Source organism: Amphibalanus amphitrite, unplaced genomic scaffold (genome assembly GCF_019059575.1).
Source record: "Amphibalanus amphitrite isolate SeventyFive unplaced genomic scaffold, NRLGWU_Aamphi_draft 000050F_arrow, whole genome shotgun sequence".
Taxonomy (NCBI): domain Eukaryota; kingdom Metazoa; phylum Arthropoda; class Thecostraca; order Balanomorpha; family Balanidae; genus Amphibalanus; species Amphibalanus amphitrite.
The window spans coordinates 1,089,462-1,229,416 of record NW_024881546.1 but is presented as its reverse complement, the minus strand read 5'-3'; the positions used below and the strand labels follow the sequence as shown (position 1 = coordinate 1,229,416).

At 52.6% G+C, this 139,955-nt stretch overlaps 8 protein-coding genes, 1 long non-coding RNA gene and 1 other non-coding gene across 14 annotated transcripts; 5 read left to right on the top strand and 5 right to left on the bottom strand.

Annotated features, from left to right (window-relative positions):
• Positions 1–24,327: 24,327 nt before the first annotated feature.
• On the bottom strand, positions 24,328–25,401 carry LOC122377778. The gene is made up of 2 exons (XR_006255920.1): positions 25,097–25,401; positions 24,328–24,640 (listed from the first exon to the last, which is right to left on the bottom strand). It is a non-coding gene; the product is annotated as an uncharacterized LOC122377778 (long non-coding RNA).
• Positions 25,402–27,282: 1,881 nt separating this feature from the next.
• On the top strand, positions 27,283–50,884 carry LOC122377776 (cytoskeleton-associated protein 5-A-like). 2 transcript variants are annotated; one of them, XM_043358185.1, is made up of 28 exons: positions 27,283–27,423; positions 30,565–30,636; positions 30,986–31,176; positions 31,635–31,841; positions 32,363–32,534; positions 32,808–34,171; positions 34,610–34,828; positions 35,256–35,439; positions 35,789–35,977; positions 36,432–36,668; positions 37,270–37,432; positions 37,949–38,115; positions 38,576–38,809; positions 39,098–39,214; positions 39,509–39,661; positions 39,904–40,107; positions 40,759–40,894; positions 41,294–41,487; positions 41,702–41,841; positions 43,696–43,920; positions 44,246–44,350; positions 44,959–45,133; positions 45,535–45,722; positions 47,674–47,839; positions 48,091–48,429; positions 48,605–48,833; positions 49,667–49,887; positions 50,210–50,884. In XM_043358185.1, the coding sequence occupies exons 2-28, from the start codon at positions 30,580–30,582 to the stop codon at positions 50,315–50,317; spliced, it is 6,084 nt and encodes a 2,027-aa protein (XP_043214120.1). In that variant the 5' UTR covers positions 27,283–27,423; positions 30,565–30,579; the 3' UTR covers positions 50,318–50,884. The 2 variants fall into 2 exon arrangements, with proteins under 2 accessions (XP_043214120.1, XP_043214122.1); XM_043358187.1 differs by lacking the exons at positions 27,283–27,423; positions 30,565–30,636; positions 30,986–31,176; positions 31,635–31,841 and adding an exon at positions 31,866–31,884.
• Positions 50,885–51,027: 143 nt separating this feature from the next.
• LOC122377777 (periodic tryptophan protein 1 homolog) lies at positions 51,028–52,700 on the bottom strand. Its single transcript, XM_043358188.1, has one exon. The coding sequence runs from the start codon at positions 52,698–52,700 to the stop codon at positions 51,120–51,122; it is 1,581 nt and encodes a 526-aa protein (XP_043214123.1). The 3' UTR covers positions 51,028–51,119.
• Positions 52,701–54,045: 1,345 nt separating this feature from the next.
• Positions 54,046–75,720, top strand: LOC122377775 (trafficking protein particle complex subunit 11-like). Its single transcript, XM_043358184.1, has 17 exons — positions 54,046–54,293; positions 56,934–57,103; positions 57,220–57,396; positions 57,787–57,960; positions 58,333–58,563; positions 58,921–59,062; positions 59,429–59,563; positions 59,789–59,958; positions 60,411–60,618; positions 67,196–67,644; positions 67,904–68,127; positions 68,500–68,729; positions 69,279–69,413; positions 73,159–73,358; positions 73,598–73,817; positions 74,059–74,241; positions 75,144–75,720. Exons 1-17 carry the CDS (start codon positions 54,063–54,065, stop codon positions 75,204–75,206), a joined length of 3,342 nt encoding a protein of 1,113 aa, XP_043214119.1. The 5' UTR covers positions 54,046–54,062; the 3' UTR covers positions 75,207–75,720.
• On the bottom strand, positions 66,781–66,852 carry Trnah-gug. Its single transcript has one exon. It is a non-coding gene; the product is annotated as a tRNA-His (tRNA).
• A 595-nt stretch (positions 75,721–76,315) lies between the features above and the next one.
• Positions 76,316–78,118, top strand: LOC122377774. The gene has a single exon (XM_043358183.1). The coding sequence runs from the start codon at positions 76,905–76,907 to the stop codon at positions 77,352–77,354; it is 450 nt and encodes a 149-aa protein (XP_043214118.1). The 5' UTR covers positions 76,316–76,904; the 3' UTR covers positions 77,355–78,118.
• Positions 78,119–80,859: 2,741 nt separating this feature from the next.
• On the top strand, positions 80,860–88,731 carry LOC122377773 (stAR-related lipid transfer protein 3-like). Of its 4 annotated transcripts, none has more exons than XR_006255919.1 (7): positions 80,860–81,411; positions 82,135–82,259; positions 82,631–82,777; positions 83,461–83,565; positions 86,305–86,477; positions 87,438–87,751; positions 87,793–88,731. XR_006255919.1 is itself a non-coding variant. In XM_043358181.1 (7 exons), the coding sequence occupies exons 1-6, from the start codon at positions 81,291–81,293 to the stop codon at positions 87,631–87,633; spliced, it is 867 nt and encodes a 288-aa protein (XP_043214116.1). In that variant the 5' UTR covers positions 80,860–81,290; the 3' UTR covers positions 87,634–87,640; positions 87,945–88,731. The 4 variants fall into 4 exon arrangements, 3 of the variants coding, with proteins under 3 accessions (XP_043214116.1, XP_043214114.1, XP_043214115.1); XM_043358181.1 differs by having other exon boundaries at positions 87,438–87,640; positions 87,945–88,731; XM_043358179.1 differs by having other exon boundaries at positions 87,438–87,657; positions 87,763–88,731.
• A 1,325-nt stretch (positions 88,732–90,056) lies between these two features.
• Positions 90,057–96,585, top strand: LOC122377772 (serine/arginine repetitive matrix protein 2-like). The gene is made up of 2 exons (XM_043358178.1): positions 90,057–90,115; positions 91,753–96,585. Exon 2 carries the CDS (start codon positions 91,780–91,782, stop codon positions 96,331–96,333), a length of 4,554 nt encoding a protein of 1,517 aa, XP_043214113.1. The 5' UTR covers positions 90,057–90,115; positions 91,753–91,779; the 3' UTR covers positions 96,334–96,585.
• A 2,891-nt stretch (positions 96,586–99,476) lies between these two features.
• LOC122377770 (uncharacterized protein C2orf42-like) lies at positions 99,477–110,547 on the bottom strand. Its single transcript, XM_043358177.1, has 11 exons — positions 110,250–110,547; positions 109,668–109,796; positions 109,139–109,279; positions 108,193–108,381; positions 107,656–107,791; positions 107,043–107,194; positions 104,399–104,609; positions 103,847–103,974; positions 102,246–102,419; positions 101,468–101,618; positions 99,477–101,171 (listed from the first exon to the last, which is right to left on the bottom strand). The coding sequence occupies exons 1-11, from the start codon at positions 110,475–110,477 to the stop codon at positions 101,014–101,016; spliced, it is 1,797 nt and encodes a 598-aa protein (XP_043214112.1). The 5' UTR covers positions 110,478–110,547; the 3' UTR covers positions 99,477–101,013.
• Positions 110,548–120,707: 10,160 nt separating this feature from the next.
• Positions 120,708–135,190, bottom strand: LOC122377769. The gene is made up of 11 exons (XM_043358176.1): positions 134,935–135,190; positions 132,079–132,155; positions 128,192–128,270; positions 127,261–127,442; positions 126,832–127,025; positions 125,268–125,446; positions 124,644–124,817; positions 123,890–124,036; positions 123,301–123,509; positions 121,955–122,102; positions 120,708–121,680 (listed from the first exon to the last, which is right to left on the bottom strand). The coding sequence occupies exons 2-11, from the start codon at positions 132,145–132,147 to the stop codon at positions 121,421–121,423; spliced, it is 1,641 nt and encodes a 546-aa protein (XP_043214111.1). The 5' UTR covers positions 132,148–132,155; positions 134,935–135,190; the 3' UTR covers positions 120,708–121,420.
• Between the last annotated feature and the right edge of the window lie 4,765 nt (positions 135,191–139,955).

Below are 139,955 nucleotides of genomic sequence, written 5' to 3'. Positions count from 1 at the left end.
GGTCAAGCTCGAGGGCAGCCTTCTGGTGAACGAAAATGAGTAGGAGAATGAGTGGGAGTACGAGATATGCGACAGACGATCCGAGAACGAACGTTCTGCTGATGCACTTGATACGGGGATCGTCAAAAACAGGCGTACAACTATAACCGCCTATCATGAATGTTGCACCGGTCTTCTGTTCCCATTTCAACATCAGCCAAATTTTGTGGGGGCAAAAACATAGTCTTGCCCCCACGGCCTCCTGCCAGTGGGAGCAGTCTGCCCCCACTGCCCCCACGGTGGCGCCGCCCTTGGTTAGGGGTTCCAATTTTTTTTGGATCACCCTGTATAGCGATGTACGCTTTTGCGCTGCAATGAAGTTGTAATGACGTATTGTTGGCGGTTTTACTTGCGAAGCTAGTTTTTTTTTTTACATTGTGCATCAACATCTTCATTTCCTGAAGCAAAAAGACCGTTCGTATGATAGCCATTTTAGTAACAATTATTTCCCTCATTGGTTTTAACCCTCGCCGGCCGAGGGGGGGGGGGCGGGTGCCGCCCCCTCCCATAGGGTTTTTTCGCGATAGCTCCGAACACACTGGCGATAGAGAGCTGAAACTTGGCATACCTGACCTTTGATTCAAGTCGGATCTTTTTTGACACCAACCGCATTTTTGGGTCAGGTCAGGTCACTTACCTATGTCGTCATAAGTGAACCTCTGCACGGTCTTCAGATGTCGCAACTTCACAACGCGCTCACTGCCAGAGGAGATGTCACAGGGAAATGAAACTTGCAGGATCTAGTATCCATTATGAGTCTCACAACTTGTATATCTCGGATTTTTCCTAAAGGTCATATGAGGTCAGGTCATTTTCGTGACCTCACCATTATAAGTCAATGGGGAAAAATAAAAACTGCTATTCTGGCGCCGGGAACGATCTCCAACTATCTCAAGCACACAGAATCGTGATTTGATGCACTCCTTGCAAGGTTAGATGCATCACTTTTGCAATGTTGACCTTGCGTGACGTCATTTATGACGTCATCAAGGTCATATTAGTTTTTCGTCAATAACTCCCGATCTAATTAAAGGTAGTGTGCCACCTTTGAAAGATTTCCCATTTTATTTTTCCTAGGATAAGAAGCTTCTGTTTTTACGTAATATCGCAAAAAAATCAAAAATGGGCCTGGAATAGTGCCTTTTTCGCCTAAAAGTTTTTCGGTTTTTAGATATGTATAACAACTGTAGTGGGCTCACCTGCAAACAGGCGTCGGGCAACAATCGCGAATGCGGCGCACTTGTGACAATAAGCAAAGGTCATTATAGTGTTACGACCATACGACGTACGGGAATGAGTTATCAGCTGTCTAATCGTAGACAACACAATGTCGAGCCTTAAACTGTAAGCCCGTATTGGTATTGTCTCTTTTATTTGGCTGTCGAACATTATTTATGGTTTGAAATATGATTTTATGTAAAATAATTGATATGAAAAAGCCGTCTTATAAGTTATGACCCCATTTCACCACACGCAAGTGGCAGAAATGACAATGATCAGCTGACGCATTTTTCTTGGCCGAAGTCAGAGCGTGCGGCCCGACGCACCACGCGTATTTGGAAATTCCGACCTCGACGAGCATCAGAAGCCACCTAACAGGCGTGTTCGAAACCGCAGGAGATGATGATGAACGGGTATATCGAAACTTGATTGGATGAGCATATCGGTAATAGCGATTTCAGTGTGTGCATTTATTGTTCATAGTGGTGTGAAATGTGGTTGGGGTACGACCGACAACCCGTCGGGGCGAATTTCGCACTGGGGTACTCAAAATTTGAAGAATTTAAGACGTTTCCATGAGTTTTGAAGGTATGGATAAGTTCTAAAAATCCGGTTCTCCTTATCTGGGCCATTAACTCCATACGGTCCAAGAAAGCTGGCACACTACCTTTAAGCTAGCGAGTCGGGAAAGCTACCAATGGACTCAGAAAGACCTGCCAAATCGAATGACATGCGACATGACCTCTTTTGACCAGCTTCGTGACCTGGGGGTGCTGACCTGGCCGTGACCTGAGGTCAACACCCTAAGTTGACCTGACCCAAACAAAAAGTATATCATTCGACGTGCTTGAGCAAGGCGAACACGATGCTGCCAAAATCGCGGCTGTGCGGCCGTTTTTTTTGCGAAGCTATTCACCAAAAACAACCAGGGCGTATTTTAACATGTTAACTGGGTCGGCAATTGCCGACCCAGTCACGGAGAATGCCGACCCAGTGACAGCCGTTTGCCGACCCAGTTGCCGCCCCCTCTAGGATGCAGCACGCACATGCAGGCTAGGTGCCGTCATTCATAGTGAGGCTGCTGCCCTCCGAAATGATAATGCCGCCTCTTAAAGTGAAGCAGCCGTCTATAGAAAGTGATGATCCCGCAACTCAATGTGACAGGGCCGCCCCTAAATCTGTTAGTAGCCCCACTCAATGTATGTAATGGTGCCGCCCTTCTAAACATCTGTGGAGCCCCGCAATGTGATGATACCGCCCCTCAAGAAGATGATGCCGCCACTTTCAGTATCGGTGGCGCCCCTCAATGTGATGGTGCCGCCCTCAAAGTGCCGATGGCGCCCCTGAATGTGATGGTGCTGCCCGCCAACGAGTCGGTGGCGCCCCTCAAAATGATGCTGCCGCCCCTTAAAGTGTTGGCGCCGCCCCTTATAGTGTCAGTGACGCCCTTCGAAGTGTCGGAGGAACCCACCAATATAATGGTGCCGACCCTCACTAGGTATCCACATAGCCCCTCATTGTGATGGAGCCGCCCCTCAAGCAGACGATGCCGCCCCTCAAGAAGATGATGCCGCCCCTGAATGTGATGGTGCTGCCCGCCAACGAGTCGGTGGCGCCCCTCAAAATGATGCTGCCGCCCCTTAAAGTGTTAGTGCCGCCCCTCATAGTGTCAGTGACGCTCTTCGGAGTGTCAGAGGAACCCACAAATATAATGGTGCCGCCCCTCTAGGTATCCCCATAGCCCCTCATTGTGATGGAGCTGCCCCTCAAGCAGATGATGCCGCCCCTCAAGAAGATGATGCCGCCCCTTTCAGCATCGGTGGCGCCCCTCAATGTGCTGGTGCCTCCCTCAAAGTGCCAGTGACGCCCCTAAATGTGATGGTGTCTCCTGTCAACGAGTCGGTGGCGGCCTTCAAAATGATGCTGCCGCCCCTAAAAGTGCTGGTGCCGCCCCTTACAGTGTCAGTGGCGCCCTTCAAAGTTTTGGAGGAACTCATCAAGACAATGTTGCCGCCCTCTAACTTTCTGTAGCGTCCCTCCATATACATACATAATGGTGCCGCTTCTCAAACCATCCGTGGCGCCCCTCAAAGTGATGGTGCCGCCCCTTACAGTGTCGGTGGTGTCTCCTCAAAAGTCAAGGTGCCGCCTCTCAAAGAAATGCTGGTATCCCTCGAAGTGTCGGAGGCGGTCCTCAATGTCATGTTGCCGCCCCTCAAACCTTCCGTAACGCCCCTCAACGTTATGGTGCCGCCCCCCCCCCCCCCAAATGTGCTCACGGCGCCTTAAATGTCATAGAAGCGCCGGTCAAAGTGATGACTGTGCTCCTGGCAGTGTCGGTGGCGCCCCTTATAGTGTCGGTGGCGCCCCGAACAGTATCGGTGGTGCCCCTCAAAGTGATGATGTCACCCTCAAACAAACGGTGGCGCCCTTTGAAGTATCGGAGTCCCTAAATATCATACCTATTGCCGCCCATTAACGATCTGTAGCGCCCCTCCATATGATGGAGCCGCCCCTTTAAGTATCCGCGGCGGTCCTTAAAGTTACAGTGCCGCCCCTTACAATGGGGTGGCGTCCTCAAAATAAAAGTGATGCTGCCCCCCCCCCCCCCGAGTAATGTTGGCGTCTCTTCTCCGCGCCCCGTAGGGGGGGGGGGTCGAAACGGCCCCTCCCTGTCCTTTTTCGTCGATATCTCCTAAACGGCTGGAGATATCGCCACCAAACTTTCAGGACTCCTCCGGGCATCAATTTTACACATTTTGACCAAAAAATTTCCAGAGGCTATGATAGGTTGGCCACAAATGACGTCAGAATGACGTCATGTTCTGTCATTTTCGACCGAAAAAAGACCTTTGCGAAAAGACCTGTCAGGCCTACAGCTTTGAAGATACAGAAAAATGATCAAGACATAAAGGGTGTAGAATTAATAGGGTTACAAAACTGCTATCTCGGATTGTTGAGATTTTTGAGTTTTGACCCCCAAAAATCAAAGAAACTTTTTTTGATATATTAGCCAAAAAATCCAAAAAGTCTTTTAAGTTTCGGGAAAACCGGAATATATGTGATAGTACCTATCGTCTTCTATCTACATACCTAATTTTAGATCGATACCTCTTTTTTTGGCCAAGTTATAGCGAAAAAAAAACTGTTCAAAAATGATGACGTCAAATTTTCAAACTCAATTTTTGGCAATTCTAGACAGCGCAGAGCAAAACAAAGACCATCATTAGACTCCCCGTGACAAGCTGCATCGAATCGATACCCATTTTATGCAAAAATATCAACTTTGAAATTTGACCTAATTTGACCTGACCTTGACCTGACCTTCACCAAATTGTGACCCAGGCTGACCCCAAAGGCTGCCTAACCCACATAATCACATTTGTCATGTAAAATGGACCATATAAAACATGAATCACACGACACTTTCATATTGTGACCCCCGGTGACCTGACCTCGCTGTGACCTGACCTGGTATCAGTGACCTCAGATAGTAAAGTATGTGTTTGACGAACAATGTACCATCGATGGTTTTCAATAAATTACCAATTTACTCGATTTCACAACACATTTCTTGAAATGCCTGTGAACGGTGAAAATCCGACCTTTGACCTGACCTGTGACGTCATCGGTTTGACCTAGGTCAATGAAATTTGGTCACAAGGTTTTTCCCCGGTGGGGCTATCGAACACCGTTTGAATTTTGAAAATCGGCCCGTAAATTTCCGAGATCTTGGGGGGGGGGGGGCCGAAACGGCCCCTCCCCTACGGGTGGTAGGGTCCGTCGATAGCCCTACGGGACGCGGGTTAAGTATCGGAGGCGCTCCTCATTGTCATTTTGCCCCACATCACTGCGCACATGGCGCCCTTCAATGTAATGGTGCCACCCCCGACGCTCAAAGAGATAATTGCGCTTCTCACAGTGTCGGTGGTGCCCCTCAAAGTGGTTTAATTGCCCTAAAAAAGTTGGTGGCGCGCCTCAAAATGATGCTGCAGTCCCTTAGCATATCTGCAGCGCCTCCAAAATGATAGTGTCTTCCCTTAACCGGCGCCGGGCTGAGGTTTGAACCCCCTCCCGACCCCTATAACTTGGCTACTGGGCCACGTAGCGACACGCGGTAAGCGGCATTCGAAAGAGTGTCAAAAACTACTTGGGTTAGTTGGTTAACCGTACTTTGGTTAGGTCAAGTCAAATGTCAAATATCAGGTGACCAGAGGTCATCAAAGGTGAAATGTGGGTGAAATGTTGTTTGTTTCAACATTTATTGACAAACTGGCGCATAACTCGGGGAAGAATAGAACTACAGCAACGCGAAAAAAGCGCATTCGATTGCTCTTCAACGTTCCTATAAAGTCCTCAGACTTGACCTAACATCAACGGCTTAACCTCCAGAGCACAACTAGTTTAACCCGTGCCGGGCCGGGGAGGGTTGGAGTGGACAGTGGACCCCCCTCCGCCCCTCTACTGAGCTGTTTTAAAGGAAATAGTTCACTTTTAACATGTGATTTTGAACTGGAATAGCAGTTTCGTAGCTTGAGCTGAGACTAGCACAAATCAGGAGCTTTTTATTACGGCTCAACGATCACCCTAGACCAGTGGTCGGCAGGTCCTCCGGGGTCGTGCCCCCTTTTTTGGCGCCAGGCAGGGCCATTACCCCCACCTACCAGACCCCATTGGTGATACAACCAAGGTTACTGAAATTCCATACTTTTCCGTGACTCTTTGGGTGCCATATCTGCGAGAAACCGCAGGCCCCCTCCCCTGCGGTTCTCGCAAATATCTCAAAAACGTTGGCACGGAGCGCCACCATTTTGGAACATTTTATCATACATCGTTTCTGCACATGTTGTGAATATTTCAGACCAGAGTCACTCAAGGTCAGGTCACCAGATCACTTCAAGTGACCTCACCTCACCTCAGTAAAGACTGCAACGCCTGCTTTAGCTGCATTGAGTGACAGATCTCTTTCAAGCTTTCAGGAATTGATAAAGGCAATAACATGTACAAAATTTGTATCTCGGAGATTTGATGTCGGTGACCAAAGTTCAGGTCAATTTCACGCCCTCTCCCATTATCAATGGGAGAGGGCGCAAAGTCAATGGTAGAAAATTGAAAGGCGCCTCCTTTGGACCAGTGTCATTCCTAACACTGTGACACTCTTATTTACAAGTAAACATGACCGCTGAACCGGAACATTGCACCCGTAACCCCACTGTATGTCCCTGAGGTCATTTCAGGTCATGAATGGTATCTAACAGCTATTCGCTAATAACTTTGATAAAGGCATCTCAGAGCGATGAAAATGCCTTAGATGTGTTCAGCTCGACGATACGGATCGACTGATGTGCAACAAAACCTTCGATGCTTCTCGACGGGAGGATCACGATGCTGATAAAAGTGAGCTCTTGCAAGTTTTGAGTGAAAAGTTATTTAAGAAAAACTATCAGCAAGCAACGTACATTTTGGCAGTTTTTGTCTCCCCTGCAGGCTAAACCATCTTCGGTTGAATCTGAGGGCAGGCATCAGAAAAAAAACGTTAAGAGAGCTATCGAATGCGTTTTTCCGCAGCGCTGTAGCTCTATCCTTTCCTGAGCTATAGGCCAGTTTATCGAAAATTGTCAAAGGTTGACCTGGAAATTGGCGAAATTTTACGTTCGATGACCTCTGGTGACCTGACCTTTGATTTGACCTAAAAGTTTAGTTTTTTGTTTTTTTTTTTAGTTTTTTGACCGGCATAGTTTTTCTTCATCATTTCTTATGCTCTTTCGATCGCCGACTACGGCGTTTCGCTAGTGACCCAGGAGCCAAGTTAATAGGGGGTGTTCAACCTCCATCTCCAGCAGGGCGTGGAAATCCAGGAGCCCCAGCGGGGCGCGGGTTAACCCCCATACGTATAGGTGTAGCGGATATTTTTCGAGAATAGATCACATTAAAAGGGTCGGATCACGAAAAAAACTGTACCATCGAGCCGATCATTTTTATCTGTCCTGAAAATGGCATGACCTTAACCCGAATAACCGTTGATTTGTGAGATCTTTCTTGAGATCATGGCAGGCCACAAAATCTCACCTCAAGAAGTTACAGCAGGACCCGATTAACTCGGCAGTTTTTATTGACCTATGGAAGGTCACCCAATGACCAACGACCTTTAAATTGGGTAGCAGCGGCTGCTTATCTTCACGGGCAACACGCTCAATTTTCTGCAAAGCTCCAGCTCAGAGACCGAGATGCTCAGGTCAGGGTGCAATGGACGACTCCTCTCCCTTGCGTTAGTGACTGTGAAAACGCCAATAGACGAGCGCCGGCTAGTACATGACAGTTACTTTCCACGACTGTACGGAATGGTGAGCAGCTACGCTACATGAAAATTGGCATGCGCCAGCTAATCAGTTCATGCTTTGTGCGTTTGACCTCGACTAATCTTTGAATCCTGGGGCACAATAGTTGCGATGTTTGTCCCATCAAGGGAGCCATTAATTCTAAAAAAGATGAGGCTTTCTCAGAGGCCCTCATTACCCCCCGCCGAAGGGCGCTATTACCCCCAAAGGGGGCATGCCCCACCATTTGCCGACCCCTGCCCTAGACGAAGATATTCCATTTATCGTTCCGAAAAGAGTGCCTTGCAGAGGAATGTGTGCCTTGCACAGGAATGCAGCCACGTCATCGTCAGCCAATCAGCATGCTGCTTACAGCTAATGCAGCATGCGTAGGTTTGAACTACGCAATATGATTGGTCAACGCGTGATAAGCTTCCGCGTCAAACATTATTTTACATAGAATATCCCGCGCCCCGCTGGGGGGGGGCAGAATCTGCCCCCCCTCCCGTTTTTCGCCAATAACTTCTAAACGCGTTACGCCAGCGACGTCAAACTTTCAGTACCTTATCATACATCAATTTGACACGTTCCCTGAAAATTAGAGCGAAATCCGTCGGAAAATTTTTGAGAAATTGACGTTTTAGTGACGTCATGTTCTCCATTTTTGCCTCAAAAACGGCAAAATTTCAAACGCCGCTAACATCTTCATTTTTAAAGGAATCAAGACGTAACAAAAAAGGTTATACGTGATTCTACTTTGTCTATCAATTGGCTATCTCGATTTTTTGAAAATTTTGGATTTTGGCCAAAAATTTTTCAAAAAACTAACTTTTTTGGGAAAATATTTATAAAATCCAAAATTTTGAGTTTATCGAAAAAACCGGAAGATATGTCAAAGAAGTGGTCTATGTGCACCTACATACCAATTTTTAGAAGAATCGGTTCAAAAATGTGGGAGTTATTCAAAATTTTATGACGTCACGACACACAAAATTTATGAAAAATGTTTTTTTGGAAGTTCTAGACCTCGTACGGAAACAAAAATAGCACCATTCGATTCGCCGTGAAAAACTGCATCGGATAGACACCTTTTTAGGCCTTAACAACCAACTTCAAAATTTGACCTCACTTGACCTGGCCTTGACCTGACCTCGACCTGAAATTCATCCAGAGGTGGTCCATATCACTTATTGAGTGTGCCTATTGAATTCCATGAGTAAAATGACCCATAAAATATGTGTCGCACATGCCCTTTTCTATATTTTGTTTTTGGTGACCTGACCTGACCTGACCTGACCTTGACCTTGACCTTTGAATGACATTGTGTGCAACGAATATTGTCTTGGTAGTCTAAGAACACGTTTTGGGCAATCAGTCTCAGTCCATTCTTCGGCAACTACGGTGCAAGGCCGATACTGTAGAAACTTGCATTTTGTACCCTTGACCTGACCTTGACCTGACCTCTGACCTACTTAAGCAAAAAAATTTGGGCTCTTAAGATCCGCCTTGTTGAGAGCTTTCGATTGCCGTTTTCCCCGTCTTTCTACGACCATCGGTTCGGAAGTTAGACAGGGGGGCAGAATCTGCCCCCCCCCCCCCCCCCCAGCAGGGCGCGTATGGCTGAATAGCCCAGCGGGGCGCGGGATATAGTTCGTCCTATATTAAAATATAGAAAATAATTGTTTTTACAAAAAGGTTTTATTTTATTTTCTGATCATTTTGAGCATAAAAAATCGTAAATCCATAGCAAAATACTAATTTCAGGAAAGTGAACTGTTTCCTTTAATGAAGAACCTTTTTACTGTAATAATTATTGACTCACGAAAGTTATGACATTGTTTTTTTCAGTACTGTGCTCCTCTCGTCGAGATGCGTCGAATGAACTTTAATTTGACATTCAAATGTCATTTGGGAAATTTGAGCTCAGGTCCAGGTCATGACCTGACTGGTAAAGGTCACGTTGCATATCAGTCGATTCGTATCGTCAAACTGAAATCATCTAAGGTGTTTTCATCGCTCAGGCATGTCGCATGTCTCTATCAGAAGTTATTGAAAAAAAAATGCTGGAGGCCTTCCATGACCTGACATGACCTCAAGGACATAACGAGGGGTCGTGGGTGGCAATTTTCCGATAAAGTGTGTCATTTTTAATTGTTTTAAGATGCTTAAATTCGTTAACTTTGACATTTGTCTACCTATAAAGAGAGGCATGCATGCCCTGATTTTCTCCCATTTCCTTATACCAATGGAAGGGTCGCAAAATTGTCCTTACCTTTGGTCAAAGACATAGCAATTTCGAGACTTACATTTTATATATACAGTTACACACTGTTTGTCTTATCAATCGCTGAAGTTATAAAGGGATCGTTCAGCCGGTGTATCTATGGTGAGCATTTGCCTGTTCCGTAGCTCAGTTGGAAGAGCACCGGACTCCCCGCATTGTCTTTGCTTGCGTTTTGTCCGCCGGCCGATCCGGAGAGAAAGTTACCATTTCAAAAACTCAATGAAAATGTCACTGGGGTCACGAAAATATTTGAGTAGCTAGGTATACCATTCATTAACTTGGGGGGGATGAACGTATCGTTACATTACAATACGCTGTTCATTACGCGAGTACCTAATGAATAAAAAATGTATGACTTCATCCTTACTCCACCCACTCTCCCTTTCCATAAAAAAGAGAGTTAATTGTGTTGCATTTTATTTAGATGCAGAAAAAAGAGGCGTCAAAGGATATGGCCGAATATCAGCGACCCTTGCTGTGTAGGTAAGCAATGGGGCTTGCAATGGGGTATGACAAGTAGGGGTAATGGCCCCGTCCAGCGCCCATAAAGTGGGCACCACTCGTGCGACCTGCCGACCACTGTTCTAGAGCCATAAAACACCGTGAATGTTTTAAGCTTGACGATACGGATCGACTGGTATGCAACATGTTTTATTTATGGTGAGGTCATGAACTTGACCTCAGGTAAAATTTTTAAATTAATTTTTGTAAAGTCAAATTATAGTTCATTTGTCGCATTATGACAAGAGAAATACTATATCCCGGAAAAATAGACGTAATACCGCTGAGCTTAGGTAGGTTGAATCTGAAATCATTACTTAGAAAGAGTTATAAAAGAACCGTCGAACGTGTCTTTTTTGTCATTAAATATCAGTAGGTATGGCGCCCCCCTCAGATGCCAAGTGCCGCCCCTATGAGTGCAAAATGCCGCCCCTAAATGTGATTGCCGACCCAGTGAAAATCCCTTAAAATACGCCCTGAAAACAACCGTACCCTGGGGCACTTGACCTGACCTCAGAGGTCACCGGTTGATCTAGGACCTTAAAATCGGGTACCAATGTCTGTGTCTCGTAACGGTGCACACGCTCGTTTTTTTTTGCCGCGACGCGCTAGCTCCACCAGGGGCGAAACGGCGAGGGGGCCGTACCCGCCCCCCCCCCCTCGGCCGGCGCTTATGTAGAAAACCGATAGGTCCGGCGAGGGTTAATATCGTGCCATTTATGGATTTTCTGTAATTGTGTGCTGTTCATACTTATGTCGGGCCTAATCTAAATGTATTGACAATTGTGTGTCATTTTGAATAGCTGTACTGTGTGTACAGTTTTATATTATGGTGAACATGCCCTATTTTATGTTATTAATTAATGATCACCCGATACATGTAATGTGAGTAGGTAGCGTCGGTTGTGGTGACTGGGCATCGGACGCTGACAACTTGCTGCGATGGACACTGTCCAAGTGGACAGCCCTTTGGCAAAGTAATTTTGTGACAGCCTGTGTAACGCACCTACAACAATGCACCATTGTCCTGTATCGCAGCGTGCTAACGTGGTTCGTCACGCCGAGCAGAGCCGATGGCGAGGCCGACAGAGGTCTCAGCGGCTGATAACAAGCAGCGGCCGGCGGCAGTTTTATCGAGCCCCACCTCATTGCCTATGCAGCCGACACCTGCAACGTTAATGGTGCCGCACTGTATGCCACGTCCTCGACTGAGACCGACTCCGGAACAGCGCAATCACTTGAATAAGCAAAAAGTTCCCACTTTGATGGCGTCGAACCGCCGAGGAAAGGAACATACCGGTAGTGACGGCGAGCTGTAGACCTCTGGGGGCGCTGGAGTTCATAAGTCAGCCGCCAGCTTGAGTTATAACGTTTTTCAATTGCTTCACGCTAAGTCAAGGCCCTTTTTGCTTATTGTGGTTTCAATGGCGCCTGTATTTTGCCTTAGTTACGTCGAGTTCATTCACTACTAACGTGCAATATACGCACATGCCTGGCGTCTGGAAAAATACTTAACACACGCATGAATGGGGAGAGGGCTCTAGTAGAGCCGCTATACAGAGCCCACTCCCGTTTTTCTGCAGTATTTTCTAAACCGCTGATCGTACCTATCAACACGGAACTTGCAGCACCTTTGGCTGCATCAATTTGACACCTTGTGTGCAAATAAGAATTTCGTAGCTTCCATAAGTTGGCCGAAAATGACGTCAGAGTGACGTCATCAAATCAAAAATCAAAATGACGTCAGAGTGACGTCATTTTCGACCGATTTTGCAACAAAACATTGAACTACGTTAATCGCTCTTAAGAGCTCAGTTTTTAAGCTAGATCCAATGTCTTTGAATGCGAGGACTTAGAACACACAGGGCTATCAAACTGCCCTTTCGGATTTTCACAACTTTGATCATCTTGAAAAATATATGTAACTACACATAAAATTTCAAAATTATACCTATTTTCTTTTTTCGTAAGGTTTTTGATTGAAAAAAAAAAACACGAAATATATGTGATAAGATGCATACCTATGATTTACTCTAAGTCTTCAGACTCTAACTATGATCTACCTACTATATGATCTAACTGTCCCGATGGGGTTCTGTCACCTGCAGGGGCACATTCTGTCAGTAATGGGACATATCCTTTTATCGCCGCACGCCATCCAGTGTCCCTGGAATCGTTTCTTTCATTTCAGTGTCTTCCAATAATCCTCGTCAATCTACATATTGTGGATGACAACCAGGTGGTTCAACCAGGGGCAGGTTTGACAACGCATCGACACAACAGACTAGCGTCGAGACAAGTTGAGATGCAACGGAACACCATGGGGCATTTGAAGCTTTTGCTGTGGGAAATAAAAAAAATGTTGAGATGCTCGCTTCTTGCGGCAAACCGAAGCGAAGTGTCCGATGGCTCCACAGAAGAAACAGGGTTGACCTGCTGCAGGACAGTCGAACCTACATACTAGGAAAGTATCAAACACCAGCTGTTGAAAGTGTGCGTGCCATGCTGCCAGAGCCAATTTGGTAAAAAGTGACACTATGTGCATTGTGTCCCACTCTCAGTAGCGGATCCAGGGGGAGGGGCATGGGGGCCATGCCCCCTTTGGGCCTCCCGGGGGCTCCATCACGGAGTTTTTTTTTTTATTCATCACGGAGATACTGACGGGAGCTTCAACCCAGAGGTCTCCTAAGGGGGCACCATCCAGAAGATCCAGAAGAAGAATAGGGTACCGTTTTCGGGGTCTCCCGGAGGCCCATTTCTGTCCCTCGCCTCGGGTGGGGCTATTTCCATCCCGAAGTCCGCGGGGGCACCATCTCGAGTTCTCCACTATCCCGAGTTCTCCGTGGGCACCATCCCAGGGTCGGAGGGGGCACCATCTCGAGGGTCCGGGGTCACCATCCCAAGGGGTCCGGTGGCACCATTCCAAGTTTCCAGAGGCACCATTCCGAAATCCGAGGTCTGAAGGAACACCCTCCGGCCGGGTCTAAGGGGGCACCATCCCGAAAAGTAAGTGACCGAAATCCTTGGATTTTGTTAGGGGGGCACCAAATGCCAGGGGGCACCCCACAATACCGTATGCCCCCCCCCCTTGACGAAATCCTGGATCCGCCACTGGGGCCCCCACTTGTTGGTGCTAGGCTTTGTTCGATTACAGTAGAACCTCACATTACTTCAACGTGACCGTACCTATCTACATCCAAAGAATGCATTGCATACACATGCGTACGCATATTATTATGGGATCCCTTGGTTAAACCTCACCTGATATTCCGGAAGATGTCGTTTGGAATTTCAATGTCGCATGTCACAGGCGCCACCGTCGACTTATGCAGGCTGACGCACATGCAAAATCCACTGAAAAATGCAGATAGCTCATTCCGCCCGACACGAAGTGGCTCTGCCACATCCTCAGATGTTAGGACAAAGACCATTTGAAATCGATGCTTTTCATGCCACATACATGTTAACAAATTGATTTGAGGAGGATATGGCCGCGTTGCAAGGCTCGGTACTCTCAGGCTTCATGAGATCCATGAGCTAAACGCTTCTTCACCCAGACTCTCAAGTATCAACAAGCGTGTATAAAACAACAACAAACCACACTGTTTAGTTAACTATATATAGATCCTAGATAGCAAATACCACATTTTAATTCTAGGTAAAATTTTAGGTACGTACCGTAGTATGCTTTTCATGTGGCATATTTACCGGGCGAAAAAACAACGTTTTGTCTTTTCAACTATCCAAATATATTACTTGGATGTCGCCAATGCTGCTTGGGTCCACTTAAACCTGTTGTTTCTATTAAAATACATTTCCATTGTCACGTCAAGTGACCTTACCTCAGAAAAAGTTCAAAGTCTCGCTGTAGCTACAACGGCACAATCGCTTTGAAATTTTAAGCAAGTATGTATAAAGTGCATATCTTGGAATTTTTATATATTTGACCTAAGGTCAGGTCAATTTTGCGACCTACCTACCATAGGCCTATGCCAATGGGAGAAAATTGAAATGCGCCTCTTTTGGACGAATGTCCGTCTAAACACTCTGAAACATCGGCTTACAGGTAAACATGACACACTGAATGGGACAGATGCACCCGTGAGCTCTCTGTGTGCCGCTGAAATTTTTTTAGTGGCCTTATATCTCAGGCACGAAACGTCACCACTGGTGATGTAAAAAACTGCTAGTGTACTCACCAGCAGTTTTTTAACCCTCGCATGTGTGCGGCGTTTGCCAGCTTCTAATGTGTAGGGGGGGGGGGGGTCGGTTGGACCCCCCCCTTGCCGTTTCGCCCCTGATCGAGCTAGAGCTTCGCGGAAAAAACGAGCGTGTTGCCCGTGACGAGAGGAAGCCGATGATACCCAATTTTAAGGTCCTAGGTCATTGGTTGACCTTCCAGGTCAGGTCAATGACCCAAAGTCGGGAAAATCGGGACCTGTTAGAAAGTCGTAAAGTGTGGGTGCTAAGGGGTTTTCGGGGTGCTGATCACGAATATCGTGTTAGTTTTGATCACAGATGATGTCTTGAAGCATTTAGACCAGGTCGGGTCAGGTCAGGTCAGGTCAACCAGTAGGCGTCGTGACGGGTATTCGTAGTACGTGTCAACCGCCTCTGACAGCTTCGTAACATGTTACGAAGTCACCAAAACTACTTCGTAAATGTTCAAATGGTTGCTAAATTCGAATTCAGCTTCAAAAACTAGCCTAGAAACATGTAAAACTCAAAAAAGTGACCCGAGGTCACCCGAGGTCACCAAAGGTCAATGACCTGACCTGACCCTCAGGTGACCTTGACACAGACGGGAGTAACATCAAATCACATGTTTGAACGTTTGAAACCACGAAAAGCTTGCAAACACGCGGCTAGTGCGAGCCGACATACGCGAAATCGCGATTCCGCCCAAACATGGTCTCGGAAAAGAGGTCACAGGTCAAAGGCCATTTGGGTCAGGGTCATGAAATTTTCAGGGTAGGTGTCAAATTGATCAATGCGAGGGTACTGAAAGTTTCGTCGCGATCGGCCGCTTTTTACGCGAGTTATTCGCGAAAAACCATGAGGGGGGGTCCATCCGACCCCCCCCCCTACACATGCGAGGGTTAACTATAGCTTTTGATTGAGACGTACTACGGCGGTGAAAACACATCGATGTGTTCAGCTCGACGATACAGATCGGCTGATATACAGCGTGGCCCTTTCCGGTCAGGTCATGACCTTGAACTGAGGTCAAATTTTCGAAATGACCTTTCAAGTTCAACTTATAGTTCATTCGGCGCGTCTCGACGAGAGGAACACGATGCTGGTAAAAGCTTTCTCAATGCTGGTAAAGGCTTTCTCGAGTCAAAAGTTATTACAGAAAAAAAAACATTTTTGTAGAAACGGCTATTTTTAGAGGTTTTGCCTTCTGGAGGCTAAGCAATTCACCTAAGGTCAAATCTGAAACCAATACCCAGAAAGGACCGTGATTTGTAAAAGAGCTATCGAATTCGCTTTTCCGCGGCGCTGTAGCTCGATTGGTTCCCGAGTTATGTGTCGGGTGTTTCGAAAATTGCTGAAATAGACAAAATTTGACCTTTGATGACCTCTGGTGACCTGACCTTTGACCTGACCTAAAAAAATGACCGAAGTATGTATTTTCGTCCTTATTTTTGACGCTCTTTCGAATGCCGTTTACTGCGCTACGTGGCACAGGAGCCGAGTTAGACGGGAGGGGGGCGTGAAAACGCCCCCCCCCCCCCCCCAGCGCGACACGGAAAATTCAGACCACCAGCACGGCGCGGGCTATACCTATAGCTATATCGTTTTCATTGTTGATGTTATTATAAGAAATGCACACATTTCAAAACGTAGATTAGCATCAAAACAGCATGATCAAGAAAGATCCCTCGAATTCGCTTGAGATATAGGTAAAAAAGGCGGGCCTGACATAAATATGCTAGGTTTTTCAAAACAAGGCTTGCCACTTCTAATTGCAAGTACCATACGGCCTTGCAAGTACCTACCTACTTTGTTGAAAGTGCAAGATAAGTAACTTCAAGTGTGAAAAAGGAATCATGCATTCGCCGGTCATGTATCCCTATAAGGCAGATGATAACTAGAGAAAGCTATCGGAAGGCCATATCAATGCGAGACGCGGGCCGCGGCATTTCAGGTCGTCATCGCAGATGCTTTGAGGCATTGATTCTTTTGGCAAGAAACTTGACCCTTGGCCTAAATGACTTTTTACCTGTGGCCTGTTTCTCGAGACCATGTCAGGCCGGCATTGGGATTCGGCGCATGCCGGCAGCCGGAGCATCCCGGCAGCCGGCGCACATTATCCGTGCGTTTCCAGACATTTTGTGATTATAACGAGCCAACGTGTGAAACATTGTTTGTCCCATGTACGGCTCTCGCGAGATTAAGCGGTAGGTTTTGCACTTTTACATTTCCGGCTATATCTCAGAAACTAATCGATCTACGATGAAGCCATTTTACACGATCATGGCCGGCTTGTTACCCAACAAGTCGATCGCATCTTCAACACTTAAAAGATTAAGACGACGAAGATATAGCCTGAAGTACACTAAATTTTCTAGGTGCAAAACCTACCGCTAAAACCCGCGAGACCTGTACCTATTATGGTGGGTATCAAGGTCACTTGAAGTTGAGGTCAAGGTCATTGACCTTTGCTGACCCTGAGTGACTATGATTTTTTACGACTTTTATAAGTACAGGTATGCTTTTGGAGTTGATTTCGAAGCAAGCACTCATCTGAACATTTCAAATGTGGTTTCGATGCCTGCCTTGCAACATCTTACGAAGCTGTCAGTGGTGGTTTAGACTTTAAATACATACCTACACCTACTATGGATTGCTGGCGGGACCAGTGGTGTACGCGATAACTAATTTTCGGACCTGCGATAACGATAAAACGATAAGAAAGGTTTGCGATAACGATAAACAATAAACGATAAAAATATTTAAAAATTTAACAGCGATAGCGATAAAACGATAACACGATAACGATAATTGTTTTTAACAGCGATAACGAAACAATAAACGATAGAACGATAACGATACTTGTTTTTTAACAGCGATAACAAAAGCGATAAGAAATACAGCTTAAATAAGTGTACTTAAATAAGTGTACAAAGACGGAAAACTGAGCCAAGTTGGCGTAGTTTTTTTATGCTGAGTTTGACTTTCTGGAGCAAGTTCATTTATATACTTGTTCACTTCCCCAGATATGCGGGAGTGGACCCCCCCCCCCCCCCCTGTGACTGACCTCTGCCTGGTCCGCCGCGCAAATTTATACCACCCGTCGGCCGTCTTACAGATCTGTACACTTAGCAGATGGCGACAGGCTTCGCACACATGCTGTCGCGCGTCATACATTGTCGATCGTCTTCCATTTTCCCATCATCCCGTTTTATATTTTATCGTTTATCGTTCATAATTTTTGTAACTTGCGATAAATAAATGAGCGATAATTTGGAAAATTTAGCGATAAACGATAACGATAACCGACTTAGTTAACAACGATAATTATCGTTTATCGTTTACTGCTCATCCTATCGCATGCGGAAACCACTGGGCGGGACACCTACTGAATGACCTGTCCTGACCTGACCCGACCTACCCCCAAATGCATCAATACCTACATTATCTTTGATAAAAACTTATATAAAATTGGAAATCAGGACACCGAAAGGCATGTCTAACAACCTCACCCTAAAATATAGTACAGGGTGACACAAAAAAAAACGGTCATCACCAAATTTCGAATAGCTTCGGAAGTTTTATTCAGATCATCACCAAACCTCGGCCACTTAAGGTCACACCTATGTAGCATACATCCACCAAGTTTCAAGTCTTCACTACGAATATTTTTAGTACAGTGTGTGTTTTACTGACGCTCCACAATGTGCTCCAGGTGAGCGCCACGGCGCTGCAGGGCGTAGGCACACTTGCATCCGGCGGGCAAAGTTGTCGATAACCCGATGGCTGTGCACTTTACAGAGTGCAATGGCCTCTGGAGACAGTGCTCAGGGGGTGTGCTACCCCTGAAACGTTATTCTTATCGGGTTATCGACAACTTTGCCCGCCGGATGCAGGTGTGCCTACACCCTGCAGCGCCGGGGCGCTCACCTGGAGCACATTGTGGAGCGTCCGTAAAACACACACTGTACTAAAAGTATTCGTAGTGAAGACTTGAAACTTGGTGGATGTCTGCTACATAGGTGTGACCTAAAGTGGCCGAAGTTTGGTGATGATCTGAATAAAACTTCCGAAGTTATTCGAATTTTGGTGATGACCGTTTTTTTTGTGTCACCCTGTAGCTACCGATTTTCTGAAATTACTGGCAACTCAATCTTTTTTTTTACGAAACTTAAGCTCCATCAGAGGCGGAATGGCCGGCCGGGGATACAACGGACTCCCCCTGGGCCTGTGCATAAGTCGCTGGTTAAACGCCAATACGGGCGATGGTTTATCATATTGAGATGAGTTTCCACCAGCCAAGTCTCTATAGCCCGAGTTTCATTAGCCTGCATAAGTCGGTTTGTGCCTTCGGCTTGGAGACCGACTCGGACATATTATGCGCACTCTGATCGGTTCCAGGGGTTATTCAACAATGCAGCTAACGCAATACCTGCAGTTCAGCAGATAGAATGCTGAGCTGTGGTTTCACTGGTTCATATGCAGCCGCGGAGCTTAGGCGCATGATCTTGTGATACCCGTTGACTCGGAGCTGCATGCAGCGAGTTTGGCAAATAACAAACACAAGCGGCTATCAGCATGGGATCAAGCGCTGCACTGTCGGCGCAGAGAAACGGCGCTGCTTCTCACGGACTCATTGGGCATTCTTTGCGCACAAAGTACTTGTTCGTCACTTGTATTTGTTCGTCACACCACATCCGCCACCATGGCTCTGCGACGGCCCAGAGCTGGGCTGTGACCGCCGCCGCCCGGCAGCACTCCACCGCTTGGCGCATGGGGCCCGTCCCGCAGTGAGCGGGGCAGCGTCCCACGACTTCGCTCGGCCGGTCCGCTCAGCTCTGCGACAGTCCGGTCACGGTGCCGAACGGTTCCACCGACACCCTCTGGCGACGGTGGACTGCCGCTCCCAGCTCCCAGCACCCAGCGCCCAGCTCCCAGGATCCAGCATTCAGCACCCAGCATCCAGCACCCAGCGCCCAGCACCCAGACTCAGCTCCGGCAGACGGCGAGCCTCCGGGACCCGCGCCCGAACAAAATGTTTCTCCTCTCGTAACGGACCGCAGTATAGAATCTGCTTCAAACAATGTCCTGTGTAACAACTAACAGTTCAATGGATCATATCATTTATTGCTTCATGTTTTTTCTCGTCTTTATAATGATTATAGCATCAATGTCTGTCAGAGTTCACACCAGTGTAGCATTAGAAAATAATTTATATTTAAACGTTTCGATATTGCTCACCGAAGGAACTGTGCTCCAATGCTTGCGAGAAGAGGCCGGCTCTTCTGCTACTGCACAACGTATTCACAGGCGTAGTTGAACGAGTACTGGGCTGTCCATGTGTGCCAGGCGTCTTTGAGGACCTGCATGTAGACGCCGCGCTCGTAGGCCGGGTCGGACACGAACGGCTCCGAGTCTCCCCAGCGGGTGAAGTTGAGCGCGCTGCCGTCGTCCCAGACGTACTCGCGGCCCGCGTAGGGCGGCTGGTGGCGCAGACCCAGGTAGATGCGCACCACCGACCGCTCCTGCGCCAGCTGCCGGATAAAGTCGTGCTCCTCCTGCGAGGTGATCGAGGCGAGACCGGCGCCGTGGCCGCCGCACTCGGCCACCGCCTGGCTGCGGGGCACCGCCGCCGCGCTGATGAGGTAGCAGCTGCTGCGCCAGCCTTCCCAGCCGGCCGGACAGCTGCGCAGCGTACAGAGGCCGCCGGAGCCGAAGCCGGGGCCGGCCGGCGCGTACGAGATGGCCCGGCAGTCGTCCCGCCGCGTGCAGCGCGCCGCGCACTGGACGCTGCTGTCGGCGGGCACGGTGAGCAGCGGCGCCGTGGCCGGGTCCGTGGCGCCGCCGGCGTCCGGGTGCAGCACGCGCACCAGCTCTGTCTCGGGCACGGCGCCGCTGACGGTCAGCAGCGCCAGCAGCAGCAGCGGCAGCGGCAGCGCCGGCCGGCCGCCGCCGCGGGGCGTCATGACGGAGCGCAGACGGCAGACTGGGAGCGGCCGCCGCGTCGGCCCGCCCTGTTGGCGGCGCCCTCCATGGTGACCGGCGCACGGGACAGACGCAACCGCCGCGTCACCAACCGACGGCTGTCCATCCTTGCATCCCCAGCCATTTCATTAGTTCCCAGCTGTCTTGTCATCCATTTTTTATTGTAACCATACTGAAAGCTATACCATATAACTTGCCTACCCAGGGCCACGTCACACTGCGCGGCTGCTGTCTGTGAATTCCAGCCGACTGAAGTTTGCGAGCGGTCATGTGCGTATCTGACCGATCGGTCTATTGCACCACCGACCAGTCGATTGGAAATTCACAACTCGGGAGTAGGTATACGTACTAGTGTTGCCGCGGACCGGTTGCCGATAAAATGTATCCGTTCAGTGCGTAGTCGGTTAGCGGTCACACATGGGACTGGTCGGTGACTGCGGTGCTCAGACGTGGGTGAGTCGATGGTTGATCGGCAAGGCTAATTTTAACCCGCGCATAACTGGGTGTTTTCCATAACACGAGTGACTGGAGGGGGGGGGAGCTTAACATAGCCCCCTCCTATCTCCGAAACTACTGGGCCGATAGTCAATATTCAAACGGCGTCTGATAGCATAGCCCTGGAAAAAACTGTACGAGCGAAACCGAATTTCATTGATCTCGAGGTAACTGATGACGTCACAGGACAGGTCAAAATGAAAATTATCAGCACTTCATGGCTTGTTCACAATTTAGGCTCTGGCCGCCGGCTAACAAGTTTTTTTTGCTCGACCAGCCTAGCGCGAGTCTCGAGCGGTGGGACAGTAATTTTGCCCCGGGAATTTTGGCCGGTATGCAAAAGTTACGTTAAACCGGTTTATGTTAACCCGGGAGCAAATAACAACGTGGGAGCCTATCTTAGGTTAGGCAAAGCTAACGGAGTACTTACTTGCCGCCGAAGTGCCGGAAGAAGGTGCTGGAACCGAAAACACAGCATTGACTGATGTATTTATTAATACACAATTACACACAGTTGACAGCAATGAACTCTATAATGTTGACAGTCAGTACTTGTGCAAGGTGTCGGTGTTCAGTTTTAGGGTGTAATAGCCAGGGAAAAGGTTCTATGAACTGAAAAAAAAAACCGGCGCCTATTGCAAAAGGAAAAACCCCGCGCTGAAGCCAAAATAGCGCGGGGAAACCCCTGTATCGTTTAAGCTAATGTGTAAGATGGGGTGACGAAGAGGGAGATGGAAGACGGTTCCGCGCGGGGAGGGACACCCGGGGTCTCCAAGCAGTAAACGCTTCAGCCCCCAGTCGATGTTGGCGCTGCGAAGGTTGTTGGCTCGGGGCCTTAACCGGAGTGCGCAATATGGAGACCGTCTATGCAAGGAGGGATAAGAAGAGGGACAGGGAGGTGACTCCGCGCGGGAAAGGGCACCCGGAGGCCAGGCAGGAAAAGCTAAGCCCCCAGTCGGTGTTGACGGCTGACGCTCAACGATCTCGGCCCAATCGACCTGATCGGAGCGCGCAATATGGAATCACCTTAGTGCCGATCAGATTCATTTTTGGTTTACACACTCCTTGATTACGGAGCGAGCGAAGCGAGCGGTGGACTGTAATCGCCACCAGTAGCGGCGGAACACCTTCAATTAAAGCCGACTTTTGGTCCCATTCTTTCCATGCAACGCCCATAGGGCTAATGTTAAAATGCCAAAATCAAAGGGGAGCACGGTGCCCCGGTGCCCTCCCCGTTCCGCCGCCTATGATCGCCACGCCCCGTGTGGATTGTCCATGACGGTAATACAATACAATACGATACAATACAATACAATACAATAAATACAATACAGTACAATACAATAAATACAATACAATACAATACAGTATTACGTAGCATAACGCCTACATGACCTTGCACCATTCTCCGACGACCCTTCACATGGTAGGTATCTGAGGCCCTACGTAGGTACCTAAATTATTGAGAGTCCCAAACCACTTCTGTGGGCCTTCGCCGGCTGGACGGACGGCTCCCGTGGGCCTTAGCCGAGGGCCCGCACGCATATATTTTTTTGCGAGCTTCATCGGTTTCATAATGGGCCCCGCCGGTTTCTGACTTCTGAGCGTCAGGTTCCGAGCCCTGGGGGTCCATGCGGCAGCTTCTGGACCCACGTCGGCCTCTGTTAGCCCACAATGGTCTTTCCCGTCCCCAGAGACAGACCACCAAGCTGAGCTTGCAATCGTCCAGAATGGGAGCCTGCTTCATTACGATTAGGAACTACTCTCGCCGCACACCGGTGACCGTCCAGCCAGAAGTTGAGCGTCGCGTAGTGAGGACCACGATACCACGATATTATAGAACCACGATATAGGTAGAAACAACAGATTGACGCCCCGAGGACAGAAACAACAGATTGATACGTAAAGGAGAATGTGCGGGACACGGCTCGCCTGAAAAGACTAAAGGTAACGTATTGCTGAGCGAAAAAAAGATTGGTATCAGATAAACAAAATAAAGACGTGAAAACAGTAACAGGTAATCGGGTATATCAATGTGCTCACATTGCATCCATATTTCGTTTGCGCATTTGGACTGACGCCTCCCAATAAAAATTAGTTATCCTTTTCGCTTTTGCCGGCCCCCCAGTACCTAGTGACATTTTATCCTGACTGGGGCGGGCGGGGGGGGGGGGCAGGCAGGTGACTGCGGGGGTTTGCCCCCCCCCCCTCCCCCAGTTAACATGCTAGACGAGGCCCTGACTGGGGGCCCTCTGACACCAGCTAAGGGCCATATAAGTTTGACGCCAGCTCAGGGCCCTCTGACATCAGCTGGGGACCCTCTGACGCTAGCTCAGGGCCCTTTGACGCCCTTTAACCCGCGCGGGGCTGGGGTCTCCAGCCGAACGCGCGGGGCTGGGGGGGGGGGGGTAAATTTTACCCCCCCTGTTATCTCCCGAACTAATGGTCCGATTTGGAAAATTCAAACGCCAATCGAAAGCTCTCATCACGAACTACTAAAAACATGTACTTAATTTAAAGTTTGAGGTCAAGGTCATGGTCAGGTCAAGGGTACAAATTGCAAGTTTCTACAGTATCGGCCTTGCACCGTAGTTGCCGAAGAATGGAGTCATGTGGACTGAGACTGATCGCCCAAAACGTGTTCTTAGGCTACCAAGACAATATTCGTTGCATACAATATCATTCAGAGGTCAAGGTCAAGGTCAGGTCAGGTCAGGTCAGGTCACCAAAAAACAAAATATAGAAAAGGGCATGTGCGACACATGTTTTATGGGTCATTTTACTCATAGAATTCAATAGGCACACTCAATAAGTTATATGGACCACCTCTGGATGAATTTCAGGTCGAGGTCAGGTCAAGGTCAGGTCAAGTGAGGTCAAATTTTGAAGTTGGTTGTTAAGGCCCAAAAAGGTGTCTATCTGATGCAGTTTTCACACTGAAAACTTTTTTACACCTTTCCTGGGTGTAAACACCCGAGGAGGGTGTAGCTGAAATTCTGCGTTTTTTTACCCTCGTCTGAGGTGTAATGTTTACACTCAAATAAAGTGTAACAGGACATTCGCCCGGGGCGTTGACTTTGCACGTTTACACTCTCCAGGCGGATGAAAAAGGCGGTTACACTCGTGATTGACCTTTTACTGTAGTGTTACACCTAGGGCAGAGCACGCCTTCCGAGTGTATATATCGATCCGATTTCGGGTGTTGTTGATTCCAAATCCCCTTCCCCTCCTCCCCCTTTCCTCTGCACCGGTCACGCTCACGCTCTTTACGAAGAATAAACACCAGTATAATGTCAGAATATTTTAACGTTTATTGGACGTTGATTCGTGCAACAAGTACATGAAACGGCGAGTCCCCTGCAGATATGAACCGGGGCTAGGCGTTCGAGTCCAGCGCCTGCGAGCGCGCTCGAAGAAGATAGCGATGTTCGTGATGTACAGCTCGTCCTGCATGTTCGCCATTTTGTTTGGAATTCGGTGATCTTCCCCCTTTCGACCCAAAATGCGCCATCTGCGATGGTGGACGGTCCGTTCGTTGTCGCAGTGCCAAAAACGACCTGCTCCTCACGCATCTCGAGTAGAAGGTATTCGAGTTCCTTCTCTGAAACACACATGGGAAGCGAAATGACTCATACTAGGCCGCTGCCAGAAACTTTAACCCGCGCCCGGGTGGGCCTCTCAGCCAACTTCGCCATGGGGGGAGGGGGGCACGCCAGGTTAACTAAGAAAGCATTAGCTAAGACGCAGACAAAAGCAACAGATAGCTCGTTATAGATCGTTCAGAATCATTCAGGTCATTTTTTGATCAGGTCATTGCTGAGGTCACGGGAGGTCTCCAAACGTAAAAATTTGACGAAGTTCTAGTATTAAACAAGGATGAAGCAAAAACCAATAATCCTAGTGCCATAGATATCATCAAGAGAAGCAGAGCAAAGCCAGCACCACGGCACGCCTCATTTTTCCCATCCCTGCATTACAAATTAGCTTTGGAAATCACGCACGTCCTAATTTTTCGAGAAAAAGTATAATCTTGAAAATGCTGCTGTCATCTACTTACCCGTTCTGGAGCAGATGGGTCTTCCTCAATGCTCAATAGTCACACCAGCTCAGCACACTAACAACCACGTTCGTTGAAGCACAATGGCGCACTGAAAGCCGCGTGGGTGCGCGAGCGGCGTCACGCGCATGCGCCTTTGCCGTCCGGTACATTACACTTCAGAGCAGTGTTGAGCCAAGACAAAAATGCGGCAATCGCAGATCAAGGATCCTTTGTCAATAACACAGCACACATGAAGCGCGATCATCTACACTACAGGAAGGTGTTATTCGTAAATGAACAAAAGCTAGGTGTTAAAGTTCAGAATTGCACCTCCATAAGGTGTTGTATGGGTGTGATTTGCACACCAACGAGGTGTAATTTCGCTTTGATCAGTTTCTAAGCGTAATTGCCGTGTTACAGACCTGCATATAGTGCTCAGTCTGCTATTTACACCTTTAGGTGGTGTTAATACGGCGATGTGAGTGTAAAATTGCTTTCAGTGCACGGCGAATCGAATGGTGCTATTTTTGTTTCCGTACGAGGTCTAGAACTTCCAAAAAAGTCATTTTTCAAAAAAATTGTGTGTCGTGACGTCATAAAATTTTGAATAACTCCCACATTTTTGAACAGATTCTTCTAAAATTTGGTATGTAGGTGCACATAGACCACTTCTCTGACATATATTCCGGTTTTTTCGATAGACTCAAAATTTTGGATTTTATAATGATTTTCCCAAAAAAATCAGTTTTTTGAAAAAAATTAGGCCAAAATCCAAAATTTTCAAAAAACCGAGATAGCCATTTGATAGACAAAGTAAAATTACGTATAACCTTTTTGTTACGTCTTGATTCCTTTAAAAATGAAGATGTTAGCGGCGTTTGAACTTTTGCCGTTTTTGAGGCGAAAATGGCGAACATGACGTCACTAAAACCTCAATTTCTCAAAAATTTTCCGACGGATTTCGCTCAAATTTTCAGGGAACGTGTCAAATTGATGTAAGAAAAGGTACTGAAAGTTTGGCGGCGCTGCGCGCCGCCGTTTTTGAGATATCGCAAAAATTCGCGAGGGGGGGTAAAATTTACCCCCCCAGCCCCGCGCGGGTTAAGGCCTTCTGAGGTCTGTTTGACGCCAGCTGAGGGCCCTTTGATGCCATACCTATGAGGGCCCTTTGAGGCTTTTTGAGGGCCGCTTGACGCCAGCTGAGGACCGTTGGACTCCAGCTGAGGACCACTTGAGGCCTTTTGATGGCCATTTGGCGCCAGCTAAGGGCCCGCTGTCACTAGCTGGGGGCCCTCTGACACCAGCTAAGGACCCTTTAAGGCCTTCAGAGGGCCGTTTGATGCGAGCTCAGGACCCTCTGACATCAGCTTGGGGCCCTGGTTCTGACGTCAGCTCAGGGCCCTTTGATGCCCTTTAAAGCCTTCTGAGGTCCGTTTGACGTTAGCTGAGTGCCCTTTGAGGCCATCTAGTGGCCCGTTGAGGCCATCTAGTGGCTCGTTGAGGCCATCTGAGGGCCATTTGACGCTGAGGGCCTTTCGAGACCATCTGAGGACCCTGTGACGCCATCCGAGGGCCCTTTGAGGCCTTTTGAGGGCCATTGAAATTTCACCACAATTGCACTCTGGCTGCGCTACTGCGCATATGGACTCATGTGGGCTTCCTGGGGAATGAGATGGGCCCATTGCCCTCTATAAGTCTAGTCTAAGTCTAGTATAGGTCAATGGATTGGCCCTCCCGGTCTTTCGCTCTTTCCAATCATTATTTTAGCTCATTTCTATGCACGGTCTTCGGCGATCTAAAGATTAGTGCCCATTTGAGGCGGCCTTCGGCCGCCTCAAATTGAAATGGGCCCGCTAATCCTTATAGTTGGGCCCCCAACTCGAATGGGGGGCACGGGCCCGTGTGCCCCCCCCCCTTGTGTGCGCCCTTGGCCCTGTTCGAGCCTCGAGGAGGATCGAGATGTATTTAGGGCCTTGGTTTGAGATTCGTTTCATGCGCTTCCCGTGTCAAAGAATTGCAATGCGTAACGGTCGTCCGTCAACCTTGACGACCGTTTATGCGTACGTCATCAAACGACAGGCTATCGTTAGCAGTTGATGAATATTCGTTAGTAACCAATAGAAGATTCAGTTAGTGTTAATCGTCATGACTACGAACAGGAATTAGAACACAATTGCTCACTTTCAAATCAGCAGCTGTAGACAAACGCATTCACAAACGAAACAAGTTGAAACCGTTAGTTCGGAAGAAATCAAGCGAAAAGGGGCTGTTTGTGAAGTTTGTGAACGGTTCAAATAATTTCAGTTTTATCCTGATCGTCCCCAAAGCTTGGATAAAGGATTGAGGTTTGTGGATGCATGCAGCATAAGCTGAAAGCATGCAGATAAAGGTCAGGTGCTCAATGCCTCGCCTCCTTATCTTCACCTTGCTTGTTTGGGTAAAAATTCACAGCTCGTTGTAACTGAACCCCTGTGCCAGTGCCACAAGGCGAAAAGAGGTAACTCATAACTGTAACCCTGTTTTGGTTGGTTTCAGTTTTGTGTTGTGCTCGCTTTGCTTCGAATGTGTGTGTGTGGGGGGGAGGGGGAGGGGCTGCCGCCTGCCATGGACTGATTCCCACCCTGAGCTCTGTTCGTACCCTGTTCAATGTTCATTTATCAGCAGGCTGTGACCATGCTGCTACTTCTTGGTTCCTCATTGGTTGAATTCAAGGGGGCTATTCGTTAGACCAATGAGAGGCCAAGCCGCGCCAGCAATAACAGCAATAACTTCCTTATATAGGGAAAACCGACAGCACAGTGCACGCTGATATAAAAACAGCGACCGAACAGGGCCCTGGTCTGAGTAAGAGTAAGAGTTATTTTATAGGCCTAACGAGGGTGACTGTTCGGGAGAGGTGGCGGCGGGGCGTATTGTGCAATCACAGCGGTATCACAGTATGCATCCCAGAATTACCTGCTCAAAAATGAACAATATATGTTTAAAAAACTATATCCTACAGAATCTAATAGTTACCCACCTACAAGAATTTGAAATAATAATATAAAAACCACACTGTGTTGTTTCAAAATATGTGCCCTCTATCTACCTCCCTTGGAAGTCCACCCTCAAGAGAAGGGTGGCACTCTGCCAACCTAGTGAATGTTTTGGCCTGGGAAATGATGAGCGTTTGGGAGTTGAAAAATTGCACTGTCTCTTAACCCTCGCCCGTATTGGTGTTTTTCCAGCCGCGAACGTGTAAGGGGGGGGGGGGTCCGTTGGACGCCCCCCTTGCCGTTTCGCCCCTGATCGAGCTAGTTGCTAAATTCGAATTCAGCTCCAAAAACTGGCCTAGAAACATGTAAAACTCGAAAAAGTGAACCGAGGTCACCAAAGGTCAGTGACCTGACCTGACCTTCAGGTGACCTTGACACCCACCCTAATGCATGGGGGCAACATCATATCACATGTTTGAACGGTTGAAACCACGCAAAGACTGCAAACGCGCGGCTAATGCTAGCCGACATACGCAGAATCGCGATTCCGGCCAAACATGGTCTCGAAAAGTAGGTCACAGGTCAAAGGTCATTGGGGTCAGGGTCATGAAATTTTCAGGGTAGGTGTAAAATTGATTAACGCGAGGGTACTGCAAGTTTCGTCGCGATCGGCCGCTTTTTACGCGAGTTATTCGCGAAAAACCATAGCGCTGTTCGGCAGCCGGCTATTTTGTGTGCAGGGTATGACGTATTTCGCGAGCCGACGTCACAGGCGGTGACGTCGGCTCGCGCGCGAGCCGAGCGCCAACGACAAACTAACGGGAACCCTCGGACACCCTCGGGGCATAAACCGCGGAGTAGCATATTGAGCGAGTCTTATAAAGAAAATTCATATATTTTCGTTTCTCAAATGATAATCAGGGTGTCTCTTACCTTTTTACATATGATTTAGGCTTACCTAACACTTCAGTTGCCAAATATCTGCAATTTATTCAAGCGAAGGTATTTTCAGTAAATATCAATGGTACAGACCGAAATCTTTTTAATAAAAACTCCAACCAACAGAAATAAAAATAACTTAATTTATTCCAACCATTTCCTCCAAATAAACAACATAAAAACTCACTTTTACACACATCATTCATAATAAAGCATACTAACACGCCACTTTTGACAATTGCGGCGTCGAGTGGCGCGCTGCTAGCGCTCTTTTTCTATCGCAGAGACCCTGCACGCGCGCGAGCACACTACGTCACGTCCGGGGGGCACAGGTATATGAAAAATCGCAGTGACGTAACACTTTTCTCGCTTCTCATTGGTCAATAGCCCGTTGCCGGGGTAACGTGCACGTATGTGAGCGCGGGCAAGAGTACTAGCCGGCCGCCGATCAGGGCTCATGGGGGGTCCGTTCGACCCCCCCCCCCCCCCTATACGGGCGAGGGTTAAACAGATGGCCGACACACCCTGCTACGATATGATGCGAAAAATGTACCCCACATTTTGAAAAGGAAATTGGTGCTTGAAATGTCAGCGCCAGTCTTCACTCTTCATGAAGGGGTTGGCGCAAGACTCCAGTGAATAACTACAAAATACTCATGAATGGTGTCGATGCAAGCTGTCGGCTTTCAGGAAAAAGCCAATGCTGCTGTGGAGCTCGTTAAACCAAAGTCTGATGCAGAAACTGCAGAGGATTCCCCTGCAATAGCTTGAAAGCATGTAACCTGTCTAGTGCACTTATGAGCATCAAAACCTTGGCTTTTCAGCTGGTTCTCATATGCAATATTTGCATGGGAAATGTGTACACGAACTTTCGGGGCACACTGTTGACTGTATTATTCGACATGCCTGGGCATGAAGAAAACGATGGAAAAACAAAACCAAAAACAATTCCGGATCCTGGTGCACTTGACCTGACCTCAGAGGTTACCGGTTGACCAGAGACTTTGAAATCGGGTACCAGTTGCTGCGTCTTGTAACGGCTCACACGCTGTTTTTTTTCCTGCAAGGCTCCAGCTCAATTAGGGGCGAAACGGAGAGGGGGGTCGTACCCGTCCCACCCCTTGGGCCCAGTATGTGGAAATGCAATAGGTCCGGCGAGATTCAAATGATAAAAGTATTTTGTTTATAATTTCTTTTGTAGTTTTACAAACCTACGTAAGCACTAAGCAGGGCTGCCTACCTCTTTTGGCCTTGTCGCACAGAAGCCGTGTTACAGGGGACCGTGCGCTTTCACCCGCCCCTGGCTCAATGTGCTCCAATCAGGCTACTGCTTGAGGTTAATAAGTATTTCAATGACCCTTTGTAGACCATCGTTAGCCATCAAATGGTTCAAGCTTTTCGGGGTTTAATTGACTGATGAGACCAGAGGGCAGAGATCCTTGGGAGTTTGAGAATGATATGGCTGTCTATGTAATACTTCAGAAGCTGGGGCAAATAACAATTATCAGGTGGCTCCGTAACAAAGGTTCGGTTCACAGTTTCACATTGTTTTGTGTGTGTCTTCATTCACAGGGTAGGCTGCTGGACATGGAGGAAGACAACGAATACCTGAAGCTCTCCACGGAGGATAAATGCCAACACAAGGTCAGACATTGACATATCACTAGTGAAAGCTGGATGTCATTTGAAATCACTATTGCTGCTTATAGTTCACGAATCTAACTATACCTCATACTCTCATAATTGTAATGGCAAATCATAAGAAATTTTGGGGGCTTTCCGAGTTTTACGTTCAGTGATGTTTGTGCTAAAAGATCTGCTTGAATCAGCCATCAGCATGCCAAATTTCAGCGCTTTTTCTCAAACACTTTCCGAGTGATTGCGCAATAAACCGTCATAGTATGGCACCCTCGGCCTCGGACCGGGAGGATCATCCATATTATGAATACTTACGGTATCTATTATGACGTCGTGTCGTTATTTTCTGTTTCAGCTGTGGAAGGCTCGTCTCAAAGGCTATGAAGAGGCCACACTACTGTTCCAGCAGCTTGATGAAAAGGCCCCGGAGTTTAACCGCTATGCTCCCCTAATTAAGAAGTTTGTTGCTGACAGCAATGCTGTGGCGCAAGAGAAGGGCCTGGAGGCTTCCCTGGTCTTCATGGAGAATGCCCATGTGGCTGGCCGGTACGTTCCCCTTTGTTCTGGATTCGGCTCGTCAAGTATCAAATGGTGGTTGGGGCTCAGGGGTATATTGGGAAGCCCACCGTAGTATTATCTTTTATCAAAGCTAGTCTATTTTATTTAATTGCTGACCCTGTTCTGTTAGATACATTCCGATGTCGGATGTAATTTCTACTATCCAGGGTGAAGCGCATCCGCCACCTGGATGTCTGGCTATGCTCGCCGGTGCTCTGCCCTGTCGGGAAGTGATGCCCCTGATAGCTGGTCGGGCAGCCCGGTGGCCCATGCTCTGCCCTGTTGGGAAGTGATGCCCCTGATAGCTGGTCGGACAGCCCGGTCTCCGGTGCTCTGTGCTGTTGGGAGGTGATGCTACTGATAGCTAGTCTGGCAGCCCGGTCTCCGGTGCTCTGCCCTGTTGGGAGGCGCCTGCCGTCCCACTGACGTCCCCGCCTCCTCCCCAGGGTGAGTGGTGACGTCGTTGCTGCCATCGTGCAGAAGGCCATCGCCGCGCCCAAGACCAGCACCCGGGAGAAGGCGCGCGATCTGCTCCTCATGGTGGTCGAAATCGAAAAGTACGAGATCGTCCAGGAGGAGCTCATCAAGGGATTCTCGCAGAAGAACCCCAAGGTGGTGGCCGCCTGCATCGGCGCCATGACTCTGGCACTCAGGTGGGTGGAGCCCTCCCTTCGGCGCCATGACCCTGGCACTCAGGTGTGGAGAGCACTCCCAGCACAGCGGAACGGCCCTCCGGCCATTGCAGTCCCCTCGAAATGTTGGACGGTATTAGCCTGGCCCGGTGATTTTCACCTTCCCGTCCCCTCCCCCGTCCAAAGATGCTGTCTTTGATTGTAACGTGATGAAATAAATCTCATTTTGGTATTAAAGCCATAATCGTATGCTTTTGTTCCCTACATTATTAATGATCGCTCATTTTTTTCTATGTGGCTTTATTGTTTGCTGAAACACCGCCAGTAAAGTACGAAGTGAAAATCACACCCAGTTTGGGTTGGGCTGTTTTACTACTCCTAACCAGCATCTGTCTCCGGACTCTACCCAGTGCTCTGTGAGATATGGGGAATGAATCGCCCTGCCCCAGCCAGGCAGTTGGTCTCCAGGATTAGTAGTAGAACACTGCTAATCCAAGCTCGTCCCCCCACCGATCTGACCTGTAAGCCGGCCTGTGCGGCAGCTCGTTCGGTCACAAGATCCTGACGCTGAAGCCGCTGGTGAAGCTGATCCCCGTCATCATGGAGCACAAGGACAAGAGCGTGCGCGAGGAAGCCAAGGGCCTCATTGTGGAGCTGCACCGCTGGATCGGGGCGGCCATCAAGGCACAGCTCACCTCTCTGAAGCCCGTTCAGGTCGGTGGAGTCGCTCACTCTGGATGCCAGGGTGCTGTTATTATCCGATCATTGTGATCTGATAATGGTAGCGGTTTAACGTTATGACATGGCTGTGAACACCAGCATCAAATATCGTGCGTTTTGGCCCAGTGTTATGTGTTGTGGGTTTTGGCCAGGCTGGATGCTGGGGCGGACCTTCGTTGGTCGTGTCGGGTGTTTGGTGCTGCGGTGGCTCACAGCCGACCCTATAGCCGCCCGCTATGATGCCCTCCCCATCGGTCTTGTCGCCAGGTCTCTGAGCTGGAGGCCGAGTTTGAAAAGACGGCCGGCGAGAAACCGCAGCAGACTCGCTTCCTGCGCTCGCAGCAGGACCTGCGCGCCAAAATGGAGGCGCGCGCCGAGGGCGGCGACGACGACGACGAGGCGGATGACGACGGCGACGAGCCGGACGCCGTCGACCCGCTGGACCTCATGGAGCCCGTCAACATCCTCCCGATGCTGCCCAAGGACTTTTACGAGCTGCTGGAGGCCAAAAAGTGGCAGGAGCGCAAACAGTCGCTGGAGGCGGCCAAGGAGCTGATCGCCAAGAACCCGCGCCTGGCCGCCGGCGACTATGGTGATCTGGTCAAGGCGCTGAAAAAGGTGATCACAAAGGACACGAACGTGATGCTGGTGGCGCTGGCCGGGCAGACGCTGGCCGGCCTGGCCACCGGGCTGCGCAAGCAGTTCTCCCCCTACGCCGTGTCGTGCATGTCGGCCATCCTGGACAAGTTCAAGGAGAAGAAGGCGACGGTGGTGGCGGCGCTGCGCGAGGCGGCTGACGCCATCTACCCGGCCACCTCGCTCGAGGCCATCCAGGAGGACGTGGTCGGCGCGCTCGGCAACAAGAACCCCAGCATCAAGGCGGAGACGGCGGCGCTGCTGGCGCGCTGCTTCTGCTACTGCACGCCTGCCATCCTCACCAAGAAGCTGCTGAAGGTGTACGTGACGGAGCTGGCGCGCCTGCTCAGCGACTCGGATCCGGCCGTGCGCGAGGCCGCCTCCGAGGCGCTCGGCACCGCCTGGAAGGTGGTCGGCGAGAAGTCGGTGGCCGCCTTCATGGGCGAGCAGGACCCTCTGAAGGTGGCCAAGGTGAAGGAGTACAGCGAGAAGGCCGAACTGAAGGTGCGCCAGGGCTCGGCCAAGGCCGCCAAGCCGGCCGCCGCGCCCGCCGCCGACAAACCCAAAGTGGTGAAATCGGGCGGCGCCGCCGCCGCCGCCGCCAAGAAGCCGGCCGCCGGCAAACCGGCAGCAAAGAAGGCGCCGGCCAAGAAGGCGGCCACCAAGTCGGCGGGCGGAGCGTCGTCGTCGGCTGCGGCAGCGGCCGCGCGGCCGGAGGTCACTGAGCCCGAGCTGAGCCCCGAGGAGGCCGACCAGCTGGTGGCCGAGCTCATCTCGGAGGACATTATCAAACAGCTGGCCGACTCCAACTGGAAGACGCGCCTGGAGGCCACGCAGACGCTGCAGCAGACCGTGTCCGGCCGCAGCGACCTGCCCACGCAGGCCATCCTTGTGGCGCTCAGCCGCAAACCGGGCCTCAAGGACAACAACTTCCAGGTGCTCAAACTCAAGTTCGACGTGGTGCAGCAGCTGGCTGAAAACACAAAGTTCAGCAGGTGAGTAGTCTGCCCAGGTGAGCTGTAAAGTCCTTATAGTTTACTGCGCAACGTAAAATGAATAGATATAACTTTACTTTATCGCTGCTTCTATGTGGTTTGCGTCAGACTGGGTGTGTCAGCTGGAATGTTTGATTGTCGTGTTACTGCTCCCGCGGAAACACGACAATGAAGGAATCTGCCTCGTATTATGAATTGAATGTCATCATCTTTTCCTTGGTTCCGCCCCAACTCGTATAACTTAACTCCCCCTGTCACAAAAATCGATAATGCCATGTACGGGCTATTCGCAAATGCCATCCTCGCTCACAAAGGTCACTGGGCTTTCATTTTGCGTTAGCCATTCGAGAGTCTTAGAGAATCTTTTTTTCTTAATGCCATCCCCATGACCGCTGTGGGCCGCGTGTCGTTGATCCGTCCGTGGTGTCCGGTGGCCAGGCGGTCGGCCGACCTTTGCCTCTCCGACCTGGTGGACAAGCTCGGCGACCTGAAGACGGGCAGCGGCGCGGCGGCAGCGCTCTCCTCCATGGCAGAGGCCCTCTCCCTGGAGACGATCAGCTCAGAGGTGCTGCAGCTGGCCTTCGCGCACAAGTCGCCCAAAGTCCAGGAGGGAGCGCTCAGCTGGCTCAGCAAGAGCATCCGCGAGTTCGGCTTCACGTGAGTGGAGAGGCGGCCCGACTGGGCTTGTGCATCATATGGTAGAGGAAGCACGGACAGCTGCAATTCCTTCGGGCCAATTATCAGGGCTCATCTGACGGTTCGCGAGTGTTTACGATGAATGAGTCTTTTTGCTTAATTGTGTATATAAAATCAATCTGACACTTTGTTCGTAAGCTGCCTCTGAAAGGGCTTTTATTTTGCGGTAGTTATTCGAGAGTCTTAGAGAATGTAATAGCAGTAATCCTTGCATTGGTCCCTACGCTACACTTCTTGCGTAAGTTACTCTATCCCTACGTAAGCTCTTCTGCCTGGTAGCCTGGTCGCCATGCAGACGGAATCAGGATCGGCTCCGGCTGGATGCCGGCTCCGTCCAGTTGACTCCACAGCCGCCACTGAGCCCCCCCCCCCCCCCTCTCCCCCGCAGACTGAAGCCGAAGCCGATCGTCAACTACGTGCGCAAGGCGCTGGCGCACACGAACCCGGCGATCCGGAACGCGGCCGTGGCGCTGCTGGGCACCATGCACCTGTACATGGGCGGAACGCTGCGGCAGCTGTTTGAGGACGAGAAGCCGGCGCTGCTGCAGCAGATCGACGCTGAGTTCCAGCGGGTGCGTCACCGGCCGACGGCGCGGGGATGTGGGGGGGGGGGGATTACGGTCATAGTGACGAATAGGGGAAGGTTTTCAATTTGTTTATGTGTGAATTGCTGAAGCAAGCTTTTAAACTGACTTAAGTCATTTGCTATGCACTGTAAGATATAAATCTGGCGGCCAATTATCTGCACCTAATGCACTATTTAGACGTTTGAATTGCTTGAGCACAGAATATAGTTTGGGTTTGTTCGGAACGCAGTTAGTCAATGCCTAACGTTCAATGGGTCTTGTCATTCGTGCCTGTTTGTCCAGTGTCCAGGGCGTCTGTTACCCCCCTGTTACCCCCCCCCCCCCCACCTGCCAGGTATCTGGCGAGCAGCCGCCGGCGCCGACGCGCGGCCGTCGCGCCGTCGACGCTGCCGCCGACGGCGACGACTCTGGCGAGCGGGAGCCGGCGGCGGCCGCGCCCGTCGAGGACCTGGTGCCGCGAGAGGACATCGGCGACCGGGTCACGGGCGCCCTGCTGACCGAGCTGGCCGACAAAAACTGGAAGGTCGGTGGAACCGGTGCGCCTCGTCTGAGACTGCTGGAACTCAGAGGGCGGATTGACGCAGTGTTAACTAAATCAACATTTTTATGGTCGTTTATACATGCTTTCCTTCAATGCTTGTTGTAATTGACTTACATCACGCGCTGGATTTTGGTATAAGAGGTCTCTTTTATGTCCTGCCTTCCACTGACTTTTGCTAACAATGTATTGTTCTGCTTCCTCTAGCCTATCCGTAGCTATAATCGTGCTTTCTTGCTTACTCTGCCCGTGGGCTCCTGACCGGTGCCCTGCGCGCTGGCTCCTGGCTTCTCCCTTGTCCCCGGCTCCTGACCTCTGTCCTGCCCACCGGCTCCTGACCTCCCCCTGTCCTTGGGCTCCTGACCTTCCCCCGGACCCCGGCTCCTGACCCCTCCCCAGTCACCGGCTCCTGACCTCCCCACTCTCCGCTCGCCGCCAGGTCCGTAACGAGGCTCTGCAGAAGGTGGCCGCCCTGCTGCGCCAGGCCAAATTCGTCACGGCAAACATTGGCGAGCTCGGCTCGGCGCTGGCCGCTCGCTGCGTCGACTCCAACAAAAACCTGGCGGCCGAGAGTCTGCGCATCTGTGGCGAGCTGGGCGGCGCGCTGGGCCCGCACTGCCGCGCCCACCTGAAGACGGTCGTTCCCGGACTACTGACGGCGCTGGCAGACAGCAAGGTACGGGCGGAGGACGGCGAGGATGGAGGGGGAGGGGAGTGCAGCTCAGGGACGGATGTTCATTGTTGAAATGCTGGGCGGGGAGGAAGGGGGCTCACGGTGCAGCTCTCATAGCATTAAATTCCCAACATCACAATGATCGATGAATGTTTATGAATACGACGGCAGGCTTTTGACAAACATTGCCGAAGTAGCTGCACGAAACCTGTTCCCATTTCTGCTATGAATTTTATTATAGCGTCTGTAATTCATAGTTATCCCCAAAACACATTGGCTAACCGACTACCAAATGCTGTGAGCGCTCTTCGCGTGTTGTAAATCATGATCGCTGAGTCTTGGCATCGTGGATGACAGTGTTCCATAAGCCTAAATCATTGGTCACTTGATTTTTATGTGAATTGTATGGCTGAGTGACCCCACGTCTAGGCACGCTGTTAGTCAGTTCCATGAATACATGAACCGGGCACGTTCCCTTTGGAGCCCAACCTGCTGTGGACTGTGTAGCTGAGCTGCACCGGTATTTTCCACGGCACGTCCTGTTCCGTCACCCTCCCGGCTGGTATTCCCGCGTCCCGCTCACCTACCGTCCCTCGCCCCGCAGCCCAACATTCGCCAGGCGGCGCTGGCCGCGCTGACCACCTGGAAGGAGCAGACCAGTCTCAAAGAGTTCTTTGATGGAGAGATGCTGGCCGACGCGCTCAAGGCGGGCACGCCCAACACACGCTCTGAACTGCTCGCCTGGCTGGCCATCCAGATGAAGGAAGGTGAGGCGCCGAATAGAGGGACTGGCGCGCCTGTGTGGACAGACGGAGCCAGGTATATTCCGAACACGCTTCCTTCGTGCTGGTAGTCGTGCTGTCGTGCGCTCGTTTTTTTAGGAACCTTACGATAGCTCGGTAGTGTAGGAGGTGTAAATTGATTCAACTGATAAATTATTTCGGCGGCTGGTGGTGTATGTTTGAATAGTAATGCAGTGTCCAACACGGCTTCGAACACGCGATTTATCAGCTTCTATTTCATAATTTCATTGATTTGCAAGGCCAGGGCTACATCCCTGATTGAATGTTATAACGTTGAATAACATTGAATAGTACAGCCAACATAGCTTCTGCAAAATTGATTGGTCTTGCTATTTCGAGTACGTCTTACTTGCTCGCCGTCTAATCGTCTTCATTGAATGACGTTTTAAATTTCCAACACGTCCAGAACTCTCTCCTGTGCTCGTGTCACACTCGGACAATCCTAGTCGCCGTGCTGACGCGCCGCCCGGCTTTCGGCAGTGTCTGGCGGCCTACCCAAGGACGACCTGACGGCCTGCGTGCCGCACCTGTACACGGCGCTGGAGGACCGCAGCGCTGAGGTGCGCCGCGCCGCCGCCGACGCCGTCCTGCCCTTCATGATCCACCTGAGCTACGAGGCCATGGCGCGACACGCCGGGAAACTCAAGGTGGGCGCCGGCCTGGCCACGGCGGACTGGGGGCGTTCGGCGGGGCTGCTATCGGCGTCAGTGGGTGATCGGATGTCATATTCAGCGTCATGATCAGTTAATTTATCAGTAGTTTGACGTTCAGTGTCATTTTCCCCCTCTTTTGAAAGTTATGTTAACTGACAAAATAATATACTACATTTATGCCGGCTAGTTTTTCGTTGTTAAACATTTTTAGATAAAAGTACCACGTTTCAACTGTGCGCTAATTATTCAGGTGTGTTTATTTAAGCACTTGTTACATGGTTGGATACAACATGGGATTTATCAACATGTGTCCGACGCAGTATTCGTGGTACACATGTCTCGACTGGCACGCCCCCCCCCCCCCAAAAAAAAAACTCCTAACCCGTTGCCGCTGCCTTCTCCCTCCTGCCGGTCGCCGGGCTGACCCGTGCCTTCCTCCGTCTCCCCCCTACAGCCGGCCTCCAAGACCACGGTGATGGCAGCGCTGGACAAGGAGCGGCCAAACGTGCCGGCCAAGGCGCCGCCCAAGCCCAAGAGCGCGGCGGCGGCTGGCCGCGCGCCGCCGGCCCGCCTGGCCTCGGCCCAGTCGGAGGAGGAGCTGCTGGATGACGAGCCGTCGGCCGCGCCGCCGTCCGGGAAGGCTGTCCGCGGCGGCGGCAAGACGCAGCGCGCCGCCTCCAAAACCAGGGTACGCGGCGGGCAGCTTACGGGGACGCGTGCTCGTTCATCTGGTGTATTTTTTGTTCATTAGTTGTTATTGATTATTATTGTTACGTGAATTCTCGAGATGCTGCTTATTTACATTCCTGTTGGTTAGGTATATAGTTATGTCAAACACCGATTCGTAATATGTGCTCACTCTAAAAACTGCTACTGCAGAAACCACGCACTCCGCTCTCGGCCAGTCTCGGCAGAGGTGTTATGCGTTGATTCAGCCCTCCTCTCCAGTGTCACTCACCTCCCCCGCGTTCGGCAGGCGGGCTCACGAGCGACCAGCGCCCGGTCGGCAAAGGACGAGGATGCCGACCTGGCGCCGCCACTTCAGGTCAACAACTTGAAGCGCCAGCGGGTAGCGGATGAGGTCAAACTCAAGGTGTGTCTCACTGTTGTCTTGTGTGTGTTTGTTTGTGAATCGTCAGAGATGCTATGTGATATCGTGTTTGCAGACCGTCATTGTAAGAGAACTAATGGATGCACTGAGGCGTGGCGATTGGCGATGCATAGTCAGTAAAGGTAAATTGTGGTAGCACACTTATTGCGGGAATTGTGGTGTATGCTCCAATGGGTTTTCTGAAGCTAACCGAGGATGCAGACGTCCACTTCTGTTCGGGTTTGGGAACGAGTCAGTGTCACGCTGATAACCTGCGTCCATCGGTGCCGCCCGCAGTGTCTGAAGTGGAACTTCAGCCAGCCCCGCGCCGAGTTCCTGGAGCAGCTCAAGGACCAGATGACGAATGCCGGCGTCAACAAGACGCTGATGACGCAGATGTTCCACTCGGATTTCAAGCAGCACATCAAGGCCATCGACACGCTGTCTGGGGTACGTTCCGCCGCGGCCGCCTCCCGCTGCTTTGGCAGATCTACCGCTCCGAGCGGCCTGGAATGTGTCAGTCCAGCCAACCGAGGCGTGTAGTCTTCCGTGGGTCCTTCCCACGCATGTATACATGATACAGACGTTATAGCTGTGACGTTTTCCTCACCGTGATGGTTCTGCTGGTGGCACGTTTCCGTGTCCTCTGTCGCCGCCATTTCTGATCAGCAGACTGCTCTTCTCTCCGACAGTGCACCGACTCGAGCTTCGAGGCGGTCTCGGCTAACCTGGACCTGCTGCTCAAGTGGATGACCCTGCGCTTCTTCGACACCAACCCGACGGTGATCATCAAGGGTCTGGAGATGTTCCACCAGATCTTCATCCGGCTGGCCGACGACGAGTACCGGCTGCTAGAGCAGGAGGCCACCGCCTTCATCCCGTACGCCATTGTCAAGGTGCGTGCGCCGCTGCAGCCAGGGCGCTAGCTGTGTGCCAGACAGGGGCGATGGGCGTGGGTCGGTGGTCACTGGTCAGAGAGCCTCAATTATCAGCGTATGTTTTCTTGCATTCCGTCGGTGTTAGTTAGGAAGATAGTTAAGATTATAGTGTTACGTAGGACATGCTCATTGCATCAAATGGTTTCTAGCTTAGCTTCACATCATCCCTTTATCATATTTATGTGATTTTCCCATTCATGTATTCTTGCGGAATAGGTAGCAATATGAAGGCGCCATTTTTTAAGCAGGTCACATTTACTGTTTTAGTTGCGTTTTAGTTGCGTTATTTCTACTCACTGTGTAACACCGAGTAAACCCTTAACACATGAAACACGCTGTTTTGTTTGGAAGTCGCTGACTGGTGCTAGCATTGCGCCAGTCAGTACAAACTCACTATGAAACAAGGATGTGTAGAGACTCCGCTCACGAAGCGTTGGTGAGTTTGTTTGGTTCAACCAAGATGATTGAGAACTCTTCTATGGTCCAGACGGCAGTGACCATTGGCGCTAGCACATCGTGTTGAATATTACTTGTATCCAAACCAGCTATCTGTGTCAGAAGGTCTAACAGCTGTCCCCTCTGTTCTGTATTGTGTGTGTTTGTCTGTAGCTGGGAGACCCCAAGGATTCAATCCGAGCGTCGATGCGGAACATATTCCGCGAGCTGTACAAAATCTACCCGGCCAGCAAGGTGTTCCTGTTCGTCATGGACGGACTCAAATCGAAGAACGGCCGTCAGCGCGCCGGTGAGTCCCCGATCAGCTGCGGGCTGGTGGGTGGGACACGCTGCCGCTGGCTGCCCCTGCGCTGTCCCTGTGCTGCTCCCCAACGTCCTGTCGCAATGGGCTCAGCTCTGTACCTACTGTAAGAGCGGCTTATGTGTGACGACTTAAATTCTTGAGCCCATGTGACTTTTCGTACACCAATTGATCCATGATCGCTTATCTAGCTGGCAAAGCATTTGCTGATTTCCACAGTCACTCTGCGATTGGTAGGTATGTTGAACCATTTTCTGCTGCTTAGATTCACACTCGGCCGATCTGCCCTGACAGCGAGCTGAATCCCACGCTCTCGTATGTGATAAACTCTCTCCCTCTGCCGCCACTGACGGCCCGCGTCCGTGCTTTCTCTCCGCGCTCTCTCAGAGTGTCTTGACGAGGTGGGCTACATGATCGAGACGTTCGCACTGGGAGTGTGTCAGCCGTCGGCGGGTGCCGCCCTGAAGGAGGTGGCCAGGCAGATCGGCGACAGGGACAACGCGGTGCGCAAGGCCGCGCTCAACGCTCTCGTACAGGCTCACTACAACACCGGAGACAAGCTCTACAAACTGATCGGAAATGTAAGTGAATAGGGTTGTTACGGCGGATACGGCGATGGGTTGGCGAATCTTGGTAAAGTTTTGAATCGCTGATTGAGTTGACTGTAATCGCTGTCTCGTCACCGTTCAATCAGATCATCCTAGTTCAGTCAGCCATGGCTTTCGAGCTGTGTGCGGCGCTGCATTGTATCTGACTGGCCTCTGACTGGCTCACTGTCGGGCTGTGTGCCGGCAGATCTCCGACAAGGACCTCTCGCTGCTGGAGGAGCGCATCAAGCGCGCCCCGCCTCGCGCCGCACCGCCGCCGCCGGCCGCCGAGCGGCCCCGCTCGTGCGTGGAGCCCAGTCACCAGGAGCAGGAGCCGGCGCCGCCCAGGTACGGGGTTCCGCAGGAGCCGGCGCCGCCCAGGTACGGGGGTCTGGGGGACCGCAGGAGCCTGCGCTGCCAGGAGCCTGCGCCGCCACGGGCACGTCCTATGGGTCCGCGTGTCGTACTCCCGGTCGCCGTGCTGCTGTCTTGGTTTCCGTGCTGAGTGCAGGTCTGACCGAGGTGTGGCGGCAGTGCGCTGGTTGGTTCTCTTATCTCCCAGGGCTAGCTCGCACTCTGCGTTTCACAGGGTTAAGACTAGGATGAGGGGCGGTGTGTCTGAGTGAGGAGCTCTCGCGAACAGAATAACTAGTTAGACGGTCGTATATTTTATGACATATCCTCAGTGCTGTGGTTGGCGAATATGGAAGTACTTGATCTGACCCGTGTTTTTCAGCCGTGCAAAATGCAATGTATGCAACATTCCAGTTTTCAGGTCTCAAACATGTGTCTGATGCCTCTTGCTCTCCTAAAACTCTTTGTGGAAAAACTGCTCGTCTAATGACACCTTGGCGGTACTGTCTGCAATTTTTCAATAATGATGTCTGCCATCAATGTTTTTCTACAATCTCAACGAAGCACACTTGGTAAATCGTGCTCGAATATCAAGTTATTCACGTTCTGCCAAAGTAGTATACACACTTGAGCGCGCCAGCTGCCCCCTGGGCTATGTTTGTGTCTCCGTTGGCGGTTGGTGTCGGCGCCGGTCTGACGGCGGGCCGTGTGTGCGCCGGCGGCAGGTCCCTGAGCCGCAACTCGAGCTACTCGGTGCTGCCGAGCCCGCGGCGCCGACTGCACCTGATCCCGCGCCATCCTTCGCCCGCCTCCTCTCCGCCCCCTGCCAGCGGCGGCGCCCGGTACGTGCCTGCGCCGCGCGCCGCCCGGCCGCCGGCCGCCGGCGCCGGTGACGCGCGGTACGTGGTGGCCGCGCCGCCGCCACCGCCGCCGCCGCCGCCGCCGCCGCCGCCGCCGCTGCGCCGACGGCACCTGGGCAGTGTCGAGGACCTACTGGACGAGGCCGAGCGCGAGTGGCGCCAGTTGGCCGACGAAGGGTGGCGCCACGGGCACGTCTGCCGCGTGACCCGGCCCGGCCGGGTGTGCTGTGCCGTGTGTCCCTGTGTGCTCCCCACACTCCCCTCTGGTGGCGTACCGCTGCGTAATCTGTGGCAGCTCAGTTCGAGAGATAGACTGACTGAGAGGGTGTCTCCCCGTAGACTGAGTTTGGACCCATTAGATACTCGTACATGTCGTCCATCCCACCGACATACAGAGCAACATTTCATTTAAAGTTAACAGGTTATTCGTTACAGATTCCCAGTATACATCCATAGACCAACGTTAGAACATATTTTAGGTTAGATGTCCTAACGTGTGTATTTCAACTGACAAACTATAGTGTTACATGCTTGTGGCATTTTGGTTTTATATGTTGTTATTTTGACATTTTGACGTAATTCGTTGCCGCTCGCCTGTTTTCTCTTCACCGGGCTACAGAATGCCGCCGCGCGTACCCCCTCCATCTCCGTGATCCGTAATGTTCATGTGAAACGGCTCAGTGAAGACGGATTAGTGCTGTGTCAGTGTCTGTGTGAAATAGACCCGTGCACGGTGATAGTGCTAGAAAGTAGTGAATAAGTGAGAAAAAGCCCTGTGATGGCATAAGTTGTACCAGACAACTGTCGGTTTTGGTATTTAATTTTGCATTATTAAAGCTAATTAATAATTATCTTGCCTTATACCATTGGTTGGAGCTGCTCTCGATGGGATAGTTGGTAGAATTTATAAATGTCCACGTCTGTCATCGATTAGACAGCCGTATACTGCCAGCCCCGCTGACACCGCTCGCCCGGCGCGCCGCCGCAGGCCCCGCTCCGGTCTGCCGACGGCGCCACCGCCTGCCGAGCCGGACGAGCCGCCGGCTCCACCGCGTCCGCGCAACGAGATCACTGAGTACTGCGAGCGTCTGATGAGCCAGTACCCGCGCACGGCGGCCGCCGATATGGAGGAGTTTGAGCTGCACTGGCGTCAGGTGTGGCGCGAAATGGACGCCATCATCAACGAGCCGCCGCTCGTCACGCCCACATTCAAGTGAGAGCGGTGTTGGAAGGGAGCGCTGGGGTGTGGTTTGTGGGCTGCGTGAAAGGCGGTGGGGACGATGGACTAGCGTCATGCTTCTGTATTTATAGTGACGCACGGATGAAGATAATTCATTTCAATCCATTCGATTGCATTTATATTCTTACCTACAGTACTACAGTAGGTCGCCATACCTAATCAAATAAGCGACAACCGTGCCATTTTAGATAAAGGAAGGATGTTAGGATGCTATAATGCGTCTCACCATTCCACTTTATTTCGCTGTGAAGCGCCGTCAGCCAGCCACCTAACTGGGACTCTGTCGGTGTTGTTTCAGACACAGCTGGACCAAGCCCAACTCCCAGTCTGCTTACCACACGGCCGAACTGGAGCAGTGGGTGGGCCAGGTGGCTGATCCCGACCCGGCCACCGTCCGACGAGGGTAGGTAGAGGGGAGAGGTCACAGTACTCTGACTCTGACCCCGGCCACCGTCCGACGAGGGTAGGTAGAGGGGAGAGGTCAGGTTTGGTACTACTCTGACCCCGGTCACCGTCCGACGAGGGTAGGTAGAGGGGAGAGGTCGCAGTACCCTGACTCTGACCCCGGCCACCGTCCGACGAGGGTGGGTAGAGGGGAGGGGGAGTCACCGTCCGACAGGGGTAGGTGGGGGGGGGGGGGGGGGGGGGGGGAGGGGGGACTCACCACTGTCCGGCAGGGGCAGTGATCTCTTATTATATCTGACAGCGATGCCTAGCAAGTTTTTACTTAGTTTTAACCAGTCACATATACCGTGATTCCGTAATTTTGATGTTTAATTTCACTGATTCACTAGCTACGAGGCATATGATTATATGTGCAGTCCTTTTCTGTTATCTAGCTACCAATATGCCTTTCTCGACCGCCTGTTCGGACACGTGACCGTCAGGCTGGAGCGTCTGATGACCCCCCCCCCCCGTGACCGTCAGGCTGGAGCGTCTGGTGACCCCATCCGTGACCGTCAGCCTGGAGCGTCTTATGATTACCCCCCCCCCCCCCCCGTTGACCGTCAGGCTGGAGCGTCTGATGACCGTGCTCAAGTCAAACGAGCACGACGTGCTGGCCGACCACACGGGCCGGATCCTGGAGGCGTCCACGGTGCAGTACCGGCGCCTGCTGGCCGCCGTCGAGGCCGACGAGAAGCCGACGGCGGCGCTGGCGCGCGAGGTGTCGACGCTGCTCACCACGGTACACGAACGCAGCGCGCCGCGGCTCAACACTGCCGCCGACTGTTGGGACGGAGTCGTCGATAGTTTGATTTTTGATTTTTTAAATGTAGCCCACAGACTTTCTGTCGGACTCCAGTAATCTTTTCGCCATTTTTAATGTGCATCATCCATGCTGCCGTGCAAAGGCAAAACTACTATGTGAGGTCAGAATGTGACCTCACAGTAGCTTTTGCCTTTGCACGGCAGCATTGCTTTTGTCCTGGAAATTCAAGAAAGACCTCTCACAAAAATTTCGTTCTGTTTTTATAGTGTTGCGTGAGCTGGTTTATCGATGAAAGATCTGAGCGGAGACGAGTACGTATCAGTTTAGACTGGGAAGTGGGAGTCTAGTGTCTTTTCCTGACGGGCGCTCCGCCGCAGCTTCTGCACTACCCGTCGCTGGCGGACAAGTGTTCGCACGAGGCGCTGCAGCAGCTGGTGGCCGCCTCCCTGGAGATCATCACGTGCCCGAAGCTCTCCAAGCAGGGCGAGGGCGCCGCTATTCTGGCCGCAGTCAACAAGCTGACTGTGCGGCTGGTGGAGAAGGCCAACCATACCAACCTGGTCTGGTGAGTGGCCGCGGGTCCGCGCAGCTCCGGCGGCGGCGGCGCGGTGGGTCACGAGACACGGACGTGTTTTGACGGTGCCGGCGAAATGGCTGTGTATTCGGATGGAGAATATCAGAGAAGCTGCTGCTGGTTTGCGCTAGTAGTATTTATTAAGTATTTAGCTTAGCCTCCGTTGACTTTGACAGCGGCCAGCAGCTATTTGAAGAATTTAAAAGGTATTTATTATTACATAGCTGTAATGAGTGGTTCTGCGACACCTGAGCGAGCGTCATTTCAGCGAACGACATTTGAGCGAAACATTTTCAGCGATTATCAATTTAAGCGACTGACTTTTTCAGCGATTGTCAAGTCGGCGAATTCAATCACAGCGACTATTAACTTTAGCGAGGACCAGAATCAGTGAAACCAGATTGAGCGAATATATGGTGGTCAATGGGAGACCAATTGAGCGAATACAGTTACAGCGAAACCGAACGCGACGAAAGTCAATCATTTCTACTTTTCGGAAATTCTTGCCCTTTGAATACCCGTTTGGTTTGTGTTATGCTTCAAGCTGCGCGCGACAAAATGAAAAAAATTGTTTTAAAGCTTGAAAATCTGTTATCTTGTTCTAGTAATCTTGTTGGAAACCTGAAACCACAAAAATATCAGGCCTCGACATGTCGCAACGTTTATTCATTGATCTTGCAACGTTTCGTTTTTAAATTTTTGTTTTACAGAGAGATCTCGAGAACAAAGCAAGATAGCGACAAGCGGTAAACAGCATCGGATACGCACGCATAAGGTCTACAATTTTTACAAGGGTCATTTTCAGGTCAGGTCAAAGATGACGTCACAGGGGTCAAAAAAGTCAAAATGGTGGCGCAAGATATGGCGAGTTTTTCTCGAATAATTTTCGAATTCGTCAAGATAGGAACAAACTAAGGGCATCATCGTGATCCTCTCGTCAATCCGCATCGAAAGATATATATGTTGACCTCAAAAGTTCAAGGTCAAAGGTTGTATGTATAATGTATATCATACGTCATGATAACACCTAACAGTTTGTAATCCACCAGAGGTAAAGACAATTAAATACAATGGATTGGCTACCGTTCAGTAGCGGCGGAACACCTTCAATTAAGGGGGGCACCGCCGACTTTTGGTCCCATCCTTTCCATGCAACGCCCATAGGGCTAATGTTAAAATGCCAAAATCAAGGGGGGGCACGGTGCCCCGGTACCCCCCTTCGTTCCGCCGCCTATGAGTAGGTACCGTCTGGACAAAACTTAATATAACTATTCTATTTGTTGAATTCTATAAAGAGCAGGGGGTGAAATTGAACCGTTGGAATTATTTGGAAATGTAGCATTACATTTGGAGCTCAATGTCTGAGGTCTTTGGACGTGACATTCGCCATCCAGTTCCGGATAACCATGAGATATTCCGAAAACATTCGCGCGTATGCGCTCGCAAAAAAAGAACGTTACAGGACGATGAAGTGTTTCGCTGAACTGGCAGTCGCTCAAATTGTAGTCGACGAAATAGATGTCGCTGAAACATAGCTTTCGCTAAAATTGATAATCGCTATATTTGATAATCGCTGAACTTGATAATCGCTGAATTGCCATTCGCTGAAAATGGTTCGCTCAAATGACGTTCGCTCAAATGACACTCGCTAAAGTCGCTCGCACCGGTAATGAGTGCATCGTTTTCTCGTTTCGACTTTGGCGTCCATTCGCGATGTCTCTATGACGAATGGCACTGACGTGTACCTATTTGTGTGCCCCGTCAGCTGCACCCTCGCGATGTCTATGACGTTTGGCAGTGACGTGTATTTGTGTGCCCCGTCAGCTGCACCCTCGCGATGTCTATGACGTTGGGCAGTGACGTGTATTTGTGTGCCCCGTCAGCCGCGCCTTCGCGATGTCTATGATGTTTGGCAGTGACGTGTATTTGTGTGCCCTGTCAGCGCCCTGGTGGCGATGCTGCGGGCCTCGGTCTCGTCCGGAGCGGCCGGCTCACCCTACCAGGAGCTGCTCATGAAATGCATCTGGAAGGTAGTCCGTCTGCTACCCGAATGGCTGTCGCAGCTCGATTTCCACGAGATTATGCTCGAAATCCACAGGTTTCTTGAGGTAAGGACAGTCGCGTAGATTGGTTAATCACGTGAAATAGATTTGCTATGGAAAAGGGCCGAGGCCTTCTCATTGGAGCAGAGTTGAATATGTGATTAGATATGATGGGCTTTTAGTTAGGACGTCAAAGTGAGACTTGCATGTAATTTATTACGTTTCGTCGTTCCCGATAAAAAGTAGACACTGCGCCCGTTCGCTGCCCGCTGCCGTGTATCCGTCTAGTCGCTGTGACTCCGGCGCTGTGTCCGCAGGCGCACCCGTCCAGCTGGTGGAAGACGATGGCTTCCGACACGCCGCTGCGCACCGTGAAGACGGTGCTGCACTCGCTCGCCTCCATATTCGGCTACCAGGTGCTCACCTTCGTCGGCCTGATCGAGAACGCCGACAAGACCGAGCTGTGGGCCTACCTGATGAAGGTGCTCACCACCACCGGCGGCGAGGCCACGCTCAAACTGACCGAGGACGCCCGGCAGCCCGGCGCCGGCGCCTCGGCCTCACCCTCGCCGGCCGGCGGCAAGTTCTCCAAGTCCACCTACGATCAGCTGTCAGAGATCTTCAAGAAGATCGGGACTAAAGAGAACACCAAAGAGGTACGTGGATGGGATGGAAGCTGAAGGCGGTGATCATCAAGTAGGGTTAGCTGTAAAGAGAGAGTAGGTGCTGGTGGTGAGGGCCGTTCTGCCGCTCTTCTCTTGGCCACATCCCAGTTAAACATGACCCCTACCACCGTCCACTCTCACTCACACCGGCCCCGTGTGTCTCCAGGGCCTGGTTCAGCTGTACGACTTCCGACTGCAGAACCCGGACGCCGACATCCAGGCCTTCCTCAGCAAGTCGTCGCAGTTCTTCCAGAACTACGTGGAGCGCGGTCTGAAGGGTATCGAGGCGCAGCGGCTGCGCAGTGGTCAGCAGACGGCCGGCGCGGCGGCCTCCGCCTCCGACCGCGACCGTACCTGGCGCCAGGAGCAGCTCAGGATGAGGAAGGACGCAGAGCGTAAGTGGCTGGCGCGAGGGGCAGAGGACTGAGGCCGGGTGTGTGGCGGTGACGATGGGGTGATGTGGTGGGTTGAAGGTGGTGTTGATAGGTAACTGTAACCTGCGGCTAGGTTTGTGAGGATTGATAAAAGTTATCTGTAGGTTTCATCTGTTAATATTCACCGTCACTGGCGGATCCAGAAAGGCGGTCTGGGACGCTGCGGGGGGGGGGATACCCCTGAAAGTTTATTCAACTTAAAAAAACTCAGCGGATTTCGATTTGTCACGCACTGCTGTGCAGTTAAAAGCGAACGTTTTCTAATAAAACTTTAGTTTTGGTTTTATTCTCGAAAAACGCAAAATTACGTCGATTTCGTGCGATTCGGGGGGAAGGGCTTCTGCCCAATGCCCCACCCCCTGGATCCGCCAGTGCTCGTCGTTATTCTAGGATACCCTAATCATCGCATTTTGTTACTGAAACAGTTCAAACCCACTGTCTGCAGTTTTCCCAGTTACATTGTCGCGATTATGTAACACTTTTTACACAGTCGCTGCAGGCTGCTCAGGCTGCTGCATGAATTGACCGCTGCATCAATATTACCCATCACTGGATGAATCATGGCCCGACGTCCCCCAGGGGTCTGCTGGAGAGGTTGTTCCGCCTGACCAGGGCCATACGGCATACATTGACCGCCCGGTCCGGCGTCCCCTCAGGCCTGCTAGCGGAGCTGCCGCCGCTGCCAAAGGACCCCATATTGACCGCCCGGCCCGGCGTCCCCTCAGGCCTGCTGGCGGAGCTGCCGCCGCTGCCGAAGGACCCCATATTGACCGCCCGGTCCGGCGTCCCCTCAGGCCTGCTGGCGGAGCTGCCGCCGCTGCCAAAGGACCCCAGCGACGAGCGGCGGCCGGACGTGCACATTGACCGGTTCCGCGAGCTGCTGCGCCACTGGCCCGAGCACCAGCACCTGATCCGCGACCTGGACCAGCTGCAGGCGTCGTGGCGCTCCGGGGCGGAGGCGCCGCGCCGGCCGACCTCGCAGCATCACCAGACGTCCACACCGCCCAGGGCCACGGTACGGCACGGGCAGGGTGCAGGGGCGGGTCTGAGGGGAGGGCCCCTCCGTCCGGGCTGCGAACGACCGTAATTTGGGTGTCCAGTGTCCCTGTCAAGGGACTGGTGCGCGATACGTCACGGGTGCGTATTCTCGACGTGTTGACGGTTAAATTGTCGACTGATTTAGATCAATTTCATGGCTTCAAAAAAAAAACGAATGTTTTCTTTTAAATCCCGTGTCATAAATATAACAATAATTCTAGCTGAATTAGGTACTGCTGAGCGTGCCTGCGCGCAGTGATGAACTGAGGCACTGACGTGTCTCTCTGTTCCGCCGGCAGGGCCCGTCAGCCGGTGTGGGAGGCAGCCCCCAGCAGCCGGTGGCCGATGCCGCCGAGATCGAGGAGTACCGGCGCCGGCTGGCCAAGTTCCGCAACCCGGCGCCGTAGCGCGGCCGTGACGGTCCTCCCGTCTGTGATGAGCGGCCACTCCGCCCCTCCCCCCCCCAGGCTGCTGTCCCCGCGGGGCCACTCCGCCCCCCCCCCCCCCCCCCCCCCCCAAACACGGCTGACCCGAGCCGGTCCAGCTGGCGACCCGACCCAAGATCGACTGCGATACCACCTGAAACGTTTATGATTTTACTGCACAAAAGGACACCGACGGATAGAACACAAAGCCGCGACATGAGTGTCGACGGATAGAGTAATTTAATCGGCTATTAATTGCTTTTAGGTACTAAACATGCCAGCACTAAAGCCTGTCGACTAAGCGGATGTAACATGTAGCACCTTTCGTTGGTCGCAGTTAGTCGAAAGTCACGCCACGCGTCTCACTCTTCCGGGTCTATCCGTACTATTCAGTCAAGAACGATGCATAGAGCTCATACAGTGATCGGGCGCGCGTGTGCATCGTCCGAAGCGCCATTTTCATCGTGCTTGTTTGCTTATAACATGATAGCTTTCACAATATGTACTGTGTACGTTCTGGTGAAGGAACAAATAAAACTTATCAGAGAACGCTGTGTGTCGTCATGGGGGACTGATGAGTGACCAAAGACGAATTATTGACAGGTTCAACTCACGAACGCTTGGGAACTGCCGGAAGGCGGACTGTCGAACCTGTGGGCTGTGTTCTCAGCATACCTTCAAACACCTCCCTGTAACACGGCGCAATAGTAGTTGTATTTATCACCAGGTCAGCCAACAGACACTGCACTCGACGCCGGACCCCGCGTCCCGCTCGCCGCCGTGGCTACTTGCCGGCGCCCCTGGCTTTGTGGCGCTTCTTGAGCTTCTTTCCGGCGGCGGTGCGGAGCGGCCCGGCGCCGCTGGGCCCGGCCGAGGCCGACAGGCTCATCCCGCTGAGCTGTTCGACGGTCGAGTCGGTCTCCATGGCCGCTGTGACCGCGCCGGGGCCGTCGGCGGCCGGCAGGCCCTCGTCGGGCTCGGGTAGCACGCGGCGCAGCGGCCGGCCGCCGAACTGCTGGCGCACCTCGGCGCTCTGACGCACGTCCCACAGCTGGAACGAGTTCTCCTTGTTGTCGCCGCCGACGCAGAGCATCCACGGCAGGTCGGGGCAGAAGGCGACGCAGTGCAGCGCGCCCAGCTTCATCGGCCGCGAGACGACCGGCGCCGGCGGCCGGCCCGACGACACGTCCCAAACCTTCAGCGTCTTATCGGCTGACACCGTGACCAGACAGCCGGGCACCTCGGGACTCAGCGCCAGGCACGAGCACGAGTCCTCGTGCGCCTGCACGCTCCACAGCGGCTTCTTGTCGGCGCGCGTGTCGACGTAGTGCAGCTGGCCGTCGTCGGTGCAGGCGAGCGCGCCGGTCGGGCTAAAGTGGTCCCAGGCGGCGCACTCCACCTCGCCGGAGAGCCGCCAGCGTTTGCTCTGCTCGGAGCGGCACTCCCAGACGCGCAGGTCGCCGGCGCAGTCGGCGGACAGCAGCCGGTCCATCTCGGCTGGGTGCCAGCTCACCGTCTGCACCTTCTCCTTGCACTGCAGCGCGGAGGCCTTCTTCCGGGTCTCCAGGTCCCACAGCAGCACCGAGTGGTCTGCAGAGCCACTGGCCATCACATGGCCCACGTGTCGGTTCCAGGCCAGGCTGAGCACAGCGTCAGTGTGTCCCAGGCCCAGTTTGCTCTTCTTTTTACCCTTCTTCCCCAGTTTAAAGGCTGGCTCAAAGCAATTGATGACATCCACGTCCCAGACTTCAATGACTGGTGACATGGAGCCCACTGCCACCAAGTTGCCTGGGGTTGCCTGTTCTGGATCATAGTTAAGCCACTCTACACAGATTGGAAATGATGACAGCAGGATGTCATGATGAACATACATGGAACCCTCATCTTCATTGAAAACATGAAACACAAGTGTGCTAGCATCCCCATCAACTAGGCCTGTTACAATGAGGTTTTCATCAGGCTTCACCTCAAGGTCTTCAGCTTCACTATCTGATCCATCAGCATCTGCCTGTGTCACATATGGGTCATCAGTATTGCTGGCAAACTCTGCCATCTGTCCAAGAGCCAGAACATTTTGGTCACCTTCATCTTCCTCATCATCATAGTGTTCCATGTCATACACATCACCACCTTGTGTCTTGACTGTGTCTTGGACTTCTTCATTAGCATCATTTCCTCCATCCTCATCACCATCTTCATCACCATCATCCATGTTCTGCTCCATCTGCACATCCTTGAGCTTCCCTCGTGTTTCTTCAATTATTTGTGCTAGATCCTCCTTTGTGAGTTCAACTTTGTCTGGCTTTTGTTTGCATATACCTCTCTTGATCCATGTAGCACATGGGACAAAACAAACATTGTCCATGATGAGCAATTTTGTTGCAATTTAGGACAAAATTGCGTACCTTCAAGCCAGGAACCCCTGCTGCGGGTGACGAAGGTAAAAGGAATCCAACTAATATGGAAAGCACCGGTCAGAGCACATACCGTGTTATATAGCTTTGAGGTGTCTCAAGTCACTGTTATATTACTATAATCAACAGATCACAAGGGAAAATCAGTAAAAATTAATAAAAACGGCAACAAATAATTAAACCACCCAGCAGCACACACATGTGTTGCTTTTCACGTGTCTTGTTGCGATTATGTTCAACTTTTAAGCTTTTACTGTTCACGAGCAGTTACTTTCGGTAAATCTGCAAGTTGTGTGGTCAATTTTCGAAATTCGCTTACACTTGAACACAAGGACTTGAAATCAGATATGTGACGCACCTGCGACAGTCATCACTGCTCGGTGCTCGGTGTGGAAAAAAATAAAGAAAATAAAAAGGGTAATTAGTGTCAAGTGGTATGGGAATGCGCTGAATGGTAATCCTTTTCACATAAATTATTTCAATTGGTTATAACTTGAATCAAAATCTTATTGAAATGCTTTCAGTCTCCTCCAGTTTTCAGTGAAGTCCATATTTCTCATATCATGATTTGATATTTTATTTTGGAAATTGAAATTTGAATGCTGTCTTCATTTCAATTTGAGCTTGGTATCATTTATTGCAACATTTACTGAGACAGGCTTATTACTTTTTCGGTCATTTTTGTCCAGACTGGAAAAAAATCCATGTTACTGTCGACAAGGCTAGCATTACTTGTGATTGTGGCAAAATTTTGGTACAGCATCCAAACAAATAGCATATAGCAGATTTACAAATCACAAATAGGACATTAGAGCTGGGCTTAAGCTGGTCTTTTGCATTACCACTGACATTTCTTTCAGCTTGTTCATGGGACCAGTGTCCAGTAGTGCAGCTGGGGTGGCCCTCTCAACTCTGGCCACTAGAAGGTGCTTTTGTGGTGAATTGGGGATACAGCAATAGGGGCATGCATGATGCAGGCAGCATCCAGTTATTCTCTTTGTACACACATACAATCACCAAGATAATGTATCAGGTCCTAGATGTGAAAACCTGGTTCTAATATCATCAATACTTTATAGTCGACTCCAGTTTTCACATCTCAAGTTTTTTTCCACACAGCCTGCTTTTTTGTATTGTCATCTGAAGATTCATGATTTTAAGACAAATTGATGTTGTCTTGAATTTGTTCAATTAACTGTTGTTCTATGTGCACTTGGTACTTACTCCTTCCACTATCTATATACAATTTATGTTGAATTTAGCACTTTATTACCCTTGATTCTTTTTGCAGAGTTAAACACTGAAATCTTAGGATGGCAGTTCCACAAGAGAAGGTTGATGCTTATCTGAGCAGTCTTGATTTGCCTGAGGAACTGAAGCAGGTGCCTCAAGTGAATGTGGGTTTTGTTGGATTGGATCCAAAGAATGTTGAAACGCATAAAACCATTGTGGATGCATTCACTTCTAGTAGAAAGGTGGACACTCATGGTATCCACTACTCTATCATAGCTGGTGACAGGGAATTTCCACCTGCAAAGCCAAAGGTGAGTGAGTGGCCTGTGCAGATTTTCATTGCAGTTGGATGTGAATGCCTGTTCTACTGCAGTTTTTATCACCTATGTCAATATATATTTATTTTTTATGCTAGGTACAAAATTCATCAAGTTATGACTGATGACAACATCAGGGGCGCCGCCACGGATTTTTGACAGGGGGGGACGGACTGACCGACTGAAAACCCAAAAGTATACATACATTCTTACCGTGGTACCGTGGTACATTCTTACCGTGGCTTTTTCGGTCGGATGCATTCAACGTTTAAAGCAAATATGCCACTTTAAACATAGGGTTTTGAACTAAAGTAACAGTTTTGTAGCTTGAGCTGAGACGAGAATAAATCAGGAGTTTTTATGGCCCAACGATCACCCTAGCCAAATATATCGGTATCGATTTTAGGTTTGAAGACTGAAGTCATTCCCATAGATAAAACTTTGTCATTCTCTTACCGAGGAATCCATTCCCTTACGGAAAAATGCTAGCCAATCAGCATTCAGCTGGTTTGAATTACGTAGTACGTACTATGCTTGGTCAACGCATAATCAGCTTCCGCTGCAATATAGGTAAGTAGCCTTTACGAAAGATGGAAAATAGTGATGTAAAAATCAATATAAAACCCTTTTGCAAATATTCATTATTTCCTGACCATTTTAAGTTTAAAGACTAAAACTGTGACAAAACAACTGGTTTGAGGAAAGTAGTTTAGGTTTTTAGGTATTTCCTTAAAGTAATGGCTATAGACCGCACTCCGACCGAGTACCTACCTATATACGCATCTGATGTCTGATTCAGTTTGACACGGCAAAGCCTCGTGTTCTATCACGGTATAATTGCTGATGTATGCCACTAAGATGATCGATAATGCATATTGCATAGGTAATGCATATTGCATACCCGCGTGGGGGAGGGGGCGTTATATAGTCACAAATCTCTCTTTTTGATTTGTGCACGAATCGGCGCGAAGCGCCGCGAAAATTGGCAAAAAAACATTAGGCAAAACTGCTCCAAAATAGGAATTTTGCAGCTTATGTAACAAGCTTGATACCAGAAAACCTTAGGTCAGGAAAACCAAGTCAAGTAGTCAAGTCGCCTCAAAGTTTTGTGGTCCTGTGACCTGTCAACCGTATAGCTTATTTCTTAGAAGCTGGAAATTTAGTGTAGCGTGACTGCAGAAGTGTGGGGTCGGAACTCGGAGCCGGAATCAGTCGGACTTCGGAGTTGACTGTTTTGGCCAGTTTTAGCCAGAGTCGGAGTTGAAGTATTCGAAAATGTTCGGATTTTGACTTCGAGGTCGGATTGGTGTATAGTCATGCTCTTGGCTGGTTAGAAGAAATATATTAGGCCCGTGTTCGGTCAGTCGTGTTATACGACACACGTTGATCACGATATCAAAAATCGGCAGTTCCGCGATGACAGGTCGGGAGCTGGAGATTTTGTTGGCCGAGGTGGCAGGGGTCAGGCCAATGCATGCAAGCCGACACCCCATATACTGAGTATTTAAACCTCCTGGGCCCTCTCAGATTCGGCACCGGCCGTTCCATCTCTTCCATCCTCAGGACAGTCAAATCCTTCTACTCTACGCCGTAACCCCCTGCTCCGGGCTGGACGGGCAACTCTATCCCATGCGGGAATGGCTCCACTGGAGCTATAGTCCTTTGCGGGGTGCAGTGAGTGCCAGTGGGCTGGGCTGCCTGTTCAATTGGTCGGGTTCATCCCAAGTGGCTCACTGGGGTGGCTGCCCCGACCAATGTCTCCCACTAATTCTTTCATACGCGGCTCTATTGGACCGAAGGGCCTAATCAAATTTCGAGTAGGATAACAACCAGTAAAACGCCTTTTGGGGCAACCAACGGAGCGAGCGAGAGGGTGGGGTGGGCCTTGCACGTGCGAAATTGCGAGGGGATACCTCCAACTAACTTGTGCACTGCACCCTTCTAACCGGTCCCTAACGATGTGCCAAATTTGAGCGCAATCGGCCTAGCCGTTCTCGAGATCTGGAAGCGGCACCATGGTCCATGCACGTGCACGTGCAGCAACACCCCAACTGTGGCACACGGATATGCATTGCCTAGTGGGTATACCTACCTACATGCTAACTTTCAGCGCAATCGGCCCAGTAGTTGCCGAGGTATTGAAATTGTTACAAAACTGACACCTCTTCGTTTTTCATGTGGAACGTGCATACCTATGGGGTCACTCACATGCATCTGGAATAGTCCGATGCTCGTTAGAAGGAATGAATCTAGTGCTACCCTACAAAAATTACCGCATGTAAATCGTTCAAGTGGTTGCTGAGATATAAGCCTAGCAAAAGCGTGACAACGGCATACTCAGAAATTCCGTTAACCTACGAAAGACTACGCTCGCTTCACTCGCTCCGTAATGAGTTTGGGGGGGACGTCCCCCTTCCATTCTGCGAGTGGGGGGGACGCGTCCCCCCCGTCCCCCCGGTGGCGGCGCCCATGGACAACATCAAGTTAACACTTTTTCTGAATATGGGCAGCTAAGCCTAGGCAGAAATTGGACTCCTTGCTGCTTGTTTTTGTGTTTTGGTGTTGCACTTTTTGGTTTGCATTTCCTCCTGTTTTGGTGTTCCTTTGTAATCTATGTCTTCTTCTTTCTTTCAGAGGACAACATATGAGTGGTTTCTACCCAAGGGCATTTTGAAACGAAAGTGGATGAAGAAGCACCTCTATGATCTTCCTGCAGTAGTGATCATCTTTTTCGACCTGGACTGGGGCGACCCTGCCTGGAATGAGAAGAAAATCGGATGTTCGTCGCGTGTCAAAGCCATCAGGTAATTCATCCTTTTACATCATTAAAAATGCCTTTCATGCATACAGCACAATAGACATTACCTCAGCCATGTGTTTGTCAGTGGGCAGTGGGCTCAGTTTGGTGTTTGGCCGACAGGGCGGCGCTGACGACCCAGCAGACGCGGCTGGCGGTGGTGCTGGTGCAGCGGGCGGCGGCCGGTGACGACCCGCAGGCGGCTGAGCGGGCCGCCGACCTGTGCGCCGCCTGTGACCTGCCCCCCAAGTCCCTCTGGGTGCTACCCATCACTGATCACCTGAGCCAGTACGCCATGAGGTGAGTCGGTAGTAACGAGTCGGTATGCCATGAGGTGAGTCGAAAGCACCGAATCGGTATGCCATGAGGTGAGTCAAAAGCACCGAGTCAGTACGCCATGAGGTGAGTCGGTAGTACCGAGTCGGTACGCCATGAGGTGTGCCAGCACCGACTGCCGAGTCGTACCGTGTCAGTGCGCCATGAGGTGAGTCAGTGCCGAGTCATTACACCAGGGGTGACCGCTGAGCGCGCTGGCTAAGGCTATACCGGTGACTGACGTCCTCTCGAATTATGCGGGTTACCGGACCGCACTACCGTCGTTCTGCCGCGGCTCACTGTCGTCATGTCGCCAGTTACCGTTACCGCACGTTCCCTGCAGCGCCCCAGCACTCCCCCCGTCCCTGTTGTCAGGCTGGAGAGCGCCTTCTACGAGCTGGCGCAGACGTACTACCACCAGCGCGTGAAGGCGATCCGCGCGCACCGCGAGCTTCTCAGCAAGAGCCACCACCAGGCGCTGTTCGTGCGCCACCAGTTCAAACTGGGCTTCTTCTGCGAGGTGCGGCAGGACATGGCCGCCGCCTACAAGTGAGCGATTCTTTAGCGGGCGTGAGAACCTGGGGAAATTGGTGCTGAGACGTTTGTATCGTAAGATACGATTGAACTAGTAGTTTCTGTTGGCTGTAGATCAAGATGATGGTAATGTTTGTACTGATTGTATTCGAATCATTACAATATGTCAATATTGACGTCAAATTTACTTCGATTTTCAAATTTACTTGGAACCTGCTTATTTTGCGTACTAACTATATGCTAGTACTTAGGCGCTTTCGCCATGAAATATGAAGTCTTGTTATCTCCACTTTATTTAATTTGCATTATGTACCTAATTATTTCAGACTTATTTATCGAATCAACGGCTCAGCACCATGACGCCCCCTCCTGTACCGCTCGCCCCAGGGCGTACCAGCAGGGCTACGCGCACCTGCTGGAACTGCCCACCACGGACCTGACGCTGTGCGAGCTGAAGGTGGTGGCGGCCATGCTCAGTTTCAAGGTGTGCCGGCTGGCGTTCCGTCAGAACTTGCCGCGCGACGCCATCGCCCACTTCCGGCGACACGTGGAGCTGTTTCGGGCGCGAGTCGGTCCGCAGGAGCTGGCCGTGGAGCACTGCGGCTGGCTGGCCCAACAGTGAGTCCGGGGAGGGGAGGAAGCTGTGAGTGAGAAAGTGGAACAGTGTGTCTCGGGGAGAAGCCACATCAGTGAACCTCGTGGCACGGAGGGGAGCTGTGGCGTGGCGGCTTATTCACGGGAATGCGGCTGACTGGCGCAGCGCTGAGTCGTGGGAGGGGATTTATGGATTATTCACATGGAGAAGGGCTGAGTATGAGGACGGCTGGAAAAGTAGCGAATCACAGGGAGCTGCGAGTAGCTGGCGCAGCGGTTATTTAGCAACGTCGAATAGTACAAATAAACCTTTGGAAATACAACTGTCCCGGCTCGAGTGCAGCCGGGCCTCTGACTATCGTCTGCCGATGCGTCCGTCAGGTACCAGTGGTTCGGCGAGGTGTTTGACCAGGCCATCCAGATGGGACTGCCGGCCATCCAGACCCAGCACCCGGGCCTCTACTTTGAACAGGCGGCGCTACACGGACGCAAGCGGCACCAGACGGCCGCCGCGCTCCCGCTGGTCAGTGGACGCAGTGGGTCGATTTCAGGAGGGTCCGATGGGCAGACCATGTCTTACCGGGGTCTGCCGACAACTGTTCATTGAATTCTAGCCACTGGGTAAGAGGACAGGGATAATTTGATTTTTTAAATAATTTGATAATTTGATTTGCTAATTTGAGATAATTTGATCAGTGGATAATTTGAGGGTAGATAGTTAACACCAAACAGATCACATGGCCATAAGTCAATGTACTTTATCCTGAATTTTTACAATTCAGTGAGTAAGATAATGTATGCACCGTGACATATCCAATCCATCGTGTATTTGGTGCTGCCTCAGCTGACCCCAGTCGGGCCTCCCTCCCCGCTCTGATACTGTACACAGGACGGAGCGCAGTACCCGTCGCCCGACCCGCTGGCCGGCAGCCTAGAGACAGATTTTTTCGGCCAGCGGCCGTGGCGCCCTGCCGGGAGGAACGTGGAACTGATGGACACCGAGCGCGAGAAGCTCGGAGTGCTGGTGAGTGAGGGAGGGAGGGAGCCGCTGCTAGATGACAGTGAAGAGACGGTGAAGAGAGGGCCGGTCGGCCGGTCAGCAATGCTGCGGCGAGGATTGCAGAGCCGTAATGACTAAGGCTTCGTTATCATTCCATGGGGTACATAGGGCCTTACTTCCACGACTGCAGTTGTCTGTGTCGGTTCAGTCGGCAGTACCTAAGTGACAGTTTTGTTTTTTATCGTCCAGGCGATCCAGCTGTGCGAGCGATCGGTGAACCACCACAACCTGGTGATCCCGCTGCTGAGCAGTGCCATCTCACACTTCAAAAAGTACCACTGCCCGCGCATGAAGGAGCGCCTCATGGTGCAGATGGCCGAGGAGTACGCGCTCAGTGGCGACCACGACAAGGCCGTCATGTGAGTCCCTTATCCGCTACGGTGATAAGGCTGTGTGGTGGCCCCGCTGGTGTACCGAACTTAAACTGTGCGTTCATCAATTAACTCGGTGCCTGAATGGTTTAAAGCCCACTGTAAAAGTCAGTCATTTCATCGTGAATTTAACTGTCTGGTTTGGCTTGTACATGTTCCTATCATTTCTACATTTATGATTGATCATGACGAACATTTTTTTTTGCATTAATGTTGTTTATGTTGTTAATGTTGTTTATGTTATGTTTGATAGGGACTGTCCGTGGCTAAGGTTCATCTGATGACTTAGATTGTAATGTCTCTGTCATTACCGTCTTTTGTATGCCTACTTCTTAGCTGTTCTTATAAGGACTCCAACATATTCTGTCTACCACATCCCGTCTGGGCGGGCCGGGTTCCCCCTGACGCCCGGTGCCTCCCCCCCCCCGCTACGCCCCCAGCCTGCTGGGCAAGGTGCTGCTGCTGTACCGCTCGGAGCGCTGGTGGCCGCTGGTCGTCCAGGTGGCCTCCCTGGGTCTGCGCAGCGCCTACCTCAGCTGCCAGCTGGAGCCCTACCTGGCCATGGCCGCTGCGCTGCTGTCGGCCGCCGTGCCGACGCCGGCCGAGCAGCGAGCCCGACTGGACGCCAACGTGCACCGGCTGATGGCGGTGAGCGGGTCGCGGGGGGGGGGGGGGACGGCAATGTGCACCGGCTGATGGCGGTGAGCGGGCCGCGGCTGGACGCCAACGTGCACCGGCTGATGGCGGTGAGCGCGCCCGACTGGACGCCAACGTGCACCGGCTGATGGCGGTGAGAGGGCCGCGGGGAGCTGCTAGGGGAGGAGCGGCCGGAGACATGGATGGCGACATGGAGGCCCCCTGCCCGTGGGGTCGATGCCCCCCTCGACGGAGGGGGCGAAGTGCCTCCAAAACGCGGACTCTCTTCAGCTGCCGCCACCACGACAGAACACCAAACAGCAGTCGGACCGGAACCAGGGTTTTCGGCCGGGGGGCGAGGTAGACCGGCGTACCTCGCCCTCATACGACTCCGAGCCGGTGACATCGAGTCGAACCCTGGCCCCACTGGCCGGGGGGAAGCCGATGCCTCAGCGCGCGCGGCACGCCGGGGGAGCCGGCGCCGACAGACAGCTCAGCGCGACCTGCCGGAGACCGGGCGGGAAGGTGGGCCGGGGGAACTCAGGATCATGCAGTTGAACTGCAACGGAATCTACCCCCGGCTCACCGAGCTCAGAGCAAGGCTAGCCTCAGAGCGCCCGCACCTGGTCCTCCTGCAGGAAACCAAGCTCAGCGCGAGCCAAGAGACGCCGGCCTTCCCCGGCTACAACATCGCCGCGCGCGAAGACTGGACGCCGGCTCAGGACCCTCCCCCTGAGGCGAAAGCACCCCCGACGCCGGTATTATCGCCGTGCCCACCACCACCACAGGCACCGGCGGAGACGCTCGAGGGAGCAGAGGCCAGCACCAGAACTGCTGGCCTGGGGGCGGGCCCCCCCGTCCACACGGGCCGACCCGAGAGGCCCTGCGAGACGGGGGAAACCCAGGAGAAGACGAGCCTGCCCCCCAGAGCTGCGCTCCCCCGAGCATGCCGGACATCACTACTGGACCGCACGCAGTGGTGCCGGGGGTGCAGGAGCCACAGGGGGTGCGACCTTCGCCGGACATGGACCACCGGACCATCGGCGACAGCTGTCGCCGCCCCCGATGTGACTGCGGCGGCGGGAGGGGCGCCAGGGGCCCCGACCTCCAGCCCGGTCATCGGAGGGCGGCGGCGGCAGGAAGACACGGGCTCCATGGGAGGCAACGATGAGGGCGGCACACCAAGAGGCGAGACCTGCCGGGCGCGTCTTGGTCCCCAGCAAAAGGACCTGTGGTGCCGGGGATGCCTACAGAAAAAGCGGTGCGGGGCGAGAGTGCCCCCCCCCCCCCCGCTTCCCCGGCCACTACTACCACGGGTCCAAGGGGACCACCGCCTCCACGAGGATCACCGCCTCCACGAGGACCACCACCTCCACGAGGATCACAGACAGCCGCCCCAACGAATGCCACCCTTGGAGCCCCAACCGGCATCTTCGGTCTGGTTGTGCGCCAACGGGACGCACCGGAGCCGGGGCGACCAGGGCCCCCGGCACCGAGACCTGCCAGCAGCAGGCCGGAGCGACCCGACGGCGCTTCGCCCGCCGCACAGCCTGCCGCCGCCGCACTAGCCGCGTGTCGGACTCGCTTTAAGAACGACCGCGAGAACTGGTGCCGCGGCTGTCGCAGCAAGAGGCGGTGCGAGGTGAGGGCCGGTGCGAAACCCCCTCCAGTCGCTGCCCACCCTGAGCAAGTGGCGTCCTCCGCTGGCACAGCAAGCCCGGAGAGAAGAGACGCCGGGGTGCGAGACGGCGAAACGGAGGCGGGACCCGGAGGGGGGTCGGGGTCGGCACCAACAGGCGCAGCGACGCGGCAACGTCCTGTAGCCGGACCGCCACCCGCCCCCAAGGGTCAAGGGGGTGTTCTGACACTGGTGAGGGACGATATCCCGTACAGTGTCAACCCCTCTCCGTACCGCCCCACCCGACCAGACCCCAACACCTACTGTGTCTCGGTGACGGTGCATGCGTCAAAGACCCTTGGCCTGTCGGTCTACAACATCTACGCACCTCCAGCGCGTTGGACAACAGGCCAGGGCACCCAGGAGCAGGGATTCCAGCCGGACGGGATCAGACTGGAGCACCCCGCCGTGGTGTGCGGTGACTTCAACGCACACAGCCTCAGCTGGGACACCTACCAGCCCGAGACAGCACTCGGAGAGGCCATTGAGGACTGGGCCGTCGACAACGGCATGACCATCCTCAATGACGGCGGGTGTACCAGGCAAAATCCCAGCACCGGCGGAGTCTCTGCACCAGACGTCTCACTGGCCTCCAGGGACCTCCTGCGATCAAGAGACGTCACCTGGGTGACGCAGCGAGGAATCGGCTCTGACCATCTGCCGATCCTCGTCACACTGTCTTCGTCTGTGCAACGTCCACGACGGGAAGGCCGAGGCCGGTTCTCCCACCGGAGTGCGGACTGGCCCAAGTTTCGGGAGGAGCTGGATCAGCTGATCAACGCCTGGTCGGCCCAGCCAACCTCCCTGAACGAGGCCGCCAGCAGGCTAGCAGCCACTATCCTGCGGGCGGCCAGGGCCAGCATCCCCTTCGGAAACGGCCGAGGGCGACGCCCGCCCTTCTGGAACCAAGCCTGCCAGAACGCAACCGATCGACGGGAAGAGGCACGGGTAGCTGCATCCCGTAGCCGCTCTCGCGCGGACGTCCTGCGCTACCAGGAGGAGCGGGCAGCGGCCGACAAAGTCGTGGACAACGAGAAGACCGCCTTCTTCCGTCAAAAGGCGGCAGACCTCAAGCCGGACGGAGACATGTGGCACCTGATCCGCACCATGGACGGCCGGCGTCCTCCAGCTAAGCCGGCCGTAGCCATCTCAAGACCGGGCACGGAGGGACAACCTGCGCAACCGACGAGACCAGCCGTCACTGACAAAGAGAAGGCAGATCTCTTTTGCCAGGCCTACGCGCAGGTGTCCCGCCTGCCCAAGGACAAGACCTCAGATCATTCCATCAAGATCGAGGCTAGACGAGCCACGAGCCAGACGTGCTGCAACGGCGGTCGTGACGCCTTCTGCTCGCCCTTCTCCCGCAGAGAGCTCCTGCTCGGCATCAGGAAACTGCGGAAGGGACGCAGCCCCGGGGTCGATCAAGTGACCAACGACATGCTCCACCAACTCAGCCCTTCAGCGGAACGCCATCTGCTGGAGGTGCTGAACTGGAGCTGGCGCACCGGGGAGGTTCCCGCGTCATGGAGGGCGGCGGAAATAGTCGCTATTCCCAAGAAAGGGAAACCGCCCAACGAGACCGGCAGCTACAGACCGATCAGCTTGCTAAGCTGTATCGGAAAGCTCGCTGAACGACTCGTGCAGCATCGCCTCCAACACTGGCTCGAGCGCGCCGGAAAGCTGAACCGAAACCAGGCCGGTTTTCGGAGGGGCCACTCTACACTGGACCAGCTAGCCCGAGTCACCCAGACCATCTTTGACGGTTTCGAGTCCAAGAAACCGCAGCGAGCCATCCTCGTCCTCCTGGACTACGCGCGAGCGTACGACCGGGTGTGGCGGGATGCGCTGTACGCTAAGATGCGGCGACTGGGTGTGCCGGGTTGCGCCACACGCTGGATCAGGGCCCTACTCAGCGACCGGCGCGCTAGAGTGAGATGGGGCACGTCAGCCTCCCGGTGGCGGGTCTTCCAGGAGGGCCTGCCGCAGGGCAGCGTGCTCGCCCCTCTCCTCTGGCTCATCTACTGCAACGACATCGACGACCAACTCCGGGCCGGAGACTCGAGCCCAACGGTCTCCCTCTTCGCGGATGATGTGGCCCTTCTCGCGACGGGCCGCTCTCTGCAGGAGTGTGTGGACAGGCTCCAACCGGCCCTGGACGAGGTCAGCCGCTGGGTGAAGACTTGGAAGGTCCAACCTAGTCCATCCAAGTGCGTGATGACCACCTTCACGCTGGACCCCAAGGAGTGCGGCGGCAAGGTCAAGCCCCAGCTCAGCTTCTGCGACCATCCGCTAGGCTACGAGGAGACGCCCACCTTCCTCGGCCTGAAGTTGGACTGCCAGCTGACCTTCGCCGCCCACATCGCCGCCCTCAGAGAGAAGATGGCAAAGCGCCGTGCTTGCCTGTCAGCGATTGCCGGAAGGAGCTACGGAAGCCACCGTAGCACACTCCGCATCGCCTACAAGAGCTACGTGCGCTCCCTCTTCGACTACGGGGCGGCCATCTACTTCACCCATGCGGCACCGGCTGTCCGCGAGCGCCTGGAGGTAGAGCAGCGGAAATGTGCGCGCCTGATTACCGGCTGCATCAAGCTCACGGATAAGGAGACCCTGATGGCGGAGGCAGGCCTCCCTCCGCTATCACTCCGTGCCAAGGAGCTAGCAGCCGGCGAGTACGCGCGCATAGTCCGTCTACCTCCGGGAGACCCCGCTCGCAACCTACTGGACAAGACACCACCACCGAGACTCCGCTACCGGGCCCACGAGGCATGGAGGCGCGCGGTGACGTCTGCCGAAGAGGCGGGTCTGCCACCGCCGCCACCGGCAGACGAAGACGCGACCCTCTCATTCAAGCCATGCTTCCGTCGGGTCGGTAGGTGGGTCTGCGACAGGGCGGGCTTGAGCGACCTCCCAGTGGAGCCCCTGGCACTTTACCAGGGCGCACCACCCTGGCACCACTGTGGAGACGCCGTCCGTTTCGTGCTGGACCTGCCGCAGCCCACAAGGAGGACAGACCTGCCGGAAAAGAGAAAGGAGGCGGCGTTAGCGGCGCTGGCCCTCGTCCCCGATCCAGACTGTACCATCTGGTCGGACGGATCCGCCAAGGAAGGCACCATCCAAGGCGGCGGTGGAGCGATCCTGGAGCTTCACCGCGAGGGACGCACAATAGAGTGCGTGGCACCGGCCGGTCGAGTGTGCAGCAGTATGAGGGCGGAGCTGGTGGCAATGACGGAGGCCCTGACGTGTCTCCATGAGCTACCGGCCCCCTCTAAAGCACTCATCAAGAGAGTGCTGCTCTGCACAGACTCCCGGTCGGGGCTCCAGCTACTTAGCCGCGGCCCGGACGACCAACAGTCGGCCATCGGTCAGCGCGTCTGGGGCCTAATAGACGCGCTGACAGCCGCAGGGAAGGATATCACCCTGCACTGGGTCCCGGGCCACGCCGACCTCGCCGGCAACGAGGCAGCCGACCGCCTCGCCAATCAAGCCGCCGCCGACTGCGCTCAAGAGGAGGCCCCGATCGACCTCTCCAGCGCGCGGACAGCCATCCGTCGCTGGACATCGGAGCTGGCCTCCGCAAGGGCGCAGCGGCACCCACATCGAGAACCTACTCCGAGCCACGATGAGCTGGACAGGTGGGGCCAGGCCACCCTGTCCCAGCTTCGCACCGGCTACTGCCCACTGGTGCGAGCCACAGCTCATCGCCTCGGCCTGGTCGAAGACCCGACCTGCCGAGCCTGCGGCGAGGAGGAGGAGGACGTGGAGCACCTCCTGGCCGGGTGCCCTGCACACGTGGCGGCGAGGGCCGGCTTCTGGGGGCACTGTCCGACCCTGGCGGAAGTGCTCTCGGGGCCGGCCCAACACATCATCAGTTATCTGAAGAGAGTGGGGCGGGTGCAGGTCGCCACCGACCCGCCCCCGCCGGCCGCGCCTTAAGGCGCGGTCCGCGTCCGCGCAGAAGAGAGAGGAGCGGCCGGAGCGGCCCCTTTTCCACATGTCAGGGTGACGTGGGTAATATTGCTGTGGGTGTATTGTTCCTGAGATAGTTGCCTGGTTTTGTTATAATTCTTCAATTTAGTGAATTACACATTTAATAGCAAAACCAGCTAAACATAACTTCATTACCATATATGATTGAATACCACGTGTGGTGTGTACTTTTTTGATCCTTTGAAGTACTAATAGTAGCTGCTGTCCAAGCAAACGTCAAGATGGCCGTAACTTTGGATCGATATTTAGTCTGTATAACCACTATCCTGCGGTGACCGTGAGCACTGAGCACTGAGCACTGTGCTTGCGGCGAACTGACGGAAACATCAGGCTTGTATTTGCGAAAATTTATTTTATATTGTACAGTCCATTTATAGTAATACATACCGCAATAATTGCGAGCACTCCCCCGTTCTCCATTTATAGTAATACATACCGCAATAATTGCGAGCACTCTCCCATTCTCATCCGCTTTTGATCTCAAAGAGACGTTCTCGAAAAAGCCGGCCTGCCGTGACCCGGATTCGAACCGGGGTTATCGCGGCCACAACGCGAGGTCCTAACCACTAGACTATCACGGCTGATGGGGAAGGCGGGAGTGAGGGGCGAACGAGCACTACTTGGAGCGCATGGCATTGGTGTCTGTGTCGCTAGTTAGAATGTCAAACATACACTGAATCTGAAAGACAAATTTTTCTTATATCACTTATATCTTACGCAGGTGTGATGAGCACTGGTCTGCGGCTGTCTGTTTGCGGCATGTTTCAGCGGAGGCAGCTGCCGGAGTATCTGTGTACTCTGAGTCACACAGTGACCCTCGCTCTCTGCCACTGTGACGAGCTCTGATCGGTGACGCCGTGTCATGTCTGTATCTCTGTGTGACGAGTCCTGACGCCGTCTCTGTGTCTATGTGTCTGCCTGCAGCGGCAGCCGCCGGAGCCGGAGCCGGGCTGCGCGGTGGCCGCCGGCTGGCCGGCCGCGCTGGCCGCCGTCCACCAGCCGGTGCCGCTGGAGCTCTCCTCCCGCGACACGCTCGTCTCGTGCTCGGCGTCGTTCGGCGCGGCGCGCTACCAGCAGGGCCGGCCGCTGACGGTGCGGCTGCGGCTGGCCAACCTGAGCGCGGCGCCGCTGCCGCTGCAGACGGCCCGCGTGGCGGTGGCGGGCCGCGGCGCGCAGACGGCCGCCGGCGGACCGCTGCCGGCCGGCGCCGAGCGCGTGCTCACGCTGGACGTGCCCGCCCGGCTGGCAGAGCTCGGCTCGGTCGTGTGGCTGGAGACGGTGGCGCTGGAGCTGGCGGCGCCCGACTGCCTGCCGCTGCGGCTCGAGTGGAAGCTCAGCCTCGGGGACGAGCAGCTGCACCAGAGCATGTTCGGGTGGGTGCCCCAGACTGCGCGGATCGACCTTGTGGATCGATGCGGGCTTTACTGGGAATTATGTTTGATGGCCGTAAGGCGTAAATCGTGACTGTACCGATTTATTGAACTGTTTATTGCATTCAATCTATGCTATTTGGCGATTGTTCCGCTGTGCCATGGCGTCAGCCATGTGTCATTGTTGATTCTCAGTAGCACAAGTTTTATGATCTTTCCAGCATCACCCTCATCTTACTCGCCCCCCCCCCCCAACCCGCAGCCTGCCGGTGGGCGCGCCGTTCGCCGAGCTCGGGGGTCTGTGTGCCACCGTTGTGCCCCGGCCTGCCCGACTCACACTCGCCGCCGACCACCGGCCGCCCGCCCTGGTCGGCGAGGTGTACCAGCTGGAGGCCTGCCTGACCTGTGACGACCTCGGCGCAGAGGTCACCGACCTCGTGCTGGAGGTCAGCCTGCTCGGCGCCGACGAGGAGACGGCCAAAAACAGTGAGTGGGGCCGGGCGGTGGAGGATGTGGGGTGGGTAGTGGCGCATTGTCCGTATATGATGCGAACATAAATACGCATTACGCACCTCGAATAACGTTTGCGAGTTCCAATGACGACTGTAGCGTATGATTTATACATGCGGATATTATACAATTATACATATATGATGTATGCGGAAAACGATGTTCAGGTAGAGAATGTTTAGTCTACCAGCACTTTTTTGCGATAGATTACGTTGACATCCCGCTGGTAGTTCAAGTTGGACGATCTTGAAGCATTATTGCGCTGCGATCCGTATCATCAGTTCCGGCTCTTGCCCGCCTTCCCGACTCTATCTGTGACCGGCCGCAATGTGCGTCCCCCCACCGCAGCGTTCGTGGTGTACGGCGACATGTGCCAGCCGCTGTCGCAGCCGCTGCAGCTGCCGTGCGGCTCCGTGCAGCCGCTGGCCAGCTGCCGGCAGCTGCTGGGCGTGCAGTGCCTGACGGCGGCCGGCCGGCAGCTGCAGCTGGCCGCCCGCTACTCGGAGCAGACTGAGGCCGGCCTGTGCCAGGGCCGCGTGGCGCACACAGTCGGTCTGGAGGTGGTGCACCCGTTCCAGGTGAGTGGTCGGACAGCGGAGAGACACAGACACTGCTGAGGGCTGAGGTTAGTTTATTTGTATTAGCTCACAAACTTGACGATCAAGTGTTCGTCGCTGTCCTGAGAGAGACTCAGACATCCGGGGCCGTCGTTCACTGACTTTCATATCCATGTGCCTACCACCAGCTGAGAATTTGTCCGTACCCGTCCAAGGATACCGCTGTACCCCATTGTCAGCCTTGACTGACTTGTCTCCTCATGTCCGCGCCCGACCTCAGCTATCCGTGCCCGCTCCACCCCCTACCAGTACCCCATCGTCCCGTGCCACCCCCTGACTGACTTGTACCTGACTCGTTCCGTGTCCTCCGCCGTGCCCGACCTCAGATGTCCGTGCCCGCTCCACCCCTACCAATACCTCATCGTCCCGTGCTCTCCCCTGTCTGACTCGACTCGTGTCCCCCGCCGTGCGCCCCAGATGTCGGTGCGTTTTCTACACCTATCAGTACCTCATCGTCCCGTGCCGCCTCCCCCGACTGACTGGTACCGTGTCCCCCGCCGTGCGCCCCAGATGTCTGTGCGCGCCGTGGCGCTGACGCTGGAGCCGGTGGAGGCGGTCGGCGCCGATCAGACGGCGCTGCTGATCGCCCAGATCACCAACACGGGCCCGCACACGGTCCGACTGCGCTCCACGCTGCTGCAGATGGTGAGCGACGCGACTGGGGTGGTCATAATGACCCGGCCCGGCGCCGGGAGCCTGGCAGGGAGACTCGTCGGTGGTGTGACTGATTGAAAAGGGCTGATCTGTCCGCTACCCCTGATGTTTGCTGCTGTATGTTGAAGCGTGCTTGACTAAAATAATACTGCGTGCCAGATTTACGTTGAAGTTGAAGTTGAAGTGCTTCCGGCCCTTGGCTGGAAGCCATACGGGGGGACGCCTCACAGGCGGCCCAGCCGCCTCAGGAGCTCCACCAGCTTCGTCGGGTCTCCCAGTGCTTCCTTTATCTCCGGCTCGTCCTCTCCGAATATCCTTCGTCTCGCATCTGCCCGGGCGGGGCAGTCGGTCAGGAGGTGAGTTAGTGTCTCATCCTCCAGCCCGCACTCCGGGCAGGTGGGGTCATCTTCCAGGCCAATTCGGTGTCGATACTCCCGCAGCATCAGTGAGTGGCCGGTACGGAGTCTCGCGACCTCCACGCACTCCCGGCGGGAGAGTCCCAGGCGCTCAGCCGTAGGGGGGCGGCGCACTCCGTTCTGCAGGGCGTAGCGGGTCGGTTGCAGCCGCTGTTCCCACTCCCGGTGGGCGTGCCTCCTCAGCCTGGCTTTTGCTGACGGGAGGTCTATCGGCACGTCATGCTGCTCCAGGTTGGCGGCTTCCCGTGCGATCTCGTCGGCCAGCTCGTTGCCGGGGAGCCCGGCGTGGCCGGGAACCCACTGCAGGGACGTGTGCGTCCCGCGGTCGGCTAGGTCCAGCAGCCTCTGCCAGACTCTGTCCGCCAGGACATCCGTCTGCGCCGCCGGGCCCTCCGCGAGGCGACGCAGGGCCGACTGGGAGTCGGTGCATATTCGTACCTCCCGCGGAGCAGGGCCCTCCGCGCCCCTCAGGAGGGACGCGAGGGCAGAGTCGAGCGCCGTTAGCTCCGCGCGGTAGCTGGAGGTCCAGCGGCCTGCAGGGGTCCGGATCCTCTCCAGCTCCGTCGCCCCCCGGAAGACAACGGCTCCCGCTCCGCCATTTTCGACACCGTCTGTGGCCGATCCGTCTGTGAATACGGTGTAGTCGGCTGGCGGGAGTCCCGCCAGGGTCTCTTGTGCCGCCTCCAACCGCTTGTCCGGTGGGTCCGTTCTCTTTGTCGGTCTCGCGACAGCACTGCTGATGGTGACGCCTCCCGCGGCACTCTCCCACGGCGGCGTCCGTGGGACCACCAGCACCGGCTCCCGCGGGAGGTCCCCCAGACCAGCGTCCGAGGACGTACTGAGTCCCGTGTCGGCCCAGCCTCGATCTCGGTGGAGCCGCTGTCTGGGCCTCGTCGCTGTCAGCACCGGCTGCAGGGGATCCCCCGGGAGGTCCCTCAGGTGCCGCTGGGTCGCCGCGGCCGTCAGCTGCCTCCGCCGTATCGCGAACGGCATCACGTCCGCCTCGCGCTCCAGCGCTGGCGCCGGGGTGGACCTGAGGCAGCCGGTGATGATCCGGCATGCCTGGCGCTGGGCGACCTCCAACTGCTCCAGCGTAGTGGGGGCCACTCCTGACATCCAGCCCGCTGCAGCGTAGTCCGCGCACGCCCTGATGTAAGCCAGAGCCCTGATCGGCGGCCGGCTAGTACTCTTGCCCGCGCTCACATACGTGCACGTTACCCCGGCAACGGGCTATTGACCAATGAGAAGCGAGAAAAGTGTTACGTCACTGCGATTTTTCATATACCTGTGCCCCCCGGACGTGACGTAGTGTGCTCGCGTGCGTGCAGGGTCTCTGCGATCGAAAAAGAGCGCTAGCAGCGCGCCACTCGACGCCGCAATTGTCAAAAGCGGCGTGTTAGTATGCTTTATTATGAATGATGTGTGTAAAAATGAGTTTTTATGTTGTTTATTTGGAGGAAATGGTTGGAATAAATTAAGTTATTTTTATTTCTGTTGATTGGAGTTTTTATTCAAAAGATTTCGGTCTATACCATTTATATTTACTGAAAATACCTTCGCTTGAATAAATTGCAGATATTTGGCAACTGAAGTGTTAGGTAAGCCTAAATGATATGTAAAAAGGTAAGAGACACGCTGATTATCATTTGAGAAACGAAAATATATGAATTTTCCTTATAAGACTCGCTCAATATGCTACTCCGCGGTTTATGCCCCGAGGGTGTCCGAGGGTTCCCGTTAGTTTGTCGTTGGCGCTCGGCTCGCGCGCGAGCCGACGTCACCGCCTGTGACGTCGGCTCGCGAAATACGTCATACCCTGCACACAAAATAGCCGGCTGCCGAACAGCGCTCACGTAGAGCATCCTCAGGTCCGTGGTGCTCGCTCCCCAGGCTTTTCCTCCAACTGCTCTCAGGGCGTTGCACCTTCTGACCATCCTGGCCTTGAGGCTGGCCACATGCTGCTTGAAGGATAGTGTGCGGTCGAACGTGACCCCCAGGAAGGTCGGCGTCGGTTCGTGTCGTAGTCTGGTGGTCCTCATGTGCAGGCAGGCCTCCCGTCTCGCCTCGTGAGGGTCGAGGGTGAAGACAGTGGCCACGGTCTTCTCCGCGCTGACCTCCATCTTCCAGCGGTCCGCCCACTTTAACAGTTCGTTGAGCGCCGCTTGGACCCTCGTCTCAGCCTCGGCGATGGTCCTCTCAGTGGCGAAGATAGCCAGGTCGTCTGCGAAGAGGGTGATCTCGACTCCCGGCGGGAAGTCGGTGGCGATATCATTGATGAAGAGAAGGAACAGGAGCGGCGAGAGCACCGCTCCCTGCGGCGTGCCCTCCCGCACGCAGCGGTAGCCTCCTAGCTGGCCGTTAAAACGGACGCGCGCCTGCCGGTCCTCCAGAAAAGCACGGACCCACGCCACCAGGCAGCGCGGCAGTCCGAGGTCAGCCATCTTCCATAGGAGCCCGATGTGCCACGTGCGGTCGAAGGCCCGCTTGAAGTCGACCAGGGCCATGACCGTCCTCCTTCTCCTCTGAAATCCGTCCGCGACAGCCTGGGTGACTTTCATCACCTGGTCTTCCGTGCAGCGCGCCCGCCGGAACCCCGCCTGGGCCGGGTGCAGCAGGTTCCTCCGCTCGACCAGCCAGTAGAGGCGCGCCTGGACCAGCCGCTCGACCACCTTCCCCAGGCAACTGAGCAGGCTGACGGGGCGGTAGGAGCCGGGCTGGTCACGGGGCTTCCCTTTCTTGAGAATCGGCACGATTGTGCCCTTGCGCCAGATCGAGGGGAGTTCACCCCGGGCCCAGCTGAGATTCGCAAGCTCAAGCAGCTTCTCCCGCCCGGCGTCGCCGAGGTGCACGATCATCTCGTTGGTTACCCCGTCAGATCCGGGGGCCTTGCGTCCGGCGAGCTTGGAGATGGCCATGTCCAGTTCCCTTCTCCCGAAGGGGCTGCAGCAGCCAGTGCGGTTTCCATCGCAGCCCGCACATTGCCCTTTCATGAAGGGCAATGTGCGGGCTGCGATGGAAAGATTTACGTTCGCTGTCTGGCTCTCGCGGATATGCTTTATATTGAAAGTTGCGCTTCGTTTAGGGAACAGTTCGTGTTTGACTCGCTCATGGTCCAGCGGATGTTCCTATGACAACGCTGACTTATGTGGTACGGTAGATCCGTGGGTATTCCTGTAACGTTGGTCGCATTTAATTCGTTCGTCGCTGTCGCCAATGTTTATGTACTGGTGAGGTCTTCCCTCCTCCGAAGTGCATGTCTCCGCCTCACCCGCTGTGGCTCTGCGCGCTGACCGCTGACCCCTGGGGCCACCCGTCCCCAGGACGAGACCCTGTTCACCGTGTGCGACTCGGAGGGTGAGGAGGAGGACGGTACCACCTCGGAGGACGGCGCGCCGGCCGGCGGCGGCCTCCGCGACCTGGTGCTCCAGCCCATGGAGTCGGCCACAGAGTGTGTGGCGGTGACGGCCGGCGCGGCGGCCGGCGCCGCCCAGCCCGGCTCCTACACAGTCATCTGGAACAGGTAAGAAGCCGACTGACGCGACAAATGAATATTCAGAATGCGGCGACTCTACCGACAGGCAATTTTAACTGTGTTTCAAGATATGCTTTATATTGTTTCGTCGTCTCAAAATTTACGACATTTCACTTGAAAATCCATTCCAGCTACTCAGACACAAGAAGTGTATGCATACATGTTCTTCTTTAATTACACGCCTGATATTTGACGTTGCCTCCATCACCTCCTCCCTCGGCTGACAGGTCGGAGTGGGACGACCGTCCGGTGAGCACGGTGTCGCCGGCGCCGGCGCTGCAGGTGGTGCCGTGCCCGCTGCAGGTGACGGCCGACCTGCCCGCCCACGGCACCGTGCGCACCCCACTCGCCGTCCGCTACACGGTCACCAACCGCAGCGCGCACGTCTACAGCCTCATGATGCTCATGGAGCCCAGCGACGGATTCATCTTCGCCGGAAACAAACGCGTGAGTGACTGGATGACAGCGTTGAGAGCATCATAAGCTGTGAACGCGATATGAATTGGTGTTTTGCTATTCGGGGTTGTATTCGGAAGGAGTTCAAGAAGGGCGTCGTTGTCGTACTTTTTTGTGCAGAAAATAGAGGTGATCCCAGTTGTAAAATTGTTTACACTGCTCCATTTACTGTGTATAATATACGCCTGTATTCAGCCAGACGTCTCACCCGGCCCGCGCCGGTCCGTTTCAGTACCAGTTCCGTGTGGTGCCGGGCGGCAGTCGGCAGCTCACCTACAACCTGTACCCGCGCCTGTCGGGCCGGCTGACGCTGCCCCGGCCGCGGCTGACGCTCTACAGAGACGGAGCGCCCGTGGAAGCCGCGGAACTGATCGACGCCGCGCTCCGACACCTGCCCACACACATCTGTGTCATGGTGAGGAGCTGGGAGGGACTGACCTGTCCACACTCCACACACATCTGTGTCATGGTGAGGAGCTGGGAGGGACTGACCTGTCCACACACATCTGTGTCATGATGAGGAGGTGGGAGGGACTGACACACATCTGTGTCATGGTGAGGAGCTGGGAGGGACTGACCTACACACATCTGTGTCATGGTGAGGAGCTGGAAGGGACTGACCTGCCCACACACATCTGTGTCATGGTGAGGAGCTGGGAGGGACTGGCCTGCCCACACACAGATCTGTGTTATGGTGAGGAGCTGGGAGGGACTCCTGTCCGCACACAGATCTGTGTTATGGTGAGGAGCTGGGAGGGACTGACACACATCTATGTCATGGTGAGGAGCTGGGAGGGAGTGACCTGCCCACGCACATCTGTGTCATGGTGAGGGGGACGGATACCGACAACTAGTGAGAGAGGATCAACCCCTCAACGGGGTAATCCGATGTTGCAGTCGAAGCGAATTTCAAAGTGAGGCTTTATAGGACCAAGTACATACTATAGATTAAGTTGTCCGTACAGGATCAGCTGTACAAGCGACCGGTGGACCGGTGCTATTTACAGTGATCTGCATGACTTGTCCCTCAATATCCCATGTTATTATGTAGGCCAAGCCTTGCTCTTTTAATAGCTCGTTTGTACATACATACAGTGCGGTCAAATATGGATTTGACGTGGTTTAGTCTATAATGTTGTGTTTTTTCGTCTGCAGCTGCCGCTTGTGCAAGTAGCCTTTTCTTGCTCGTATTGCTCTTGTCAGTCTGTTTTTATCAGGCCATTTCCGTTGACACCCCCCCCCCCCCGTGTTTCAGCCGCAGGAGAAGGGCGGCCCGTCCCACCACTCCCCTGACCGCTCCCTCTCCGCGTGTTTCAGCCGCAGGAGAAGGGCGGCCCGCACGACGTCCAGGGTCTGACCGACTCCATCAGGGCCTTGTAACGCCGCTAGCTGTCGCCATCTCAGTCTCGTCAGCGCTCGTTACAGAGCATGCCGACGGTGTGTGTCGCGGCCCGCTGGAGTCAGGGTACTACTGAAGCTCTGTAGAGGGCCTGTCGGCGTGGTGTGGTGGTCGCACCGGATCGCTTTGGAGGGCCGCAGCGCTGTGAGGTGGTGTATGAAAACATTCCAGCTGCGAGGTGCCTCTGTCTGGGGTCTTACTGATTGTGCGCGCGATATGCTATCGTGTGGTATAGGACGTGTTGTTATTTCACGTGTGGTTGTCGTGCGAAGTCAATTTTGCCAGGTGGTGGCGCCTCGCCTCCCTGCGTGTTATGAGTGGGTAATTTAATCGGCTCTTGCTTTCAAAGAATTAGGTGGACTGGCGGTTACGTGTTTATTGTACTGTTACAACCATCTAGCCAGGTTGACTTGCCGTGAGAGCTCATACGTGATGCTGAGTATATGACAGTCGGAATGTGTTTATTTGCTGAAATATCATTATTGTTGCCTGAGAGCTGTGTTTTTGTCTGTTTCATCGCCGTCGGTATCCTGAGATGCACGATCCTGATCCCGGCCTCCCGGGATTCCGGTCCGATCCGAACTGGGGCTGCTGGACGACCGTCTAGGATCGTTCTCACCTTCCGCTCGCCGCCGCGCCGGAACGGAGGAGGTGAGTCCCTCACCAGAGGGGAGGGGATTCGCCCACTGCTAGCGGGGGGGGGTCCACTCGGAGCTGGAGCCCGCCTACCGGCTTTCGTTACCTCTGGTTACGAGTATTTTTAGTGACCGCCGTGGTTATCTGGCTTCCTCTTCCGAAAGGCGGCCACACATCCTATCAGTACGCTCACTGCGCCAGGGTCGATACGGATTCACATACCCATGGTTGATGCCCAAAACAAAGTAACGAGATTGAATGCTGTCGGCGACAGAATGGAATTTGCTGCGATAAACTGTTCCGGCTAGCATTCGCCGCAACGTTCGGCATTAGGAGCTATTCCGTGTTTTAATTTTACCGAGTGGTTCTAATCCTGCCGCCATGGCGCCAGACATTCCAATCCAGCAACTGCCCCGCATAAGCCAATGGACCGCCAATGGACCGTGGACAGAGCGTCACTGTGCTGCATCCCCCGCCGTCCGGCTCCGGGGACGTTGGGGCGGATCGATAGCCGCCTCGGTTACCGCTGCAGTGAGCGCGCCGGTCGGAGGCTGCATGGAGGCCGTCCATGCAGCAGTACCGCCGGCGGTCGGTAGATGGTGCGCGCCGCGGCGCCGGCGGCGCTCTCTGCAGCCTCCACACCGCGCACGGCGGCGCGCGACCTTGGAGTGACCGCTCGGCCGTGAACCTGGGGATTGCAGTGCCGGAGACAACACTGCGAGAATCGATAGAAGTGGTGACGCGTCTCCTGATTTTGCACCTGTGTGAAAAGACGACCGTGATACCAGGAGTCTAAATCGATCGACAAGTTTTGTGAGCGTAGCATTGTGAAGCCACATCTGTTTGCGGCTGCTGTTTTTGTCTACTGTTGTGGTGCGAATCTGCGCGGTGGAAAGCGTCAGCTGAGTCGTCTGGGAAGTCTGTGTGACAGGCAGCCGTACGAGCGGCGCCGACTGTCCGGGGCTATCGCGGCCGGCCGCGCCGCCGCAGTCCGCGCCCCGCGTTTCCGCGCTCCGGTCCGTGTCCGTCCGCTCTCCGCCGTCATGTCCCGCCCCGCCGTCCTGCTGGCCCCGCTGGCGGTGCTGCTGGTCAGCCTGCCGGCCAGCTCCGCCATCAGCTGCTACAAGTGTACCGACCTGCTGGACGTCGACACGGGCGACAGCTCGTTGGCCAACACATTCGACGACATCTTCAAGTCGATCAGCTCGCTGACGGGGCTAGCGCCGTGCTCTGAGTTCCGGCCCAAGGACGCCCGGTTCCGCGCCGACGACTGCACGCTTGGCAGCTCCTGCGTCAAAATGGTGCTCAGCGACGGCAAAACGACCCGCTCGTGCTCGCCGCTGCCGCAGGAGGACGGCTGCACCAAGAGAGACGGTGCCATCGCCTGCTCGTGCTCGTCGGACTTTTGTAACGCGGCGGGTCGAAGCTCGCCGGCGCTGCTGCTACTGCTGCTGCCGGCCGCCCTGCTGGCGCTGACCACCGGCCGGCTGTGAGCAGCAGAGCGCTGACCGGCCGGCCGTCTGTGAACAGCAGCTGTGACTTGTGAGCAGCAGCTGCTGACCGGCCGGCCGACTACTATCGAGAGCAGCTGCCGATCGGCCGGCCGGCTGTGAGCAGCAGCTGCTGACCGGCCGGCCGGCTGCTACCGACAGCAGCTGCTGACCGGCCGGCCGGCTGCTACCGACGGGAGTCCGCCAGCAGCCGTCAGCTACTCCGCTACCGCCGTCACCATGCGACGCGGCGGCGACCGGACCTGCTTGTAAGAAATCCAGCCCGTCATCATATTTCTGTGAGGTGTTGGGAAAAGTTTTTGAGTTGGGTGCTCTCCTCTGAAAGATGTGTTCCTTTTCTAAGCAGTGCGCTGATGCACCAACCGTTCTTGATGTCTGTAGAAGGTAATGCTTTTAGTTGAGTTGTACTTAGACCTTTTTCATGTAACTCAGTCTTTTTGAGCTGGGTTTCGATGTTTAAATTTTGTATACATAGTTGGGAAACGGAACATATCCATATTGAACTCGCTGAAATGTTGTGATATTGATACACGTTTTCCAAACGCATCCAGTTAGGTACTTAGGGTCACATTCGGTACTTAGGGTCTGTAAGGTCTGTAAAGACCACAAATTGATCATCTATACCGCTACTTCCGGGATGGATGTTAGCAAAGGCTTACCGTGTGTATATGAACCATGCATGTGAAATATGAGCTTATTCATTCGTCAGTGATTGTATTCATTTCAATAAAAACTTAAAATATCAAGCTAACTTGTTACTGAGAAGGGTGCATGAGTCATTGTGAGAGAAACTTGTCTTGAATGCGCACGGCGCTGGCACCGACTCGATGGCAATATCCAGCCTCGGGCATTAGAGTAGGTCTTTACTGGGCACGAATCTTGTTTAGGGGATCGAAACCAGTTTGTTCCCAGCACTTTGCTTAACCCTCGCCCGTACCTATTGTTGTTTTGCCAGCCGCAAACATATAAAGGCCCCTGATCGAGCTAGAGCTTCGCAGAAAAAAAACGAGCGTGTTGCCCGTGACGAGAGGAAGCCGACGATACCCATTTTCAGGTCCTAGGTCATTGGTTGACCTTCCAGGTCTGAGGTCAGACTCAGGTTAGTGACCCAAAAGTCGGGAAAATCGGAACCTGTTAACGTCGTAATGTTGCTGCTTCTGGGTTTTTCGGTTGATAACAGATGATGTCTTCAAGCATTTAGGCCAGGTCGGGTCAGATCAGGTCAGGTCAAATAGTAGGGGTCCTGCCGGGTATTCGTAGGTGTCAACCGCCTTTGACAGCTTGTTAACATGTTACGAAGGCGCCAAAACTACTTTGCAAATGTTCAGATGGTTGCTAAATTCGAATTCAGCGCCAAAAGCTAGCGTAGAAACTTGTAAAACACGAAAAGTGAACCGAGATCATCAAAGGTCAATGAACTGACCTGACCTTCAGATGACCTTGACACCCACCCTAATGCATGGGACAAACATCATGTTGTTGTTGTTGTGGGTTAGGGCGCGTAGCAACTTGGACAAACATCATATCACATGCTTGAACGCCTGAAACCACGAAAAGACTGCAAACGCGCGGCTAATGCGAGCAGACTACGCCGAATCCGCGATTCCGGCCAAACATGGTCTCGAGAAATAGGTCACAGGTCAAAGGTCATGTGGGTCAGGGTCATGACATTTTAAGGGTAGCTGTAAAATTGATTATCTCGAGGGTACTGAAAGGTTCGTCGCGGTTGGCCGCTATTTACCCGAGTTATTCGCAAAAGCCGAGGAGGGTCCGTTCGACCCCCCCCCCCCTTCCCCCATACTAGAGGGTCAATAACACGTTCCAAGACACTGCAGACACCAGAGACATTTGTGTACTTCTGTGCCGTCATTTTATTTCACAATGTCCGATGCTTATGACTCCGTGTTGCCACCGGACTAATATGGTGCGGCCATGTCAGAGGGGGCGGCGTTTCCAACCCGGCAACCACGCCCAGGAATTCGGGGCTCGTGCCGGCGGAGCCACGGCCCGCGGCTGCTGCCCACACCCCGCCGCACCCGCCGGGTCTCAGCGGGCCATGAAGCGGTCAGCGGTTCCGCTCCGGACCCCGGCTACGTGCCGGTGGCCGCGGCACGAGCGGTCGACTCGCTCGGAGTCGTGCTCGACACAGGATATCCGCCATCCGCGGCGGCTTTTCCTCCCGGATCCTCCCCTCTCCTCTGAGTCCTCCCTCCCCACTCTACCCGGTCATGCCGATCGAACTTTGGAGGCTCGTCTCTCTCCGCCACGAATCAGCCCGGATACGGCTGCTGTGCAGTTGTGCACTGTAGGCATGCTGGCATGCCGGTATTTTAGAGGTTTGGAGCGTGACAGCAGTCCTAATGGCAAAATCGTTTGATAGGAATGGTGTCGACTGTAGATGCCTCAAACTGCATGGAGTCACAGGTGCTCAAACGCTGAATCGTGATAGACTGCATATTTCTGGTTGGTCTCTAACAGTTATTACCAGTTATTTGTTTTTCGAGTTCGAAATTATTCGTTATTCTAACAGTAATCGAGTTCACAGCAGTTGGAATATTCAATGAAATTCGTAAAATGAATAATAAATATAAATTCAATGAAGGCAAGGCCTGTCGTAGCTGGGAACCAACAGATATCTTGTTTTGCTGACAGCACAGTTCGACCGACACACATTCTCCAGACACACGTAACATTTCCTAGAACCTCCATGACGTCAAGTCCTCCTCTCGTCACCGTCCTCACAAGACGGGCCACCTCATCGCGGTGGCGTTGCCATGGCAACGGGCAGGCGGCGGCTTCTGTGATGTCTGTTGTCTCCGTCGGGGCGGGGTGACGGTGCTGCTGACAGTAGACGACCCATAGACGCCGCCGCTGGGGGAGGGGGGGATAGGGGGTCGGTCACGCGACAATCGCGTCAGCTGCCGGCGACCGGGATGCTGAGTTCAGCCGGGGTCAGCTCTCTTCTATGGGGGAGGGGCTGTTTACTGGGGATGGGGCCGTGATGCGAACGGTGGAGAGGGCGGCTGAGGAGCAAACAGTTCAGGGACTAGCATCTGCACTTCACACTTGAAGCATAGAGTAGACGATCACGAGGGACAATAATGGTTGTGTTGTTAGCAGTGACGATAAACCGCCGGAAACCAGCGCCGTTCATGGTGACGCCGCTGCGAATGATTCAGTCAACTCAGTACTCAATGCCCGACTTGACTCAATGTCAGCCGACACCGAGGGGCGGACGACCGCAGCTGCACGGCCCTTCGGTCTATTAGACTCATCACCAGTCAGCTCATACCCCCTTAGTAATTGCATCTGGATCGTGCATCCTATTCAGGAGATTGCATGACTGAAAGTTGAAACAATACAACGCCTCTTTTGGACATGTTTATAAATAATTTGCATTGACTGCGAGTAGGACAGCACTCCAACATTCGGCGTCTCGTCGTACAAAATCGCCTCATGTTCTCACGCTCCTGTATCCACAGCCCGGCTTTCCGAGCCCTTCCTTCCGTGACGCTGCGGGATCCGGTGACGTGTCGATCCTGAGTCCTGATTGGAGGACTCCTCGGGCGCTCCTCCCCCGGTGAGGGCGCGGTCCCCCTCCCCCCGGGGAGGAGGGGGTGCCAGGGAAGGTAGTGACCAGCCACCGCCAGCAGCTCGTCCGCAGATCGGGCCCGACAGCCGCGCTGGACAGGTCGCTGGTCGACCTTCGCGAGCTAGCCCCCTTCTGCCTTCCCTACTCTCTATCTCCTTTTCTCTACTATCCGGTCCGAGAGAGTATCAGCGCCCCAGCTCGGCACCTTTCGCCGCTACCGACCCATCTCCGGACAGCGCTAACTACCCGTCATCGACCGCTGGGTGCCGGCAGCGCCGTGGCCTTTGTCGAGTCTCTGGTAAAGTTCCCGAGCGCAGCTCTGCAGGATGGCGGGAGGTCTGATGCCGGTCGTCAGTCGCCTGCTGGCCGCCGGCTGCCCGTCGGCCATCAAAACGGTCCGCGCCGGCCTGATGGTGGCCAACTCACCCTACTGCACCACGCTCACAGGTGAGTTCAACGGCCGAACAACGCTCACAGGTGAGTCCAGTGAAACTCAAACCGACTCGCCGTACTGCACCACGCTCAGAGGTGAGTCGAACGGCCGAACCAGGCTCACAGGTGAGACCAACGACTGAACCTCAGACCGACTCACCCTACTGCACCACGCTCACAGGTGAGTCCAACGGCCGAACCTCAATGCGGCTCACCTTACTGCACCACGCTCACAGAGGTGAGTCTAACGGCCGACCCAGGCTCACAGGTGAGTCTCAACGACCGAACCACCAACTCGCCCCTACTGCACCACACTCACAGGTGAGTCCGACAGCCGCAGGTCGCTCGGACGGTCGCGCCGGGTAGAGCTCCGCCCTACCAGAGTTTTTGCTGTGAATAGGACAATGGGATGACTAGCAATGTGATAGAATAGGTACTAAGAGGGTGCCACTGTCATATACATGAATGATCCATTTCGTGCAGACTTGAGCAGTGCTCACATGTCGAACAGTCTGTCACGTGTCATCTCTTCAAACTCCGGGTGATAAGCCACTTGTCATGACGATCTGAGCCTAACGACCATAAGGTCTGTAGCGAGACTAAGACGCGTTTTGGAGCGCATAAGCACCGTCTATATGTCGATATCGCGTGTTCAGAGTGTTGTGTGACCGTTCAAAACTACATATCCCGGTGTTGAATAAGATTACGCACAGCTCATTGATTTTGTGTCCGTTTCAGATTTCGCTGACCCGTCGAAGCTGAAGTCGCTGTTCCCGCGGCCTGGCGCGGACTCGTTCGGGCAGTCGTTGAGCCCCCAGCTGCCGCCGGCTGCCAAACCCGCTCAGAAACGGCTCACGAAGGAGGTGAGAATCGCACGACACCGCGCTCTCCGCCGGCCGTCACAACTCCAGTCGGATCAGTGGCTGGTTGCTTCAATTTCTGATTACCAGAAAGAAATGCGAAATGCGTATAAGCATCAGAACGCCGTATCAATCTGAATGCTTTCAGAGTAGTAGTAAAAGAGAAAGATGTCCATTGAATATACAATGTGTTGAAACAATCCTAGCAAGACGATAAAGGGATGAAATTATACTACAAGATAATGAATTCAACGCTCAATAATCAATATTGGATAGAGGGAAATCGTGAGCACCCTCACCGTTAATGTCCTGCCGATCCGGTCCCGGTCCAATGTGAGACCGGCCCCCGATCTGACTCCCTGGTTGGCTCCCAGGAGCTGGCGCTGCAGGCGCAGGCGGAGGCGGCCCTGGAGCAGGCGTTCTCCATCCTGCAGGCCGACGACTGGAGGCGCGTCGACACGCAGGACGGCGACGAGCTGTGTGTCAGAACCGCCGGCGGACGCAACGTCTGGAAGTACAAGGTGAGGAAAATGACGAGGGCATGGCAAGAAAAACGAGTCTATGCCAAATGGTTATGTTACATACAATGATCAAGTGTAAGTATTTGTTTGCACTTCAATATATGCAGCTGCGCTTTCTTACATTAGCTGAATGTAGCTAATGTAAGAAAGCGTGCCGCTAGCCGCTAGTGTAGGACGGGTTAATTGGGGCTGTAGGAGGATACTTAAGTCGATCGTTCCGTGACCAGCGGAGTCGCTCAGTGCTAGAACGTGTCTCACAGCAGGCAGGTCGTCTATGGTGCAAAAGTCGGAGACACGTTCATTGTCAGAATGCTACACCTGTCGTCAGTTTCACACATCAGCCGTTGGCGCACCCGTGGGTGTAACAATGCACGGGGCGGGCCGTAGTGCAGCACTGGTCGGGCGAACCTGAGCCGGGCAGGGCCTTCGCTGCCAGCCTGACACAGCACCTCTCACTAGTTGTTAACACGGTGGTGCCTCCGTGTTCGTTGCGATGATTAATCTCGCTGCTCAGCGCTTGCCTCTCGGAGTGTTGGGCTGATGTGCGAATCCCTGATATCTGAGTCGGACGCTAGGCTGGCGTTCTGACCAGTTATGGAGCTGCGCCTCGGACGGTACTCGCTGCAGCAGAATGACCAGTCGATCGGATCGTAAGACGCTCCATTTTCGCTCTATGTCCTCAGACGGTGGTGAGCTGTTCGCCGGAAAAGTTCGCCCAGGAGGTGATTCACAACTGCACCAACTGCCCCTCCTGGAACAAGACCATCAAAAAATGCCAAATTCATGAGGTAAGAGGCAAAGCGTATCTCGCTATGGGTCTAAATGCATCTAACTATTTTTTGGTTAAAAGGGATTGTATATTTTGATCATTACGAAAAAATGTAACGTGTTTGTAAACACACCAAACTTATAACAGTTTTAATTGGCCAACAACAATCAGTTTTAAAACAAATATTGGAGGAAGTAGCCTCATCCGCTTATGAGATGACCCCTTGTTACATGTTCACAAATACGTGATGACATTTTAATGTTTATACCGCACTTTAATTTCATTGCAACAGTCGCTGCTAGTCCGTTGAGCAGTCTCAATGTTTATAAGGCACTTTGAGTCCATTGCAACAGGGTGCTAGACCGTTGAGCAGTACGAGCGATACACTTCATCGTTGCGCAAAAAGTACAGCAAATCAACAGAGTGGTTTGATATCTAATCTAGAAAGCGTGAAAGGCGATGTTAACATGCGATCAAACCCAATTGTAACTTTCTTTCTAGTATTCGGTCCAACAGATTGTTCCCAATAAGAAGTTGCGCTAACCAATAGGTAGTCAATTTCTTGCTCACCTATTTTAGTGCGTCCGCGGTTATACTAAAGTGTCGGGAATCTGCGAACTTCTTAGTAAATCCGCGGTCTAGTGATTCTTTTTCGGTAAATCCGCGGAATACCGATGGTTGAGAAAAACACTCTTCAATGCAAGGCGCGGAGTCGATGGATTTTTATTTTTTAGGGAACTCCGACTCTGACTCCGACTCCAGCTTAAAAAAATCGACTCCGAGTCCGACTCCGACTCCAGCTCCGACTCCGGACATTGGTCATGAAGTCGATATATTGAAATCAAATTTCATCTCGATCTTTTTATAGTGCATGAAGCGACCAATTGCGCGTTCCAAATTCCAATGCCTTGCATTGTAAATAAGTGCTTAAAAAAAGAACATTAAAAACAGGTTTAAACACAGCATCCGTTTTCAGCTTTTTCATTGAAAACGCTCGTTCAAAACAGGGGTAGGTATGTCCTCAGCTTCAACAAAATCTTATTTTAAAAGGTCAACGAGCGAAACATCGCCAAGCAACCAGGCGTAGGGCATGACTTTGAGCAATGCAGTGTTTACTCCGGCTCCGGAGTCGGAGTCGGTCAGATTTTAGCGACTCCAACTCCGACTCCGATTCCGGGCAAAACTGCCGACTCCGACCGACTCCGACTCCGACTCCGACTCCGACTCCGACTCGGCAGCCCTGCTTCAAAGTGCTTTTGGTGCTATATGTACTGCTCAAAGATACAGCCCTTGTCTCACCGCGTGATGAGCATTCTCGTTTCGACAGAATCGAGAATGCTCGGAGACTATGTTATCTATAGCAGTCGAAAGAAAGTCGCAACACCAAGACGTGAGAGACTCAACTACTAAGGTTGGGCTCATCGTTGCCTGGTGCTTTCCAGCTTGGCGGCAATCAAAGTTTGTCTTCGGCTAAAAGACAGACTTCTGTTATTTGTTGCCACGCTGGAGGATAATTTGCAAAACGAGAGACCCAATCGAAATGGTGGAGCGTCAAGCGTCGACCGTCGAGTGTTTCAATGTTATGGTTTCCGATCAACTTAGTCACCGAGGCCCGAGCTATCCTCGGTTTTGTCGACATGAAAATGCCTAATTGCCTACCACGTGGTGAGACGACGGCTCTGTCAATGAGCCATTATATCACTATAAGCACTCGGAAGTATTTTCCGCACCTTTACTGAAAAAGAATCGGTACTCCGCGGATGCACTGAAAGAAAAAAAATAGCTGGACCGCGGATTAATTAAGAAGTTTCCGAATCTCCGAGACTGTTCCCGTTCAGTACATCCGCCGACGCACCGTTTCACTCAAGTAAATCAGCGGAACCACAGCCGTGATTCCGCGGATTGACGAGGGCCGAGGCTTCACGTGAGGTCTCAACTCTCACGAGTCACTAGGAAGTCCGCGGAGCAACTAATGTCTCTGCTAACTCACGGATTTCGCGGACACACTGTAACAACTAACATATAAATCCTATGTTGATGTGATGAGTTCTGATCTATCCAAAGAAACTTGGAAAGTGCAGCCCTATTGGAAAATGATCGCTGAAAGTTCGCCGAACTACTTATACATATGCAACGTCAGAATACTCTTTTGCCGGCTACGTTCCAGGACCTGAAATCGATCCTAACATTTTCAGCTCTCGGTGGGCTAAAAGGCATTTTATGCTGTTAGTTTGCTTACTTTTCATGTCAGCTGGCATTCTCGAGAGCTTACTGACCCAAACCTGCACCTGAATTGACCGCTGACACGCTGACACGCTGACGCTGATGAAGCGTTGATGTTTGACGCAGTTGGCCCTCGTGGCCGACCGGTGACCTGTAAACAAACCGCCACCTGTCATATTCCATTCCAGGGCCACGTGCGACCTCACTATCTTGTTGTGACCCCGACCCCGTTCACTGCCAGACGCTGCCAAAGCTTTGTTGTGATCTCGATCCGAAAACCAATTACCACGCGTCTCGGGTCTAAAACGGGGAACGCCAGATCGTGTCACCCGACCCCACCGGCCTAGCCCGGTCCGTGACCCTATGGTCTACCCCAAACCGTGATCTCTATCCGCTCCGACGTATTACCTCTGTCTGACCCGACCCGTGACCCGCTCTGACCTGACCCGTGACCCCGCTCTGACCTGGTCCGTAACCCCGCTCTGACCCGACCCGTGACCCGCTCTGACCCGACCCATGACCCGCCCTGCTGCAGGTGTCGGACGGAGTAGAGATCCTGCGTCAGGAGACCAAGGAACTGCTCGGCGGCCTGGTCTCGCAGCGCGAGTTTGTCAACGTTCGCCGGCGCGGCCGCCGCGGCCAGATGCACTACAGTGCCATGGCGTCCATCGACCACAGCGCCTTCCCCGAAAGCGACAGATATGTCAGGTGAGCTGCAGGTTCTCTCCTCATCACAGCACCTTGCCCAACGGAAACCATCACCGATCGCCACTGATCACGTTTGATCAAGGAGAGATTGCTGACCGCGGTATACGATGCCGGAAAGATAATTGATTTTACTGTCGCATTATGTCCCAAAGTTCTGCGGATGCCATGGAATGTGCGTTGAATGAAACACGCTCAAAGGTTGCCAGAACATTAGGTAAATATTTATTGCAGACTAATTTGTTCAACCCATCATTCGTTCTATGGTCATTCCCGGTTCCGCGGCCTTCAGCCATCTGTTTCCGTCTGGAACATTCCACGACCGACCCGCCTGGTAACCGGCCCGAGCCGCCCCGGCGCCGGTCTGCTGACTGTGGTGACAGGCGACACCGTCCGCCTGCTGACTGGCCCGCGACCGGCTCCCACGGTCGGCTCTGCTGACCAGCGCTCCCCTTCCCCTCCCCGGTCACCTGATGTCAGCCGGCCCGGTGTCGGGTGGTGTCGCGTCGGCACCGGCCCCCGGCAACAGCGGAGGACTCTGCCGCCGCCGCGCCGCCGCCCGATGGCGTCACCGGGCTCCCATTGGTCCTCCCGACCCGGCCCCTCCCCTGACCCCTCCCCTCCCCAGTCGCTGTCCTTCCCCGGCCTCCGTCCGATCACCCGACCCTCCCTTGGCCCCGCCCCCCGCCCCGCCTCCGTCGTTCTCCCTCTCTCCCAGAGGCCCTCGTCCGCCATCTCGTCGCAGAGACGGTGAGGGGCAATGGCGCTAATGGCATGATGCCAATGGCACGCCGCTCGAGAGCCTCTCCTCCAATTTGATTCGCACCTTACCTGTCTGAGCTCTTTTGAGCACCATGCCTGACCTGCTGGCCCGTTCGTAACTTCTCCGCCACGACCCTGACCTGACCTGCCCCCCTCCCTACCATGACCCTGACCTGACCCGCCCCCCTCTCTCCCCTCCAGGGCGCAGCTGTTTCCGACCGTGTTCACGGTGCGGCCGTGCGCCGACTCCCCGGACCGCTGTATCGTCGAGGGCACCTTCAACTACGACCTGAAGCTGCGCCTGGTGCCGCTGAGGGTGATCGAGGGCGCCACGTTCAGTGCCTGGCGTCAGCTGCGCACCCAGCTCCTCCGGTGCGCCGAGCACGTGCGCGCCTGATCGGCCGGTCCATCAGCGCGCCTGGTCTGCCGGTCTCCTGTCTGGAGTCCATCAGCGCACCTGATGAGCCGGTCTCCTGCAGCGCGCCTGGTCTGCCGGTCTCCTGTCTGGTGTCCATCAGCGCGCCTGGTCTGCCGGTCTGTCCTCTCTGGGTCCGAACAGCGCGCCTGGTCGGCCGGTCTCCTGTCTGGTGTCCGTCAGTGCGCCTGATGAGCCGGTCTCCTGTCTGGTGTCCGTCAGCGCGCCTGGTCTGCCAGTCAGTCCTCTCTGGGTCCGAACAGCGCACCTGATGAGCCGGTCTCCTGTCTGGTGTCCGTCAGCGCGCCTGGTCTGCCGGTCTCCTGTCTGGTGTCCATCAGCGCGCCTGGTCTGTCGGTCTCCTGTCTGGTGTCCGTCAGCGCGCCTGGTCTGCCGGTCTCCTGTCTGGTGTCCGTCAGCGCGCCTGATGAGCCGGTCTCCTGCAGCGCGCCTGGTCTGTCGGTCTCCTCTCTGGGTCCGATCAGCGCGCCTGGTCTGCCGGTCTGTCCTCTCTGGGTCCGAACAGCGCGCCTGGTCTGCCGGTCTCCTGTCTGGTGTCCGTCGGCGCGCCTGATGAGCTGGTCTCCTGTCGGTCCTCTCCGTCCGTGGTGGTTTGGTGCGATGCTGGAACTGTTGGCACGGTTCGAGTTGTAGCCCGAGCAGCCGCGGGCGGCGACGGCGAGTTTTGCTATGGTCTCTTCTTGTTGCGGGCAGCGTTCAGATGACCTGCTGTGATCCCTGCGCACCGCGAGCGGTAACATTTGGCGTGACATGATCGGAAAGTGCCGCGGGCGGTATGATCTTGAACGAAAGGAACAATACAATCGGGTGTAACCCTGAGGGAAATCTGTGGGATGAGGATCGCTGGCGTTTTAGCGATTGATGACAGTTGACCTGGTGCGATCTGAAGTGAACGGTAGACTCCGCTGGACAGAGACGTCTTCGGGCAGAGCCCAGTCATGGTAATAAATTGTCTCTTTTGTACTGTGTGTAACATTGTGTTGGAGTGTCCTGTGTTTAGTGTTTGTGCCTCAGCTTTACTGTGTGTGTTTTCTTCTCAATACCATGACGTCGGAATCACCTTGTCGTTTGGTTGTGAAGGAGCAGGTCACGTTCGGCACGTCCGTCATCTGAAACGGGAGCCAGCACCGCGGTCCGGTAGTGGCACTAACCGCACGTCCGAGGTATATAAAAACACTCCCACGTCGAACACCGGCTGTTGGCAACACCGGCCCGGTCTTAGTTGTCCGGTAGTACACGGTGAAGAAGATTCTTAGTCCGGTTGGGCAGTCGAGTGCCAATCAAACGCATAATATGGCGGACACTTGATTGGGTTGTGCTTGAATTTTCATTGGAAGTGACTGGCGGTTGTCAAAGACCGAAATTTGTCGTTAAACTTGCAGAATTTATGACGGTGTCAGTATCCACTAGAGCACTTCACGGATAGGCTTTTTAGGATCCGGCCCGGCCCATATCCGGCAAGTCATATCCAGATCCGCCCATTATCCGCCTTTCTTTGAATATCAGAATCCGGCCCACCCATGGCCCGTATTGCAGCCAAACTTCCAAAAAATATCCGTAATAATCCGTTTCACCAATAACTGGTTTCACCCAAACCTGGACTAACAAATTCAATCTAAGGGACCAGACAGCCATACATCTCATAGACCATCATGGTTCCAAAAACCATGCATACATTGCATACATTATCCACTTGAAGACAAGTCTTGTGACAAGTGAGTGTCATAAAATGATGCCTATTACTTTAATCAAACCTCTGCTGCCGCTTAACACATTAGGTTAATTTTTAACTTCAATGTTGAATGTTAAAATTTTGATCCGTTTTGATCCGGGTTCAACCTTCAATTCCCAAACCGGCCCGCCCATATCCGTTCTTTTTTAACAAATTTAGAATCCAATCCTATCCGGTCCGCGGATTTATCCGTGGATAACGGATTTATCCGGCCCATGAAGTGCTCTAGTATCCACTCATGTCTCATTTCGTCATTGAGACAAAGATATCTTTCGAAATACGCATTTTGACATTCTCCGTCGTCCGCACCAAGATTCCTACGCACCTAGCCATTGCGTGTTGTGAAAACTGGTTGCGAAATTCACTGCGCACACACAAGCCTCTTCCGACACAAGACGTTTCTTGGTTCCAAGGCCATATATAGTCTTGGTTCTTGGTGTGTTTAAATCATCTACACGATTTCATATTCATACAAATGCCGTGCCGAATGGTTGGTTTGGTCATCACTCAAGTCATCACTGGTCACATTGATTTTTCTATGGCGATGCGTTCCAGAAAATGGAAAGTAATCCTCTGATATGGCAGCAATATAAGTTTGGTAGCAATTAGTCTACAAAATACAAATGTAGCGCAAATAAGCGCGCCATTTGAATTGTTTGTGTTTTGTGGGCCGCCGGCGGGGATCAATATGTTTATTGTTTAATCGTGAAGGTAGGCATTATTTATCAAATTTGCCTAGTAACATTGATTATGCTGTTCCCTTCATAAATTTTATTAGAACCTTATTCAGCCTTATCTTTTTTCGTGAATATCAATATCTCAATCTGAAGTTGATCCGTGTTTTGTCCCTCCACGCAAAAATTAATAAACACTGCAATTTCAATTTGAATTGGAGCCTAAATTGAAATTGAAATTGAATTGAAGCCTAAATTACCTAAATGCCAAATATCGAACTGACGCTGGTATTTCCAAAGCAATAAAAAGCAAATGGGTCGTGTTTTAAATTGACGTCTCAGTCTCAGTCTTGTTCTTAGTACGGTTCTGCCTGCTCATTTCAATTTTAGCTTAAGCTTGAGCTTAGTCGATTTATCCGGGGTTTAGTAAATTTAAATAGATAAATTTGCGCAGTTATTCATGCTTTTGTACTTATTAGCTACAAAGTGGGGCAACAATCCAATCCAAGATACTTACCGACCGATTCAGTGCCCAGTTCCACTCGCGTTCAAATATTTTTGACTCCTAGATTCTTAGCTGATTAATTGCTAAATTGTTGGCATACATTAAAAAAGCAAAGAAATTTAAGGTATTATAAAATGGATCGCTTTCCCCCACTTCGAGTTCGGGATCCATGAAGGCAGTAGGCATATGCTCCAATCTCCATGATTCCTAAATGTGCTAACTTTTAAATGCACCAGCCACCAAGATTGAAGGCGTTTTTTTTTTTTGCATTGGCAATGCAGCATTGACTTTGTCAATTGTCACTCTTTTTCTTGCATCTCAGACAATGACTATACAAAAAAAAAAACACACACAAAACGTCATGTCAAGGAAAAACAATTGTCTGTGGTACCACAAGGGGAAACTATGTCAAACTCTTCCACTCTGTCTCTCATCATGGTATGCATTGCAATTGGGGATGGTATTGATGCAGTGAGCCGCCGTAGACATCTGTATACCGAGGTCTACGAGTGAGCTCATTAAAGAAACTGCTTAGCTTATGATAATCACCATTGACCAATGTTATGGTCGAAAAACGAACCGTTCCGAAATCGCCCCTTCAATCGCGTGCAATAAGAACAAAAGAAGGATATACCGGCTCGGGGCAGTTGTTACTTGTTGGCTGATGAAGTCACCACTCCTTTTTTCATACTAATGGAGCGTATACATCAGGTCCGTGTGGAGCGTTTGCCCCAACACTGCCAAGTGCCAACTGCCAGATCCAACATTTTTACTAAGGGCAGGTTTTGATGTCGCCGAGTCTAACTTGTCAACCTTCTGCACTGGACGATTTTCCGACCGGACGATAAAGCTCCGACTGGACGATAAAAGAAATTAGCATTGAAAGTTGAAAAAGGAGCTATACGAGATTCCAACCTCTCTCTACCTTGAGGTGGCAACCTCCGCTCCCCCTCCTCCCCCCCCCCCAGGTGCGACAAGAAACCGGTCTTACAAAATGTGATTTTTTTAACAAACACTTCATTTGATTGCTTAGTAACAGCCGCAAGGCTCGTTAACAGTTCGAAACTGATGCCATACCTAAGTTTGAAAAGAACAGAATGATATGCTGCGAAGTTCTATCGTTTATTTTTCCAGTTTCTTATCCCTGATTCCTATTTTTATTCTGGCAGGCTGTCCAAGGACACCACTGATCGGCAATGGAGCCAGGCGACCAATTTGTCTTCTGTCTCGATCTGCCCGCCCAAGATTGCTGGAAGCAGATCACGAAATGGGCGAAAATAAAATGTCAGACGCCGAAGTTAAAAAACCAGTTGCGTGACTTCGCAACTTTACTCGAAAAGAAGGATTTTAAAACTATCGATCCCGACGCCTTTATGCGCATGGTTTGCGAGCTTCTGCCATTTGTCGGCGACTCGCGGCCCTACATGGCCTTCTGCATGGTGCGGCTGGTGCAAGAGCTGGCAGTGAACGAGAAGACTGGCGCAGTCATCCAGTATCGGCTGTCGGAGTTGATGGGCTGCGTCATTGACTACATACAGGAGGGTCTGGACGCCGAGGACGTGAAGAACCTGCTGGGCGCCGCCACGGACGTGCTGCGCCTGATGCTGCAGCGCGGCCGGGCGGCGCTGGCCGACTTCCTGTGCCAGTTCCTGGCGGTGGCCGGCGCCGACGGCACGCCGCTCGAGGTGACCCGTCAGCTGATGGCCGTCACCAACCAGCTGCTGGAGCCGCTGCAGCGCGCCCAGCGCTCGGCCGTGCGCACCCAGCTGGACGAGCAGCTGCCGGCGCTGCTGCGCCTGCTCACCACCTGCGGCGACTACGACATGCAGGCCAACCTGGTCGAGTGTCTGTTCCGGCTGAGCACACAGCCCGAGCGGCCGCTGCTGGCCGCCGCCTGGCTGCCCAGCGACGAGCTACGCAACGCCTTCGTGGCCATCTCCAACTTCGACCCGGACTGTCGGCTGCTGCTGAACGCCTTCAACCGGCGACTGGGCGCCGAGCGCAAGGTGTTCTCGTTCCCGGCCGAGTCGGTCACGCTGGCCGGCTTCGTGCTGGAGAAGCCCGACGACCCCGACTACCACGACATGTGGGTGGACTTTAACGAGGGCAGCGGCTCCGTCAGCCTCTATTGCCAGCGGCCGGTGACCGAGACGCAGCCGGACGAGACCCTCTGGGAGACGGTGACGATCCGACGCGACGACGTGACGCGCGCGCGGCTCCGTCTGCAGCGGCACCGGCAGGTAGTGCAGCTGACACTGGACCGGCCCTGTCGCCAGCTGCTCTCCTCCGGCGCGCTGGAGACGTTCGACGGCAGCGACGTCTCCCTCGCCTTCCTCAAGGGCCACGACCTGCACTCGGTGCTGGGCCGGCTCTACGGACCGGCCGTCTACAAGTTCCAGGCGTGCGAGGAGCTGGCGTCTGAGCGCGTCCAGAAGGCTTCGGCCACCATCCGCGGCGTGCACTGCCGCTCGACCGTGGACGCGCCGGCGCAGTCGGTCACCACGGCCAGCTCCTCGGCCGGCTGCGGCCGCGCCGCGCCGCGCCACAAGGCCTCGGTACCGCTGTCGGCAGTCAGCTCCGGCGGCGGCGCACGCCCGCAGGCCCGCCGGCCCGCCGACGCGCCCAAGAGCTCCGTGCCAGTGCTGGCCGGACAGCGCGCCACCGGCCGCTACAGTCCGCTCGAGATGCGCTCGCCGGGCCGTGAACTGTACAGAGAGCGCGCCTCGCCGGCTGCCGAGCCGGCGCCGGCGCCGCTCACTGAGGCTCCACCGATGCCTCCCGCTGAGGCTCCCGCGGCGCCTGCCGCTGAGGCCGTGCCGATCAGCCAGAGCTCCGGGACCAGCGTCATCGAGCCAACGCCGCGCCCGGCGCCCGCCTCCTCCGCTCCCAGCACGCCGGGCGTCTCGTCGACGGCGCAGGCGTGCGTGCGCACCCCGCAGGGCCGACGCCGACCGGCCGACTCTCCGGCGGCGCCGGAGTCGGCCTCGGCCAGTGGCAGGGAGGCAAAGAGCGCCGGCGAGCCGTCCCAGAGGCGCCAGCAGCAGGGTCGTTCCCATGACGCCGAGGACTCAGCCGAGCACCAGACGCAGCAGCGCAGAGGTCACGGACCTGACGAGCATGGAGACGGGGCGGGAGAACAGGCCGAACAGGAGTCTGACCAAGAGGCCGGGCCGAACATCCAGGAAGTGATGTCGGACAATGAGCGGGAGGCGGAGGATGAGTATGAGCTGCAAGTGGAAGAGCATGACAGTGAACGTGAAGAGGAAATGCAGGAACATGATGACGTAGCTGACAAGCATCAGGCTGAGCAAGCTCAGAAATCGAAACCAGATCAGTCGCCAGAACAGGCGCCGTCCCTCGATTTTGAGGCGTCTCCACCCGCGAGCACTATAGCTGAGAGATCGCCGCTGGCCGCCCCTGCGCCAGCCTCGCCGCCGCCCGCTGCCGAGCGCGCCCCTAAGCCGACTGACCAGTCGTTCGCCAGTGTGGAGAGCCGACAGTGGGCCACTCGCCGACCACGTGCCGCCGCCCGCGCACCATACATTGAGATATCCGAGTCTGACGGTGGCAGCGACGACCGGGGCATCTCTCCCAGTCCGCCGCCGCCCCAGCGGCAGTCGCCCGCCAGGAGAGACGACAATAACAATGTGCCAGACGCGGATGATGTCTCACGGAGGCGGGACCGGCCGGCCGCCCGTCCACGTGACAAAACGTCCACGGACCGAGGGACCAGAGCGGTCAAACAGACGGCGAAGGCGGCAGCCGAGAAAAAAGAGAAGCAGGCGGCAGTCCGGGGGGCCGAGAAACAGGCGCGCTCCAAGGCGCCGGCAGGAAAACGCGACAAGCGCCGCGCGTGTGTGACCTTTGAGGAGCAAGACACTGCCGATACCGCGCGGGATGAGGCCAAGAAAAGCCGCCGTCTCACGCTGGCCAAAGATAGTTCTGCCGAAGAGTATGTGCCGCACTCGATATTCAGTCAGAGCGACTCTGCCGACTCGGAGTTCAGTGCTCCGTGGCACAAGCCGAGCAAGAAGTCGCGCTACCCGCGATCACCGCACATCTTCTCTGACGTGGGCACGAGCACCGACGGCGAGCGCCTGCCGCCGTCGCCGCCGGCGCCGCAGCGACATGTGGGCACGTTCAAGCGCTTCCCCGTCTACGACCCGCGCAGCGTCCGCAACAAGTCGCTGCTGTCACAGGAGGAGAGCTGGCAGGCGGAGCTGTCTCGGCGCGGCGGCCGCGGTAGAGGCGGCCGCGGCCAGCGGCGCGGATCCGCCAGCAGGCGGGGCGGCGCCTCCAAGCGCGGCGCCGCCTCAGCTCGCGGGCGCGGCGCACAGTCCGGTCGGGGGGCGACCTCGGCGAAGCGTGGGGTGAGCCGTTCGCAGCCGGTCGGCGGCTGGGCGGACCGCGTGTCGCACGAGGAGAGTCGACTTCAGTCGCCTGAGGTGCTCCGAGACGAGCCAGCACCGTTCGACGAGCGCGACCTCTCGGACACCGAGGTACCGCCGGCCAAACGACGGCCCAGCCGTAGCCTGGCCTCCCGTTTCGGCTGGGGCTCCACGGGCTCAGAGAGCGGCGAGCGACCGCTGGAGGTGTCGCCGCCGGCGCCGGCCGCGCAGAGCCGCGGCGCGCGGCGCCACTCGGGACGGCAGCGGACGGCGGAACCGGCGCCCGCCGTCTCCCCGAGCGACGAGCCGCTGCAGCAGCCCGAGCTGGAGCTGTCCGGCAACCACGAGCTGTGTGCCGAGCTGGAGCTATCGGCGCCGCCGCCGCCGGCCGCGCTGGACGCCAGCGGCTCCGGACACGTGTCGCACCTCTCGATCTCGGCCACAGAGTCGGCGCCGGCGCTCGCCTGCCCGCCCAACACGCCGCTCTCGGCCGGCAAGGCGGTGGCGCCGGCCGCGCCCACGGCCGCCCAGCTGGGCGACGCCATGCAGTGGCAGCCTGTGTCGCCGCAGCGCGTCCGGCCGCCGGCGCCGGACCCGGCCGCGCTCACAGCCACGCAGGAGTTCCGTCTGGACGACCACCTGGCGCTGGAGGCGGAGGCCAGCCGGCCGGTCAGCCCGGCGCCGCTGGACGCCAGCCAGCACCTGAGCGACTCACCACTGCCGTCCCCGATCCGCGCGTCGAGTACCGTGCCGCCCACCCCGTCCGCGGCCGCGCGGCCCGCCACGGGAGCGGCGCCGGCGCCGGCCCGCCAGCCGGCGGTGGAGTTCCGACAGCCGCTGCCCCCGCCGCCGCCGCCGCCGGCCACCGACCAGCGGCCGCAGCCGTCGGTGCTGATGTCGCAGACGACGGACATGATCCGGGCCGAGCTGAGCGGCATGCTGGTCGACTGGGAGACGAGCAGCGTGCGCTCCGAGCAGCAGCAGCAGGCGGGGCCGGCCGAGCTACTGCGCGCCGTGGCCGCCATCCGCCGTCAGGTGAGGCGGCTGGAGGAGCGCGACGAGCAGCTGTACCAGCTGAGCCGGCGCTCGGCCGCCGCCCAGGAGACGTTGCTGGCGCAGCAGCGCGCCGCCGTCGCCACACAGGAGCGGCTCGGAGAGGCGGCCACCGCGGCGCGCCGCCAGGCCGCCGAGAAAATCCTGGCCGAGTGTGAGCGACTGGAGCGGCAGCCGCCGGCCGCGGCGACGGCCCGCGCCCCGCCGGCGGCCGACGGAGTGGAGAGCGAGATACAGAGCGTGCAGCGGGAGCTGGAGCAGATGCTGAGCGCCGCCGGCGACGACCAGCTGCACGATTACCGGTGCTGACCGCTCAGCGACCGATAAAGACGATAATGTGGCGAGTGGAATGTTTATCTCGCAAGTGGACCCGATCTCAGTTGGGTTGTGGGCGGGCGGGCGGAAACGCGACATTCACCCTTTTCAGTGATTTTGTTACCGATTTTGAGCGTTTATATTCAATATGTTAATCAATTTTTTGAATTAAGTATTATTCAATATTCCTGACAGCATTCTCTTGTTATGTTCGCTGTGTGCTTGGCAATAAACGGTTTTGTTTTCGCGGTCTATTTGCGGTGATCGTCCCTCTCGGCGCCCCGAGCTTACCTCACAATATCGCACCACCTGTTGTCGGAAGAACAGCCCATCACAGCACCGCCACTTCCCCGGGCGAGCCGATGACCGCGGCGGGTCAGCCGGCATGACGACACCGGCAGCCGCGCGAGGTGCTGACTGCTGACGACGCGCCACGCGACACCGCTGGCTCGGGCTGACCGAGCGCCGTCGCGCCCGGCCGACGACGGGCGGAAATCTGACGCCCCGCCACCGGAGCCGGCCGGCCGACCGCCACCTGGCCCGTTCAGAGCGGGGGAGGGGGAATGACACCACAGGGGGGGGGGGGCTGGTGTGATAGGACACCGACTTGACCTGGAGGCGGGCTTCAAATGCAACATCCGGGAAATAATAGATGTGCCGGCCGCCAATGAAGTACATTTGAAAGATAAAACTAAATTTTGTATGATGTTCAGGATAAAGCCAGGTCAGTTTTTTCGCCTTTAGTAGTTCTATTAACCTTCAAGAAAAAAGTGGGAAAAGAATGAAATGAGGAAGGGATTGGGAATCACATTCAGGAGACTACAGGCCGCCCCAAGAAAACTACACCAAGCTGTCACTTCATTGCACATGCACAATTTGTTCCGTGTTTTTCTACCCGTCATTTCATTATCGTCGGTATAATACCCCGGCGACCACCATTTTCGGGCATAGACCTTGTAAGCTGGTACGACACAAGAGTTTTCTTTCTGTGGATCATGGTCCCGAAAATCTTATGGAATCAGCTGCGCTCACAATACTCATACTGTAGTACGAACGGATCATAGTAAGTTCTGGTCAGGTGTAGAGTGTAGACTGTAGATTAGTCACAATTCTGATGGTGAGGAATAAGGATTGCGGCAAAACCAAGAGCTCGGTGATTTTATCGTCAAACGCCTAATTCGATTGAAAAAATCAAGGACTTCTGTGAGCTAACGTATTGTGATAAGCATATCTCGTCAGACTGGGCAACGAACGTGCCCGTCCGAGTGCAAAGCCAACCTGCACTCAACTCTGCAATTATCATGCAGCTTTTATAAAATTGTCAGAGAACTCAGATTTGTTTTCCCAATAAAAACACAATTCTAACGAATGGTGTTTGAGATATTGACCTTTGGTCACGATTTGGATCACCGTCTCCAGGGATGCGGAGCCGGAGCCGGAGCCGGAGCCGGAGCCGCCGGAGCCGGCATATTTTGCCCGGAGCCGGAGCCGGAGCCGTGAAACAATATAGCCCGGAGCCGGAGCTGGAGCCGGAGCCGCCAAAAATGGGGGCGGAAACAATTATTTACCTAGTTCGGTTTGACAGTACAAGACGTAAAACAATGTGGTATTCAAAATAGCCTTGTTATACAAATACAGAAGCAACGTGTACCAATCCCATCGCCTTTTTTCTTCCACCCGTATTTAATTGATCGCATAGGGGATGTACTGAGTAGAAGCCGGAGCCGGAGCCGCCGGAGCCGGATCATTTTACTCGGAGCCGGAGCCGGAGCCGCCATGGCATTTCAACCGGAGCCGGCCCAGTAAACATGCCGACGTCGGCCCGACGTCGGCCGACGTCGGGGTGACGTCGGCAACTCGGCATCAGCATGCCGACGTCGGCCCGACGTCGGTCCAACCTCGGCACGACGTCGGCTGGATGTCGGATATGCCCGCATGTTCCGACGTCCAGCCGAGGTCCAGCCGACGTCGGACCGAGATCAATTGCTGAGGTCCAGCCGACGTCGGGCCGACGTCGGGGCGACGTCGGACCGACATCGGCCGCTGTTTTGACCGTTAAAATAATATAAAATACATGTTTCATGTTTCATAAAGAGCTTCTGTATTCAAAATATCCTCAGGAAACTCAAATCTTCCTCCACGCCGCAACCCCCTGATCCGGACTGGACGGGAAACTTTATCCCATTTGGGATTGCCCGTAAGCCGAGCTCGCCCGTAGCCGGGTGCGGTGAGTGCTTGGGGGCTGCTCGGCCTATCCCTTGGTCAGGCTCAGCCCCGGCAACTCACCAGGGCCGGGCCCAGTTCATATAGAAAGGCCAGTCGGCAAGTGTCACTTTGCCAAAGTGCCACTTATCAAAGGGACACTTTGGGAAACGTTGGTGCAGGTGTGTAAGAGTGGCTATATGAATCCATTGTGGGGTCGCCCTTTCCAATAAGTGTCACGTAACAGCAATGGGACCAGGAACTCTATATGAACTGGACCCAGGGTGCTCGCCAAGAAGACCAATGTCTCCATCCTATGATCCTTCCAGCTCTGAAATGGTCTTGTCAGACCGAAAGGGCATAACCCAACAAAACAAACCAAACTCGTTAGCTGGCTGCGTGGTGTAGTGGTAAGCGCACTAACCTCGCATTCGAATGACACGGGGTTCGAATCCCATCGCCGGCTGATGCTTTTGGCGTGTTGTCCCAGTAAACATGCCGACGTCGGCGACCGGGGGGCTCGAATCCCGCCGCCGGTTGATATTTTTGGCGCGTTGTCCCAATAAACATGCCGACGTCGGCCCCGTCGGTCCAACGACAAACGATCTCGTCAACCTCGGCAAACGATCTCGGCCCGACGTCGGCTCGACGTCGGCTGGACTTCGGCTGGACGTCGGAACATGCGGGCATATCCGACGTCCAGCCGATGTCGGGCCGAGGTTGAACCGACGCTGGGCCGACGTCGGGCCGAGCCTCGGCCCGACGTCGGGCCGACGTCGGCATGTTTACTGGGGGAGCCGGAGCCGGAGCCGATTTTTTTCTCCGCAGCCGGAGCCGGAGCCGGAGCCGTCTGAAATTTCCACGGCTCCGCATCCCTGACCGTCTCGCATCATCACCGTTCAACCCTTCCACAGCTATACCGACAAATTCAAATATCAATCATTGGCGTGTATTCATCAAACAATTCTCAAACTCAAACACTTCGCACTGAGTTACCAGCCGTTTAGTGCTGCCATAACCTATCACAGCCCAGACCGTTAGGTCGACAGGAGTGGGAGATATGGGTGAGAGGGGATAGCGCAGGGGAAGTAGCCCGACACAGAGATCTCAGGAAAGAGAGACATGAGGGCGTGGGGGTGGGAGGGGGGCAGTCAGCGCAGGGGTGTCGTCGGACGACACAGATATCTCATTGGGAGGGGGAGGGGCGGAGGGTATCTTTTCGGCGACAGCACAGCACTCACAAGTCACGCCCACTACACACGGTCACATACCGCGCTCCTACAAACTGCAGCAGGTATACGAGGAGGCACGTAGCCAGACAGCAGGCCCGACGGTGGTGTACTCGTAGTCACTGTCATGTCAGGCGGCATATCATTAGTGGCGTTCAAAACACGACAAACACGCATAGGTATTGAGGTTAGCAAGAAATACTGGCACAACAAACAAAATATCACACTATAACAACGAAACTAGTCACTCTCTTCGAGACAAACTTTGTACAAAACTCGGCTACGCATTGGCCTTCCCGCAAACTCTGACAAAACAAACGAGATCGGATAAATCTTCTGGGATTTCCAGTTACCGGGCAGTCGCCGAACATGACTTGACCTCGGCTCGGTTTCGCTCGATATCCGTGGGAACTCTCGCCGGTGGTCAGGGGGTCGGTGTCGCGGCGCGTCCCTCCGTCAGCAGACTGCTCGCCTTACCGCCCAGACGGCGACACCGTGCCCTCCTCCGGAGAGCCGAGCCGTGACCTTCCCCGCGGAGCGCTCCAAAGCACTCCCGGCGGGTAACAGCGCCCCCTCCCCACTCCGGGGGAGGGCACGGTACGCGCCCGGCTCTGGGGCGTAGGAACAGCGCTGCTCCGCTGAGTCGGCACGGCGCCCGCCACTGGAGACCTCCCCCGCCCGGCCGGCCGGCACGCCGCTCAGGTGGCCCAAAGCCGGCGGTCGCGGCGGCACCCGTCCACCCACGAGCGCTGGGTCGTGCCCCGGTCTGTTTACTCGCCGGAGGCAGGGCTGGAGGCACTAGAGACCTCCCCCCCCCGGCCGGCCGGCACGCCGCTCAGGTGGCCCAAAGCCGGCGGTCGCGGCGGCACCCGTCCACCCACGAGCGACGGGTCGTGCTCCAGTCTGTTTACTCGCCGGAGGCAGGGCGGCGACCCCCACCCCGCAACGGTGGCCTCCAGGCACGAGCGAACAAAACACGATACTCTGCCGAGCACCAGACCATATAAGGCGACGTTTGGGCCGGCCCGGATACAGCCCAAGGCCATCCGGCAAATAATTCGGCACCGTTTCGCCATTATTGCTCCTAAGCAATATTTTGCTGTTGTCAAGACACTGGCCAATGCCCATTCATTGTTAATTTCTTCGACACAACTTTGATAGTTTCTCCATCAACCACGTACTCAGCATTGTCATGTCTGGAGTACTAAGACGACCCGTCTCTTTCCGAGACGTGCCACGTCTCTCAGAAGACGAGCTGCGGCGGGTCGACCAGCTGGCCGTTGCGCTGGTGCACAAACTGAAACTGGAGCCGCAACTCGCCCACCTGAGACTGCGGCAGCACGGCCGGCACCCACTCGATGATGAACGGCGTCGGCTGTTGCTGCTGCGCCGATATGCACCCTGAGCGGACCGAGAGAGAACCGCGTCAACACGCAGCGACATAGGGACGACGACTCGATACGTAACAGGGCATATTCAAAGCTGTCTTCAATAAAGCGAAACATTACTCGTATCATGGACTGCCTTTGAATATCATGGCTTAAAGTAAAATAAATATTGTGCGGTAAAAAAATAATCGCGGGCTGCAAATTGCATGTAACCACTGTCATGCTGCGACCGTTACAATAGGTGAACAAAATATGACAGTGCGCGTATCGCGGCGCCGCTCTCAGCGTACACCAATCAGCTCCACTCACCGACTCGGAGCACGGTTTTGTACTGCTGCGGTTTGATGTAGGGCCCGTGGGAGAGCGGCTGAGGCGTCGTTTCCGCCTCCGTCGGTACGTGCTCCGTGTACCGGCCCGTGTCCGAGCTGTACTGGAAACTGCGCGTGATGTTCAGCGTTATCTGAAAACACACGGGGACCACGCGGCGTCAGTGACCAGCACGAATCACTAGGACAAGGCGCCGGTTACCTGGGTCGTGAATCTCTTAATGACGTTATGTGCAGTTGCAAAAATAGCAATTTCACGAAGGCTTAACTCCACAAACACAAAAAAAAATCATCGGGTCACAGCTTTCTAGTTGTATTTTCCTATAAATGGCCTTGGTATTTTCAAAGCCTTGTCAGCGTGTCGTAATCGGGTTCGGGGAGTGAGTCAGCCCGAACGATTCATTGCAAATTGAAGTCCTCGTTAACGTGCTAGGTCATTCGAACTCCTTATACGCATTGATGAAAAACGTAATAATATTGCGTTTCAATATAATAACCGTGTTCGAAACGCCATGTATAACAAATATGGCGTTACAAACACCAAGCCCGCATCCTCTGAGGAATCTCGGAGGTCAGCCAGAAATAGCGGCCCTCATAGCTTCATTTCACTGCAATATCTGTGCAGTTAATGCACGCCGTGCAGTGTGCAGTGTGGAGCTACACAATGCACAATAGACCAACCGTTCACGGCCGGTGCACCAGTCACCGAAACAATGCACACCTCTACATTCCGCACTCCCCTCCCTCGCGCTGGCACGTACCTCTGGCCCGTCGAAGATGGACTTGACGTGCAGGATGTTGGTGATGTGCCAGGTGAACTTGGTGAAGCTGCCCAGCGGCGGCACGTCCGTCCTCACGAACGTCGTCACATGGTTCGGCAGTCGGCGCTTCTTCACGCCGAACGCGATACGCTCCTTCAAAGCGTTGAAAAACGTCTGCGGGAATCAAGGGAAGGGGTGCTGTCTCAGGCGGGCGGAGAGCAAGAGATGGTACGATGCAGCCTGCTATATCATCCTCTAGCCGTCACATCCGAAATGTTTTCCACAACAAGAAGACATCTGACCAGTATAGCGCCTTACGAGGCGACTAACGGAGCGAGCGAGAGGGTGGGCCTTGCACGTGCGAAATTGCGAGGGGGTACCTCCAACTGACTTGTGCACGGCACCCTACTAACCGGTCTCTAGCGATGTGCCGAATTTGAGCACAATCGGCCCAGCCGTTCTCGAGATCTGGAAGCGGCACCCTGCACGTGCGCACGTGCAAAATGGGTCCCAACTGACTTGTGCACTGCACCCTACTAACTGCTCCGTAACCGTGTACCAAATTTGAGCGCAATCGGTCCAGCCGTTCTCGAGATCTGGAATCGACCCCTGCACGTGCAGCAGCACCCCAACTCTGGCACATGGATATGCATTGCCTAGTGGGTGCCTACCTACATGCCAACTTTCAGCGGTTTCGGCCAAGTAGTTACCGAGATATTGCAACAATTACAAAAGTGACACCTCTTCGTTTTGCACGTGGCACGTGCATAAGGGGTCACCTACATGCATCGGGAATAGTCCAATACTTGGTAGAAGGAATGAAGCTACCCTACAAAAATTACCGCGTGTAAATCGGTCAAGTGGTTGCTGAGATATAAGCGTCGCAAAACCGTGACCACGGCCGGCCGGCCGCTCATACTAAAAAATTTCCGTTAATCTAAGGAAAGACTACGCTCGCTTCGCTCGCTCCGTAACAAAAAGCAGACAAACATTTAGTGCTATTCAAATTTCAATGAACTCAGATACGTTGGCGTTTCGGACGTGCGTTTTGCGCGTTTTGCGGTGTTTGCGGTTTACGGTGGGCGGGCGTTTTTCACAATTAAAGTCCAAACCTTCGGGCCACAGCGCTCCTCGAAAAGCGCTGCCCTCGAGTAAACTCAGATAGACAATGTTGAATCAACAGCAGGATGTCAGGGTGCAAAACATAACTCTGTGAAATAAAGCAAGAATTGATAAATGAATTTCTCGCTTCCAGTTCCACCCAAGACTTTACTAATAACTGATGTTAATGGGTTCATAAATTAATACGAGAGCGCAAAATTTAACATTATTTTATGAATATGTGGCTTACAAACGTAGTTCCCAAATCTGACGATTCAGACTGACGATTAGAAAGTTCTGGAACACCCTTCCTCTCTACATACGCCGCCTCGACCGACCAGGGAGTGTCTATTGCATCATCTGTTTCGCAGTCCAACTGTCGGACACCCGAGCCTAATTGCAGCACTATCAGCGGGCAGGGCCGCACCCAGCTACCTCAGCAGCCTCTCGCCACGCCTCGGCCACGTGTTGCGCGCCGTCACGCGGCGCGTCCGACTCACGTGCGGCACGTGGAAGACGAGCGGGTCGGGCCGGCCGTTACACTGGTAGTGCATCGTCTGGTTGATGCGCTCTGTGACACCTCCCAGCCAGTCGTAGAAGGACGATGAGAGCTCTGTCTCGGGCACCGCTGCCGGCCACAGCACACACAGAGTTATGGGATATATATACACACAGTCAAATAACATTATGTGTCATGTAATACGTAGGCAAACGATACTGCCAGGTCATGGTATAAACACTGAACATACGCCGCCGTGAACACTGTCGATATGTACGATAAAAACGAGCCCAATCCGCTTTAATACACAAAGATGAGCTTAATCAACAACCGGAGTTCAATAATTCAAGATGAGACATCGAAGAGCATGATGATCAACTAACGCTACCTTACATGAAAGCGTCACCTCGCAAACCCTTCTCTTCCATCCCTAGCTACCACATTTTTCCGATGCCACTCAACTGCGTGTCTATTCCCCTGCCACCCCTGCCACCCCACCTACCAGACATCCCCCCCCCCCTGTGAGACGTCAGCGGCTCAGAGCGCAGCTCACCGGCGCGCGTCTGCCGGTCAGCAGCGGCGGCGGCGCGGCGGGCGCCCTCGTCGGTCGGCGGCTCCGGCGGGACCGGGTGCAGCTCCAGCTGGAGCGCCGAGGGGGCACGCTCAGAGGGTCGGCCGGCCAGCTGCAGCGTCAGGGCGCCGTCCTCGCCGGTCTCCACACGGAGCGGGTTGTCGGCGTACTCCAGGCCGTGCAGCCCGGCGGCCTGTGGAGAAGAAGGGGTCAGATCGGGTCAGGTCAGGGTCGTCAGTGTACTCGAGAGCGTGCAGCCCGGCCGCCTGAGCGGGATACGGTGGGTCAAGTCAAGTTAAGGGAGGGTCAGATCAGGTCACGTTAAGGGGCAGGTCAGGTCAAGAGGCAGGTCAGGTCAATGGAGGGTTAGATGAGAGGATGTTCACTGTTCAGTTTAGGTGATGTCAACTCAAAGCGGCTCGTCACGAAACTGCGAACAGCACAGTTCGAGACGTTTGCGAGCCGTCTGTTCGTCGGGTGGAGTCTGTCCAGGACAGACAGGCTAGCCTTATTAGGAAAGGCAGCCGATAGTTCAATACGATCCACACGATCCATATCGTCAGCAGAATATCAGACGGAACCCTACACCAATCGAACGTGAGCTATAGCGAAATTTAGCCCAGCAAAACCTTGCATTGCAGGGCTGCTTACAAAGCAAAATATATCCGCATCGGGCAGTGCAGTTCTTATGACAGCATCTGAATTCCCTGACCACACCACACGGCACGACACATCCCATCCCCAGCTGCCGCTACCTCCCACCTGAACTAAGACCGATATGTGTCACCCCTCGTCCTCTCCCATCGTCCCTGCAAAATGGCCGACTCCCTCCCACCCCTCACCAATTACACTGCTCCCTCCGTTACCCACCATCCCGCGCGCACACATGCTGAACAGGATGACCGCCTCCCCTTCCCTCCTACAGGATGGCCGTCCTTCCCTCCCTCACCTGCCGGTTGGCCGATTCCTCCCCTCCCCCACCTGCAGTATGGCCGACTCCCTCCCAACCCACCTGCAGTATGGCCGACTCTCCCCTCCTCCCCTCACACCTGCAGTATGGCCGACTCCCTTCCCCTCACACCTGCAGTATGACCGACTCCTCTCCTCACCCACCTGCAGTATGGCCGACTCCCCTCCCACCCACCTGCAGTATGGCTGACTCCCCTCCCCACACACCTGCAGTATGGCCGACTCCTCCCCCTCCCCCACCTGCAGTAGGGTAGTGTGGGGTAATTTGAACATATTTTTACGTCTTCTCCGTTGTACCAAATTCCAGCTCAACCCTGGATGAAGAAAAACTGTTTCAGTAGCGCATGTGTCACTTGCTTTCACCATGCAAGCCTCATTTTTGGACGAGCCGAGCATACCTTGAATAGCATAGCATCACTTCTCCACCAAGTCACGGTGTGTTCAAATTGCCCCACCGTGGGGTAATTTGAACATACTGTCTCTACCTGCCATAAAAAAGATAGTCTCGCCAGCACCGATGTTGTTTGACCCATAAACAAATAGGCAGAACAATTCTAAAAATACCATCATTTGAAAAATCAACACAACAACAAAAATAAGAGTTGCTGAGTATCAATATCTGCACGCTGCACACCGGTCAGTTGACAGAATTCGCCTCTCTTCAATTAACAGAACGTCTATCATCTCCGTTCGATAAAAACTCTACCAAACCTTACTTCATCTGTTATAGTGGTGCCAATCGGAACCTGGACATTCGGAGTTCCGATTCTTTATAATGTCCAATTCAGAATTGATTGCACAAAGGTATAGAAGTCTGGACAACGTTGGACGATGGCCTGCCACACTTAAGCATTTCTATCAAGTAATCGTGCATAGCATTGATTGGCGAATGGAAAGCTTGTTAAGCTCTCAATATAATGAACACTTTTCGGCTGGTAAAATTACATGATAAGCAATATAAATGACGGTTTTGAGTGTTGATAGCTGCATAATTTTCGGACATATTTGGACAAATAGTTGACTTTAACATTTTTGGACGGAAAATCAACGAAAATGCCAGACATTAGACGGATATTAGACGTAAATTTTCTAAAACTGGCATCACTTATCTGCTACTGCTTTGGGTCAAAAATATTGGCAAAAAAACTGGGAGCGTTGTTTTTTCGGAGCTATCCCTGTCTTCATTGAAATTCTCACACTATGTTCAAATTACCCCACGCTAAAAGTTATTTTACAATTTTTAAAAACAGGGTTCAAAAGCAAATTTCTTGGATTGAAGGCACTGATTAGGTCATTGTACAACAAAAGCCGTTGCGTATTAGGCGCTAGCAATGCAAGATTTTGCGCTGCAATGAAGTTGCAATGGCGTGTTGTTAGGCGTTTATCCTTGCGAAATTGATTTTTTACACTGTGCGTCAACATCTTCATTCCCTGAAACTTTAAACCCCGTTCATATGATAGCCCTTTTAGTTATGATAATTTCTCTCATTGGTCTTATTGTCATGCCACTTATGGATTTTCCGTAATTTTGTGTTATTCACACATGTTCAAATTGCCCCACATGTTCAAATTACCCCACCCTACCCTATGGCCGACTCCCCTCACCCTATCCATCACCCTCCCACACCTCTCCCAGCCCTTAGTCCTCCCCACCCACCTGCAGTATGGCCGACTCCTCGAGCACCTCGACCTCGACCTCGCACAGGTCATCGCCGCCGGCGCCGCCCACAGAGCTGACGTCCAGCACGGGCAGTGTGTCAGTCGCCTCGGCCACCTCGACCAGCTCGCTTAGCAGGGGCACCGTCGAGTCTGGAGGGAATTAGGGAGGTGGGGTTACACATTACACGTGGGTTTGTGAAAAATCAGAAGATCGGCGAACGTATAGGGGGCATCAAGACGAGTGTATCAAGTGTTCAACATAAGCAACTGGCAAGGGCTAGTAAATATCGAAGAAAACGCCAAACAAATAAGACGTGCTATAAATGTCAATTTCAAAATGACATCTCAAGCCAAAGTAAGCGCTTGCTGAAATCATCGAAATGTTCTAAATAGTCTGCAAAACGACCAGCCGATCAAGCAAAGCATAACAAGACGTCGTCCTGAATCGAGTTATGCCAAGCGTAGGGCAGCCCACACGACATATTTATTTGTCTCTCTACACTCAACCTGCCTGCGGCTGAGCGCTCCCGTCTCCCGTCACCGTCATATAAACAGCAGTTCCGCAGTGAAACAAAAACAGCACAGCCCGGGTTCGTCACCACGCCACTCACTGTGTTTGAGCCGGGCGCGCTCGTCCAGCTTGACAAAGTAGTCAAACTCCTGGCGCAGGCTCTGTGTGCTGAGGAAGGCGCACAGGCAGGCGTACACGTGGATACACCGGCGCGACTCGCTGTTTGTCGACGAGTGCTGGGGAACGGAGAGAGGTGGGTTAGTGAGGCGGTCCCGTGTAAACTGAGCCGGGGAGACGGTGGACAGTTGAACAAGTGTCTGAAAGTTAGATGCAGCATGTTTGCATGATGATTGCTGCGTCAAGCTATTGTACGGTCTGCACTCCCAACAAAAACGTTGACTTTTTTAGACAAAGCCATCATGGCATGTCATAACTAACAATTAGCAGCTTCTATTGAATACTGGAACTAATGCTAAATCATTCTAGCAGCAAAGTTTATTAAGTCTGCTAAGCCTGCAAGGTATGCCTCGAGTATGTCAGTCTTGAAGGCTCTTAGCTAAAACTGATGTGAACCACGTCACACTGAGTAGCCGTGTCACGTCACAAAATTTCCACGATTTACAATCTGTAGCCTCACCCTGAAGGACGAGCAGGGACAGAAGAAGCGCTGGTCCTTGTCGGTCTTACTGCTGGCCGTGGGTGAGAAGTAGGCGTGCAGGTAACCCAGCGGGAACTGTCGGCTCGGCCGACACTTGACCACCAGGTAGCAGCGGGAGACGCGCTGCACCAGCGGCCCGCTCGTCTCCGTCGCCAGCGCCCATAATTGCTGCACAGGAGGGGAGGCATGTCAACAATACTAACTGAGACCGGGAACAGTGTACACAGGCTCTGGGAAGGAGGCGTATAAAAGTAAAACACCAGCGGCCACATGAGCTGTGGTGGGGAGACGACGCAAAGTATTATTAGCATTCAGTTTAATGTAGGTAACACTGGCTGTGCGAAGGCTAAGGCGCGAAGTGTTAAATGCACGTGCTAAATGCCAAGGTATTTCTTGATAGACGATTACGATTAAGAGCCGACTGCATGAGCTTAGACCCGCACACTGGGCCGCTATTCCTTTGTTTGTTTGTTTGTTTGTTTCGTTGGGTCAGCCCATTTCGGTCTGACAAGACCATTTCAGAGCCAGAAGGACGATAGGAATTAGGGGGAGACATTGGTCTGGGCAGACACCCTAGAGAGTCACCGGGGCTGAGCCCGTCCCAGAGGACAGGCCGATCAGCCCCTAGTACTCACTACTCACTGCACCCGGCTACGAGTGTGCTCCCCTGAAAGCAGCGATGCCGCCCCAAGGGAGCAGCCCGCATGAGATAAAGTTGCCTGTCCAGCCCGGAGGGGGGGGGTTGCGACTTGGGGGAGAAGGATTGGGAGGATGGAAACGATGGACGGGTGGGGCTATTAGTGACCTAGTAACTGGCATTACTGGATTGTATGTGCCCACATTCAATGATTTCTTGAGCAGAGATGCGTCCACGAGTGCCCGGGGCAATAGATCTCACCACCAGCCTCTCATCCCCACTCCGTACCTGCCGGACGCCGGCCAGGTCCTCCCGGCCGCTCAGCACCGAGTTCTTCAGCATCAGCGGCGACGCCTGGTTGGTCGTCTGCAGCGCGGCCGTGATGTGCCGGCAGTGGACGTCACTGCCATCTCGCGGCCGGGACCGCCACTAAAACATACAACGGCAGTCAGCAGGTGGCGTGAATCGAAGGGAAGTGGATTGATAACTTTATTTGCTGATAAAATACACTGAATTCGTGGGCTGGAACTTATCACAAAATGCACTGCTTTTATCTTAAAAACAGTTCTGCATGACAGCCGTCCAGTCAAGGAACATGTAACACCTGCAAATGACTCGGTGGCGAAGACGCCAATAGGTTATTTCGATGTAGTTTACTATTTTCTGCTCAACTGTTTATGCTCGATCAGTCCCAGCGCACACAAATTAACTTAAGTAGACAAAACAACCCGCCAAATGCAACTTGCGTCCCAAGGTCGCACATGCCCTAGTTTGCTAAATTAAGTGCCACATCAACACAGATATGCGCTCCACTGACCTTTTGGCAGGAGGCGACGTGGCAGCGGGGCGGTTCGGCGGCCCCGCCCAGACTCTGGGCCGGGTCGACGATCTGCACAAAGCCGCGCATCTCGGGGCCCGACTCCCGCACACGCACCGAAAACAGCATCTGGGGAGCGAAACAGACGGTTAGTAACGGGTCGGGTTGGCCACGTCCTCTGATAACGACGTATAATTGCCAGGAGTGAAAGACCGTCATTCAGAGGTGTCTAATAGCCATGGGTGAAAGACCGTGATCATTTGGCTGGGAGAGGGACGAGCCGACGGGGGAGGGGGTTGTGGAATTTTATCGGCGTCCGGCATGAATGTTGACGACAGATGGAGTGATTCAGTGTATACATCATCGCAAGATTTTTGCACAAAAACCACATTTCACTCTGGCAGCAGAAACGGTCGTCAATAATCTTCAAAACAGGGTAGAAGTTCAGATAATGACAAATATAATTCAACAATGAGCACTATTTTAGATAGCCAGGCTTTTCGTCTGAGTGAAATGAAAGCACGTCTTTCACATCACGCGCCATGTTTCACGGGTAACTCCGTGAATTCCCCAGTGACGTACCTCTTGTGAGTTTCCTGTGAGCAGTTTGGAGGCCGACTTGAACTTGACCTCGGGCGGTTTATCGCGGAACTTGACGTTGCAGTTTTTGTTTTTGCAGGCGTTGCCACGCGTGCCGTTGAGCGTGCCGCACTGGGGACACTTTCTGACGCCGCGCATGGTGGCGCGTCCCAGGTCAGAGAAGAGTGACTTGAGCTTCTGCTCTCGCTCCCTGTCCGGTGGCGCCGACATGCTGGAGGCTTGGGTGATGGCTGCTGGACACTGGGCAGGCAAATGTCAGGTCAGTCAGGTGGTCAGGTTTCTTTAAAAAATAAAATTAGCTCGAATGTTTGAATGGACGAGTTGACAAAGCCGCTCTACCAACTGACCTACGGGACAGGACAGGTTTAACCCGCGCACCGACGGGGGGGGGGGGCGGATATCCGCCCCCCCTGAGGTTTTTCGCGAATAGCGGGAAAACCGCGGCGCGTAGCGCCGCGAAATTTGGTATGACTATTCCCTTATCAATTTTACACATGGTGTGCAAGTTTGAACCTCCTACCTTTCAAGGTCAGGTCACCAGGTCACTTTGAATGACCCAACCTCAAGTCACTTTTTTGCAACTTTGTCACCGTGCCAGAGCTACAGTAGATGTCGGAGGCCTTTGAAAGTCGCAGGATGTTATTAGGTCATTAGTAGCTACAATTTGTTTATCTCGGAATTTTGATATCGGTGACCTAAGGTCAGGTCAATTTCGCGACCTCCCCATTATAAGTCAATGGGGGAAAAATCAACTCCCTGTTTTTACCACTAAAACGGGTCGGAATGGCCCCATATACCATACATGACTTCATATACGATCAACCTTCACTACCTTGAGGTCTGTTTTGCTGTTGGGCAGCTGTGAGGTCATGTGACGTCATCAAAGGTCACCAAAGGTTTTTGGCCAATAACTCCGTACAGGAACAAGATACAGACGCGTGGATGGTCTCATTGTGTTCAGCTCGTCAAGACGCATCGAATGATATACATGATGACCTCGAGGTCACGTGACCTGAGGTCAACCTTTGACCTTGACCTTTCGAGGTCAACATATATATCATTCGATGCGGATTGACGAGAGGATCACGATGATGCCCTTAGTTTGTTCCTATCTTGACTAATTCGAAAGTTATTCGAGAAAAACTCTCTCAATATTTAGCGCCGCCATTTTGACTTTTTCGACCCCTGTGACGTCATCTTTGACCTGACCTGAAAATGACCTTAGTAAAAATTGTAGATCTTGACCGTGCGTATCCGATGCCGTTTACCGCTTGTCGCTATCTTGCTTCGTTCTCGAGATCTCAGGGGGGGCGGTCATCCGCCCCCCCCGTCGGTACTAAGTTGGCGCAGACCCCCGTCGGTGCGCGGGTTAAGATCAATTCAGTTGCATAAAATGTCCTAGTCCTCTGTGTGACCTAGTGTTTATGGCGTTTATCTCGCGACTTGGTGGAAGGGAGTTTGCGGCCAGAGATCTCCATGCCATTTGACCTGTGTTTCTTTATTCAACCAACTGAAAAGAGGAGATCACACTAGAAGAGAACGTCGCACTACATGTCACGTGTTGCAATATGCTTAACTTTCAATAAAATGTTTCCCGGTGAATCAGACACACATCTGGGTGGTGTGACCGATTTGTAGTCTATCAGGCCCATCCGAACCCTGATAAGAGTGCGAGGGTGAGATAATCTATGAAAATAGTCACTGATTGACTTCGACTTTGAATGCGTCTCTTGCAGACCTTTTCGATGCCGCCTGGCTTGCCTCACTGCCTACGATGCTCAGCAGCCTTATTGTGCTTCTGCTGGACATGCAAGTGGAAATTTATTTCCTAAATAATCTCACTGTGTTACTGACTACATTTCCATGACACAAGTTAAGCTGATTTTGCAAAGTGGATTTTCTTGATCATATCATTTAGACAACATTCAAAACTGTAAATATAGGATTAGGTGGTAGATAAAGCCATATACATGCTCATGTTTTGCTTATGATTAAAAGTATATGAGAAAATTGCACCCTAAATTTCGTTAAATTGATTTATAGGTATATGTCATTAAAACATCGGTACCTAGTGAATCTGGATCCCAGCAAAGATAAAATACAGAAACAATTTGAGCAGAATTGTGCTAGAGTAGGTAGAGTAGGTACATTTCTCAAAAATGGGTCAGGGTCACTCAAAATTCTTACCTACAGCTACAGACAGGGGTCAATACAACGTGCAAGGCCCACCCTCTCGCTTGCTCCGTTGGTCGCCCCAAAGGCATTTTACTGGTAAATAGTATTTATATTTTCTTATCATTTACACATAAGAAGTCATAAAATTGTAGCACTAAAAACTAATTTCAGAAAAGTGGCATAATCTGTGAAGCATTCAAAATCTACAATACATCATACTTTCAGCGACTCCTAGTTCAAGGCTATAAAACCCCTACTTGAGCTAGTGTTTAGCTAATAACCAAATGTTGTTGTTGTTGTTTTGGTGTAGGGCGCATAGCCTCTTGGGCTCAGAGCGTCCAGAAGTTGTCTTCACATCTTCTCTTCCTTCTTGTCATGGCCAGGGAATGGAACTAAGCGATCCATGGGACAAGGAAATGCGTTGCCAGGATTTGTCCAGTTAGGATTTATCAGTTTAGGTTGGTATTGCCGTAGTTAGATGTTAGTGATTGGTCAAACTACACTAACTAAAAATAAAAATAAAGTAAATTAAAGAGAAAGAAAAACAAACATCATACATTTCACAAGTTTAACATCAGCTCATACTCATAAGGCCTGCACTCAGCCATCACGCCAATCGTTCACATATGATCAACATATCCGCGTATATACCAAAAACGTATCAGAGTATATAGAGTAAACATATGTTCCTCTGTTATCCTGTAAGAGGAGCGCGCTGTGTTTCAGCTCGGCCTATCGCACACAGCAATGTGGTCTACACTGATTGTGCACGGTACTGATATAGTCTGAATATGTGTGTGTGCGACTGTCAGTACCGATATATTGTAGCGGTTTAGTGTACGCGAGTGCCGTGGCGGGTGGGGAGGGAGGGGGAAGCAAATCACCGAGTTAGTAGCAGCTATTTACCATTGTTATAAATCTCTACTCCTTCTACTCCACTCTCATGTTTTCCATTCACTGTCATTCATCATTCATTCATTCATTCATTCATCTCATTCTCATCCATATCATACTTTCACAGCATACATCACAGCTCATTATCACTCATACACAGCATAGTAGACAACAACAGAGACTTGCACTAAAATAAACAAAACGGTAAAGACTGTACATATCACAGCCACATAACATAAACATACAATAAACAATATAATCTTAAATTTTCTTAAACAGTTCACTATCGTGTAGAAACTTAAACAAAGCGTCAGTAATATCAGGGTATGAGTCACCAAGTAGAGTACCCAGCTCCATCGGCGCACCATGGTGCCGGCACAGTACACTGAGATGTCTTCTTTGGTCAGCGTAGTTCGGACATTCAATTAACATGTGTTGCACTGTCACGTACTGGCCGCAGGTACTACATTCTGGTCGCACATCACGGTCTATAATAAACGAGTGCGAGATTCTGGTGTGTCCAAGCCGCAGTCGACATAACACTATTTCCTCACGTCGGACATTCCGGCGACAAGACACCCAGTTCCCCGTAACATGCTTTATGCTCTTAAGGTTTGTCTGGCGAGTATCGTTTACCCACATGCTATTAAATTGATCAAAACATGCTGCACGGATAAAAGACACATATTCCTGCACAGACACTTCATACTCCTCCTCGGTCCTATCTAGTAAAACAGCCCGTTTTGCTTGAAGGTCTGCCTGTTCATTCCCGTAGATTCCACAGTGTCCAGGGACCCAAAGGATTACACACCGCAGATTGTGTTCCTTCAGACAATGCAAAGTATCCTTAATGTCGGTAACCATAGGGTGGTTACTTTCATTTGTTTGCAGGGCTAATAGCAGCGAGAGGGAGTCGGTACAAATGACGCTGTTTGCCAGTTGGTTATGTTGGACATAATGTACAGCTTGGAGCAAAGCAACACACTCAGCTGTAAAAATCGAGTAGTCACGTTTCAGTTTCGTTTTATACTGCATGTTTCCGTGCACGAAAGCACATCCCACGCCCCTTTCACTTTTCGAACCGTCAGTGTAAAGGAAATGATATCCAGGGTGTGTACCCTTAAACTCTTCAAAGGCCTGCAAAACATCACATCTCTCCAAATTAGCCTTCTGCTGTTCAATTAGTTTATGTGCGTCACACTGGTGTCGCTGCCATACAGGGTAAGCACTGGCTTTAAGCGTCACATCATTGGGAAGAACTATCCGAAGGTTTCGGGCGACATGTTGCAGACGTTCATAGAAGGGGAATCCAGATATTCGCTTAATATATCCCCACTCTAGGTCAGGTAGAGTAAAGGTCCCGTCAATGTAGTCTCGACATGGATGTTCATCGTATCCTGTCACTTTTAGGGCATATCTGACAGTCATCTCCCAACGTCGTAGGAAGAGTGGCGGTACATGTGACTCAACCTGCAGTGCCATTACCGGAGAAGTCCGCAATGCTCCTGTAGCTACCCTCAAACACGCGTTCTGTATGCTTTCAAGGGAGTGCACTGCATTGTTTGCTGGTCCATCAAGGACCTGACAGGCATATTCTAGGATGGGACGTATAAGGGATTTGTACATCCTCAACAGAATGGTTCTGTCGGCACCATATTCACGTCCGGATATGCATTTCAATATGGGAATGCGTTTCAATGCTCTGGCTCGAACGTACTGGATATGTTTGTTCAAGTTTAACTTGGAGTCCAGAAACACTCCAAGAAACTTTACATTGTCACAGTATGCAATTGGTTCGTCTTTAATCCGTAGTAGGGAAATGTGATCTAATTCAGTTCTTTTCATATATCGTCCAAATATCACTGCATTACATTTGGTAGGCGTGAAAGTAAATCCCCACGTATCTGCCCACTCCACCAAGGAATCAAGTGCGTTTTGCATGGTTGTTATTAGTTGTGGAAGATGCCTTCCTTGTAACCAAATTGCACAGTCATCTGCATACATAGCATAGGAGAACTCATCTGAAATACCTTCAAAAATATCATTTATCATCAGGTTAAAAAGTATCGGCGAAACAACTCCCCCTTGGACGACTCCATTCTCCTGTTCAAAAATCTGTGATAATCGACCACACTTCACCTGGAAGGTTCTTCCATTCAGGTAGTTTTCCACAAATTTCATCAGTCTTCCACGGAAGCCCAATGTATACATCTTTAGAAGGAGGGCAGGGGTAGACACTAAATTGTAAGCACTTTTAAAATCCAGAAATACTGCCAACGTATATTTGTGGTAGAGGAATCCATGTCGTATCTCTGATTCCAGTCTGATAATGTGGTCGACCGTACATCGTGCTTTCCTGAAGGCACACTGGTATTTCGATAGCACTCCTTTGTTTTCGGTATACCATTTGAGCCTTTCAGCTATCATTCTTTCCATGATTTTACCCATGCATGAGGTAAGTTGAATTGGTCTGTATGACTGAGGGTTGGAAGCCGGCTTCCCAGGTTTCAGGATAGGGACCACGTATGAATGTGACCAGTCTGTCGGAAAAATACCTTCCGTCCAGACTGCGTTAAACATCTTAAGAAGTTCTCCGTATTGAGTATTCCCCATATGTTTAAAAAAAGCGTAATGCAGTCTATCCGGTCCTATAGACGTATTTCCACATCGTTTTATGGCGTTTGTCAGTTCAGGTAAGGTGAATAAGTCATTGTAGCATTCAGCATTGTTAGAACGGAAATCAGGCATAGTTCTAATAATGTCATCAACTCGTGTACGAAAATGTTCTGAGTAGTTCTCCTGCGAGGAGATGCTTTCAAAGTATCGTCCAAGTGTATTCCCAACTTCAAAAGTATCATCGATAATACGTCCATCTATACTGAGTACGGGTAAAGGTCTGTTGTATCTCGTTTTCCTTGTGAATTTCCTCAGTATCTCCCACAACCTGGGTAAGGGGGTCTGGTAATTGAAGAGGCTAAGGAGTTTAAGCCAGGAGTCTTTCTTGGCCTGCCTAATAACCTGTCTGGCTTTGGCCTTTGCTCTTTTATATTCAAGTAATAGTCCTGGGACCTCTCTATTTCTCCTAAATCGGTTTAATAGCCTTTTCCGTTCTGTAATCGCTTTCTTGCACTCATCTGTCCACCAAGGACAGCAGTACTTTGCATGTCCAGTTTTCTTAGGTATTGTCTCTGTTGCTGCTGAGACAATAAGGTCTGTCATAACTTTGCAGTTTTCTACTCCCAGTTGATCATCATAGTTGAGTGTACACTTTTCTCTAAATTCATTCCAGTTTGCTTTATTTAAGTTCCATCCATAAAAAATGTCTGAGTCCTGTGAAGGGTCAACAACATTATTCAGTGTTATATAAATTGGGAAATGGTCACTGTCATGAGGATCATCTTCAGTCATCCACATTGCGTGGGGGGCGACTGATCCTGAAGATACTGTCAGATCGATATGGGAGTACAGCCCAGTGTAATCATCAATTCTAGTAGCACTACCATCATTGAGAACATTGAGTCCAAAAGTTCTGATCAAACGTTCCCATATCATTCCCCTTCGGTCACATCGATCCGAACCCCAAAGCATATGACGACTGTTGGCGTCCGTACAGATAACCATGGGCTCCGGGAGCTGCTTAATCAGACTTTCCAACTCTTCATATTGTAAAGGTTCAGTGGGGGGTAGGTAAAGAGAACAGATGTGCATGGTTGAGCTGCCCATTCGTATGGAGCAGGCCACAGCTTGTAAGTTGGTGTTCACAGTTATCAGTCTGTGAGGAATCCTGTTAGTAACATATATACACACACCTCCCTGTCTCCTTTCATCATTGCCAAAAACATCATACCTTGTGTAATTCGGCAAGTTAAAATCATATTCATCTGATGGAAGGAAGTGAGTTTCCTGTAAACAGTAAACATCACATGTTTGGGTCATAAGGAAGGGTTTGACAGAAGCCCATTTTCCAATCAATGCTCTACAATTCCATTGCATTATTTTCACCATGGTGTAGTATGTGTTTGCCTCTAGAGTTTAGAGAAGTTTTTTTGTTTTTTGTTTTGTTTTTTTGTTTTTTGTTTTGTTTTTTTGTTTTGTTTTTTGTTTTTTGTTTTTTGTTTTGTTTTTTTTTTGTTTTGTTTTTTTAAAGAAAAGAAAAACTAACTAGCTACTAGTGAATATACTATTCACTCCAATCAGTTGTCTGATGCCGCTTGTGAAATATCTACCCATGACTGCTTTCTTGTCATGGGTTTGTCCCCTGCTCTTTCATTGGATATGCCTGCTCTCACAAGCGGGGGAGCGGGGGGGATGGTATCTGGACAAGCAGATACCTGTGGTTTGGTTTTGCCTTTTCCTCGTCCTAAACCCTTTTGCCTTTGTACAGTCTGCCATTTGGCAGCATCTTTGGTCTTTTTCACTGTGTCTATTGTCTGTGTCAAGTCACATGTCTGAATCATTTCGTCTCCCTCATCTCTTTCCATGGGTTGCGTAATTTCATGAGTTTTCCTCGTATCATTCACCTCCCCTTCATCACTGTCTGTTGTAGCATCTCCCATTGTCTCATCACCTCTCGATCTCTGTAATACATCCCTCTGGGTTTCCTTTACACGTACTGTGTCTGTTGTACTAGCAGCACCTTTAGAGGTACTTTCTGTGATCTGCGACTCAGTCAGTTTTTTGAGCAATGTCATCATCTCATCTACCTTCTTCTCTAGCTTTTCTACCTTTCCTTTCAACTCCTCATCCTCCTGCCTTCCAGTAATATGTGGAGTGCGCACAGTGGCAGCATAATTTCTGAGAACAGGGGGCTCATGGCGGTCATCATACAGTTTCCTGGCTTGGCTGAAAGATACCTCCTCTTCCACTTTGATCCTACATATTTCTTTCTCTTTCTGCCATGTTTCACAGTCATGAGATTGACACCCATGATCAGTGCGTCGGCAGTTGATGCACTGGGGCGTGCATTCTCCCTCATGAGGCATTTGTCCACAGTTTAGACATACCTTGTCTTTAGTGCATCGCTCCTGAGCATGCCCAAATTTGCCGCACCGGTAGCACAGCAGGGGGTTTGGTATATACGTGTGCACGTGGTATGTCACATAGTCCATTTGCAGTTTTGTTGGGCAGGATGGTCTGTCAAAGGTAAGTAGCAGGGTTGGGGTCCCTTGTGTTTGTCCATTCACTTTCCTGGTGAAGCGCTTTGCTCCAACAACCCCAAAGTCCTTTAGCCACTGGACCACCTCGTCCTCGCTAAGTTCTTCTAAGTCATATGCACGAATAGTGCCCCGTGATGTGTTCAGCCTTTCATCTTTCAATACTTCACAGTCCTCATTTGCAAATTTCCTAACTTTCAGAAACTTTTCAGTTTGGAGAGCATGTTTCGTTTTGACGAGCAAAGATCCATCAGTCAAAAAACTAGCCTTTTCCAACTTGTCAACATCCCCCAGGACACCTCTAACACCTAACTGCACCCATGGCCAGCCTCTGGATTTAAGTGTTTTCCCCGAGAGGAGTTTGATTTTGAGGTACGACCCGGAGTTTTCATTGTTTCCTTGATCGAAAAAAGATTCATCAGCCCTCACCCGTTTACCGGGCCTTCCCGGCTTCATTTTACATACCGTTGTGCACTGGGATTTTATAAATGATGAACGAATTGAAATTAAACAAAACTGAAACCAAAAACTTAAAGATCCAAGATGTCTTCCACCGCCACGTCACCACTAGAAAGTCAATCAGCTGTTCTTGCCACGTCCTCCCCGCAAGAAATCTGAAGCAAGAGTATAACCAAATGTGTGTTGCCACAGCCCACACACAAGAATTCTGAATGAATTCTTATATCAACATATGAAGCAAAAGCTAAGCTGAAGCCAGAGTATCGGGTTGCAGTTGGGGCAAGAGTTGGGGACTGTTTGTTGTTGACTTGTTGGATGAAACAAATTGCAAATACAGAGGACTCGGCACTGAGTTGCCTTTTAACCTTCTCGTATTATCGCACACCTAATATTCCAAAAATCAAGGTTGCATATCCTTTAAAATGCGATATTCGCCCAAAAAAATACACAAAACTGCACAAAACGAACACGCCTTTGTACCTATTGTTTATTTTTGTCGTTCAGAAAGGGTTTGTCTCACATGCACAATATATGTCTCTGAAGTTCATTAGTAGCCGCAGCTAATTAAAATATTTTGAAATTAATGCTAGAAATGCTTGCGCAGCAAAAACAGATGTAAATGAAAATGATATTCCCACGGTGGATATTCCATGCATCATATTTCTTCTTTATGATTCAAGTATCAATCAAATGTGTCACATGTTTTATGCACTTCGAGCTTGAAGAATCCAAGCATCAAACCGAAAGGAACTAAGGCCTCGGGACTTATATTTTTATAGGTTCATCGCCTTGGGCGTCAGTAGCGGCGGAACACCTTCCGGGGGGCATAGGCGGCCGAACGGGGAGGGCACCGGGGCACCGTGCCCCCTTTGATTTTGGCATTTTAACATTAGCCCTATGGGCGTTGCATGGAAAGAATGGGACCAAAAGTCGGCAGTGCCCCGGTGAAGGTGAAGGTGTTCCGCCGCTACTGCCGGGGGGGGGGGGGGGGGGCACTGCCGATTTTTGATCCCATTCTTTCCATGCAACGCCCATAGGGGTAATGTTAAAATGCCGAAATGAAAATTGAAAGGGGGGCACGGTGCCCCGGTGCCCTCCCCGTTCCGCCGCCTATGTTGGGCGTAACATTGAATAACGTTTATTTTTCACAAAACTTTTCATGGAATATAAGCAGCGAGACTTCCCCATATTTCTCGATGACATACCCGAAGTCCCGAAAGTAACTTCTTGGCAATACGGTCAGTATAGGACGGCACGGTGTAACAAATTAAAATGTTCGCCGTGGAATCTTCTGATAAAAGAGTTCAGTTCGGCACCTCACTGTATTTCTTGACTCGAGACAGACGAGAGATAGAGTCAGTCCAGGAGAGTGACCGAGAGCAAGAGAGACTGGGTCACATAGCGAGTGACCGAGCGCGAATCGTCGGTGGGCTGCCGAGACTCGGCAGAGACTGACCAAGACCAAGACCGACCGCGACTGAGACCGAGACCGAGACCGAGACTAGAGTGACGAAGACTGACTGCCCGACGGCGGCCGGCGCAGTCGTCGACTCCAAGTAGAGGTCGCCTCGGTCGTACAAGCTCTGACATGGCCTACAGCGGCTGACACTGTTACACACGGTCAAATACCAAACGGATAGCAAAGGCCAACCGTTCATCGATAAAAATCGGATGGCAAGTGGACTGAGTCGGACTGAATGTTAAATCAAATGTACGAGGTACGGCGTTAGGATCGTGGAGCTCACAAACAATATCGGTACATCACACTTTATTTACATCGAACAACTCATCAAAAACAAATGCAGAATGCTTTTGGCAGCACCCCTTAATAAGGCTAGCCGTTGGGTGTTGCCTTAATTGAAGCGTCAATGATGTCGATGTCACGGCCTTTTACCATATTTGCAGGGCAGCAGGTTCCAGTAGCCTGAACTCCCGGCGCAATACTTATAAGCGGCACGCAAATCCAGAGAAACAGAAACTACTACAAATCACAGAAAAACTACGACTATGATACACGGTATTCAAGGCACTCTGATGGACGTAGAAATCTGGAGCTTACACTTGTGCAAACTGCGCATGCACAATACACCTCTGGATAAGTTATCTAAGCAATATCAATGCCTTGCCGCAATACCAATGCTTGATCATTCCAGTATAAAGCGCCGTCAAAATGCCCGGAATATCAGGTAACAACAAACATACTTCTTTGGTCCCGCGCCCACAGAGCATAGTAAACACCTGCGCTGTACAACGGCTGCCAGCTTCTTGTGGCCTGCCTTGAGACGAACAATCTGCGTTCGCAACATCCCCAACAGATCTCTGACATTGATATACACTAAAGCAAAACGACTATAGCAACACAACAGAAATGCACTAGCCACTGCACCGTCTCTTTTCAAATATGCCCGAATCTGGCCAAGTCGAACACGTCAACCAATGGCCGTCCCCGCGGCCCCGGCTGGCCGCGGCACCCTACAGCGGCCCGACACGGTAGTAGTGCGGGGTGGGTGCCGGCGTGCCCATCCGCTGGAAGGTCTGCAGCGTGCGCAGCTTCTTGGCCTGCTGGCGCTGTCGGACGCAGAGCAGCAGCGCCAGCAGCAGCGAGGCCATCAGCACGGCCAGCAGCACGCCGAACGACAGCAGCAGCCGGGACGAGGTCATGCACAGCAGGCGGTCGTCGGAGAGGTACGACTCGCCGCCGCCGGCACCGCGAGACGGACGATCAGCGCGATCTGAAAGTCAGCGACGGGGGGAAGTCACAGAACTGCGATGGAGAGGCGGGGGGAGGACGGGAGTCGAGACCTCGGTTAGTTGAAAGGCAGAGGCAACAAGATTTGGTTGCTCGTTGCTTGGTTGGCGTTTGGTTTATCCGAAGAGTCGTGAACGTAATATTTTATCGATGCCGTGGGTAATTATTAATTTATGATTCTCACATAAACATCACATTGTATGTAAATAGTTTGCGATATCTGACCCATTAGTTTCTGTTCAACATCCCTCACTGACCTGCCGGCGGCTCCTGGGAGCGCAGTCGGGTCGGTACGCCCTCGATGCCCGGCGCCTGCACCTCGGCAGAGTTGAACACCTCAATCCTGTCGACGATCGTGCTTCCCTCCTTGATCTCCATCTGTAGCGTTCTCAGCAGACGGTCAATCTGAAACGGCAGCCACAGTCGTGAGCTCAGCGAATACCAATTAACAGCGTACTTCACTACATTTTGTACACTACTTTTCAAGTTAGATTGGAATTAAGACGCTAATTCAAGTTTATTTCTATAAATAACCGTACAACCACATCGTGAGTGTAACTACACAAACCTAAAACCTACGGCGTTTAACCCGCGAGTTGCTGGGGGGGGGGGGGGCGTTAAACGCCCCCACTTTTTCGCCGGGCCATAGCATAAAAACGGCGCGCCGCAGGCGCGCCAAATTTTAGGTACCTGTAGGGAATTGATTGAAGTTTATTGTGACAAAGTTTCAAAAAAATCGGTCGGAAATTTTTTTGAGATATCGAGGTTTTAGTGACGTCATGATTTTTGAATTTTCGACCAAAAACGGCGTATGTTCAAAAAATCATATAAAATCACAGAATAGACATACAGACATGCCGTAAACGCCATTAGACTGCCAATACCATGAACAATCAAATGACTATCTTCGATTATTGATTATCGTTCCGCATTTTCCAAAATCTTGAACTGAATCTTGACAATTTCTCGTGACTACTTAACGACTATGATACATGCATTTCTTAAATTAAACTTTTTTAGCCAAACACGTACACATGTGATAAAATGAATGTCACCATCGTGTTCTACGCCCCAAATTACCCATAAAACATGTGTCACGGGCTGCGAATATCAGTTTTGATTTTCGGGGATATGTGCCTACCCGGTTGACCTGACCTTGACCCTGACCTATGCTTGACTGACCCCTACATGGAGCTGACACTCTTGTAGGCCTTATACGATGGATTGTGCACCATTTTGACAGAGTTTATAACGAGAGGCGCCCATTGCGAAGCCCTGAAGTCCATGCTACTGAAAGGCCGATTTGAGGTGTTTGACCTGACCTTGACCCGACCTGTGACCTCAAAACTCAACTTTAAAGTACTCATCTGAAGCGTCTCGTCGCGCTCTTTCGTTTGCCGCCTCGTGCGTTTCGCTGCGCCTATTGGTTCTCGAGTTATCGGCTGGGGGCGTTTAACGCCCCCCCCCCCTCCCCCAGCAAACGGTGGGTGGCGAAATACCCCAGCAACTGCCGGGTTAATGTCCTTTTCAGGATAAATATAATGAACATTGAACAATCCCTTGCAGCTCCTTTGGGCAAGTGAGCAGCCAATGGATTTCTCACCGGGTAGTGTCCGGCGGCGCGCAGCTCGGCGTCGGTGACCGGCCGCACCAGACCCAGCCCGAGGCGGGCCGCGCGGCTCGGTCGGCGCCGCGAGCGGCAGTGCCGCCGCGGACACTGGCCCCTGCACACGAGCACCGTGCAGCGCAGGTGCAGACTCGACCGGTCCGGGAACTTGAACGCGTTGAACGTGCTGTAGTGCAGCCGGTGGCCTAAAGGAGGAGAGGGGACGGATGGCGTGGGGTTACTCGGAGAGACGTGACAAATGTTTTCATCCATGGATTATAATAAAACGAGCCTCAGGTCTAAGTTACTGTAACTTACTGACGCTTACTACCTTTGACGATGAAACATAACAGGCATTATTACGTTTAATCGATTACATATGACGGTAAAAGATGGCAACTGGTGATATCGGAACACAATAGGTGAAACTGAAAACATCGCAAAAGGTGTCAGCATTTGGCATTTGCGGATATACCTCAATATATCAAAATCGACCTCCAGGGCTATACCTTTACCATAGTTCCGAATGCCGATCACGCATCGGAACCTCATACCACAGCACAACGTCGTGACTCCCCTCACTCACCGGCGCCGTGCTGCTCGTGCTCGATCACCGGTGACATGATAGCCGAGTCTATGGTGCACCCATCCTCGTCAATCAGCCGCTGAGAGCGCGCCATGCTGCCGTCGTGCGCGCTGCAGTTGGTCACCAGTACGTCCATCGGAGGCGACTCTGTGGGAGCACGGGACGACGGTAGGGTCGGGTGGGTCGAGAGGCAGCCCACACTCAGCGGGAAAGGTGCCATGGAGGCTGTGCTCGGTGTAAGTAATGGAAGGCGGTTCTCAGAGCAGCAAGATGTGGCGGCTTAAATAACTGATTGCATGTGCTCCTTGCATGACTTATGGAGTCTCCACTATTCCTTAAACTCGGTATGGAACTGAGCGGCATTGATGGATAGTATTCATCAGTGGTAATTTTGTTTTTGTTTGTTTTGTTGGGTTAGGCCCTTTCGGTCCAATGAGACCATTTCAGAGCCGGGAGGATGTTAGGATATAGGGGGAGACATTGGTCTGGGCAGGCACCCTAGTGAGTCGCCGGGGCTGAGCCCGTCCAGAGGACAGGCCACCCAGCCCCAAGGCACTCACTGCACCCGGCTACGGGGTGCGCTCCCTCGGGAGCAGCGGTGCCGCTCCAAGGGAGCAGCCCGCATGAGATAAAGTTGCCTGTCCAGCCCGGAGGGGGGTTGCGGCGTGGAGGAGATGGATTTCAGTATCCTGAGGATAGAAGCACGGAACGGTGTGGATCAGTGGTAATGAAGAAAAGCCGAGCCCGTGCTTACCTGATTGGTCGTTGAAGCGCGTCTTGATGACCATGGTGGTGGGGTCGCCCACATCCAGGTGCTCAAAGTACGCGTCGCCGTGGATTCCCTCTCCTTTGAGGATGTCCAGCCAGCAGCGGGCTACCTCCGGCCGCTGCTGCTCCCGGCGCCGCTCATCAGCCAGCTCCCCGTCAGCTGCCGGGCAGGAAAGGTCAGGTCAGCGGCAGGTCAGGTTAGGTGGATGCCGGTCAATTCTGGTTAGCGGCAGGTCAGGTCGGCTAAGTGGCAGGTCAGTGGCAGGTCAAATCAATGGCATGTCAGGTCGACTGCAGGTCATGTCAGCTGGAGGTCAGGTGAGCGGCAGGCCAGGTCAACTGCGGGTCAGGTTAAGGTCGGAAGGTCGTCAGTCTGGACCTGGCAGTAGGAAACTCAACACTTCTGATTCGACCCAAAGCGTAATTGTAAAGTTGCAGAGAGTTTGGTTCAAAGATTACAAGGACATCTGACTGAATGAGAGTATTGAAGCTAGAAGATACAAATTATCAGGACAAGGCATTAAATTGCAATATTTGATTTCCTAAACAGTAAACTATACATAGGTACTTTATGCCCGAGTATCGTCACGCTCTCGCCGTGCACCCCCACCTTCGCTGTAGACGGTGTCGGCGTCCGCCGTGTGCCTCTCCGCCGTGGGCGACGGGTCGTCCCCGGCAGTTGACCGGCGGCCGGAGGCGGCTGAGGGTGACCCATCGGCGTCACCTCCCGCGGGAAGACCAGCGAAGCGGCCAGCGTGCCCGGGCAAACGCTCAACGTCATCCGCCAGCCTGGAGAGAACAGGTCGCAAAGTGAAAATGATGTTTACCGAAAACAAGTACGGTCATCACACAATGTACAGTCCACAGCAGAAGTAATGTGGCGTTTCAGTCATGGGTATGTTCTGCTTCTGAAGCTTAGGAACGATTAGCCAGACTACAATGAAACTTTGAATGTAGCTTATATGTATCGTCACCCTTGCAGCTGCAACTTTAGCTATTGACATCTTCTTTTCGATCACTCCGCATTAAACAATCGCCAGTCAAAGCCAACCGTTGAGATTGGTAAAACCCTACATTACTTTAGCGGTGGGCTGTACGTAAGTATCAGTAATATTGTGCTCTTTAGCTACATAGATGCTGATAACGGCAAGCATTTCAAATTTGTAGCCCAAGCCCCGTTGATGTGGGTATCCCTTCCAGCTATGACATGCTTATTCAGCACCTTTTCTGCTAGCCAAAGAACAAAATCGATTTTCTCTCTGTTCACCGCCTATTGTTTCTGTTCGAGCGCTGGCCAGCTCGGTCATCCGTCACGATTGGCTGGCCCCGGTAGCCGGCGGGCCCGCAGCCACCGCTAGTCCCTCGGGCCGGGCTGGCCCGCACGACCGCTGCGACGGCCGGCCAGCTCCGGGCCTGCCCTCCGGCCATCACGTGACCATCTGTTCAACGAGCTGTGCTGATGGCGCTAACGGGTTATAGAAGGAACTGCTGATAGGAAATAGGATGAAAAATAGAACCAGCATTAGCTGCAAACGGTAGGAAGATATAAAAACAATGCACACCAGATGGCATGACGGCCTAACATGTGCATGCTTTGCACACCGGTATAATGCATCACGGAGCAGAAGTTTATTCAATACCGTAGTAATTACGAGTCGATTGCAGGCATGGATGTGCCGATAAGATGAACCGTATGTCCAGCGAGGCGTGACTGTCTGGGAGGCGCATGTCATCGAATCACTGAAGTGTATCAGCTGATAATGGGCCGTGTGATAACGGAGCTGCAGTCGGGCTGATGGAACCTGTGCTTTGCCACCGGCGAGACGTAACATGACGGAAGCCGCTTTAACAGAAACTGTAGGGCAGATCGCGATGCTCTGTACTATGCTCAGATTTCATTAAAATCTGTGATGACGGTTGGAATCAGTTTCGCCTGACAAGGTGTCAAGGGGATTGCAAAAGATTCCTCAAAAGCGATAAATATGGATAGCCTCATACAAATGCTAGCATAACGAACGATTCATATGCTAGCACATATCAGGCTGTTTGCTCATCAACCATAAGACTCATCTCTACAGCATCTGTGCAAACAAAATCAGCACAGCAAACATCCCGCCTACGAGCAGTGACTCCTAAGAACACCCGTCACCCTCCCTCCCACTGCGGTGACTGACCTGGCGGCCTTGACCAGCAGCGGCCGGGGTCGCTCGGTGACCTCCGGCTCAGCGTCCCGCGGCTGGCTCATGCTCGCCTTGACGACGATCCGCTCGTCGGGGTTGCAGCGGACCAGCACCTGTTCGTCAATGGCCTGCTGCACGTGACGGTCGTACTGCACGTACACCATCATCTCGTAGTGCGTGCTCTCGTTCTAAAAAAAAAACGAACGAATGGTTTACATAAGGGCAAGTAAAAACACGTCAATAACTCGGCAGATGAGAGATGGGGCTAAAAGAACACGACAATAAAACGACACTTGACTATAAAAAGGCATAACAGCTGCCAGGCAATGCGACACAAATAAGGAACAGCTACTGCATTTAGCACACGAAACCAAGCAGCAAATCTCCAACGCAGAAACGTGCATCAAATGCTCGCCGACCTACCTCGTCCTCGACGACCTTGACCCCGCAGTCCTCGACGTTGACCTTCAGTTTGACGCGGCGCTGTCCGTGGCTGTGGGAGCGGCATGTCTGCGGGAAGCCGCGCGCGTACACGAGGCCGTAGAAGGGGTCGTTCATGGCGGCTACCACCATCAGAGTGGACTTGGTACAGGCCACGTTCACCGCTGTAAACGGGGGAGGAAAGGTCAAACTCGGTGGGATGAATTGTGCAAATATTGCAATTAGTAACTATTAGTGAAGCGAAGATCATTTAGTGCTGAAAGGCGGAGGACATCAGGGCCTGAAAGTCGTTACAAACTACAGCTTGATGGCGGCACCGGATGTCCGAGCTGCTACCAGCGCACCGTGATCTAGCTGTCCCTTACAATAGAGATTGGTCACTAATTTTGATCTAGCCATCACATGCCCGATCACTCTTCCAGTTCCTATACTACCACTGTCAATGTACCCCTCCAGGACCTAATCTGCCGTGCTGCCATAGTTCCCGGTACAGCCCGCCCTCCTGGAACATCTCTAGCCCCGTCGTCCGACCGTCTGGGGGCGGCGGAGCGTGTCCACAGACCGCGCAGCCGCACAGACCGCACTGCCGTACCGCACCGCTCCGGCTTCCGGCGTACTAACGGGTCGGCGGCGACGGGCTCGGGCGCCCCGACGTCGGTCCACAGAGCTCCAGCAGCGACAGATGGGCTGCTCTGGATCTGTGACTGTAGTTTTTGGTCTGGTCGAACGATATAGAAATGTTCGGTAGGTATACAGGGTCCAGGAAATCAGTCATTTGTCTGTATCACCTACTGACGCTAAGGATAAACAAAGCATCCGTCTCAAGTCATTGAATGACACAAGTATTACCTCACTGACCAACCATGACCGTAGGGCGTAGGTCCAAGATGTCGGAGAAAAGTTCGGTACTCACAGACAAATTTGTTGGGCTTGGTTTCTCGGTAGTTGGGCTGAGACGTCGTCTGTTCATCAGATGCCGGAGAAGACATAATCTGTGGGAGAAAAAATTATAAATTATAATCAACCTAGGATAAAGTCAGTCAGTACGTCTATCACATTTGTAAGCGTATGTAAGTTATACTAGGTCTATTACTATCGAGATATTCATATGGGGACAAAATCAGCAGATTGTTTCCTAACAAAGGCTTTACGGAAAGCTCTGATAACACATGTCTTCTTCACTGATTCCTCTCCTGTGCCGCGCACATGCATGCACGCACACACACCTAGGCACGAGCGCAACAGTAGGCAATCCGCACCAGTTGTGGCTTTTTCCGGGCCGTCTTCCCACGGTACCTTCCGGCCCGTGTCGCTCGCAGCCCAGTCGCCGGGGCGGGGAGGGGAGGGAGGGGCGACCCGCTACTCCGACAGCGCGAGTCGCTCCCCAGGGAGCGGACAACGGTGCCAAACGACTCGCCGCCGGCCGGTACGACGACGGTGCCAAAGCGGCCCGGGTGGGACGGGCTGCCAGCCAGCGGAGTCGGCCGCCGACCGGGGCTGGCGGTTCGACCCGGGGCCGCGGTACAAGGGCGACAGGTGAGGCCAGCTGTCCCGCTGGGGAATCGGCTGTCGGCTAAACGTTTAAATTACAAGATGACTGTTATGTTTGTGTGCACCTCATACTTGTTCCGTGAGCGTAATACAAACAATTTACAACCGCTCTAGGAAAGACGCAAATACCTATGCTTCATGAGTCCGTCCAGCTTCCGATAGTTATTGGCTCACTACAATGAGTCATGAGGTGACCAATATAATTCACACAGAATCGTTCACATAGCCCAGCATCGTCCCGTGACCTGGTTTTAGGCCTTGTCGGATATCGGGACATCACACTACCTCGAATGCTACAGCTGGATGCTAGCCCAGATAATGCACACATAAAAATATTGACACCGTTAGCGGTGTAATTGCACAGTACATATCTGAGCACTTGAGGAAAGTTAATTTAGTCCCTTCCCCGCTTAAATTACTCGCGCTTCTAAATGAACACCAGGAAGAAGGTAATAGAACACTGTTAGGAGGGTTGGGTGTTTTGCTACATGTAGTGCTACATGTAGTAAAACACCCAACCCTCCTAACAGTGTTCTATTACCTTCTTCTTGGTGTTCATTTAGAAGCGCGAGTAATTTAAGCGGGGAAGGGACTAAATTAACTTTCCTCAAGTGCTCAGATATGTACTGTGCAATTACACCGCTAACGGTGTCAATATTTTTCTGTGTGTGCATCGCTGCCGCTGTCAAGTTCATCTTGGACTAGTAGCTACTATTCAGATTGAGCATTTCCGGGCCTTATCAAAAGACAATGAAACAGCTTCTTGTCATCTGCGTGGCCTGGATGGCTCTCATTTCTTGCGCTACAGAGCAGTAGGCGAACGAACTCTAGCTCAGTCCCAACGATTTGGAGTCTAGGCTGAGTGTAGACGAACGAAGCTCGCTTGATCTGGCCCAAATGCACGCCATTATCTATGGTAACAGAGCTAAAGCTTTCCGTTGGCAATTTCAGAGATTAGCCATTCAAGTAACAGCTCTTCAAAACGGTCTCATCGACAGATATAGGGATCGAACCAGCTTGATAAAACTGGAATCAGAGAAACCGTTTAACGGCCCGCATATTGAAACGCTACAATCGTTTCCCGGAGATTAGAGATAAGTGAAAGCTAAACAATTTGCAAGCACTTTGTCGAGTAGTGTTGGCGAAGTGCGCGATATGAGGCTATTTAAAGGGACACTCCCACCTTAACATTAGTTTTGAGTTGAGATAGCCAAATTGGTGGCCATGGCCTGCAAATACCGGTTTGGGCACTCACAACATCGACAAATGCTTTAATTCGGAGATATGGAATTTCAAACTTGCAGTTTTCGGATTCTAAGGGGCTAGTGCATTGGTATGCCCCCTTAGAATTTGTGACGTCAGCGGAGATCTAACGATTTTTAAATCTTTTACTAAAACGTTTGGTAGCACGCGGTGGTATATGCTGCTTTGCGCGCAACAAATGCCGCACTTTCAAATAAAGTCGCTAGGAACAGCGGAGATCCCAAAAAGTAAACAAAAGTAAAAGTCTAATATCTTGAAAACCGGTGAATATTTTTCGATGAAATTTGGTAGATATTCGTTTTCGCTCTTTCTGAACCGAGCGACATCACTTTCGTGCCAATTCATTAACTTTTTTGAAGGTGGGAGGGTCCCTTTAAGCTATCAGTGTCGCTCACATGGTGAGAAAAGTATGGGAAGTCGATGCATGACACGTGAACTGCCACGGAAGATGCGGTGCAAAAGAAAGAAAAAAGCGAAGGGTGGAAGATTACAAGATCAGGTAAGTCAAATACAAGAGCAAAGCAATAAACACATCACAAACACTGCGAAAACCATTCGGCAATCATGCTGCACCCCATAGTTTCTTTGTTTGAATAGTCCACGAAGACTGCAACGCAATGAAGGAACATAACCCTAGCCCGAGCGACCGCACCAGGAGACTGCAGCGAAACACAGCAGCGTATCCTGAGACTGCAGCAAAACACAGCAGCATATCCTCTCAAAGTGCCGACGAAAATGGAGACTGCAGCAAGACATAGCAGCCTATCCTCTAGAAGTGCTGACGGCACTGGAGACTGCAGTGCCACACAGGACAGTATCACATGCGAGATTGCGAGGGTAAACACTAAACATGCGGAGAACGTAATGCATATGGCATAGCACACAAGATAAGTGTAGGATGTAGCGTTATTGGTGAAGTTTGCAAATTTGTTACAGTCCGATAAAACCTGCAATATAGGCACTAAGCAGCATGCAGGTGTCTCAATCCAGCTACAAACGAACTTCAAGAGACCAATTTTGCGTTGAGGATCAACTCTCGTCGGACCAGAGTGCTTAAAACTGAGCACACTCAATGTGCTCACTCTGCACAGCATCACCACAGTGCGCTGTTTTGCTGTGTTGTCACGGCCGACCCCGCCGTGCCGCGGGTGACCGGGTCAGAACGGCACCGTTGGCGCACGTTCTGCCGCACAACCACACCACCGACTGGGTCACCGGATCAGTCGGGCCTGCCGGGCCACCGGAGGCACCTTTTTCACACCGCACGTGCGACAGACAAGAACACCATCGTGGTGCGTACCGCTGAATAAAAAACACGTGCTACTTGGGCCGGTAACGGTGCGGATGTCGGGAGCCGAGGCGGCTCGGCGGTGATGGTGGTGGCGTCCGCATTGACGGTGGTATCGTGCTTGCCATCTCGACCCAAAACATGAACTTCAGCTTCAGCTTTGTATTTGTAGGCCTGCCGCCGGAGGCGATTTCGGCCGTGGCTGGATACTTTTCCCGGCTTTTAATCTGACGTGGTTGAAATTCAGATGACGATGAACAACCACACACCCAGTTAGCATCAAACTGTTGTATCAATGTAAGATCAGTGGTGCTCGTTGCTACCATTATGCTTCCGGGCCGAGTTGTTTGCAATGTTCGGACCGACACTAGCCGGTAGATAGTAAGCGATTAATAATTTTTTAAGCGATTAATAAAATAGCAGGAGGAAGATAGTAAGTGATTAATTGCAGAAGGAAAAATAGTCCATCTGAGTCTTGAAATGTGACTTAAGTCAGAAAATTAAGCACTTTATTATAATAGATCAGAGAGAAGTGATCCCTGCACTTGACTCGGGTGGGACCGCTCGACTGAGGATGGTCGCCCAACTGGAGTGGAGTGGGCCGACGAGCGGAGGGGGCTGCTCGACCGTGGGGGTGTCACCCGACTGGGCCGTCCCACTCTATGTACTGGGATGGGGAGTCGGGCGGGTCGACTCGCCTGGGTGACGGTGGCTGACAGCAGCAGGAGCAGCGGCAGCAGCCGGGACCGGACACCCAGCGGCGGCATGGCGGCGCCTGGAACAGAACAGCCGGCCGTGCGTCAGCGACTCACAGGAGCGGGACGGAACGGCTCAGAACACAGCCGCTCACACTGCCACAGACACTGCCACGGCAAGTTGTGAGACGACATGGAACATGACTACACAGAGGTTAGCCGAAACAGACGATACATACTAACAAATGGTACTCACAAGATCAACACAGCACTCAATAATAAGGAATGGTGCGCAAGACGACTAAAACATTACTTTTGTTGACATAGGTGTGTGTGTAGATCAGTCGACTTTTGTGTTCATATAGTAAGTAGCACATATGCTTTAAAATTGTAGTGTAAGGCAAATAGCCATTCTTTATTTCACTTTCTTCTCGTCGTCCGAGTGGTAGGTGCATTTACCGTTCACGGAACACTGAACCATAACAATCCGCGAACCGCCCTTCTCTACATCAATAAAATGTTGATCTAGACCGAAGCATCAGCAAACTGTTTTTTTTTTTCGTTTTCGGGTTTTCTTCCCTTTCCATGCCGGTTCGTTCCGTCTCGCCTGTGGGCTCCCACGTTGGTTTATCGGTCGGGTGAGCGGCGGCCCGAGAATTCGCCGCGGTCCGACACCGTTACGATGGCACAGTGCACCAGTATGGGCAGCGCGTACCTTTCCCACCGGAAGCTCTCACGTCGCGTGGTCGCGCGCAGGTCCGTCAGACAGTCGGCGGACGGAGCACGGGCGAGTTCAACGCTCTACCACGCGCCGCGCGCAGCCGACAGCGAGCCGTAATTGGGCGAGCCGAGCCTAAAAAAATATCCACTGCTTCTCACGGGGTGGCCGATGATTATGTTGAATGTAGACTACCAGCTTATTGTCAGTAAATGACAGGTAGATTGCATGATGATGAAGTCCTATTGAATTTCATGTGGATTTTATGACATAGCTCGTTGACCCGTGCATTTAACCTGGTGAGAACCATACTGTACTAAGCGAATAATACGACAAGGAACAGTCCTAATTGCTCAAAGCATTAGCTACAGAGATGACTTGCAATGTCAGCAGCTAGGAAGCAGTTGTACTTCATTATGTTTGGAGGAGAATAACGGGCACCGAAATGGACCAAGCATGTTGGCGTGTATCGCAGTGAACATTCCGTCCCCGGGGCAGAATCACGCGTCGGCAAACTTTAAATGACAACATCCAAACCCTGCTTCTTCAGACTGGAGAAGGATCGCTTTCGGCCTAACGTCGATATTATAAAGGAAGCCATAAGTATTTATTGAGAAGGTTGATGTTATACCTACACTTGCATCAATGTTATGATTTTAAGCATATTAAAACAACCTTTTATGGCGTCATTTGGAAAATAATCATAGAGGGAAAGGATAGAAACATACAACGAAACCAACAAAACTGGAGTCCTGGACCAACAGTTGCACATCAATACTCAATGAGGAATACAAAACAAGCTCAAGTTACATAAAATCCAGATGCAAGCGAACTTATCAAAAACAAGTTCAGGAAAATAAGTAAAAAATCGTGCACATTGGAACCCACTCCATAACACAATCCTAGCGAAGTGAGTCCCTAAAAAATTAATGACTAGCCTCAGTGGAAAACGTAACTTCGTACAAATCCCAAAAGGAGGGAAAAGGCTTCAAGCTTCTATTCGGGCTAACATTGTCAATGTATGCAATGCATAACAACAAGCGCATGTTGGTAGCCGTGCCAACATCCCACGGGAGGAAAGGGGTGCATGTACTGTTCAGCTGGAGCAGTCGAAAATTAAACAGAGTAACGAGAGGCGACGAACGGCATTAAAAAAAAAACAAGTCTTAAAATATTTCAATTATTTTTTCGTTAGAGCAAAAAATGTAAACAGTCAACAGCCTTCATTTCAGGCCAACCGTTTGACCCACAGAGGTCATGGGAAGTAGGAATAGCTTATGAGTTGCGGTTCCACACTCTACAGTCTAAGAACTTTCATTTCTACAGGACCAACAGTGTATTTTCCTCGATGCTGAAAAGCTGAAAATATGATCCGAAAATGTGAAATACATAAAAACAGACCCCATGTCGAGGTCACGACCTGATACACATGGGTCGTGTATCATACCGGTCGATTCGTCTGGACGAGCTGTGCATTAACTACTCGCAACAATCATAATTTGCGTTTCTGAATCCAAAGTTGTGATTCAGGTGAAATTTATATTGTATAGTTGCATTCAGTGTATTGTTATTTTCGTCTTTGTTCAGTTCGGTGTATTATGATTTCGTCTTTTCTTCAGTTCGTTTAATGAAAACCGGGCACTGTCTTTTCAGGAGTTTTGTCATGGGATGGAAGGATCCTGATCTCGGATCCGACGGGATCATACATCAAGCTATGTGATTTGTCGAGAGATCCTTAGGGATCATAGATCCGAGTCTAATTTGCTCGAGATCCATTGAGATCATAGATAATATATTTTTTGTCAACGCAGAAATATAAAAAAATCACTTGCTGCAGCTCGCAAACGTTCTGTTTTAGTGATTTGATGTGATTGCACGTCATAATCCATAGTTTTGTGGCACTCATTGACTTAAAAACACTTCGAAACCTGGGTTCCATTTTTTTTTGCATACGGGATCCTATAGATCCACGTTCTGGGTTTATCATGAGATCCTATGAGATCATAGATCTAGAACAAATCTTTTACGCCGGATCCGGTGGGATCATGGATCCTAGCCTGCAGTTTGCTCTGAGATCAACTGAGATCATAGATCCAGCACTCGGATCCATGCACATGTCTGCCTATAAGAGCTCAACTCACCTCTTATATATCACCGCCTCAGATACGCGGCTCTGCCGTCCTCCTGTCTCCACCAGTCCCGTCCACGCCGTCCGCAACTCTGTGTCTCTCTCCTCTCTATGCGCCTCCTCTCCTTGTGTCTCCGGAGACGTGCCGACAGACGAGACCGGCGTCACGGGCGTCACGAGGCGACTGGCGGGCCGCGGCGGTCGCCGGTAGCGGCACACGGGAGTCTCCGGTTCCGCAGCCCGCCGGCGGCGCTCGGAGTCGGAGCCATTGAGCAGTGCGCGCCCACGGCAGCACGCACCAGTGATGAACGGCTCCACCGGGACGTGCGCCGCTGAGCGTGGGATCGGGAAGAGGTATCATCCTTCCGGGCTGATGGCTCTGTTTCTGCCTCTGGGCGCGCCTGAGAGAACGCCGAGATTCTCACGCGGACAGAGTTCATCGCCCACTATCCTAAAAATATACATGAATGACTGATGAATACCCTGAGGATTATGAACACTAAATGAATTCAAGCAAAATGATCAATTTCTGTACAAATGCCGCTTTCTATGATACCATGATGATACCTACCTTTTTTCATATCATAGCAATCATATTACTTTTCCACCACCTAATTCTTTTCAGCAAAAGGAATTCAATTGGCAAGTTATATGCAATGGAAAGCCGAAAGCAGATGTACTGGACAGGTTTACAGTACAGAGCATTAGAGCAAGTAGTCTACGAATATGTTAAAACAACTACCTATATACCAGTAAAACGCCTTTTGGGCGACCAACGGAGCGAGCGAGAGGATGGGCCTTGCACGTGCGAAATTGCGAGGGGGTACCTCCAACTTACTTGTGCACTGCACCCTACTAACCGGTCTTTAGCGATGTGCCAAATTTCAGCGCAATCGGCCTAGCCGTTCTCGAGATCTGGAAGCGGCACACTGCACGTGCGCACGTGCAAGCGGGGTCCAAACTGACTTTTGCACGGCACCCTACTAACTGGTCCCCAACCGTGTACCAAATTTGAGCGCAATCGGCCCAGCCGTTCTCGAGATCTGGGAGCGCCCCCTGCACGTGCGCACGTGCTGTAGCACCCCAACCTTAACACATGCAGATGAATTATCTGATGGAGACCTAACTGTGTACCGAGTTTCAATTCAATCGGCCCAACCGTTGTGCCGTTATTGAGGTTGCAATTTTGGGGGTTCTTAAAAAATGTCCAACTTTACCACGCGCCACGTGCGGTGGTTGGCAAGAACGCATGGTGGCCATCACACCACAGAACTTTTACGTCCAAGTGGCATTCAGTAAAGAAGACCGCTTGTCAATCGGATGTCCCGTTCCTAAGATATTAGCTTTTGAAGAGCGTCCCCACGGCCGGCCGGCCGGCCGGCCGCTCATACTCAGGATTTTCCCTTAATTCAGTACCAGTATAACGCCTTTTGGGGCGACTAACGGAGCGAGCGAGAGGGTGGGCCTTGCACGTGCGAAATTGCGAGGGGGTACCTCCAACTGACTTGTGCACGGCACCCTACTAACTGGTCTCTAGCGATGTGCCAAATTTGGGCACAATCGGCCCAGCCGTTCTCGAGATCTGGAAGCGGCACCCTGCACGTGCGCACGTGCAAAATGGGTCCCAACTGACTTGTGCACGGCACCCTATTAACCGGTCCCTAACCGTGTACCAAATTTGAGCGCAATCGGTCCAGCCGTTCCCGAGATCTGGAAACGACCCCTGCACGTGCGCACGTGCAGCAGCACCCCAACTCTGGCACATGTATATGCAGTGCCTAGTGGGTGCCTACCTGCATGCCAACTTTCAGCGCAATCGGCCAAGTAGTTACCGAGATATTGCAACAATTGCAAAACTGACACCTCTTCGTTTTGCACGTGGCACGTGCATAAGGGGTCACCCACATGCATCGGGAATAGTCCAATACTTGGTAGAAGGAATGAAGCTACCCTACAAAAATTACCGCGTGTAAATCGGTCAAGTGGTTGCTGAGATATAAGCCTCGCAAAAGCGTGACCACGGCCGGCCGGCCGGCCGCTCATACTCAGAAATTTCCGTTAATCTAAGGAAAGACTACGCTCGCTTCGCTCGCTCCGTAATGAGACTCCGCTCGCTCCGTAAAAATCGAGCGGACCGGTTTCGTCTAAAAGCGACTTCATCACCGCTCCGGTCATACGTTTCTAAAAACGTTTTTGTTATCAAAGTTTTTAACTTTTTATAAACGTTTTTAACGTGCAAATTTATCAAAACATATAAATTGTATAAGTTTTAACCCTAGAACGCCTAGGGGGGGGGTTGTATCAACCCCCCCCCCTGAGGTTTTTTCGAAGTGCACGCTAAACGGCTTGTCGTAGCGGGCTGAAATTTTCAATACCCTCTGGGGCAACCTTTGCGCATCTTTTGCCGAAAAAAAATTGATCGGGTCATGTCAGGTCACGGAGTTATGACGTCATAAGAGGTACAGCCTCCGGCCGGATTTTCACAAACTGAGTGCCAACGCCCGAGGTTTCCTGCCGGTGGTACGGATATCGGTTGATGGATCGTGATGAAACTTCCCATGCATGTTGGGGCAAGTATTGGCTATCATATGGTATAAGAAATTTGACCGGGTCAGGTCAGGTCACGGAGCTATGACGTCACAAGAGGAACAGCGTCCGGTACTATTTTTGAAAAGCGCCCGAACCACTATTTTGCTAATTCTTGTCACCTCAATGGGAATATGCAGCAATATTAGCTTCTATAGGGAGCAAATGGACCTCCCAAATCCAAAAATACAATCAGATTTCAAAAATTTAAATTTTGATTTTTCGAATTTCTGCCGCCGACTGTGACCTTGCCGACTTCCGGCGCTCCCAACGCGCCATTTTTAGAGCTAGGGAAACGAAATACATACCAAACGATAGAGAATTGATCAAGGAACACGATAGTGAAGGTTTCAAGTCGATATCTCCCACCGTTTTGCCGCAATCGCCGCCGAAAGTTGAAAAAAGTATATTTTTCCGAAAATTTGACCTTTGACCGGTCAAAAGTAGGTCAAATGTTGACCTAGGACCAAAAAATATACCACCAATCGCGAGATCTCGTTGAGAGCAATCCGTTGGTTTTTTCCGCTAAGCTCTACGACCTTCCGTTTCGAAACGCCAGGGGGGGGGGGGGGGTCGTAACAACCCCCCCCCCCCCCTGGTCGTTCGTGTTATGAGAAATGGCCTGGTCGTGCGAGGGTTAAAAACGGTTAAACGTTTTCTTATATGTTTTTATTAGGTCGTTCAATAAGTAACGAACAATCGGTCATAACTTCTTTATTTCTTTATTGAACACTTTCAAACTTTCACAGATTATAGATCAGACATTTCTGAATGCAGCCTATGCCTCAAACCAGCCGCCGCCCGCCTGCACACACTTCTCCCAGCGTTCCGGCCAACGCCGGAATTCCGCCCGGAAAAACGCGTTTTCCGTCTTTTTCACCCAGTTCATGACAGCGCCATGACTTCAGCGTCGGTCTCGAAGTGTTCACGATGGAGGCCATCCTTTAGGGGACCAAAGAGGTGAAAATCTGAAAGAGCCAGATCCGGACTGAAGGGCGGCTGGGGCATGATATTCAGCCCCGTCACGCGATCTCCTCGCGCGTGGCGTGAGACAAGTGCGGTCGGGCGTTGTCATGGTGTATGGTGATGTTCTTGACATCCGAGCCGCGCCGCTTCTTCAGGATTGTTTTTCTCAGTCTCCTGCAGGACTGTGATGTAGCGGCCCGCTGTCCATAGTCCGCCCAGGTTCAAGAAAGCCCACCAGGATGACACCATGACAACGCTCGTCCGCACATGTCTCACGCCACACGCGAGGAGATCGCGAGACAGGGCTGAATATCATGCCCCAGCCGCCCTACAGTCCGAACCTGGCTCCTTCAGATTTTCACTTCTGGTCCCCTGAAGGATGGCCTCCGTGGTGAACACTTCGAGACCGACGCTGAAGTCAGGTGCGCTGTCAAGAATTGGGTGAAAAAGACGGAAAACGCGTTTTTCCGGGCGGAATTCCGGCGTTGGCCGGAACGCTGGGAGAAGTGTGTGCAGGCGGGCGGCGACTGGTTTGAGGCAAAGGCAACATTCAAAAACATTTGATCTATAATCTGTGAAAGTTTGAAAGTGTTAAATAAAGAAATAAAGAAGTTATGACCGATTGTTCGTTACTTATTGAACGACCTAATATAAGTCATATTCAAATACCTACCTAAATACCTCGTATATCTGTAGTAAGTGAGCTGGGAGGACCAAGCACTGAACAATTCCTTCTAAAACAGGGAAGAGTAGCTTATTCAAGCTGCTTTTAGAAGCAACAAGCGCCAGAACTGTCGGTTTTCTACATACAGCTTTCTGCCTAGGCCGAGGGAGGGCGGGGAGGACCCCTTTGCCTTTTCGCCCCTTATTGCCTAAATTAAATCCTCGCGGAAAAATAACGAGCGGGTGCACCGTTACAAGCTACAGCGACTGTTATCCGATTTCTAGGTCAAAGGTCAACCGGTGACATTTAAAGTCAGGTCAACTGCCACATGCCCCGGGAAAGGGGTTCCGTTTTTGGTGCCCTAAATGGTGTTTACAAAGCGAGTAAGAATTGAGTCAAAACTTAACCCTATTAGTGGCAGGCTCCTGGTATACCCCTATTAGTGGCAGGGGGGGGGGGGGCTGTTTACGACCCCCCCTTGATATCTCGAGATCTAACGGGCCGATTTTCAAAATTCAAACGGCATTCGATTTCGCTCAACGTGATCTACATTTCTAAAAAATAAAAATTAAAATATGTCAACAGGGGGGGTAGAGGGGGGTAAAAACGGGCAAATTGCAGATACATTTTTGACTGTTTATCACGGCCAGGTTTCTGAACCAATCCTAACGCAACTTTTGCCGATCGATAGAGAATGAACCAGGAATTCACATGGATCCTAAAAATATGCATTTTCAAAAATCATAGGCGGATACAGATCATTGAGATTGGGGGTACACAAAAAGTATAGTAAATAAGGTTTTTGTTGGTACTGTTTC

Excerpts from the sequence above, each read along its gene's own strand:
- LOC122377776 (XM_043358185.1), top strand. The coding sequence starts at position 30,580 with ATGGAGGAAGACAACGAATACCTGAAGCTCTCCACGGAGGATAAATGC. Across the intron at positions 34,172-34,609 it reads GAAAACACAAAGTTCAGCAG|GCGGTCGGCCGACCTTTGCC; the intron begins GTGAGTAGTCTG and ends TCCGGTGGCCAG. Across the intron at positions 34,829-35,255 it reads ATCCGCGAGTTCGGCTTCAC|ACTGAAGCCGAAGCCGATCG; the intron begins GTGAGTGGAGAG and ends TCTCCCCCGCAG.
- LOC122377777 (XM_043358188.1), bottom strand. The coding sequence starts at position 52,700 with ATGGACAATGTTTGTTTTGTCCCATGTGCTACATGGATCAAGAGAGGT.
- LOC122377775 (XM_043358184.1), top strand. The coding sequence starts at position 54,063 with ATGGCAGTTCCACAAGAGAAGGTTGATGCTTATCTGAGCAGTCTTGAT. Across the intron at positions 54,294-56,933 it reads TTCCACCTGCAAAGCCAAAG|AGGACAACATATGAGTGGTT; the intron begins GTGAGTGAGTGG and ends TCTTTCTTTCAG. Across the intron at positions 57,104-57,219 it reads TCGCGTGTCAAAGCCATCAG|GGCGGCGCTGACGACCCAGC; the intron begins GTAATTCATCCT and ends TTTGGCCGACAG.
- LOC122377774 (XM_043358183.1), top strand. The coding sequence starts at position 76,905 with ATGTCCCGCCCCGCCGTCCTGCTGGCCCCGCTGGCGGTGCTGCTGGTC.
- LOC122377773 (XM_043358181.1), top strand. The coding sequence starts at position 81,291 with ATGGCGGGAGGTCTGATGCCGGTCGTCAGTCGCCTGCTGGCCGCCGGC. Across the intron at positions 81,412-82,134 it reads CTACTGCACCACGCTCACAG|ATTTCGCTGACCCGTCGAAG; the intron begins GTGAGTTCAACG and ends TGTCCGTTTCAG. Across the intron at positions 83,566-86,304 it reads AAAAATGCCAAATTCATGAG|GTGTCGGACGGAGTAGAGAT; the intron begins GTAAGAGGCAAA and ends GCCCTGCTGCAG.
- LOC122377772 (XM_043358178.1), top strand. The coding sequence starts at position 91,780 with ATGGAGCCAGGCGACCAATTTGTCTTCTGTCTCGATCTGCCCGCCCAA.
- LOC122377770 (XM_043358177.1), bottom strand. The coding sequence starts at position 110,477 with ATGTCGGCGCCACCGGACAGGGAGCGAGAGCAGAAGCTCAAGTCACTC. Across the intron at positions 108,382-109,138 it reads ACCTGGCCGGCGTCCGGCAG|CAATTATGGGCGCTGGCGAC; the intron begins GTACGGAGTGGG and ends CCTCCTGTGCAG. Across the intron at positions 107,195-107,655 it reads GCGCGCCCGGCTCAAACACA|ACTCGACGGTGCCCCTGCTA; the intron begins GTGAGTGGCGTG and ends AATTCCCTCCAG.
- LOC122377769 (XM_043358176.1), bottom strand. The coding sequence starts at position 132,147 with ATGCCGCCGCTGGGTGTCCGGTCCCGGCTGCTGCCGCTGCTCCTGCTG. Across the intron at positions 123,510-123,889 it reads GCACGAGCAGCACGGCGCCG|GCCACCGGCTGCACTACAGC; the intron begins GTGAGTGAGGGG and ends CTCCTCCTTTAG. Across the intron at positions 121,681-121,954 it reads CTCCCAGGAGCCGCCGGCAG|ATCGCGCTGATCGTCCGTCT; the intron begins GTCAGTGAGGGA and ends GCTGACTTTCAG.